Source organism: Pogoniulus pusillus, chromosome 28, assembly GCF_015220805.1.
Source record: "Pogoniulus pusillus isolate bPogPus1 chromosome 28, bPogPus1.pri, whole genome shotgun sequence".
Classification (NCBI taxonomy): Eukaryota; Metazoa; Chordata; class Aves; order Piciformes; family Lybiidae; genus Pogoniulus; species Pogoniulus pusillus.
In genome coordinates, this window is record NC_087291.1 from 5,262,964 (window position 1) to 5,407,142 (window position 144,179).

Consider the following 144,179-nt stretch of genomic DNA (forward strand, 5'->3'; position numbering starts at 1 on the left):
TCTTGCAGAAGGAATGCAAGCACAACACACTGCATCTTACAGAAGGAATGCAAGCACAACACACTGCATCTTACAGAAAGACATGCAAGCACAACACACTGCATCTTGCAGAAGGAACGCAAGCACAACAGACCACATCTTGCAGAAGGAATGCAAGCACAACACACTGCATCTTGCAGAAGGAATGCAAACACAACATCCTGCATCTTACAGAAGGAACGCAAGCACAACACACTGCATCTTGCAGAAGGAATGCAAGCACAACACACTGCATCTTGCAGAAGGAATGCAAGCACAACACACTGCATCTTGCAGAAGACATGCAAGCACAACACACTGCATCTTGCAGAAGGAATGCAAACACAACACACTGCATCTTGCAGAAGACATGCAAGCACAACACACTGCATCTTGCAGAAGGAATGCAAGCACAACACACTGCATCTTGCAGAAGGAATGCAAACACAACACACTGCATCTTGCAGAAGGAACGCAAGCACAACACACTGCATCTTACAGAAGGAATGAAAACACAACACACTGCATCTTGCAGAAGGAATGCAAACACAACACACTGCATCTTGCAGAAGGAATGCAAGCACAACACTGCATCTTGCAGAAGGAATGCAAGCACAACACTGCATCTTGCAGAAGGAATGCAAGCACAACACACTGCATCTTACAGAAGGAATGCAAGCACAACACACTGCATCTTGCAGAAGGAATGCAAGCACAACACACTGCATCTTGCAGAAGGAATGCAAGCACAACACACTGCATCTTGCAGAAGGAATGCAAGCACAACACACTGCATCTTGCAGAAGGAATGCAAGCACAACACACTGCATCTTACAGAAGGAATGCAAGCACAACACACTGCATCTTGCAGAAGGAATGCAAGCACAACACACTGCATCTTGCAGAAGGAATGCAAGCACAACACACTGCATCTTGCAGAAGGAATGCAAGCACAACAAACCACATCTTGCAGAAGGAATGCAAGCACAACATCCTGCATCTTACAGACAGCCATGCAAGAAACGCTGTGTCCAGTCTTGCTCACTTCCCAGATCTGAGGCTCTCTGAAACGGAGGGACAGTCACCATTACTCTCCTGGGAAGCTCCCTACTCACCTCCACAACTAATAGCTTCCCAGTCTAAGAGCTGATCCTTGTTTCTGCATCCAAACAAATTCCTCTTTCAGTAACAGTGGCCAAAGTAGCAGCATCAGCACGTTACATAAAAAGCTATTTGAAGATTTGGTTACATCCTCAGCCAGGAGAAATTCAATCATCACTTGGGTAGGGACATATCAAGGCATCATCAGTTCTGGAAGCTGGGATGTACTGATGAATCCTAGGGCTTTTCCTAAGATTTCTGGGAGGTTTTTCTGATCCATAAAAAAACCTGCCTGAGATTAAAGGCAGGGCTCATGCTGCGAGGCACAGCACAAACCCCACATTACAAGAGCATAACAAAATGTTCCCTTACTCTCTTGCTAGACAGTGAAAACACTGAACTCCCCAGACCTTGGGACCCCACACAGACCACATGCTTAGTTTGTTAATAAGCTGACAGAACCTTTATTTCTTAGGTTACAGTCACCTGGTAGCACTTCCATGTCAAAATTCTCACCAATCAGAGGCACATTTGGGTATGTCTCTTAAGTACATGCGCTCTGTAAACCAGTACCTAGTGAACTGCCTTCTGCATGGCATTCAAACACAAGCAGTGCTGCTGCCTTTCACCATGTGCTGTTTATATGTCAGTTTATTTCACTCTTAGCTGCTTTCTGGAGGGGTGTGGGGGTGTATTTTTTTTTCTGCAGTTATACAGTGTGCTGCTTCTGCTAATTCAAAAAGTAGTAGGTGTCATTTCCTTCAATTTATTGATGGAGGAAGCTGAGGGCCAGAGAACAAAGAGCATGCCTATGAGTTCCTGTGCTCTGTTTCCTGGCCCTGCTGCTTTCTTTTGCCCAGACAGTCACAAGCCAACACTGCGTCCAGCTGAGAAGGCCTCCTGCTCCTCATTTATCTCCACATAACTAATAAAACATCTAAGCTTATTCACAAAGCTCTTCTTCAAAAAGCACTTCTGCAGTCTGCAGGTGGCTTAGCAAGGCTGAATTGCTCATAACAAAGCTGCCTCCTTTTTTAATAGCACCCCCCTTACTATTCCTCCCCCTGGTAACATACCAGCCTCCTGCTTACCACTCAGCGTTGGTGTGCCCAGGTGGCACCAGGTGGGAATGCCTCTGAGCTGAAATGGCACAAGTCTACAACTCAGAGGTGACCTCATTGCTGTCTACAACTACCTGAAGGGACATTGTAGCCAGGTGGGGGTTGGCCTCTTCTCCCAGGCAAACAGCAACAGAAGGGGACACAGTCTCAAGTTGTGCTGGGGAAGGTCTAGGCTGGATGTTGTTAGGAAGTTGTTGTCAGAGAGAGTGATTGGCATTGGAATGGGCTGCCCAGGGAGGTGGTGGAGTCACCGTCCCTGGAGGTGTTGAAGCAAAGCCTGGATGAGGCACTTGGTGCCATGGTCTGGTTGACTGGCTAGGGCTGGGTGCTAGGTTGGCCTGGATGATCTTGGAGGTCTCTTCCAACGTGGTTGATTCTGTGATTCTAAGTACCTATGCCAAAGCATCACACACAGCTGGCCACAGAGTTCAGCACTGACACCCAATGCTCTCCCAGCATCACTGCTCTCTTTTCCACACCAGATAATACAAGGAAAGGACTAATATGCTTTTGTCCCAGGGTAGTAGTAACATTTCTAGTACACACTGGGGGCAGGGCATGCTGTGCCTGCCCATGCTCCCGGGCTAAAATCAGCTTCTTCAAAAAATTAACATCCAGCTCACTACCTGCCTCCTCCTCACTGCTGTCAAGTCCTAACTGTGCCTCTAACTCAGCTGTCTACAAGGGATGCTGCCCTAAGCCTACGAAGACTTAGAATCATAGAATCAACCAGGTTGGAAGAGACCTCCAAGATCATCCAGTCCAACCTAGCACCCAGCCCTAGCCAGCCAACCAGACCATGGCACTAAGTGCCTCAGCCAGGCTTTGCTTCAACACCTCCAGGCACGGTGTCTCAGCCAGACTGTTCTTGAACACCTCCAGGGACGGTGCCTCCACCACCACTCTGTATAAATTTATGTACTCTGCTGAGATGAAAGACCAGTGAAAAGTAACTCAAACTGTTCCACATTCTATTTTCTTAGGGGTCCCTGCCTGAAAGCTTTTTTTCATTCACTGTTCTGTCAAAACAAGCAAAAGTTCTCAACAAAATGCAAAATCCTAACATCCAGCCTAGTCCTCCCCTGGCACAACTTGAGGCTGTGTCCCCTTGTTCTGTTGCTGATTGCCTGGCAGAAGAGACCAACCCCACCTGGCTACAGCCTCCCTTCAGGTAGTTGTAGACAGCAATGAGGTCCCCCCCAAGCCTCCTCTTCTGCAGGCTGCACACCCCCAGCTCCCTCAGCCTCTCCTCACCTCAACATCTCTCTTGAATTGAGGAGCACAGAACTGGACACAGCACTCAGGGTGTGGCCTGACCAGTGCTGAGCACAGGGGCAGAATAACCTCCCTTGTCCTGCTGGCCACACTGTTCCTGATCCAGGCCAGGATGCCATTGGCTCTCCTGCCCACTTGGGCACACTGCTGGCTCATGTCCAGCTACTATCTATCAGTACCCCCAAGTACTTCCTGGCTGCTCTCAGCTACTCTGTCCCCAGCCTGTAGTGCTGCTTGGGGTTGCTGTGGCCAAAGTGCAGAACCCTGCACTTGGCCTTGTTCAATCTCATCCCATTGGCCTCTGCCCACCCATCCAGCCTGTCAAGGTCTCTCTGCAGGGCTTCTTGCTCCTGTACTCAAATTCTGTTTCTAATCATTCTGCTGTGTTGCTTTTTGCTACCCTGTCTTTCCACAGCCACCCAGAGAAGAGGTGGTGAGTCAGAAAGGGAAGTTTAACAGTGTCCAAAACCAGAAACAAACAGAAAACCTCAAGTGTTCTATTGCCTTTTTCTTACTGTGAACAAACAATTTGTAATGAATAAAGAGCACCACATGGGTTAGGTTTGAAAATTATCAAACTAACCTCTCCCACAGCTGAGAGCAAAAGGAATCAGGAGGTGGTAAGAACTGTGGAGATCTTTTTTCTTGTTTTAATGTTTACAGGAGTTCAAAAGATTGGAGATCATCATAGTGTGCATGCAGAGCTATTAATTTTTAAACCAGGGTGTTAAATATTCCACTTAGAAAGCTTAATTGGTCACAGTGAGTCGGTGTGAATAGACAAAGAAAAATACTGTGCTGAAGTCCTGGACTCATTACAGTCATAGAATCATAGAATCAACCAGGTTGGAAGAGACCTCCAAGATCATCCAGTCCAACCTAGCACCCAGCCCTAGCCAGTCAACCAGACCATGGCACTAAGTGCCTCAGCCAGGCTTTGCTTCAACACCTCCAGGGACAGCAACTCCACCACCTCCCTGGGCAGCCCATTCCAATGCCAATCACTCTCTCTGCCAACAACTTCCTCCTAACATCCAGCCTAGACCTCCCCTGGCACAACTTGAGACTGTGTCCCCTTGTTCTGTTGCTGCTTGCCTGGGAGAAGAGACCAACCCCACCTGGCTACAGCCTCCCCTCAGGTAGTTGTAGACAGCAATAAGGTCCCCCCTGAGCCTCCTCTTCTCCAGGCTAACCAATCCCGGCTCCCTCAGCCTCTCCTCGTAGGGCTGTGCTCAAGGCCTCTCCCCAGCCTCGTTGCCCTTCTCTGGACACGCTCAAGCATCTCAATGTCCCTCCTAAACTGGGGGGCCCAGAACTGAACACAGTACTCAAGGTGTGGTCTAACCAGTGCAGAGTACAGGGGCAGAATGACCTCCCTGCTCCTGCTGACCACACCATTGCTGATGCAGGCCAGGATGCCACTGGCTCTCTTGGCCACCTGGGCACACTGCTGGCTCATGTTCACATTAGTGCATTTGATTAGTAGATCAGAGTTCAAACTTTTGTCACTCACTTCCATTTTTCATGCTGGTACCTCTGAATCATCTCTCCGCTGCTTCGACTTCAAAACAGGAAAAAGTCAATAGAGTAACCAACCACAGGCTCCTAGAAAAATATTCCTGTGCCATGTCAAGTAGCTGAAAAAAAGGCTTGACTCATACAGCATCTTTCACTAGCTCTGCAGGGACAAGCCTGTGGAATTGTCTGGGGCACCAATCTACTACTCCTTGCTGCAACAATGCAGGAACACGAAGGGAAGGTGAAGAAACAAAAGACTTGAGAAAAAGAGGAAATTTTGTAACACTGCTTTTAAATCCTGATCCTACTGACTCGAGTAGAAGACTACCACTGACAGTAGAGGTGCTACAACTTCACCAGTAGAGTTTGGACCCCATCTTATTATTGTCTACAGCTACCTGAAGGGACATTGTAGCCAGGTGGGAGGTGGGCTCTTCTCCCAGGCAACCAGCAACAGAACAAGGGGACACAGTCTCAATTTGTGCCAGGGCAGGTCTAGGCTGGATGTTAGGAGGAAGTTGTTGTCAGAGAGAGTGATTGGCATTGGAATGGGCTGCCCAGGGAGGTGGTGGAGTCACCGTCCCTGGAGGTCTTCAAGAAAGACTGGCTGAGGCACTTAGTGCCATGGTCTGGTTGACTGGATAGGGCTGGGTGCTAGGCTGGACTGGATGATCTTGGAGATCTCTTCCAACCTGGTTGATTCTATGATTCTATGATTCTATCTCTGTTTCCAAGGCTTTTGCTGGTTTGGTGCCATCAATAGGCATGCAGTTTAACCCATGCAGTTTAACATTTGAAAGTGCAGGCTCAACATGGGACATTAGCTATGCAAAATGTTGTCATGTTGCCTCCCTCATTCTATAGAGACTAGAAAATAAATGCAAGTCCTTGGTAATTCAGATGAAGTTCTCAGTCAGAACTCTATTGGCTTTTACAGGATGTTCTCTGTATGTAGATGTTGGCTACAACCAGCATGGCTTCACCAAGGGCACATCCTGCCTGACAGACCTGGTGGCCTTCTGTGAACAGGTCACAACATGCATAGATCAGAGGTGAGCAACTGATGGCATTTACCTGGACCTGAGCAAGGCTTTTGACACTGTCCCATGCCACATCCTGGTCTCCAAGCTGGTGACACGTGGGCTTGATGGGTGGACCACGAGATGGATAAAGAGCTGGCTTGATGGCTGCACCCAAAGAGTGGCTGTCAATGGCTCCATGGCCAAGTGGACACCAGTGACAAGTGGAGTCCCTCAGGGATCAGCCCTGGCACCAGTCTTGGTCAACATCTTTGTGGGTGCCATGGACAGAGGCATTGAGTGCAGTCTCAGCAAGTTTGTTGCTGACACCAAGCTGTGTGGTGCAGCAGCCAGGCTGGAGGGCAGGGATCCATCCAGAGGGACCTGGACAGGCTGCAGAGGTGGGCACAAGCCAACCTCAGGAGGTTCAACAAGTGCAAGGTCCTGCAGCTGGGTCGAGGCAATGCCAAGCACAACTCCAGGCTGGGCAGTGAGTGGCTGGAGAGCAGCCCTGAGGAGAGGGACTTGGGGGTGCTGCTGGATGAGAAGCTCACCAGGAGCCAGCAGTGTGCACTTGCAGCCCTGAGAGCCAAGCAGAGCCTGGGCTGCAGCAGCAGAAGTGTGGCCAGCAGGGCCAGGGAGGTGATTCTCCTCCTCTACTCTGTTGGGACCCCACCTGGAGTACTGCATCCAGTTCTGGAGCCCCCATTACAAGAGGGATGTGGAGATGCTGGAGTGTGTCCAGAGAAGAGCCACAAGGATGCTCAGAGGCTGCAGCAGCTCTGCTGTGAGGACAGGTTGAAAGAGTTGGGGCTGTTCAGTGTGGAAAAGAGGAGGCTCCCAGGTGACCTTCCAGGATCTGAAGGGGGCCTACAAAAAAACTGGGGAGGGACTTTTTGGCTGTCAAGGAGTGACAGGACTGGGGGGAATGGAGCAAAGCTGGAGATGGGTAGGTTCATGCTGGAGGTGAGGAGGAAGTTGTTGAGCATGAGAGTGGTGAGAGGCTGGAATGGGTTGCCCAGGGAGGTGGCTGAGGCCCCATGGCTGGAGGTGTTTAAGGCCAGGCTGGCTGAGGCTGTGTGCAGCCTGCTCTAGGGTAGGGTGTCCCTGGGCATGGCAGGGGGTTGGAACTGGCTGATCCTTGTGGTCCCTTCCAACCCTGACTGATTCTATGACGCAGAACCAGCAGCTTGAATTGCCTAAGAAAATAAGAATCAAGGTCGAACGCACATCTCGAGGACCTGTAACCAGCAATGCCTTTCAGCTCACATCAGCATCCCCCCACCCCCAGCTGAACAAACACTGCATTTTGATCTCTGTAGGAGTTTGCTTGTTTTCCTTCAAATTTATTAGCTTCTGCAACGAGATAGTCCATTTTATCATCAAATCAAAACCAGTAAGAGAACACTGCAGGTTGGTATAGTCATTTTACAATGAGCATATCAGCTACAATACCTTTACCTAACATCACCTGAAAACCAAAACAGAACCAGAACAGCAATTATTGGTTTTTCTTTTCTTCTGTGGTTTTGCTGTGTGGTTGTTTTTGACAAACCTGCTTATTGAGATCTCAGGAAGAAAACACTTGAAAAATAAAAGCCAAAGAAGTTAAAATTTAATTAAAAGCTTTACTCTTCTGGGAGAGACCTCATAAAACTCTTATTTCCCCCCCCCCCCCTCCCCACTGTATGAGCACTTCACAGAATGAAAAACTATTTACAACGTTTTGCTTGCGGTTTGGTCACATTATCTACACACATCTGCAGAGGATCTTAGGCAAAATAGGTTTTGTATCTTCTTCTGACAATAGGCTATCAGATTGATTGCACGTTTTCCTTTTACATCATGGCTCTCCTATAGTGCACTGAAGGCAGTGATCACTGTCTAGTTACATTCTCTGTTTAATTTATGGCTCAACAAGAAAATCAACAACACTTCAACACCCACCCACCCCCCAAAAAAAAAATCTGAGTGGCTGAATTACACCTAGTGTGAAATATCTGGGACCTGATTTTCCAAAGAATCCTTCCCCCTCACTAGCACAATGAAAACTGTGCAAAGAAATGCAGGACCTGTGCAGCTGATCCGTTTGAAAATCAAGGTGTTAGCCAAATCTTTTGGACCACCTGGCCTCTAGCTGGCAGCTCCTTTGAAAAGGTTCACTCCTCTAGGGCACAGCAATGAACTTTTCAGCACTCTATTACTCAAGTGCAGTATCTTTTACATGGATGCTAGATTTTTGGCCAAGAAGTTAATTTCCACGTCACACAATATCGTTGGCTTCACGAGCAGAGTTGCTACATACATTCACAGTTTCGATAGGTTGTGATTAGCTTCTCCAGTTGTGCTTTAAAAACAAAAGAGAATCCCAAATATTTTCCAACAGTTAAGTGCAAAGCAAATGTCCTATGCAGCTACACTTGGCCACAGAGTTATAAACTCCAGGATTGGGAGAAGAGGGTTCTCTCACTCTCCGTTTTCATCACCTGCTTTTTCAGGGATGACCTCCAGGCTTCGGCGGGGCTTTGAGATCTGTGCATTTTCAGTGCCTGGCTTATTGAGTCCACACGAAAGAGTCGCATAATGGATTTGTTTCAGGTTCTCCAGGGCTTCATTTTTAGCATATTTGAGAAGATCAGCTTGTCCCTGTAAGAAATACACACAGTCACAATGCAGGTGATAAGAGCATGCTCTTTTTTTCCCCTCTCCTTCTATTTCTTCATGTTAATGGTACAGTTGCCTTGCTAAAACAAACAAACAAAGCTAAACAGCAAAACCAAACAGAACTCCAAAACCCTGATAACCTAAAACAAAATGCAAAATTGAATGATTTGATGTCAGTAAGAACCAAGCTCTTTGCTTTCTCTGCAGCCAGCTGGTTGCATAAACAAAGAGAGAGAGGTCAGCAACTCAGCAACTTTCAGGAAAGCAATCATAGAATCAACCAGGTTGGAAGAGACCTCCAAGATCAACCAGTCCAACCCAGCACCCAGCCCTGCTCAATCAGAATCAACCAGGTTGGAAGAAATCCCCAAGATCATCCAGTCCAACCTAGCACCCAGTCCTGCTCAATCATAGAATCAACCAGGTTGGAAGAGACCTCCAAGATCATCCAGTCCAACCTAGCACCCAGCCCTTGTCAATCATAGAATCAACCAGGTTGGAAGAGATCCCCAAGATCATCCAGGCCAACCTAGCACCCAGCCCTGGTCAATCATAGAGTCAACCAGCTTGGAAGAGATCCCCAAGATCATCCAGGCCAACCTAGCACCCAGCCCTGGCCAATCAACCAGACCATGGCACCAAGTGCCTCATCCAGGCTTTGCTTGAACAACTCCAGGTATGGCAACTCCACCACCTCCCTGGGCAGCCCATTCCAATGCCAATCACTCTCTCTGGCAGGAACTCCCTCCTAACATCCAGCCTAGACCTCCCCTGGCACAACTTGAGACTGTGTCCCCTTGTTCTGTTGCCAATTGCCTTGGAGAGGAGACCAACCCCACCTGGCTACAACCTCCCTTCAGGTAGTTGTAGACAGCAATGAGGTCTGCCCTGAGCCTCCTCTTCTGCAGGCTGCACACCCCCAGCTCCCTCAGCCTCTCCTCACAGGGCTGTGCTCCAGGCCCCTCACCAGCTTCGTTGCCCTTCTCTGGACACCTTCCAGCACCTCAAGGTCTCTCTTGACTTGAGGAGCTCAGAGCTGGACACAACTAGATCAATTTACCAAGTTCATAAACTTCAGCAACATTTCTTTCTGAAGGCAAAACAGGCCTACTTTTTTTTTTTTAATAATACTTTTTTTCCCCCCAAACTGACAAACAACTAAAAGCTAATTTAAAACACTCCAGCAGACTAAATGAGTCATATCTTGAGTGCATCTGTTTCTAGTCCAAGTTCCATTTTACATGGATTTGTGGAATATAGCTCTGGAACTTTAATCAAGTTGTTTATTATAGGCAGTGCTGCTAGGAAAAGTCTATTAGTGAGGCTGCCCAAAACTTCTTCTGTCTAAAAAAACTCACTTTCAGCTGCTTATATCCTTGCCAAACTTCAGCTTCTTAAACCAGTTTTATTTCTACACAGGCTTTTTACCATTGGTAGATTTTATTATCATCCTGTTTAACATTATGCCTTAACCTCATCCATATGATTCATTCAGTTCTGAGTACAAAGACAGGAAAATGCTGCCAGGATTTTTGTTTTAACACTCTTCCATCCTCCTTTCCCCAGTCCCACTTAGGGTAGGGATGTGCAATTCAAGTGACTGCAGGGACCCAGAGCAGTGGATCCAAATGACAAGCTCTTAAGAAACAAAAATCAGATTTTGAATGTGGTTAGTACAGCCACTCAGAATTTCATTCCCCATCATTCTTCATCTCTTGACAACTCCAGCAATGTTGCAAGACAGCAAATGTTCCATTCCCTCACACTAATGAATGTGCCTTAGAAGGAAAAGCTGAGGAGGTTCTCTATGGCTTTTCCAAGTTGTCTTACTACCAACACTGGGCTGCCAATGCAGGCAGTCCAAAAACAAGCCTGGAGGAAGGGAAGAGCCTGGGGCCACGAGGATGCTCAGAGGGCTGGAGCACATCTCCCATGTGGACAGACTGAAAGAGTTGGGGCTGTGCAGTCTGGAGAAGAGGAGGCTCCCAGGTGACCTTCTTGTAGCCTTCCAGGATCTGAAGGGGGCCTACAAAAAAGCTGGGGAGGGACTTTTTGGCTGTCAAGGAGAGACAGGACTGGGGGGAATGGAGCAAAGCTGGAGATGGGTAGGTTCAGGTTGGCCATGAGGAGGAAGTTGTTGAGCATGAGAGTGGTGAGAGGCTGGAATGGGTTGCCCAGGGAGGTGGTTGAGGCCTCATGGCTGGAGGTGTTTAAGGCCAGGCTGGATGAGGCTGTGGCCAGCCTGATCTAGGGTAGGGTGTCCCTGGGTATGGCAGGAGAACTGGAACTAGATGATCCTTCTGGTCCCTTCCAACCCTGACTGATTCTGTGATTCTAAGACTCTGGTGAGGAGACAGAGGGAGCAAAGGAGGGGGCAAGAGCATTCTCTGGGACTGCCCTGTCAAGAAGTCTAGGACTGCAGAAAGGGAAATCAGACTGCACCATACAAAGCACAGACTAGATCTGACTGAAGGAGCAGCTTGTGAAACAATGAAAAACAAACACAAGGCAGCCACACTGAATTTGGATCACACAGGTGAGCAGAGAAGGAAAAGACTTGAGGCAACATTTGGGATTGGAATACAGAACAAAGAGTGACAAAATCTCCCATACTGAAATAAGCCTGGGGATAAAAAGAGCCAAGGATAAGGACTAATGACTCAAAAAGAGTGAGAGAGCTTGGTAAGGAGACTAAAAGCTAGTGAGAGAGCAAACTGCAAATGCAGAGCAGGGAGAAGACTGCAGCATATGATGAAATCAGGTAAGGTAAGAAGAAAACTAAAATTGTCATCTGGAAGGTTCTCTAGAGGAGGCAAAGAGAGGCCAACACGAACTGAAAAGCAAAGGGTAAGGAACTGCCAGAAGAGAAAGCCAAGCACCAAGTAGGAACAGAATACTGGATGAGGAGGAGAAAGGAAGGCAGAGTTTCCCTCAAGTGGCTGGATTTTTAAGCAGGAAACTCAGAGTGTCTGGACAAAACTCATCAGGAAAGATAGACTTTGTAGACAAGAAAGGATCTGGCATAAGGGGCTGGATTACTGCTGTCAAGAAGTGACTTAAGTACATTTGGCCAAGTGGGATCAAGTTTAGACCAGGGTGACACAGAAAAGTGAATCTGTGTATATTACTCTCTTCTCCAACACAAAGTCCTTCCTTCTAGTTATAGAATCATAGAGTCAACCAGGTTGGAAGAGGCCTCCAAAATCATCCAGGCCAACCTAGCACCCAGCCCCATCCAGTCAACCAGACCATGGCACTAAGTGCCTCATCCAGGCTTTGCTTCAACACCTCCAGGCACAGTGACTCCACCACCTCCCTGGGCAGCCCATTCCAATGCCAATCACTCTCTCTGACAACAACTTCCTAACAACATCCAGCCTAGACCTCCCCTGGCACAGCTTGAGACTGTGTCCCCTTGTTCTGTTGCTGGTTGCTTGGCAGAAGAGACCAACCCCACCTGGCTACAACCTCCCTTCAGGTAGTTGTAGACAGCAATGAGCTCTGCCCTGAGCCTCCTCTTCTCCAGGCTGCACACCCCCAGCTCCCTCAGCCTCTCCCCACAGGGCTGTGCTCCAGGCCCCTCACCAGCTTCGTTGCCCTTCTCTGGACATGTTCCAGCACCTCAACATCTCTCTTGAACTGAGGGGCCCAGAACTGGACACAGCACTCAAGGTGTGGCCTGAGCAGTGCTGAGCACAGGGGCAGAATAACCTCCCTTGTCCTGCTGGCCACACTGTTCCTGATCCAGGCCAGGATGTCATTGGCTCTCTTGGCCACCTGGGCACACTGCTGGCTCATGTCCAGCTACTATCTACCAGTACCTCCAGGTCCCTCTCTGCCTGACTGCTCTCAGCTACTCTGTCCCCAGCCTCTAGTGCTGCTTGGGGTTGTTGTGGCCAAAGTGCAGAACCCTACTCTTTTATATCAAAGATCATAGAATCATTCAGGGTTGGAAGGGACTACAAGGATCATCTAGTTCCAACTCCCCTGCCATGGCCACAGACACCCTACCTTAGAGCAGGCTGCCCACAGCCTCAGCCAGCCTGGCCTTAAACACCTCCAGCCATGGGGGCTCAACCATCTCCCTGGGCAACCCATTCCAGGCTCTCACCACTCTCATGCTCAACAACTTCCTCCTCACCTCCATCCTGAACCTACCCATCTCCAGCTTTGCTCCATTCCCCCAAGTCTTGTCACTCCCTAAGAGGCTGAAAAGTCCTTCCCCAGATTTTTTGCAGGCCCCCTTCACATCCTGGAAGGCCACAAGAAGGTCACCTGGGAGCCTCCTCTTCTGCAGACTGCACAGCCCCAACTCCCTCAGTCTGTCCTCATAGGCTCCTGAGCCTGTGGTGGTTTTTGCCATGCCAGAAAAGTCCATAAACTGTTACATAAGGTTGTTGTAGGAGTCTGCTGCAATAACACTTAGAGTGATTTTCTTTCTTCGACTGTGTACTCTTTCTGGCAGCAAATGTGATCATCTATGTTTAGAAAATATGAGTGCTATCAGTCTGAGTAATAACAATAAATAGATTACCAGCAAATGGCCCTGCAAACTGTCTGTTGGAAAGAAAAGAACATTCTAACAATGTACAACCTCTAAATCTCTCAGTTAGGCAAGAGAGGCTACTATAGCAGACTAGATTCACTCTAAGTGATGTTCTCCAACAAGTGTCCCTATGTGCATGTGCACAGGGTGCATGAGAGTGGCAATGTGTGCATAAAGGCAGAACAGAAACTAGGTGAAGGCAGCTCAGCAGAATTCAAACACACTCTACTAATAATAATCTTGGTCATATGGCTTCAAGTTAGGAAAGCCACAACCCTTTAAACTTGTAACTGTAGCTTGTGCATGCACACATACAGAGGTACTCAACAGCTATGTCAGAGGTTCTAAACAGAGAGTTCCCATTGAACTCAGTTGTCAATGCTCTTGTTTTATCAGACTTTCCATTGCATCAGCTGTAGTCAAAATGTCCCCATTGGTGGGGGAGAGGGAAGCAGAATCAATATGTACCTTGAGGGTGAAATGCAGCTGCATCAGTTTGGGAAATAAATCAGCTGTATAGGTTGGATGTTAGGAGGAAGCTGTTGGCAGAGAGAGTGATTGGCATTAGAATGGGCTGCCCAGGGAGGTGGAGGAGTCACCGTCCCTGGAGGTGTTGAAGCAAAGCCTGGATGAGGTGCCATGGTCTAGCTGATTGGACAGGGCTGGGTGATAGTTTGGACTGGATGATGTTGGAGGTCTCTTCCAGCCTGGCTGATTCTATGTGAGCATTTTACAGTGGCTCAGTGGGGGAGCTGAGGATGGCACTCAAGCACAATCATTTAGCGCTACTCTTCTGAGCCACACAGAAATTCCTACACTACAGCCAAGAGAATATGTGAAATACTGTTCCTAAGCACAAGAAAAACAAGTTAAATCCATCTCAGCACAGCACTGCCTTCAGTGTGTTGGCTGCTCAACTGTCTTGCTTGCTGAAGAGCAAAATTTGAGGCCAGTGAACAGAAAAGGGTTTATTTTCGTGCTGTTTGAGGGGGAAGCTGATTTGGTGCAGGCAGAGAAATCCAGAGAATAAAAGAAATTCTTCTTAAAGTTGTCCTTCTCTTAATGTTTAAAGAATGTGAGCATTCACCTTCCAGCCCTGTCCTCATAGATTTTAGAGCTGGTAAAACACAACACCACACTATTCATTAGGGGACAAACTGTACCTTCCTACAGAAAGGATCTTCATCTGCAAACAGGAAGAAAACAAATCAGTGTTGAAAAGCTCTTGTTAGGAAGAAGTTCTTCACAGAGAGAGTGATTTCCCATTGGAATGGGCTGCTCAGGGAGGTGGTGGAGGCACCGTCCCTGGGGGTCTTCAAGCAAAGCCTGGATGAGGCACTTAGTGCCATGGTCTGGTTGACTGGCTAGGGCTGGGTGCTAGGTTGGCCTGGATGATCTTGGAGGTCTCATCCAACCTGGTTGATTCTATGATTCTATGATTCTAAGAATCTCTTCAAAAGGAAGGCCTTCTAGCTTTGCAATCCCTTTAATCCTAAGGATATGCACAAAGCCAGGAGATGCTCTGAAGAGCCAGTTCATGTGGGTTCCCTCATGCCTGGCTTATGCAGAAATCACGACTCCACATTTCAGTCGCTCACCAACTGCAAGCCTCCCACCCACCAACCCTTATGTTCTGAATGGAAAGGCAAGAGGAAGCAAAGGTACTGCTGTTTCAGGAAGCATTAAACAGATTGGCTTATCCAAGCTGTTATCTGACACCTCTGACAGAAAAGTAAGGAGGGCTAAGAACTAATTTCTTTGACATTTGCCCAAACCCTTTCTTTCCCCTAGGTAGCACAGAAATGGTACCTGACACATCCCATGCACTGTCTTCAAATAACAGAAAAGTGACAGTCTGGTCCGTTTAGCTGCAGCCAGACCCTGCACACACACTCTCAGAATGCATTAAATGTGCACACTGCAGCAAATGTCAGATCTCCTTTTGATCCTCCTCTGTATCAGGTTTTTGCAGGACAACTTAAGGGGCACCAAGACACACTGTGAAATCTGAAGGGGGCTACAAAAAAGCTGGGGAGGGACTTTTCAGGATATCAGGGAGTGACAGGACTGGGGGGAATGGAGCAAAGCTGGAGATAGGCAGGTTCAGGATGGATGTGAGGAGGGAGTTGTTGAGCATGAGAGTGGTGAGAGGCTGGAATGGGTTGCCCAGGGAGGTGGTTGAGGCCCCCATGGCTGGAGGTGTTTAAGGCCAGGCTGGATGAGGCTGTGGGCAGCCTGCTCTAGGGTAGGGTGTCTGTAGCCATGGCAGGGGTGTTGGAACTAGATGATCCTTCTGGTCCCTTCCAAGCCTGCCTGATTCTATGATTCTATGAAATCAACATGGAAAGCTAGAGAAATACAGGTGCACTGCTGTTTTCTGTTGCAGTTCAGCGTAAGGAGACAACAGGGAATTCTATTTTCAGTAACATCTAAAAATGAAAAAAAGTGTGTAGGAGAAAGTAAGTTTCTTTAGAATGAAAATAGACTTTAATGTAGTGATGAAAGATTTGATTGAGTGGGAGACAAGAACTCATTAGTGGATGTAAACACAAAACTTGAATAATTTGGGCTGTAAGGACAGTGTCAGGGGAATAAATTAGAGACAGAATTTTGCTCTCTGTATAAATATATGTACTTTGCTGAGATGAAAGAGCAGTGATAACAAACTCAAACTGTTCCACACTCTACTTTCTTAAGGGTCCCTGCCTGAAAGCTTTTTTTCACTCATTGTTGTGCTGAAACACACAATGCAAAGAGAATCTGCAGCTCACACACACTCAACTTACTCCAGACTGGATCACTAATCTAATTCATAGAATCATAGAATCAAGCAGGTTGGAAGAGACTTCCAAGAGCATCCCGCCTACCTAGCATCCAGCCCTAGCCAGTCAACCAGATCATGGCACTAAGTGCCTCATCCAGGCTTTGCTTCAACACCTCCAGCAACAGCGACTCCACCACCTCCCTGGGCAGCCCATTCCAATGCCAATCACTCTCTCTGGCAGGAACTCCCTCCTAACATCCAGCCTAGACCTGCCCTGGCACAGCTTGAGGCTGTGTCCCCTTGTTCTGTTGCTGGTTGTCTGGCAGAAGAGACCAACCCCAGCTGGCTACAGCCTCCCTTCAGGTAGTTGTAGACAGCAATGAGCTCTGCCCTGAGCCTCCTCTTCTGCAGGCTGCACACCCCCAGCTCCCTCAGCCTCTCCTCACAGGGCTGTGCTCCAGGCCACTCCCCAGCCTTGGTGCCCTTCTCTGGACACATTCAAGCATCTCAACATCTCTCTTGAATTGAGGAGCCCAGAACTGGACACAGCACACAAGGGGTAGCCTGACCAGTGCTGAGTACAGGGGCAGAATAATCTCCCTTGTCCTACTGGCCACACTGTCCCTGAGCCAGGCCAGGATGCCATTGGCTCTCCTGCCCACCTGGGCACACTGCTGGCTCATGTATGTACCATTAATCACCATTCAACAGGTTGCCCAGGGAGATTGTGGGTGCCTGCTCCCTGGAGGTTGGATGTGACCTTGAGCAACCTGGGCAAGCGGAAGGTGTCCCTGCCATGGCAGGAGGGGTTGGAACTAGATGATCTTTAACTTCCCTTCCCACCCAAACCACCCTATGACTCATCTCTAACTGCAGTACCAACAGCCTTTTGTTTTCACTAACTGCCTTTTGTTTCAAATAACTGCATTAACCTTAACACTCCTGAGTCCATTCAAATGCCACATCTCCCATAGCTTCCTTTCAGCCCAATGGACTTCAGAGAAATCAATACTCAACACTTCACCCATGCAGTCAAGATTACAGTGGGTCCTGTTAATGCAAGAAGAAAATGTCAAACTGAAAGAAACTACACCTCTCAACCACAGGAAAGAAGACAACTTCACAGTCAGAATTTGCTGTTTTCAAGTTACATAAACTGTACCAAGTGGTTATAGATGTGAAGAAATCCACATCAACTGTGACACAGAACAACTGACCTGTAATAATATTGGAATAGCAGTTATGAACAGAAAAATATAGTAACTAACCATAAAAATCATAGAATCAACCAGGTTGGAAGAGACCTCCAAAATCATCCAGGCCAACCTAGCACCCAGCCCTAGCCAATCAACCAGACCATGGCACCAAGTGCCTCAGCCAGGCTTTGCTTGAACACCTCTAGGGATGGTGACTCCACCACCTCCCTGGGCAGCCCATTCCAATGCCAATCACTCTCTCTGACAACAACTTCCTAACAACATCCAGCCTAGACCTGCCCTGGCACAACTTGAGACTGTGTCCCCTTGTTCTGTTGCTGGTAGCCTGGCAGAAGAGACCAACCCCACCTGGCTACAGCCTCCCTTTAGGTAGTTGCAGACAGCAATGAGCTCTGCCCTGAGCCTCCTCTTCTGCAGGCTGCACACCCCCAGCTCCCTCAGCCTCTCCTCACAGGGCTGTGCTCCAAGGCCCCTCACCAGCTTAACTGCCCTTCTCTGGACACATTCCAGCATCTCAACATCTCTCTTGAAATGAGGAGCCCAGAACTGGACACAGCACTCAGGACACATTACCTTTAAAATTGTAATGTTCCATGTAAAACTTTCCACGGACTTTTGCAGTTTTCTTTCTTTCAAGCCCTCTCTTGCTCCTATATTATGCAGATTTTCATGAAACTCCATTGCTGTGGAGAACAAAAGAGGAACATATTATCTATTTTAATACATTTTTGTGGTCACAGAGACAGTAAAACTGCTAAGGTAAAAAGCATAGTGAAAAAGTGTTCTTCAAACACAAATATATCTGATCTAGTAATGTGCAACCTTATGCAACATACTAATACACACAAATCTCTGTGAAGCCAAAATCCACACTCAGGTACCTGCTGGGTCGCTGCCTGGAGCCAAGCAAATATTTTCTATACAAAGATACTCTTTAAGCACAACTGAATTTCTTGTGCCACATGTAAAAATCATTTTGTGAGTTGCTATAGAATGGAAGCCTTAAGTTAATGAAACACTTTATTCCTCAAAATTAATGTTATGCCTTGCTCTTCTGTGCACTAAATTCACACCACAGTGGTCCAGCTAACATCTTATTTGCTAGGGCCAGCATAGAAAATCACTCTTTGACCTTAGCCCTGAGGAGAAAGAAAGAAACTGTGAAGGAAGAGTGCCAAGTGAACTGCCAAGGACACTTTAGCACATCCATGTATACTACTGTGCCTGACAACTCCAAACCAAAGGCTTTTGGCAAACTTCAGGTTACCTTGACCTAAGCATTGAGTAAAGAGACCAAAGCTTTAGTTTTAACCAAGTGCACTGCACAGATACAAGAAAAATAAGGTTTTGTGCAGTTGTTACAAGTCATATAAACCCTAAATTTAAACACTCTCCTTCCATAGGTACACACACATCAATCCAACACTGGTTACAGCAACTCTTCTGTGGAAGTCATGCATTAAAGCCTGCTCTCAGGGTCTCATGCATAAAGGGCATTTTGAGGGCACAAGTTGGCAGATGCTTGTGACTTAAAACAAGTTACAGCTCAAGTACAAATTAGAATTCTACCTGTGTAAGTGATTTGAGATTTTCTACTTGCCCAATAAGCAGGCATGCTTCAACATTTACATGTAATACATTATCACAGAATACCCTGTCACAGAATCCACCAGGGTGGAAGAGATCTCCAAGATCATCCAGGCCAACCTATCCATCCAGTGCAACCTATCCAACCAAGATTATCCAGTCCAGCCAATCAACTAGATCATAGAATCCACCAGGTTGGAAGACACCTCCAAGATCATCCAGTCCAACCTAGCACCCAGCCCTAGACAACCAACTAAGCCATGGCAGTAAGTGCCTCAGCCAGGCTTTGCTTCAACACCTCCAGGGATGGTGACTCCACTACCTCCCTGGGCAGCCCATTCCAATGCCAATCACTCTCTCTGCCAACAACTTCCTCCTAACATCCAGCCTAGACCTCCACTGGCACAACTTGAGACTGTGTCCCCTTGTTCTGTTGCTGGGTGCCTGGCAGAAGAGCCCAAGCCCACCTGGCAACAGCCTCCCTTCAGGTAGTTGTTAGGAACAGATCCATGTATATATTACATTCCTAAAGCCACCATAAAAATGAAGATTTTTCTAATCTGTACTATACAGCTAAATTTTTGGAGTTCTGTATCTCATTTCCACCTCTACAAATATTGTCCTTTAAATCCATGGGTACTAGTGATCAAATAACTTGACACAGAAGCCACCCAAAGAGAAATGAAGGACAATGATGTGCTGTAGATTCCAGATTATTCTTACATACATATGAAACCACCAGCACCTCAAACACAGAGACAGTGGCAACCAGATTCTGCTAGCCAGAACAGCTCTCTTCTGGTTCATCAAATACCTTCTGTAATCATAGGCTCACAGGATGTCATGCATTGGAAGGGACCCAAGGAGATCATCCAGTCCAACCCCCCTGCCACAGCAGGACCATACAATCTAACACAGAGCATAGGGGAATGCATCCAGACAGGCTTTGAAAGGCTCCAGAGAAGGAGACTCCACAACCTCTTTGGAGAGCCTATTCCAGTGCTCTGGGACCCTTACAGTAAAGAAGTTCCCCCTTGTGTTGAGGTGGAACCTCCTGTGCTGCAGCTTACACCCATTGCTCCTTGTCCTATCCCAGGGAGCAGTGAGCAGAGCCTGTCCCCCTGCTCCTGACTCCCAGCCCTCAGATGCTTATAAACATTTTTTAGATCCCTTCTCAGTCTTCTCTTCTCCAGACTAAAAAGTCCCAGGTCTCTCAGCCTCTCCTCATAAGGCATCCTTGTCCATCCTTGTAGCTCTCTGCTGGACCTTCTCCAGCAGATCCCTGTCCCTCTTAAACTGAGGAGCCCAAAACTGAGCGCAGTACACGAGATGGGGTCTCACCAATCACCCTCTCCCTTCCTTACACTCATGTTTTGTTATATTTCTGCCAAGGACATTTCACTCAAGCTAAGTATTTCTGACTGCTGGCAGCAGCAGCTCAGTGCCCTTTTTCAGAACACCAAACTGAGTCAGATTGTCCTAGCAAGGCATACCCATGTAAAGCCTAAGCAAACAAGTGCACCAGCCACACCCCTATCATCAACATCTCTTCTGAACTGATCAGCACAACTCCTTCTTACCACAATAAACTAAAGCTAGACTAACTCTAAGCAAACAACCAGGGAGAATGATACAATCATAGAATTAGTCAGGGTTGGAAGGGAACACAAGGAGCAGCCAGTTCCAACCCCCCTGCCATGCCCAGGGACACCCTAGCCTAGAGCAGGCTGCCCACAGCCTCAGCCAGCCTGGCCTTAAACACTTCCAGACATGGGGCCTCAACCACCTCCCTGGGCAACCCATTCCAGGCTCTCACCACTCTCATGCTCAACAACTTCCTCCTCACAGCCAGCCTGAAGCTACCCATCTCCAGCTTTGCTCCATTCTCCGTAGCCCTGTCACTACCTGAGAACATAAAAGAAACTCAGTTTCTGTCTCCAGCTTCTGTTCCAGTAGAAAAAAGCTGTAACAGCCAAGAATGGTGGTGACCTGTACCAGCAGCTGGCACCAATGCAACACTCAAAGGAGAAGGTTCCTTATAAGCCTAAGACACACTTGGGCAGTCCCTGTGGCCACATGTGAATCTTCCACCTCCAGCTTTGCACCATTCTCCCTACTCCTGTCATTCCCTGATAGCCTCAAAAGTCCCTCCCCAGCTTTTTTGTAGGCCCCCTTCAGATCCTGGAAGGTCACCTCAGAGCCTCCTCTTCTCCACACTGAACAGCCCCAACTCTTTCAGTCTGTCCTCATAGCAGAGCTGCTGCAGACACCTGATCAACCCAGTGGCCCTTCTCTGGACATGCTCCAGCATCTCCACATCCCTCTTGTAATGGGGAAGTAGATTTGGATTTGATTTCTCTTTCTATTCCTACTTTGAGTGACAAACTGAACTAGATTCTTGCACCTTAGTCTCAGTTTTTCCATCTGCTGAATGGAATGAATGGTACTTGCTACACAAGACACAGATGACTTAATCTGAGAGTACGACTGCAGCAGAGAATTTAACTGTTGACTCCTGGTATTCCCTTTCTTATGTCACTTCTTGGTCTTCTTGCATTTTGCCTTGGCACTATTTCATGCATAGAGAGTGGCAGAGTAATGACAAAAATATTTAACTCCTAAATGAAACTGACTTCTAAGATGGTAACAGAAGAAGAAAATAAAGATGAAAGAGCTTTTCATTTAGAGCTACATCAATGAAATGAAAAATATGTCCATAGCAATTAGTGTAAAAGTGCCATTAAGACATGCTTCAAAAAAACTCTGAATATTAAATGTCCTTTTTTTTTTTTAACAAATACATAAGATTTTCCATATCCTTGCAAATGAAAATTCAGCTCTTGCTCTCCCTAAGACATAGTAAGCAAATCACTTTACAACATTTAATTACTTCTACAATTATTAGTCTTTTAGGAAACTTGAGCTGCCTGAGAGCTCCTGGATGATAAGAATCATAGAATCAACCAAGTTGGAAGAGACCTCCAAGAGCATCCAGTCCAAGCTAGCACCCAGCCCTAGCCAGTCAACCAGACCATGGCACTAAGTGCCTCAGCCAGGCTTTGCTTCAACACCTCCAGGTACGGCAACTCCACCACCTCCCTGGGCAGCCCATTCCAATGCCAATCACTCTCTCTGCCAACAACTTCCTAACAACATCCAGCCTAGACCTCCCCGGCACAACTTGAGACTGTGTCCCCTTGTTCTGTTGCTGCTTGTGTGGCAGAAGAGCCCAACCCCACCTGGCTACAGCCTCCCTTCAGGTAGTTGTAGAGAGCAATGAGCTCTGCCCTGAGCCTCCTCTTCTGCAGGCTGCACACCCCCAGCTCCCTCAGCCTCTACTTCAGATGTCAAAAACTTAACTGCACAAGTATGTGCATACTCAGGCAAATGCACTTCTCCAGATGCAATTATATCATTTTTTCCCACTATTAATGGATTATCTAATCTGCACATAACATATGGCTTAGGATATTATTTTTCTGCACCTTCTATGCTTTGTTTTGGAAGATTCTATGCCAAAAAAACCCTGCAGATAATAGAAACAAATAGTAAAAGAAATACCTTGATTTTATTAGAATCATAGAATTGACCAAGTTGGAAGAGACCTCCAAGATCATCCAGTCCAACCCAGCACCTAGCCCTAGCCAGTCATCTAGACCATGGCACTAAATGTCTCATCCAGGCTTTGCTTCAACAACTTATTCATTACTTCAGTTGTCAACTACAAGCAATATTTGCACTGGTTGCATGGCTATGCTAATCTTTTTCTACATGCAGCTCAGACATAACTTCTTACCTGAAGGGAGGCTGTAGCCAGGTGGGGTTGGTCTCTTCTGCCAGGCAACCAGCAACAGAACAAGGGGACACAGTCTCAAGTTGTGCCACGGGAAGTCTAGGCTGGATGTTAGGAGGAAGTTGTTGGCAGAGAGAGTGATTGGCATTGGAATGAGCTGCCCAGGGAGGTGGTGGATTCACCACCCCTGGAGGTGTCCAAGCAAAGCCTGGCTGAGGCACTTAGTGCCATGGTCTGGTTGATTGGCTAGGGCTGGGTGCTAGGTTGGCCTGGATGATCTTGGAGGTCTCTTCCAACCTGGTTGATTCTACGATTCTCCCCAACTGATATTGTACACTGTGTTTAGCTTTGACAGCATCCAGAACATGCAGCTACTCCCTTTCCTGACACTGTACTCTATTTCTGACACTACTGAAGAACTGCTCTGGAGCCCATGTTTGAAAATGCAGACATTTCATGGTTTTCACTACTTGCATTATTTAATAAACCAAGTCCCTGCTGGTTCAGTCACTGTAGAGGCAGAATAAATAAGACAGTCCCTGCACCAACAGCTTAGAATCCAAGTATGAGGGAAAAGAAGAGAACAGATGGGCAAAGAAAGAGTGGGGAGTACACGGAAGCAGTGGAAACTATTTTGGTTAAGGTGGTAGGAGGATGTGTGGATCTAGCTGTATTTGTTGGATCATTTATAACCCAAGTCAAAGGAAGCAGCCTGGCGGATGTTTACAGTGAGAGAGTGGGGCAACATGATGGAAAGCATGACGATGGCTGACTATCTATCAGGCAGCAGAGACTCCTGCTACCAAATGAGCAAAGCAAGAAAAAAGTGAAAGCAGCTCAGCTGTGACGTAAAAAGAGGGAAAAAAAACCCAGAAATTAATATAGAGGCAAACCTTACCAAAAATGCAGGCAGGGAAATGATGCACATGCATAAACCAAAACTATAATGGTTGATCTAAGAATAGTGCAGCTGAGATCCTAGAGCATGAAATGAGCTACACAGAGTCACAGAGTAGCAGGGGAAAGACTGGACCTCCAAAGATCATCTAGTCCAACCTCCTTGCTAAAGCAGCTTCACCTAGCTTAAGCTGCACAGGAACATGTCCAGAAGAGGAGGCTCCCAGGGGACCTTCTGTGGCCTTTCAGGATCTGAAAGGGGACTACAAAAAAGCTGGGGAGGGACTTTTCAGGATATCAGGGAGTGACAGGACTGGGGGGAATGGAGCAAAGCTGGAGGTGGGGAGAGTCAGACTGGATGTGAGGAGGAAGTTGTTGAGCAGGAGAGTGGTGAGAGGCTGGAATGGGTTGCCCAGGGAGGTGGTTGAGGCCCCATGCCTAAAGGTGTTTAAGGCCAGGCTGGATAAGGCTGTGGGCAGCCTGATCTAGGCTAGGGTGTTCCTGCCCATGGCAGGGGGGTTGGAATTAAATGATCCTTGTGGTCCCTTCCAACCCTGACTGATTCTCTGATCTTTGTTATAAAAGACTACATAGCAGTCCTTGCAATAAAAAGCTCTTCTAAACTCAGAGTTCAATGGAAGTTCTAAATCCAGCACTTGTTAGATGCTTCTTGTGCTTCTTAAATGTTTTTTTAATAAATAACCTGAATTTTATAGACCAAATGTGCAGGTGGATTCAGGCAGCACTATTGTCACCTTGAAGCATTCATCAAATTTCTGATGGCTGCTGCCTAGTCCTGCAGATACTCAGAGAGCCTCCCACATCCCACTTCAGTTTGAAGATCTAAAACTACTAACCTCTTGATGTTGCTGCTCTCATGGGAGTTTGGTTCCTAATTAAACCCATATTGAGAAGTTAGGAGGTTATGTCTTATGTTGTGAATCTGTAAATGCACTCAGCTGGGCATGGAGCACTGCACTGTGTCCCACTGTACCTAACAGCCACTGTTAAGAGAAACCCTTTGAGAAAGGAATTCTGGCATATTACATATCCATGGCTGGGGGGGGTTGGAACTGTGGTCCCTTCCAACCCTGATTGATTCTATGATTCTGCTTCTTGGCAGCTTCAGTGTTTGTTATTTATCAGACTTTTCACTATCTGAGCCATAGAGCAAAAAAGCCCAGACAAGATCATAATTTTACTCAGAATTTATAGAGTAGAGCATCTACTGAGATCATCAGACCAATTAGTCATATGAAAATCTTCTAAACCCATGGATATTAAAAGGTAATTCAATTCAGCTGGTTCATCTTTAAAAGTGCCTTAACCCTGCAGGACTAAAGCTGCCCTAAATAGCACAATCTATTGCCTAATCCATACTTAGGTCTATATCTCCACGGTGGAGATCTCTCATTTGAATGAGATCAAACTCACCACTATTTAAGACAGGCTTTAAATCTTTAGCTTCCTTAAACAAAGGATTCTTGGACCCACATGCAATTCAAATAAAACAAGGCACGTGGAAGTTGGCTGCAATCTGGATCAGCTCATAGAAAGCAAACTTTTCCAAAGGGCAACATTCCTAAAATGCAAAGTAATGCCAGCAATTAGCTTTTGCCTTTTATCTAAGCAAGGATCTAAACAGCTTGAGACACTGATGAAGCTCAAAATACATGGCATGCTGTCACCACAAGAGTGGGAGATTCAAGGTGGGAGTGTACAAATCCACAAGACAACGTATTTTGACGGTTCTGTGTTGCTAAGCCTTCCTGCTGCCGATCTAAGTTGGAAGACAGTGCTAACAAAGAGTTTCTAAAGGAAGGGTGATGGTGGAAAAGCACTACTTTTTTCAGGGATATCTTCAGTATATAGGAAAGCAGAGCAGCAGATCCAAGAATGGAAGAGAACCACGGAAGATGATGGGAGCAGCGGGATGCTGAATATCAGACAGATGAAGACATGTGATTTCCCATTGGAATGGGCTGCCCAGGGAGCTGGTGGAGGCATCGTCCCTGGGGGTCTCCAAGAAAAGACTGGATGAGGCACTTAGTGCCATGGTCTAGTTGATTGGATAGGGCTGGGTGCTAGGTTGGACTGGATGATGTTGGAGGTCTCTTCCAACCTGGTTGATTCTATGATTCTATGTGCACTTAAAAAGCCATTGTGCAGATTGAGTCATAGAACCAGAGAACCAGGCAGGGTTGGAAGGGACTACAAGGATCATCTAGTTCCAACCCCCCTGCCATGGCCACAGACACCGTACCCTAGAGCAGGCTGCCCACAGCCTCAGCCAGCCTGGCCTGAAACACCTCCAGCCATGGGGCCTCAACCACCTCCCTGGGCAACCCATTCCAGCCTCTCACCACTCTCATGCTCAACAACTTCCTCCTCACAGTCAGCCTGAACCTCCCCACCTCCAGCTTTGCTCCATTCCCCCCAGTCCTGTCACTTCCTGATAACCTAAAAAGTCTCTCCCCAGCTTTTTTGGAGGCTCCCTTCAGATCCTGGAAGGCCACAAGAAGGTCACCTGGGAGCCTCCTCCTCTCCACACTGCACAGCCCCAACTCTTTCAAGTCTGTCCTCATAGCACAGGAGTGACACGAGTCACAGATGCAGACTTCCTGTTTCTCACACAAAAAGTGAATTTATAACTGTTTAAAAATACACAAAAAGGACAAAAATAAACCAATCATGATCGAAGGGGACAGTCAGAAATGCTATTCAAAGTAAACTGAATCCTTCAAAACTCAAACCCACGTTCACAGCAGAAAATCATGACAACATATCAGGGTGAAAAAGAGATTATCTGTGAAGGGGTTAAGAACCAACTACACAATCTGCTTCAAGTACACATTACAGTAACTACAACAATCTCTTCTGGGTTGTTTTTCTTTGTTTTGGGGTTTGTTTTTTTTGGTAGGTATTTTTTTCTGCAGTTAATAAACTTGATTTAGCAAGTTCTTTGTAATGTTTTTCAAACACAACTTGTACTTACCTGCTTTCTGACACTGTACTATCTTCTCATATAAGCTATCTGTATTTTCAACTAGAGTCCTGATGGTCTGAATCATCTGTAGAGAAACGACACAGAAATGTCAGTAAAATCTGTTTGCTACTGAAATGTTTAACTCTGTGGATGTTCACATCTGAACTCTAATCAGTAGCCTATGAGTTGTTGTTAACAAAATAAACACAGTCGTTTTCCTGACCATGAGCAGCCAGAGAAGAGCTCTTAGTGTGGCTTGGGCAAGATGACAGGGTTGTAGGTTTCCTTTTCCTCACTCCAAGATACAGGATGATGATCACTCACCACCCAGTGCTTGCTTTTCTTTCAGGCATCATCTCATTTCTTTTCCATACTGTTTCCTCTGTATTTTCTCCTTCAGTGGCTTGACCTGTACATATGTACAAGACAAAACACTCTAGGGAGGAAAATCACAGTATCACCAAGGTTGGAAGAGACCTCATAGATCAAGTCCAACCCTTTACCACAGAGCTCAAGGCCAGACCATGGCACCAAGTGCCACATCCAATCCTGCCTTGAACAGCTCCAGGGACGGCGACTCCACCACCTCCCCGGGCAGCCCATTCCAGTGTCCAATGACTCTCTCAGGGAAGAACTTTCTCCTCACCTCCAGCCTAAATCTCCCCTGGCACAGCTTGAGGCTGTGTCCTCTTGTTCTGGTGCTGGCCACCTGAGAGAAGAGAGCAACCTCCTCCTGGCCACAACCTCCCCTCAGGTAGTTGTAGACAGCAATAAGGTCTCCCCTGAGCCTCCTCTTCTCCAGGCTAACCAATCCCAGCTCCCTCAGCCTCTCCTCGTAGGGCTGTGCTCAAGGCCTCTCCCCAGCCTCGTTGCCCTTCTCTGGACACGCTCAAGCATCTCAATGTCCCTCCTAAACTGGGGGGCCCAGAACTGAACACAGCACTCAAGGTGTGGTCTAACCAGTGCAGAGTACAGGGGCAGAATGACCTCCCTGCTCCTGCTGACCACACCATTCCTGATGCAGGCCAGGATGCCACTGGCTCTCTTGGCCACCTGGGCACACTGCTGGCTCATGTTCAGGCGGGTATCAATCAGCACCCCCAGATCCCTCTCTGTCTGGCTGCTCTCCAGCCACTCCCACCCCAGCCTGTATCTCTGCATGGGGTTGCTGTGGCCAAAGTGCACTAAAACAACTACTAGAATTTGACATGTTCCTCATGTAGGTGTTCACGCAGAACTTTATTTTCCTTTGAAGACCATAACTGCTGTTATGAGCAGGAATGTTCCACGTTACAGGAAAAAAACCACCCTCATCAAACCTCTCTAAAACTTTTCCTCAGAGAAATAATACTTGAAGAGGCATAACTACACATATTAGAAAGATCCTCCTCCAGCTGAGCAACATTGAGGCTGTTTTCCCTGAGGCATGAATCAATTCGAGGAATCCATCAGTTTGGGGAAGCAGGCAAGTTAAGGCTCAGGTGTGCAAATGAGGAAGAGGAACACCTGCAGAGATGTAAACTGCTCTACAGACTTCTATCATTTCCAGTTACAAAAGAGCTCTGGTTTATGTCATTACAAAGTATTTAAGAACTACTATTCTTTAACTTTAAATTACAGAAACAAAACTATAAAGAAAACCCTGCAAGCCCTACAATTCCATGCAGATGCCACGTAGAAATTACACACACACAAGCAACTTCAGGGTATGTGGAAGTTACCACACTGCATATTTTCATCTTTACATGCCAATTAAGTTGTATTTCATTTCAAAGTGCCTAAATTGATTTACACTGTCAGCCTGAAAATAAGAAAAAGGGAAATTATAATGAGGAGAAAGTGAAAAACTGACCCTGACCCAGCTGTTAAACTGCAAGTTAAACACTTCAGCATGTCCATTTTTAACTGGATTGGCTTTTTGAATTTCAAGATTCATTCAAGCAAAAAAACTGCCTATAAATAGGATCATGGAGCTTAATAATTAGGTGTAATAAATTGAAGACAACTGTTTTTAAATGAAACATATTTAAAGAAGAGGAGACTGTCTTTCACCCACATAGTTTTCTATGAGAGCACTGCAAATGGACTACATCTGATGTGTCAAGAAGAAAACTATTTCACTGCTTTGTTACTATTTGGTCTTTAAAACAGATGTGGTGGTTTGGGTGTTCCCCACACACACACTTTGGAATCACCCAGACTAGACTCTGGAAATGTGAATGAAGCTTATATTTACAGCTAGCACAATATCCAAGCAGATAGTTACAGTATATACAGTTATAGACAGAAATAGACAAGGTAAAAGGTGATACAGAAACACAGCAGCCCTCCCTGAAACCTGAGTCCCCAGGAGGGGCTCTCAACCACCCTTCCACCTTCTCCCACCCCTCCACCTTACCCCAGACATTGTCTTGTGCCCCAAGGAAGAATGGAGGTTGGCATGGGAGGGTTAGGAAGCAAGTGGATTAATCAGAGAGATAGACTATCATTAGTGTGCTGGTTTGAAGCTAGCTAGAATGTTTTGGTGAGAAGAACTAGATTATAGGCTCTGTGCTGGTTTGAAGCTAGTTAGAATGTTTTGGTGAGAAGAACTAGATTATAGGCTCTGTGCTGGTTTGAAGCTAGTTAGAATGTTTTGGTGAGAAGAACTAGATCATAGGCTCTGTGCTAGTTTGAAGCTAGCTAGAATGTTTTGGTGAGAAGAACTAGATTATAGGCTCTGTGCTGGTTTGAAGCTAGTTAGAATGTTTTGGTGAGAAGAACTAGATTATAGGCTCTGTGCTAGTTTGAAGCTAGCTAGAATGTTTTGGTGAGAAGAACTAGATTATAGGCTCTGTGCTGGTTTGAAGCTAGTTAGAATGTTTTGGTGAGAAGAACTAGATTATAGGCTCTGTGCTAGATTGAAGCTAGTTAGAATGTTTTGGTGAGAAGAACTAGATTATAGGCTCTGTGCTGGTTTGAAGCTAGTTAGAATGTTTTGGTGAGAAGAACTAGATTATAGGCTCTGTGCTGGTTTGAAGCTAGCTAGAATGTTTTGGTGAGAAGAACTAGATTATAGGCTCTGTGCTGGTTTGAAGCTAGTTAGAATGTTTTGGTGAGAAGAACTAGATTATAGGCTCTGTGCTGGTTTGAAGCTAGTTAGAATGTTTTGGTGAGAAGAACTAGATTATAGGCTCTGTGCTGGTTTGAAGCTAGCTAGAATGTTTTGGTGAGAAGAACTAGATTATAGGCTCCATGCTGGTTTGAAGCTAGTTAGAATGTTTTGGTGAGAAGAACTAGATTATAGGCTCTGTGCTGGTTTGAAGCTAGCTAGAATGTTTTGGTGAGAAGAACTAGATTATAGGCTCTGTGCTGGTTTGAAGCTAGCTAGAATGTTTTGGTGAGAAGAACTAGATTATAGGCTCTGTGCTGGTTTGAAGCTAGTTAGAATGTTTTGGTGAGAAGAACTAGATTATAGGCTCTGTGCTGGTTTGAAGCTAGTTAGAATGTTTTGGTGAGAAGAACTAGATCATAGGCTCTGTGCTAGTTTGAAGCTAGCTAGAATGTTTTGGTGAGAAGAACTAGATTATAGGCTCTGTGCTGGTTTGAAGCTAGTTAGAATGTTTTGGTGAGAAGAACTAGATTATAGGCTCTGTGCTAGTTTGAAGCTAGCTAGAATGTTTTGGTGAGAAGAACTAGATTATAGGCTCTGTGCTGGTTTGAAGCTAGTTAGAATGTTTTGGTGAGAAGAACTAGATTATAGGCTCTGTGCTAGATTGAAGCTAGTTAGAATGTTTTGGTGAGAAGAACTAGATTATAGGCTCTGTGCTGGTTTGAAGCTAGTTAGAATGTTTTGGTGAGAAGAACTAGATTATAGGCTCTGTGCTGGTTTGAAGCTAGCTAGAATGTTTTGGTGAGAAGAACTAGATTATAGGCTCTGTGCTGGTTTGAAGCTAGTTAGAATGTTTTGGTGAGAAGAACTAGATTATAGGCTCTGTGCTGGTTTGAAGCTAGCTAGAATGTTTTGGTGAGAAGAACTAGATTATAGGCTCTGTGCTGGTTTGAAGCTAGCTAGAATGTTTTGGTGAGAAGAACTAGATTATAGGCTCCATGCTGGTTTGAAGCTAGTTAGAATGTTTTGGTGAGAAGAACTAGATTATAGGCTCTGTGCTGGTTTGAAGCTAGCTAGAATGTTTTGGTGAGAAGAACTAGATTATAGGCTCTGTGCTGGTTTGAAGCTAGCTAGAATGTTTTGGTGAGAAGAACTAGATTATAGGCTCTGTGCTGGTTTGAAGCTAGTTAGAATGTTTTGGTGAGAAGAACTAGATTATAGGCTCTGTGCTGGTTTGAAGCTAGCTAGAATGTTTTGGTGAGAAGAACTAGATTATAGGCTCTGTGCTGGTTTGAAGCTAGCTAGAATGTTTTGGTGAGAAGAACTAGATTATAGGCTCCATGCTGGTTTGAAGCTAGTTAGAATGTTTTGGTGAGAAGAACTAGATTATAGGCTCTGTGCTGGTTTGAAGCTAGCTAGAATGTTTTGGTGAGAAGAACTAGATTATAGGCTCTGTGCTGGTTTGAAGCTAGCTAGAATGTTTTGGTGAGAAGGTTTAGATCACAGGCTGTGAGAAGGAAACAATGGTGATGTCTACTTCACTCATAGGCTTGCTGAGATGTATAAGAACAAGAACATAAATACAGATAACAAAGTTGCTGTCTGGGCTTTGGGCTGAACTTCTCTCTCTCTCTCTCTAACCTAACCTGCTATCTGTGCAACCAATCCACCTTCTTCCTAACCCCCCTGGCTGACCCTCCAATCTTCCTTGGGCATAAAGATCTCGGGAAAGGTAGAGGAGTGGGAGAAAGGTGGAAGGGTGTTTGGGAGCCCCTCCTGGGGACTCAGGTTTCTGGGAGGGCTGTTGTGTTTCTGTGTTATCTTTTAACTTGTCCATTTCTGTATCTATTGTAACTCTCTGCTTGTGTATTGTGCTAAGCTGTAAATACAAAGCTTCATTCAATTTCCAGAGCCACAGAGTCTAGTCTGGGTGGTTTTCCAAAGTGGGGGGGGGGGGGGGGGGGGGCAGGGAACACCCAAACCATCACAGTTAGTGAACAAAACCAAATAGAGAAATGCAAAAGAAAACCTTAAAAGGGAAGAAGCAGTAACCAGATGCTCATTAAAAATGTATTGCAAATGATCCATGCCCCTTCTAAGAACAGATATTTCACACAGTTTAGTAGCTACAATTTCCAGCAAGTCTCTCCCAAAATTAATTCCTATCTCTAACCTGTGTTGCTTTTTCTAGAAGTATTTAAAATACCCAACAAGTAGATTTTAGATACAGAATATGTAAGACTGCTGCAACTGCTTCAACTCTCTCTTAACTCCCACTACCACATCCCACCCTGCTCTTACTATGAATATAGAATGGTCTGCTTTACAAGCCCTTAAGTAGTTGCATTTCCACAGAGGCAAGGCTGACAATTTGATCTATTCATCAGACTTTGTGCAATCTTGAAGATGTCTTCCTACCTGGTGGATTGTATGATTCTACACAGCCATTTTACCTAGTTACTAGAAAATCAATCACTATTTCTAGCCAAAGGACAAATATCAAGCAAGATGTTAAAATATTTAACTCATTCTTAAGGCATTTTAGAAACAAACACCAGGTGATTGGGGCAGAGTTCTCCCTGAGGATGAAGAGATCTGCATACTGTCCCTGCTTTAAAAACCTTGATGACAGCTGTCAGAAAGCAAAACAATCCTTGCTTCAAACTGATGGAACTGTGTTGTTAGCACTACCTTTTACTACCTGATTACTGCCTGCTCTAGGGTAGGGTGTCCCTGGGCATGGCAGGGGGGTTGGAACTAGGTGATCCTTGTGGTCCCTTCCAATCCTGACTGATTCTATGATTCTACTTCCATGACTGTGTCTTCATAAACCAAATGAATAGGTCACACTGTGCTAGTTTGAAGCTAGCTAGAATGTTTTGGTGAGAAGAACTAGATGACAGGCTGTGAAAGGGAATCAAGGGTGATGTCTACTGCACTCATAGGCTTGCTGAGAGGTATAAGAACAAGAATCCAAACATAGATAAGGAACAACTTCTGCTAGGGAGCTCTGAGCTGCATTTCTCTCTGTAGCCTCTCTGCTGTCTCTCTGATTAATCCACTTTGCTTCCTAACCCCCTGGCCAAACCTCCATTCTTCCTTGGGACTGGGGTAAGGTGGAGAGGGGTGGGAGAAGGTGGAAGCATGGCAAGGAGCCCCTCCTGGGGACTCAGGTTTCTGGGAGGGCTGTTGTGTTTCTGTATTCCTTTTTACCTTGTCTATTTCTGTCTATACTGTAACTACCTGCTTGTATATTGTGCTGAGTTGTAAATATAAGCTTCATTCAATTTCCAGAGCTGGCTGAGGCTAGTCTGGGTAATTTCCAAAGTGTGGGGGGGCAGGGAACACCCAAACCATCACACATACACATAAAAAAAAAGTCAATCTATCCTCTTTCTCAGCAGAGCTCTGGAATGGGCTGCCCAGGGAGGTGGTGGAGTTGCCATCCCTGGAGGTGATGAAGCAAAGCCTGGCTGAGGCACTTAGTGCCATGGTCTGGTTGACTGGACAGGGCTGGGTGCTAGGTTGGCCTGGATGATCTTGGAGGTCTCTTCCAACCTGGTTGATTCTATGACAATTACAGAAGACTCAAAAGAGCCTACACTTGCCCAGCCTAGCCTTTAGGCTTATTTTTCATATTACAAAGCATTGTTAAGGCTGTTTTGTTGTTTTATGAAAGAGATTAAGTGCTCTGAACTAACACTGTGTATGTCTGCACATGTATGCAAGCACTCACACACATGTACATATGCATATATTTGAGAGCATTCACTCAAATTGAGACAAATTTGAACAACTAAAGATCTGTTTCCACTGGGCTGGTGAAAACAGGTCTGCCAGTAGAGGATAGAACATCCCATTTATGCTCCCAGCTTAGGGAAAAGACACAGACTGAACTGAACCCTGCATATTTAAATCAGATTTGATAAAGAATACAAACCTTGAGAAAGAAATCTTTTCTTTAGACTGGGATTAATTAGTATCTCAGCATGTGGAACCAGTTGGTAGCACACCAAGAGAGAAACCAACCACACTTTAAAATGAAAAGCACAGTCAATGATGAACTGTGTCTGACTGATGAAACTCAGGGAGTGAAAACACCTTCACTGGCAGAGTTGCAACACCAAGGATGAACTTAATTGTTATGAAGTGCACCACACATTTACACTTTGAAACCTTTGAGTGTGTTGCCAGTCCTGTTAGAGAGAGATTCCAACAATAAAAGCAACTTTTACAGGAGGTATCAACCAAATCTGTATCTCTCTCCACAAAATGCTGCTCACATTCACCTTTCATTTCAAACCTCAGCAAACTAGAAACACTTCTAAATCCAAACTACACCACTTCTGAAAACAGTTCAGCATCAGGTGGCCAAACTCATGCTCTTCACAGTGCAATAAAAATGTAATTGGCATTTTACAGGCATTTTATTAAGTCCAGAATAGTACCAATAGAATCAGTAGAAAACAGAAAAAGAAACACAGAGCATCCCAAATTACAACAAATAGTATCTACATCACTTCAAATGATGTGTGTGAGTCAGAGTCTGGAGTCACTACCATTGCCCCAGGCAGTAAGAGTAAGGGAAGGAACTCTGGTAGGGGAGTCTGGAGTCACTACCATTGCCCCAGGCAGTAAGAGTAAGGGAAGGAATTCTGGTAGGAGAGTCTGGAGTCACTACCATTGCCCCAGGCAGTAAGAGTAAGGGAAGGAACTCTGGTAGGGGAGTCTGGAGTCACTACCATTGCCCCAGGCACTAACAGTAAGGGAAGGAACTCTGGTAGGAGAGTCTGGAGTCACTACCATTGCCCCAAGCACTAACAGTAAGGGAAGGAACTCTGGTAGGAGAGAGTCTGGAATCACTACCATTGCCCCAGGCACTAACAGTTAGGGAAGGAACTCTGGTAGGAGAGTCTGGAGTCACTACCATTGCCCCAAGCACTAACAGTAAGGGAAGGAACTCTGGTAGGAGAGTCTGGAGTCACTACCATTGCCCCAGGCACCAACAGTAAGGGAAGGAACTCTGGTAGGAGAGTCTGGAGTCACTACCATTGCCCCAAGCAGTAACAGTAAGGGAAGGAACTGTGGTAGGAGAGAGTCTGGAGTCACTACCATTGCCCCAAGCAGTAAGAGTAAGGGAAGGAACTCTGGTAGGAGAGAGTCTGGAGTCACTACCATTGCCCCAAGCACTAACAGTAAGGGAAGGAACTCTGGTAGGAGAGAGTCTGGAGTCACTACCATTGCCCCAGGCACTAACAGTAAGGGAAGGAACTCTGGTAGGAGAGAGTCTGGAGTCACTACCATTGCCACAAGCACTAACAGTAAGGGAAGGAACTCTGGTAGGAGAGTCTGGAGTCACTACCATTGCCCCAAGCACTAACAGTAAGGGAAGGAACTGTGGTAGGAGAGTCTGGAGTCACTACCATTGCCCCAAGCACTAACAGTAAGAGAAGGAACTCTGGTAGGAGAGAGTCTGGAGTCACTACCATTGCCCCAAGCACTAACAGTAAGGGAAGGAACTCTGGTAGGAGAGAGTCTGGAGTCACTACCATTGCCCCAAGCAGTAAGAGTAAGGGAAGGAACTCTGGTAGGAGAGAGTCTGGAGTCACTACCATTGTCCCAAGAAGGAATTCTGGTAGGGACAGCACATAACCAATCCTATTCTAAAGAACCATGACACAGACTGGGAACTCAAACAAAGTATGCTCAGTTCTAATAAATATATGTAAGCTCTTTAGCAAACTCCTTGTCTATACTGGAAATTATTTCTCCACCTATGAAAAAAAATAAGAAAAAAAGAAATATTTGACACATAAACACAAGTTCCAGGTTGGAAGGGACCTCAGGAAGTCATCTAGCCCAACTGCCTCTGCTCAAGCGGGGTCACCTGCTCAAGGTTGCCTAGCAACACATCCAGAGAGCTTCTGAATATCTGCAAGGATGGAGACTGCACAGCTTTCCTGTACGATGTGTTCCCATGTCTGGTCACTTCCAGACTAAAGTGTTTGCTGATGTTCAGAGCCTCCTGCATTTCAGCCTGTGCCTACTAGCCTTCTCACTACCATGAAGAGCCTGGCTCCTTTTTACACCATCCCTTCAGATATTTACACACATTGCTGAGACTCTCTGAGCCTTCTCCTATCCAAGCTTTCAGACCTTCTTCATAGGAGAGATGACAGAATCACAGAATGGTTTAGGTTGGAAGGGACTTCAAAGATCATCCAGTTCCAACCTCCTGCCATTGGTAGGGACACCTCCCACCAGAACAGGTCACTCAAGGTCTCATCCAACCTGGTCTTGTACACCTCTAGGGAGGGAGCAGCCACAACCTCCCTGGGCAACCTGTGCCAGTGTCTCACCACCCTCACTGCAAACAACCCTTTCCTAACATCTACTTTGAATCTCCCTTCTGCCACTTTAAACCCATTACCCCTTGTCCTGTCATTGCAAGACCTTGTAAATAGTCCCTCCCCAGCCTTCCTGTAGCCCCCTTCAGATACTGGAAGGCCACTGTAAGGTATCCTCAAAGCCTTCTCTTCTCCAGGCTGCAGAGCCCAGTTCTTGTAGCCTGTCCTCATAGCAGAGCTGCTCCAATTCCTTCATCACCTTCATGGCCCTTCATTAGATTCTCTCTGCCATGTCATTCACATGCACTAGAGCACACAGCACTGGCCACTGCACTACAGGGGTGGCTTCACCACTGGCAAACAGAGGCAAAGGCTTCACTTCCCTTGAGCAGAACATGCAGCATGTGCTCTATCACTGAATATTACATTTACAGCACAGTGCACTGCAGGAGCAGAAAAGATGAAATCCACTTACAAGGCATCATCTGTTCTTAATTCTGCAGTATCCCCAAATGAATTAAGTTCCTACAGTTCAAGAAAATTCACCAAACAGCCCACAAATCCTTCATTAAAAAGTCTTCTGTCCTCTCTTAATTCTTCATAAGTATTTCCAAAAGGCTAGGCTGAAGACTGAGTATACAAAGTCATCAGCACCTTGAGTGCTGTGTCCAGTTCTGGGCTCCTCAATTCAAGAGAGATGCTGAGATACTGGAATGTGTCCAGAGAAGGGCAACAAAGCTGGTGAGGGGCCTGGAGCACAAACCCTATGAGGAGAGGCTGAGGGAGCTGGGGGTGTGCAGCCTGCAGAAGAGGAGGCTCAGGGTAAAGTTCATTGCTGCCTGCAGCTCCCTGAAGGGAGTCTATAGCCAGGTGGGGTTGGTCTCTTCTGCCAGGCAAGCAGCAACAGAACAAGGGGACACAGTCTCAAGTTGAGCCAGGGGAGGTCTAGGCTGGATGTTGTTAGGAAGTTGTTGTCAGAGAGAGTGATTGGCATTGGAATGGGCTGCCCAGGGAGGTGGTGGAGTCAACATCCCTGGAGGTGTCATCCAATGCAGCTGATTCTGACTCTAAACTATGCAAACAATGACATTGATCACTCTTAAATCCAACAGACATTTCTCCTTCTTTCCTGACACTCTGGCCGTTGTTACATCAAAATGATTTTCACCATTCTAAAACTAAATCTGGTGGAATGAAACTACTCTGCAACAAGTGGACAACAAGGATGCACATATGCATGAAAAATCTGTGAAGAAGCAGTACTTGATCATCCTTGTGAGAAAATTAACAGGCAGTGTTATTTACGCTAAACACGTCAGTAGCAGTTCCATTACACACTATTTTACACATAAGAGGAGTCAAAAAGACAAAGAGAGGAATAAGGATTTATTGAGAAAAAGACTACTGATGGAAACAGAGAGTAGATGCTATGCATCTTTTAAGCTCTTCCATGTGCACTCTGTTGGACAGAGTCTGCTCAGCAAGGCTGCTGACGACACCAAGCTGGGAGGCTTGGCTGAGACAGCTGCAGGCTGTGTGGCCATCCAGAGAGACCTGCACAGACTGAGAGCTGGGCACAGAAGGACCAGATGAGGTTCAACAAGAACAGGTATAGAGGCTTTACACAGAAGACTGGAATATTGTTAGTCCTTGCTTCTACACTCAAGAGAATAACTGCATAATAACAAGGAAGCTTGTTAAAGCCAAAAGGTAAGAAATAACCAAAAGAACAGACATCAGAGCTGCTCTAAAGGTGTGACACAGTAGGCTTGAACTAAATACAGACAACTTACTGAACTAAATATATATAACAAGTGCAGAGTCCTGCATCTGGGGAGGAATAACAAACTCCACCAGCACAGGCTGGGAGGTGATCTGCTGGAGAGCAGCCCTGTGGAGAGGGTCCTGGGGGTCCTGGGGGCTAACAAGTTACCCATGGCACAGCAATGTGCCCTTGTGGCCAAGAAGGCCAATGGGATCCTGGGGTGTATTAGGAAGAGTGTGTCCAGCAGATCAAGGGAGGTTCTCCTCCCCCTCTACTCTGCCCTACTGAGACCTCATCTTGAGTATTGTGTTCAGTTTTGGGCTCCCCAGTTTAAGAGGGACAGGGATCTGCTGGAGAGGGTCCAGCAGAGTGATAGGAGGATGATTAGGGGACAGGAGGGCATGGCTTATGAGGAGAGGCTGAGGGACCTGGGGCTGCTTAGTCTGGAGAAGAGAAGACTGAGAGGGGATTTGATAAATGTTTTTAAGTGTCTGAGGGCTGCCAGGAGCAGGGGGACAGGCTCTGCTCACTGCTCCCTGGGATAGGACAAGGAGCCATGGGTGTAAGCTGCAGCACAGGAGGTTCCACCTCAACACAAGGGGGAACTTCTTTATTGTAAGGGTCCCAGAGCCCTGGCACAGGCTGCCCAGAGAAGCTGTGGAGTCTCCTTCTCTGGAGACATCCAAGGCCTGTCTGGATGTGTTCCTCTGTGATCTGAGCTAGATTGTGTGGTCCTGCTGTGGGAGGGCAGTTGGACTGGATGATCTCCTTGGGTCCCTTCCCACCCCTAACATCCTGTGCTCCTGTGACTATGTCAGGAACAGGACAGTACACTTGATGAACACTTCTTAAGTATTATTTTATACTATTATGGACTCAACCATTAGCCACAACTGAACTGGGGAGAGGTTACAAAATACTCTTAAAAAATGAAGAAATATTTACTTCCCAACAGCATCAAGTTGTCAGCATTTGAGCTTTTCAATCAATGTAGAACAGTTCATACTTCACAGCACTCAGCAACCGAGTCTAAATATCCAAAATTAGATGTTTGTTCCTGCCCTCGTGGACTGAAAAGCTCCACATAAGCTGAAGTTATCATCTGCAGCTTTGTTTTTGGAAGCATAATTGCAAGCCTCAGTTTAGAATGGCTGCTCTGTTAGAAAACAGGAAAAACCTGATAATAAGCAATACAACTCTTCGTGAAGAAACTCCTGAAGCTATGTTTTCCATCACTACTTTTGTTTTCCACCACTAATTTTGTTTTCCACCACTAATTTTGTTTTCCATCATTTTTTGTGACAGACTAGCAACTGTTCAATCAGTAAATATATAAATTAATGATAAAATCCAAGATCTAACAGTACCATAATGTATTAAACATGGCAAAATCCATTACCTGGGCTACCTGGGGACAGAGTGGCTGGAGAGCAGCCAGGAAGAAAGGGACCTGGGGGTGCTGGTAGAGAGTAGCTGAAGATGAGGCAGCAGTGTGCCCAGGTGGCCAAGAGAGCCAATGGCATCCTGGGCTGCATCAGGAACAGTGTGGCCAGTAGGACAAGGGAGGTTATTCTGCCCCTGTGCTCAGCACTGCTCAGGCCACACCTTGAGTGCTGTGTCCAGTTCTGGGCTCCTCAATTCAAGAGAGATGTTGAGGTGCTGGAAGGTGTCCAGAGAAGGGCAACAAAGCTGGTGAGGGGCCTGGAACACAAACCCTATGAGGAGAGGCTGAGAGAGGTGGGGGTGTGCAGCCTGGAGGAGACTCAGGAGTGACCTCATTGCTGTCTACAACTACCTGAAGGGAGGTTGTAGCCAGGTGGGGTTGGGCTCTTCTGCCAGGCAAGCAGCAACAGAACAAGGTGACACAGTCTCAAATTGTTCCAGGGGAGGTCTAGGCTGGATGTTAGGAGGAGGTTCCTGCCAGAGAGAGTGATTGGCATTGGAATGGGTTGCTCAGGGAGGTGGTGGAGTCACCATCCCTGGGGGTGTTGAAGAAAAGCCTGGCTGAGGCACTTAGTCCCATTGTCTGGTTGATTGTCTAGGGCTAGGTTGGACAGGATGAGCTTGGAGGTCTCTTCCAACCTGGTTGATTCTATGATTCTATTCTATGATTCTATGATCTGCAATATTAAATTGCAATCAAACATGCATGTTTTCCCTTAGATTTCTTCATGGTTGAACTGTCTCCATTTATCACCCAAATAAAGACAGTTCTCACTCTGCAGAGATGTAACAATGATAGCAAACATATCACACAGAGTCAGAGGCAATAACAGAAATAGTGAGACACTGTCTGTTATTAGCATTCAAATGCTGCATTTACATTGCCAACTCTGAACGTTGCTGTTTTAACACACAGTGTAACCATTCACCACTAAGGAAGTTGTTCACACTCTAGGCACCCACATAGCCTGTGGGAATGCAAAGTGAAGAAGGATAACAACAGGGGGATACTGACCTTGGTTCCCACCAGCTGCTGGCTACCTTATCCCAGAAGGGATAGATAGCAAACACCTTGTTAATAGGGAAAACAAGGCATGGTGTATGCTGATGGAGTGGGTTGGCCTTGACTAATTATGCTAATGTGTAGTCTGTACCTTATGCCCTGAGGGATATATTGAGAGCTGACGTGATCAATAAAGGTCTCTGGCATAATTCACATTGAATCATCTGGAGGCCATGTGGCACTGCCTTGATCACATTGATCTGTGGGGCCTTGACACGTTCCTAATCAAGGTTTCTGCAACAATACCCCACATGCTGATGATCTTTGCAAATCTGGGAGCAATATTAAGCCATGCATCTTCCAGAGTACTTAGCTGTTTTAGCTAGATCAAAGTCAGCTGAGCTACACTGACTATTTCTAATCCACTTAGTGGAAAAACATATCCTAATACACAAATCAACATAAGCAGCTGCCTTTAACAGTTCTTTTCCTGTTGGAATATCAGGTTAGGGTCAATATTTACTCCAGCTATCAGAGTTAAGAATTTTAAAAGACTAAAAATGCAATAGCAGCTTCATTTCAATATGAGCATTTGAAAAGAGACATTGTCAAATGCTTTTCAAAGTACAACCAATCTTCCATGTGTACAGGCTTCTTATCATAGAATCATAGAATCAACCAGGTTGGAAGAGACCTCCAAGATCATCCAGGCCAACCTAGCACCCAGCCCTGGCCAATCAACCAGATCATGGCACTAAGTGCCTCAGCCAGGCTTTTCACAGTATCACAGTATCACCAAAGTTGGAAGAGACCTCACAGATCATCGAGTCCAACCCTTTACCACAGAGCTCAAGGCCAGACCATGGCACCAAGTGCCACGTCCAATCCTGCCTTGAACAGCTCCAGGGACGGCGACTCCACCACCTCCCCGGGCAGCCCATTCCAGTGTCCAATGACTCTCTCAGGGAAGAACTTTCTCCTCACCTCCAGCCTAAATTTCCCCTGGCGCAGCCTGAGGCTGTGTCCTCTTGTTCTGGTGCTGGCCACCTGAGAGAAGAGAGCAACCTCCTCCTGGCCACAACCTCCCCTCAGGTAGTTGTAGACAGCAATAAGGTCTCCCCTGAGCCTCCTCTTCTCCAGGCTAACCAATCCCAGCTCCCTCAGCCTCTCCTCGTAGGGCTGTGCTCAAGGCCTCTCCCCAGCCTCGTTGCCCTTCTCTGGACACGCTCAAGCATCTCAATGTCCCTCCTAAACTGGGGGGCCCAGAACTGAACACAGCACTCAAGGTGTGGTCTAACCAGTGCAGAGTCCAGGGGCAGAATGACCTCCCTGCTCCTGCTGACCACACCATTGCTGATGCAGGCCAGGATGCCATTTCTTCAACACCTCCAGGGACGGCGACTCCACCACCACCCTGGGCAGCCCATTCCAATGCCAATCACTCTCTCTGGCAGGAACTTCCTTCTTACATCCAGCCTAGACCTCCCCTGGCACAGCTTGAGACTGTCCCCCCTTGTTCTGTTGCTGCTTGCCTGGCAGAAGAGACCAACTCCACCTGGCTACAGCCTCCCTTCAGGTAGTTGTAGACAGCAATGAGGTCATTGACCTCAAAGAACTCCAAGAGCTTAATGAGCTCCTCACTTTATGAAAGCTGTGCTGACTCTTCCCTAGCACAGCATGCTTCCCCATGTTTCCTCTAGTTTTCTCCCTCAAAACAGTTCCCATCCATTTTCACAGTACAGATGTCTGCCTGTCTGATCTGTAATTTCATGATATTCCCTGGAAACTTCTTAAAACACTGGCACCACACTAACAACTTCAAGAGTCAGTTTTAAGTGAGAGGATACACACAACGATTAGCAGTTTGGATATATCAGCTCCTGAGAAACTCTGAATGAACACTGCCCCTTTCTCAATTATTTCCCTCGGTCATTTCACCTTTCCTATGCAATATCTTCTATTGGCATTTCAGTTAGAGATGAATTCTCCAATGAATCCTTCCTGAACAAGTAGTTTATGTGAAACTGTAATCTCCACAGGTAAATGGATGCAAAAACTGATTTGGTGTTGTGGCTTTAATTAATTTCACAGGCTCACAGGCTATTAGGGGTTGGAAGGGACCCAAGGAGATCATCCAGTCCAACCCCCCTGCCAGAGCAGGACAATGCTATCTAACACAGATCACAGAGGAACACATCCAGACAGGCCTTGAAAGGCTCCAGAGAAGGAGACTCCACAACCTCTCTGAGCAGCCTGTGCCAGTGCTCTGGGACCCTCACAGTAAAGAAGTTCCCCCTTGTGTTGAGGCAGAAGCTCTTTTGCTGCAGCTTACACCCATTGCTCCTTGTCCTATCCCAGGCAGCAGTGAGCAGAGCCTGTCCCCCCTCTCCTGGCAGCCCTCAGATACTTATAAACATTTATCAAATCCCCTCTCAGTCTTCTCTTCTCCAGACTAAACAGCCCCAGGTCCCTCAGCCTCTCCTCATCAGCCATGTCCTCCAGTCCCCTCATCATCCTCGCAGCCCTCCGCTGGTCCCTCTCCAGCAGATCCCCATCCCTCCTAAACTGGGGAGCCCAAAACCAAACACAGTATTCAAGATGAGGTCTCAGCAGGCCAGAGTAGAGGGGGAGGAGAACCTCCTTTGATCTGCTGGACACACTCTTCCTAATACACCCCAAGATCCATCCCATCAGCCTTCTTTGCTCCTAATGATCAGTAGTTTAAATGAGCGAACAATGAGGTAAACCCGACTGAAATTTACCCTAACCCCTAACCCTAAATCTAACCCTAATGAGCTTCTAATTATCAATCACACGGTGTTTTCCAGTTTACTACCTTTGCTCCATTTTATTACCACTCGTTTTCATCATCTCACCCCCACCCCCAATAAACACAGCATGGTTCTCAAGTGTATCAGTACAGTCTGCATACAAAATCTGATTGGATTTGGATCAAATACAGTCCTCCTACACTGTAGTAGTCTGCAGACATTTTAAATTACAACACAACCTCAACAAGCAAAATACCCAAGACCATACCATCAGAAACTAAAAAAAAAATAACCCTGATCTAGCAGCATTATTTAATTAGGACTTAATAAGATTTAATCCTATTTTTTGTTGCAGCATTGCTTTATCTTCTTTCACACAAGCACAATTCATTGCCCTTTCTGTGTCAGGTTTTCTCTCAGAGGTAAATGCCTGCTTGCAAAGTTCAGAAAAACCTTAACATCACCAGATGGGACAATTCATCCTCCACTAAGGTAGACCACAGGCTCACAGGATGTTAGGGGTTGCAAGGGACCCAAGGAGATCATCAAGTCCAAGCTCCCTGCCAGAGCAGTCAAGCTCTCAACAACATCTGACTTCATTTGTGCAATCCTCTTTGTACAAGATCTTTGCATTGCTTTTATACTCATCACTGAATAATGCTGCAGACTTAAGATAGTTGGGGTTTTTTTTTGGTTGCCATAGCATAGCTTTTGAAAGTTGACTTACTGCTTATCTTAAAGGTTACAAGACATTACAAGAAAACCAAACATGCAATGGTGTGGAAGAGGCACTTGCCTTAACTCCAAGCTTCAGTCTGCAGCACTGATCAGTGATGAGTGTGATGACACCAACAGAGTGCATGCTGAAGTATCACATTAAGGAAGCTGAAGTTCATGAACAAGAGGGAAAAAACAAAACATTGTTAAACAGTGAAAAAATGTTAAGGTGAAAAATACTCAGGGGCATGGAGAAGCTAAAGAAAAATACACAACTTAAACATCTTCCTCAAAAATTTCTGGTTATATTTATTGTCATTACTCTGAAAAGACATCTCAGCTCTTAAAACATGGATAAAAGCAAAAGATCCTTTTATTTCCTAGGTAAACTTCTGGTTCCAACAATGCTGGTGACAAATGATCCATCTGAGTGAAAAACAGTGTATCACCCCATGAATTGCACTAGCCTTTATTAATGACAGCTTCTCCATTAAGGCTGTAGCAAACACTAACAATTTAAAAGCTGTTTATGTGTAAAAGATCCAAATACTAGTGATAATTACACTAATTAACTAATTTACTGTTTCCCCCTTTAAAAAATGTAGGTACTTGTGCTATACTGAAGATATCCCCACCCTTCCACATCTCTCTGCTCTCTTATTTGTAATGACTTCAATGTGGACTGACCATCCACTCTAAAGATCTTAGCCTTTCTCATTTCACAGAGCACTGATGAGTCCTTTAAGCATTCACGATGTAAACAAATCCTGACCAACTAAAAATCTTGGCCAAATATTGCTTTTGGTGTTTGTTATCATGCTACAAAAAAAGCAGATTATTTCTGGCTAATAAGAATCCCTTCAATAGCCAAAACCACCTCACAATCCTGAAACAGTACACATTGAGAACATCATTATGTGTGCCACATTGAGAATGCACAGTCTATGTAACCATAGTGCTAATTAGGGTATGTTTAATAAACATTTACCACAATCTCTGTTGTCAACCTGATTTCATACTTGTTCGAAATCACAGAATCATAGAATCAACCAGGTTGGAGGAGACCTCCAAGATCATCCAGGCCAACCTAGCACCCAGCCCTAGCCAATCAACCAGATCATGGCACTAAGTGCCTCAGCCAGGCTTTGCTTCAACACCTCCAGGGATGGTGAATCCACCACCTCCCTGGGCAGCCCATTTCAGTGCCAATCACTCTCTCTGCCAACAACTTCCTCCTAACTTCCAACCTATAACTCCCCCAGCACAACTTGAGACTGTGTCCCCTTGTTCTGTTGCTGCTTGCCTCGCAGAAGAGACCAACCCCACCTGGCTACAACCTCCTTTCAGGTAGTTGTAGACAGCAATGAGATCTGTCCTGAGCCTCCTCTTCTCCAGCTTACTATAGCTTAATAACTATTAAGATGTTTTACTACATCAGAACTCTGTCAGAGACACCTCCATCAACAAGACAGAACTTCATTACACAGGCATTACAGGTGCAATCACAACAATCAAACTTGTTTGCATTTTAACTACAGTGACAGCCATTAAGCTACTCTAAGAGGATATATCACTGTATTCTGGTAACTGCTGCCATCCAAATCAAATTCTGTTCCATTTATATCACCACTGAAGAATACAACCTTTACCTAAATTGCCAATTACCAATGAGGGCTTTTTGGTCATCAGTCTGGCATTTTTCTCAAGCAAGTTTTTCTTTAGAAAGGGGTTTAAAGGAACTGGGTTACTTAGAATCACAGAATCAACCAGGTTGGAAGAGACCTCCAATATCGTCCAGGCCAACCTAGCACCCAGTCCTAGACAGTCAACCAGACCATGGCACTAAGTGCCTCAGCCAGGCTTTGCTTCAACACCTCCAGGGATGGTGACTCCACCACCTCCCTGGGCAGCCCATTCCAATGCCAATCACTCTCTCTGTCAAGAACTTCCTCCTAACATCCAGCCCATACCCCCCCTCCCTGGCACAACTTGAGACTCGATTCTTTTCCTTCACTTTTCTTCTTCAAAGTGCAAGGTCTGTTTCTGAAACAGTGACTTGACCCTGCCAGGTGAGGCTTCTCATTGCAGTGCACAGAAATAAATTGACACTAGAGATGTTTACTTTTTGTCAAGCCATACATCAAATCAAAGAAAGCATTAAAGAGACAAATAAACAGATAAATCAATGCACAATTACTCTGCACCAGATTACTTCAGTAAAGGACATTACCACCCAAAATATTTTGCCTTTTTTCATAGAATCAACCAGGTTGGAAGGGACTTTAATGCAAGGCATATGTAAATGAGTATTTCTTGGTGTATTAGTTTTTCCTTCCTTGTTGCAGAATGTTCAGTTTCCCATCTCTAAAGATACAGTTTACATATTTAATGATGTATAGGGGCTGAAGTTAACATTACAGCTGGTTACAGAGGTAAAAAAAACCCAAGCCAAAGAGATCTAAAAGAAAGATACACCGAAAGAAAATGAAAAAGCTTGTGTAGATTCAACACTTGAAGATGCTTTATAAGCACTACAATTCATAAAAGCAGCTTCCAAGGGTTTTTTTATTCTATGTTGAGACAAAGCCAAAAGAAATCAAGGTCCATAAACTGGGAAATGCAAGCGACAAATTAAGGTAAGATATAATTGCACAAACAGTGTCAAGTTACCACAAAACAGGTACATCAATCATAGAATCAACCAGGTTGGAAGAGACCCCCAAGAACATCCAGTCCAACCTAGCACCCAGCCCTAGCCAGTCAACCAGACCATGGCACTAAGTGCCTCAGCCAGGCTTTGCTTCAACACCTCCAGTGACAGCAACTCCACCACCTCCCTGGGCAGCCCATTCCAATGCCAATCACTCTCTCTGACAACAACTTCCTCCTAACATCCAGCCTACACTGACCCCGGCACAACTTGAGACTGTGTCCCCTTGTTCTGTTGCTGCTTGCCTGGCAGAAGAGACCAACCCCACCTGGCTACAGCCTCCCTTCAGGTAGTTGTAGACAGCAATGAGCTCTGTCCTGAGCCTCCTCTTCTGCAGGCTGCACACCCCCAGCTCCCTCAGCTTCTCTTCACAGGGCTGTGCTCCAGGCCTCTCACCAGCTTCGTCACCCTTCTCTGGACACATTCCAGCATCTCTCTTGAATTGAGGAGCCCAGAACTGGATACAGTACTCAAGGTGTGGCCTGGCCAGTGCTGAGTACAGGGGCAGAATAACCTCCCTTGTCCTACTGGCCATGCTGTTAATGTGGGTGGATTTGCTAACAGAAGACATGAACTGATAAACATGAGCAACCTGTGCTGCGGAGTGTCCTTGAGCCCATGCCGGAGGCAGGGACTAAGACAGTGAAGCATACTCCCCCATGCAGCTGCCAGGAGGCAGGGTCACAGTATCACAGTATCATCAGGGTTGGAAGAGACCTCACAGATCATCAGGTCCAACCCTTTACCACAGAGCTCAAGGCCAGACCATGGCACCAAGTGCCACGTCCAATCCTGCCTTGAACAGCTCCAGGGACGGCGACTCCACCACCTCCCCGGGCAGCCCATTCCAGTGCCCAATGACTCTCTCAGGGAAGAACTTTCTCCTCACCTCCAGCCTAAATTTCCCCTGGCGCAGCCTGAGGCTGTGTCCTCTTGTTCTGGTGCTGGCCACCTGAGAGAAGAGAGCAACCTCCTCCTGGCCACAACCACCCCTCAGGTAGTTGCAGACAGCAATAAGGTCCCCCCTGAGCCTCCTCTTCTCCAGGCTAACCAATCCCAGCTCCCTCAGCCTCTCCTCGTAGGGCTGTGCTCAAGGCCTCTCCCCAGCCTCGTTGCCCTTCTCTGGACACGCTCAAGCATCTCAATGTCCCTCCTAAACTGGGGGGCCCAGAACTGAACACAGCACTCAAGGTGTGGTCTAACCAGTGCAGAGTACAGGTCTGCTGGCTGCAGGAGGCTGACCCTACAGGCTGTTTATATAAGTTTAACCTCTCTGTACCTCACACATAACCTTAAGCCCATCTGTACCTTAACTAAGCTAGCTACGCACGCCTCTTCCAAGTTAGCATACAAGTCACTGTATCACTGCAATAAATGGGAGAACAATGATATAACCATACTGGTGCTCGAATTGTTACTCTGGGGTGCAACACTGGCACATCAACGCATCCTCTTGACTTTAAATCCTCTTGATTATAGCCCACTTTGCCTTCTGAAGTGTACAAACACTTCAGTTTGGCGTGCAGTACATTAACCTCTGTGATTTACTCGGTATGAAAACACTATCAGTTGCTGTGCCTTCATGGGAATGACTTTCAAGCACGTGCAATGAAGCATGAAATAGGAAGCTGCAGATTAAAACAAACCTTTCAAAACAGACCTGGTGTCTTATAAAAACACAGCATAAAGTCTTCCAAATAGCATATCAAATAACCACAAAGGACTACTCACCGTGTCATAGGCTGTGACAATCTTTTTCAAGACCTCTGGAACAATGCCTTGGAGCTCCATAGTCGGATACTGATCGTTGAGATTCAGTACTACCAAGGGTGTATTATCAGGTCCAACCAAGCGCATAGACACTGCCAAAATGCACTGCATAAGATTTGCTACAGGAGAGAGGCCACATAATTCTTTGAATGAAACTACTGCGTTCTGTAAAAAGGAAAGAAAGAGTTGCCTTTGCAGTTAAATATAAATGTGAATGTCTCATTCTTTCAGGAAAAAAAATACTTCACTGTTATATAGTTAAGCTACAATGTGCAATTTCCACAGCTTTTTCCTGAAGGACTCAAAGAGTTTTCCAAAGCAATCAATATTAGACATATATTTTACCCCAAAAAAAATGATTAAAAAAACAAGTCATTCAATACCTGCCAGAGGTATTAAGGACAAGTGTGTCTGCTCTCTATGTAACCACAGCTATAAATTAATTCTGATCCATACAGGTTATATATTTTTTAAAAGTCTAAGGCCATCTCCATCTGATTTTCAAGAGAAACAAAGGATTAGGTGCTGAATGTCCCAAATAGGCAAAGTGAAGTGAAAGGAGGAATTGAGCCCATTTGTAACTTCAAACATACCTGAACTATAGTCCAGACGTGCTGTGGATCTGTTGGCTCCCATTTGGTGTGATTCACAAACCCAGCACTGCACTATGGATGTCATTCCTATCCCAGAACCACACTTAAGTGAATTTTAAAGGTACTTCAGTGTGCATATAAATTTGGTCCCTTTCCCTAGAATTGATTATAGTTATATTTTATGTTCAATATGGTAGAATATAAACCCACATGTTTAAGCTGGAAGAAAATTTCCAGCATTAGATATAAGATGTGACTCCCAAGTAGCCACAGAAATTCCATGATGGGAATATTCTCAGCACTGAAAAGAATTTAGGATTTTTGTACCAAGTGGGAGCTGGTGATCAGTGAGCAGGTCTGGAGTTTGTGTTCCTGTAGGAAACAAAAGCAAAAACATGGTATATTTAAGCTACAAATGTGCTCAGTGCTCCTTTCTCTCACTTCTTACCCAAGCAGGGTATTTGACACAGATTTTCACTTTAATCAAAACCACTTTCCATCTTTGCTGGCATGGTAAGTCTCATTCATGGACAAGTGTCTTAGAAAGGCATCATGCCCACCTAAATGCAAATAGGAATCTTAGATGGAATATTTTGCTGTCGTTTTATCAGACAAAACAGCCAAAGCAGGTTTCAAACCATGTACATCTGGCACATTCATGCAAAATTAGGTAAATATTAAATGATATCTACAACAGTCACAGTGTACTTTAAGCAAATGTTTAGCAGCATCTAGAAAGTGTTCAGGAAACACAAACTGCTGTAATTAACTGGACTACACCTTAATGACACAACGAAAGGTACTGAGAAGTCCATTCAAACAGATTTTCTTTGAGACAAACATAGTAGTTAAGCTATTATGAACAACGACTTTACAAAGAGGCAAACAAGGACCCAGAGAATGTATATATTAACTAATGGCAGGCAGGACAGAACTACAGCTTTAGCTCTTGCCTGTGCATTTCCAACCCTGTATCCAGAGACTGGCCCCCATGCTCTCAGGCAATTGAATCACATCCAGTTTATTCATCACGTTACACTTTTGCCAGTGATTGATAATTAACAAGTTATGACATCAGCTTTTATCATAGTAATGCAGTCATAGCACAGTAATGCAGTCATAGCATAGTAATGCAGTCACAGCATAGTAATGCATAGTAATCCTAACCAGAAAGAAGCAAAAAGGCTATTTGCACCCAGAGAAAACATTAAACTCACTTTTCTCTCCCTTCATTAAAACCAAAAAAAGACAATTTTGCCTTTTATAACCTGCCTTGTAGAGGAGCATTGTGATTCACAACAATTTTTTAATAACACAGAATTTAAGCAATATAGAAATGAAACAAACCTCACATTCTCTGACATAGTTAACTCGAGCACATCGTATGATGTCAGCAAAGCTATGTTATTTCCTTGTGTACCAAAAATACCTTCTTGATAGTATTTTGACAGGTAATGATGAATTTAGTTGATAGCACAACTTTCAAACACATTAAAATACATTTCACTACCTCATGTGCAAAGAAACCATGCTGTAGAGCCTGCTTTCAGTTATAGCAGTTCTGGAAAACACTGCAGCTTATAAAGAATGAAAGTAGCTACAAAACCTGCATGGTTTCCCTGTTTCCTTGAACTGTAGGTCCATCTCTGCCTTGAAAAGTGTCTTAAAATACAGTATCTTTTACATGACAGAATTCTAGTCTAGGTTAACTACAGGCTAAGTTAAGCCGTTTAATCATTCATGTAATGCTGACAAGACAAAGCAAGAGGATTTAACAGGTCACTTCACTTGAAATTATGATGCTTAATTTTATTGATCACTGCTAATATTCATAGAATCATAGAATCAGTCAGGCTTGGAAAGGACCACAAGGATCATTGAGTTCCAACCCCACTGCCATGCTCAGGGACACACTACCCTAGAGCAGGCTGCACACAGCCTCATCCAGCCTGGCTGTAAACACCTCCAGCCATGGGATCTCAACAACCTCCCTCGGCAACCCATTCCAGCCTCTCACCACTCTCATGCTCAACAACTTCCTCTTCACATCCAGTCTGAACCTACCAACCTCCAGCTTTGCTCCATTCCCCCTGGTCCTGTCACACTCTGATATCCTAAAAAGTCCTTCCCCAGCTTTTTTGTAGAGCCTCTTCAGATACTGGAAGGCCACAATAAGGTCACCTGGGAGCCTCCTCCAGACTGAACATCCCCAACCCTTTCAGTCTGTCCTCACAGGACAGAGTATTCCATCAGAGTTTATAGATAAAAGCCTTCCTAAATAAAACACTACTTTACAACTCACTTTGTCTAAAAGGGTTTAACTGCCTGGAACCTTTATTGAATCATAGAATCAACCAGGTTGGAAGAGACCTCCAAGATCATCCTGTCCAACCTAGCACCCAGCCCTAGCCAGTCAACCAGACCATGGCACTAAGTGCCTCAGCCAGGCTTTGCTTCAACACCTCCAGGGATGAAAACTCCACCACCTCCCTGGGCAGCCCATTCCAATGCCAATCACTCTCCCTGTCAAGAACTTCCTCCTAACATCCAGCCTATCCCAAACCACCCATAGCTTCAGTGAGATCTCTTGTCTTCCACAAAAACAAGCAGCTTGGTCTGTACTTTCTCCTGAAACACTACTTCCTTACTGCAAGTGACATTAAAGGTGAGGTTAATTTCTTCTAGATGATGCCTTCTAAAACCTTAGTGCTGTTTTCATATATTTCTAACATACTGTTGCTAAGAACTGCCTGGAAAGCAGACAGTCTTTCTGGAAGTATTGCCTTCTGTTTGAGGATTGCCAAAAACAGCTCCAAAACCTCTATGCCTTTCATGTAGAAGAGGTTTTCCAATAGGAGTAAAGTCTTCTCCTTCTATCAGCTGCCACAATTTCCTCTAGTGTCTATCCAACACTCAAAGGCAGGATGAGCCAACAGGGTTGAGAAGGAATGAGCTGCCCAGGGAGGTGGTGGAGTCACCATCCCTGGAGGTGTTGAAGCAAAGCCTGGCTGAGGCACTTAGTGCCATGGTCTAGTTGACTGGACAGGGCTGGGTGCTAGGTTGGCCTGGATGATCTTGGAGGTCTCTTCCAACCCGGTTGATTCTATAATTCTATATGATTCTATGACACTGGAGTGGTATTTCCAGTTCACGTTCACCAAACCAGACTTATGCATGGAGGCAGTGCGACACAGTATGATCTCTACGTCCGCTCTGACACGACGTCTATTTAAGGCTGTTCAGCACTAAGACTCAAATAGCATTAAAAACGCAACAAGACCCAAAAACATATATTCCATGGACACCATAATCCAAAACCACACACAAGAACTGGTAAATTCATCGTAAAAAAACTGTACCTGCATATTCTCTCTCAAATCCGTGGCATCTCGAATGGGCTGGAGAGCATTCTTGAACACTTCATCTACTGTTTTAATCCATAATGTTCTCATAGAAGCATATTCCCTTGATTTCTTGCCCTTCCTCACAGAGAGGCCCCGTTTATGAGGTTTCCCACCACCCCTTCGATTAGTAATGGCCACATGCACAAACAAGGAGGCATGTGCTAACATTTCACCAGTTAAAGACTGCAGAGGGACGTGCCGATAACCGGTCTGTAGACACTCAAAGGGAATAGTGTACTGCCCGATAAACTCGTCCCCAATGTAATCATCATCCAGCACTACAAAACGCACCATAGCTAGCTCTGGCAAATTTATTTGAAACTCAAAGCTTTCATCAAAAATTGGATTATCTCCATTCTGATGCATAGTTTTCGTCCTTTGCTCTGCACAGTCAGCAGGGATTCCATGTATTTCAACATAGATGTAAGGATCCACCACGTCACCTTTGGCACCTGATCCTTTGGGTTTAGGAAAGTTTTGCCCGCTTATTATTTTAATATGAAGCAGCTGAGGTGACACTCCGGGCACGGTGTCTTTTGTGTTTGCACTGAAGAAGGACACTTCCTCTCGCATGATAGCAGGACGGAGGACGTAGCCACAGTTGCCGTTCTGCCGAAACCAACCGATGTTAAGATCCATCATTAAGCCAGGCGTTTGAAAGTTCATCGCTACAATCTGGCAACCACACTTCCAAAAGTCCTGGGGGTTCATGTTACTGGAATCGATCCTCATAGGACTGGGGAAAACTCTGGCAAGGAAACGTTTGTTGTAATTTACAAAGTCTCCGGGGTTCTCATTGGCGTATTTGCTAGCGAGCACTTCGTTAAATGAGCACACTTCCCAGTACTTCTGGAGCTGAAAGGAAACTTGAAATTCTTTGAACTGCACAGACTTACATATGCTTACCAACTCAGAGAGCTCTTTGCAGAGCTGAAATCGTTTCCCCGTCATCGAGTTTTGCTGCTCTAGCCCCTCTTTCCCTACTCTCTGCGACATTTCTGCTCCTTCATCCTCATCTGTGACATCTCCCTCCAGACCAGAACAATTAGAGGAAAGCTTCTTTGCTTTAATTAGTATTTTCCCTTTAAGTGATTCTGGAGACGGAAGATAAGACTCTTCAATGTTTGGAGACTGTGTATGCAGTTTGTCCCCCAGAATTTTCTTCATGTGTTGCACCATCACTTTCTGCTGCTTAATAGAACAATGGTTTTCTAAACACAAAATGAGAGGGTATTCCGAAGCAAAAAATGCATACTTGTTAATGATGTCAATCACGCTACGGAAGACGATCTGCGATGTCATGGTATGCCCTGTGTAAATCACTGGCTCGTTATCCGGCCCGTCCCACACGTCCAGCTCCACGCTCCGACAGCCCATCTTGAGAGCGCGAATGTAGCCCGTGATGTCGGAAGGGCCACGAAACTGATCCTCTATCAAGTATGTGTTATGAGATGAATTTATAAAGTAATGAGACAAAGGCTGCTTCATATCTTGACAAACTTTCTTGTGCTCCGGATCGAATATGTGGCAGTCCGGTGAAGTAAGGTAATTCGTAAAGCCGTCTATAGAAAGACAACCTTTCTCCTGGCCCTCTTTGGCTGGCTCGTACTTCTGAATAATTCCAAGGCTTATTTCATCAGTGACGTGGGCCATACCCTGCTCTGCTTCTAAAAACATCATGAGGTCCTTGGTATCTAAGAACTCTTTATTGCTTGAGAACTGAACCAAGAGGAAATAGATTTCAGGTCTGGTACAAAGCTCGTGAAAAACTTCGATAAACTCTTCTTTTGTTACTTCGGTACCAGTTTTTTCCTTGGATCTATGTAGCTCCTTGAACTTTAGTTCGATTTTATTCGTTTTTAAACCAGGATTTAAGTCCTTTATAAACTGTACAGCATTACACAGGGGGATGTGTCCTGAATTCTCTACATCCGATGCACTGAACATCTGCGAAAGCCATGAAGTCCGCATATTGTCTTGAGTGCTTTCTATCATATCTAGAGTGTGCTTCCCGTAAGAAATCAGGTATCTTAAGCCAGTAACCCAAATATTTGCAACGTCTGCCGAGTTAGCCACAAGATCTAGCGACTCATAGTTCTCCCCATAGATAATAGAAAAAGCACAGTCTTCTGATATCTGGTCGTATATCCCATTGCTGCGAAAAATATCGGTGTTTTTCCCTGTTCTCACTTCTTTGATCGATTTAACATCGATCTTCGCTTTCTCAGAATCCTTTTTGGAAGGTTCCCAGCGTAGAGACTGCATATCTGCATCTAAAAGAAAGTATCGGTGATACACTCTGGAGTTGGAGCGGATCTTTTTGAGCTCAGAGCCTTCCACCATGGCGTTGATGCAGTCGCTTGCGCTGCTGATCTTCTTCTCGGTCGGCATGCTGCTGAACGACACAGTCTTCTTCCGCTCTCGCTTCTGTTTTGTACCATCCTGGTAAAAGAAGAGGGGAAGGAGAGGGGGAAAAAAAAAACCAACCCATGTATTAGTACAAATCTGTTCAAAATAGAAAGAGGTAATAATTTAAAGGTGAAAGTTCATGAAGTATTTTGGGGTTGGGCTCTTCTGCTGGTGAGGGCCCTGGAGCACAGCCTTGTGAGAAGAGGCTGAGGGAGCTGGGGGTGTGCAGCCTGCAGAAGAGGAGGCTCAGGGGTGACCTCATTGCTGTCTACAACTACCTGAAGGGAGGCTGTAGCCAGGTGGGGGTTGGGCTCTTCTGCCAGGCAGGCAGCAACAGAACAAGGGGACACAGTCTCAAGTTGTGCCGGGGGAGGTCTAGGCTGGATGTTAGGAGGAAGTTGTTGGCAGAGAGAGTGATTGGCATTGAAATGGGCTGCCCAGGGAGGTGGTGGAGTCACCATCCCTGGAGGTGTTGAAGCAAAGCCTGGCTGAGGCACTGAGTGCCACGGTCTAGGTGACTGGCTAGGGCTGGGTGCTAGGTTGGACTGGATGACCTTGGAGGTCTCTTCCAACCTGGTTGATTCTGTGATTCCAAAAGGAAATTCCTACTCCAATCATCACAAATAACAACAATGGATTACTATTCGTTCTTGCCTGTACATGTAATCTTCCACAATCCTGATTGTTTATAATTAAAGCAAGCTTTAAATGCTAAGGAAATAATAATCCTGTATAAATGCATTTTGTTTTAGCAGTCATAATCTGCTTAGAGAGATAATGGGTCCTCGGCCAAGGTGGTAGGAAGTAAGCTTTCCTCTGAGGCTTTCTACAGCCCTACAGATATGGCTGGACATTGTCAGTACAGAACACAACGCTTTAATGTCTTGCTGACAAAATCTCTGTGAACACCAAAGAAACATTAACATACAATTAACTACTTAAAATCTGTTAGACTTGGTCCTAAACCATGGATTGTTCTTCACAGAGAGAGTGATTGCCATTGGAATGGGCTGCCCAGGGAGGTAGTGGAGTTTTCATCCCTGGAGGTGTCCAAGCAAAGCCTGGCTGAGGCACTTAGTGCCATGGTCTGGTTGACTGGATAGGGCTGGGTGCTGGGTTGGACTGGATGATCTTGGAGGTCTCTTCCAACCTGGTTGATTCTATGATTCTATGAATCACAGAAACATTCCAGTTGGAAAAGACCCTTAGGATCACCAAGTTCAACCAATAACCTTACTCTGCAAGGTGCACCCTAAACCATATCCCCAAGCATCAAATCCAAACAACTTTTAAACACATCCAGGTTGGTGACTCCACCACCTCCCTTGGCAGCCCATTTCTGTGCCTGACCACTGTTTCCATGAAAATATTTTTCCTAATGTCCAGTCTAAACCTGTTGTAGCTTGAGGCCATTCCCTCTTGTTCTATCACTACTTACCTGTGAGAGGAGACCAGCAGCAGCCTCTCTACAACACCCTTTCAGGTAGCTATAGACTGCAATGAGGTCTTCCTTCAGCCTCCTCTGCTTCAGACTAACCATCCCCAGGTCCCTCAGTCTCTCTTCATAACATTTATTCTCCACGTCCTTCCTCCGCTTCCTTGCCCTCCTCTGCATTCACCCCAGCACCTTCACATCCCTCTTGTACTCAAAACTGAACACAACACTCCAGGTGTGGCCTCACCAGAGCAGAGTACAAGGGGACAGTCACCTCCCTGCTCCTGCTGGGCACAGCATTTCTAATACAAGCCATTGGCTTTCTTTGCTACATGGGCACACTGCTTGCTCATATTCAGTTGCTTGCTGATTACAAGCCCCAGGTCCCTTTCCACCAGGCAGCTTTCCAGCCACATTTCCCCAAGCCTGTAGCATTGCTTGGGGTTGCTGTGATTCAAGTGCTGGACCTGGCCTTTGGCCTTGTTGAAGCTCATCCCATTAACACTGGCCTGTTGATCCAATCTATCCAAGTCCCTCTGGAGAGCCTCCCTATGCTCATGCAGCTCAACACTGCCACTTAACTTGGTGTCATCCATGAACATACTGATGAACACTCTCTACGTCTTCATCAAGATCATCAATGAAGACATTAAGCAGATGTGGTCCAAACACTGAGCCCTGAGGAACACCACTGGTGACGAGCTACCAGATGGATTTAATTCCACTGACCCTTTGGACCCATTTGCCCAGCCAGTGCTTTATCCAGCAGAGCTGTGCTACACACATACAAGACATCAGCAGCACTTACTATGCTGCTGCTCCCATTCGTGTTCTTCCCACAGCCTGCCTGGAGCACTGACACACGCATCCCACCCCTGCACTAGGAAAACATCCACCTTCAGAAGCTACACTGAAACACAGGCAACCCAACTGGAGCAGATGCAATCACTGCAAGTTCTGAGTTTCAGAAAACACAAATGAGTCAGGAGGGAGCTGTCTGAGAAGATTAAAGGTTAACTGGTTCCAAAGAAGCTGCATCTCATTAGAAACAGCTTGAATGGGAAAAAGCAAGATCTGGTCAAGAAGGGAAGCAACAGTGATTCCCTTTTGCTCTTACTGCCATAACCTCTCTTGGTTTGCTGGGGAGGGGGGAAAGAGGGTGACATTTAGCTACCTCTATTTGCTGTTGGTATGAATTAAGACTGCTGCAAATCCATCAGCAACACATGACTTAATTACAATTTCACGAGAAAGAACTGAATTTAAGAAGCCTGTGAGCTTCCATTATCTGCATTTTCTGATCTGGAAAAAATGCTGTGTATTTTTTTCCTTAAAAGCACTGTATGTGCCTTGATAAGTTTTTACTCTGAAATATTCCCATGAAATAATCTTTTTATATTAGAAGCCCTATTTAGAAGTGTTCCTCTTTCAGTGCTTTTCTTTTCAGGATGCCGAGATGAAGGTTGGACTGGATGAGCCTGGTGGTCCTTTCCAATCACAGTGATTCATAGTGATTAGATACTCCAGTACAGCTTCAAAAATTACTTTCCCTGTTTTGTATATAGAAAAAGAAAGTTCATTTTCCCTCTAATAGTTTTACATTGGAATCACAGAATCAGTCAGGGTTGGAAGGGAACACAAGGATCAGCCAGTTCCAAGCCCCCTGCCATGCCCAGGGACACCCTACCCTAGAGCAGGCTGCCCACAGCCTCATCCAGCCTGGTCTTAAACACCTCCAGCCATGGGGCCTCAACCACCTCCCTGGGCAGCCCATTCCAGCCTCTCACCACTCTCATGCTCAACAACTTCCTCCTCACCTCCAGCCTGACTCTCCCCACCTCCAACTTTGCTTCATTCCCCCCAGTCCTGTCACTCCCTCACAGCCTAAAGTCCCTCCCCAGCTTCTTTGCAGGCCCACTTCAGATGCTGGAAGGCCACAAGAAGGTCACCTGGGAGCCTCCTCTGCTCCAGCCTGCACAGCCCCAACTCTTTCAGTCTGTGCTCACAGCAGAGCTGCTGCAGCCCTCTGAGCATCCTCGTGGCCCTTCTCTGGACACACTCCAGCATCTCCACATCCCTCTTCTAATGGGGGCTCCAGAATTGGATGCAGTACTCCAGGTGGGGTCTCAGCAAATTAGAGGGGGAGAATCACCTCTCTCCACCTGCTGGCCACACTTCTGCTGCTGCAGCCCAGGCTCTGCTTGGCTCTCTGGGCTGCAAGTGCACTCTGCTGGCTCCTGTTGAGCTTCTCATCCACCAGCACCCCCAAGTCCCTCTCCTCAGGGAGACAGCTGATAGATAACCTCCTCATGCTAGAACCATCAAGGTCTAAGAAGTATAATCTTGCCTGGCTAGGATCAGTACCAACCAAACAGAAGGAAGGTCTACGTCTTCCTTTATGATCAGAATTGTGTCTGATTCAAGACACTTGTCATGCTTTGGGTGTTACTCACTCCCAACTCTTATAAAATCACCCAGACTAGACTCAGCCAGCTTTGGAAATTAAGGAATGAAGCTTTATATTTACAACTTAGCACAATATGCAAGCAGATATTCACAATATCTACAGCTATAGACAGAAATATGCCAGTTAAAAAGTAATACAGAGACACAGCAGCCCTCCCAGAAACCTGAGTCCCCAGGAGGGGCTCCAAATCACCCTTCCATTTCCTTTCCACCCCTCTACCTTATCCCAGACTTTGCCTTACGTTCAAGGTGAATTTGGAGAATCAGAGGGGGGTTAGGAAGCAGAGAGATTAATCAGACAGCAGGTCAGGGAGAGAAGGGAGGCAGCCAAACGCAGAGAGCAACTCTGTTATCTATGTTTATGTTCTTGTTTTTATCCACCTCAGCAAGCCTATGAGTGCAGTAGCCATCACCATTGTTTCCTTTTCACAGCCTATCATCTAATTCCTCTCACCAAAATATCCCAGCTAGGCTCAAATTAGCACAACACTGAATAGCAAGAGACAAAAAAAGCCCTGCTATTTCTTGATGCCATCTGATGTAAATACGTCCATCTCAAGGCAACATCATTCTCAACTCTTGTTATCTAGAGAGTGAACTGGAGTTTACACATGCAGATCAGAGGAACAGTGCAATCTACCACCTGCAAGATTATTTTGCTCATCTGCCAGATGAACTTGAAGCCAGTTTGACCATATTCTGCATTTCTGCAAGGTAATGCAATCTCACCACTTGGCTTATTCACAGAAAGCCTTCTGGCAGTAGACATCACTTTCTGAATGTGATGACTGTGAAGGCAAATTGCAGAATGCTCTAGTGAGTTTCTAACAGCTCTGTGTTCAGGCAGAGATTGATACTGAGCTACCAGACCAACAAGGAGAGGTGCACTGCTGGACCTTGTATTAACTGGTCGAGGACACTAAGGTCAGGAACAGCCTTGGTGACAGTGATCACAACGTGGTGGAGTTTGGTTCTTGGAACTAAAACTGGTAAAGGAAGCTAAACAGAACAAGTCCAGTTCTGTTCAACATAATCATCAATGCCACTGATGAGGGCACAGACAGACAGAGTCTGCTCAGCAAGTTTGCTGATGGCACCAAGCTGGGAGGCTTGGCTGATACAGCTGAAGGCTGTGCTGCCATCCAGAGAGACCTGGATAGACTGAGAGCTGGGCACAGAGGAACCAGATGAGGTTCAACAAGGACAAGTGCAGAGTCCTGCACCTGGGGAGGAATCATAAACTGCACCAGTACAGGCTGGGAGGTGATCTGCTGGAGAGCAGCCCTGTGGAGAGGGACCTGGGAGTGCTGGTGGAGAACATCCATGGCACAGCAATGTGCCCTTGTTGCAGAGAGGGCCAATGGGATCCTGGGGTGCATTAAGAAGAGTGTGTCCAGCAGATCAAGGGAGGTTCTACTTTGCCTCTGCTCTGCCCTGGTGAGACCATCTTGAATACTGTGTTCAGTTTTGGGCTCCCCAGTTGAAGAGGGACAGGGATCTGCTGGAGAAGGTCCAGCAGAGGGCTATGAGGATGATTAGGGGACAGGAGGGCATGGCTTAGGAGGAGAGGTTGAGGGACCTGGGGCTGCTTAGTCTGGAGAAGAGAAGACTGAGAGGGGATTTGATAAATGTTCATAAACATCTGAGGGCTGGGGGTCAGGAGCAGGGGGACAGGCTCTGCTCACTGCTCCCTGGGACAGGACAAGGAGCAATGGATATAAGCTGCAGCACAGGAGGTTCTGCCTCAACACAAGGGGGAACTTCTTTCCTGTAAGAGTCTCAGATAACTGGAACAGGCTCCCCAGAGAGGCTGTAGAATCTCCTTCTCTGGACACTTTCAAGGCCTATCTGGATGTGTTCCTCTGTGACCTGAGCTAGACTGTATGACCTGAGCTTAATGGAACAAACAGGAACAGTACTTCCAAGATAAGTTTTTTATTCATCTCAAGGTACAGACAAAGAAATGGTTATGCGATGTGACTGAGAGACTAACATAGCAGTATCTGCAAAACTAAATTCTGGAGACCACAAAGAATATTAAATCATAATCATAGAATCAACCAGGTTGGAAGAGACCTCCAAGATCATCCAGGCCAACCTAGCACCCAGCCCTAGCCAGTCAACTAGACCATGGCACTAAGTGCCTCAGCCAGGCTTTGCTTCAACACCTCCAGGGATGGTGACTCCACCACCTGCCTGGGCAGCTCATACCACTCTCTCTGGCAAGAACTTAGGAGCAACATCCAGCCCACACCTCCCCCGGCACAACTTGAGACTGTGTCCCCTTGTTCTGTTGCTGGTTGCCTGGCAGAAGAGACCAACCCCACCTGGCTACAGCCTCCCTTCAGGTAGTTGTAGACAGCAATGAGCTCTGCCCTGAGCCTCCTCTTCTCCAGGCTGCACACCCCCAGCTCTCTCAGCCTCTCTGGCTGATCTGGCTGACTGGATGATTTTGGAGGTCTCTTCCAACCTGGCTGATTCCATGAATCAGTTATCCCACAGAAGCCTAGCAAAAGCAGCGACCTCAGCAGACGCGCAGTAACAAGACTGCTACCACACAGAATGTCTCAAGAGCTTCCAGTTTATTTACCTTAATTGCATGCAAGCTCTGCATTGACAGGTTAGTGACTGCACGGGTCAGCATTGTGGCAACACACTGAACAATTTCTGGTGAGCTGGTGAGAACAGAGGCCATGAGTCATTTGGGCTAATTTTCATTCTCTTTAACTCACGCTATTTCATGTCGTAGCGTTAAAGCTGGGTTAGATGTAATTCCCTGTACATCTGTAGCCAAGAGTTGCAATATAATTTACTACTTTATCGTGAGAACAAGACTCTCTAATGATCTTCATGATGCCCACAGAGTGAACTACTCTCCTGACACAATAGGACTCATTGATGCCTTGCTTGTAAGGCGCATGTGATACTCAAGTAGCCAATTTGAGCATGAAAACTGCTTGTCCTCATCAAGGCAATTCATCAGCAACTGCAAAACCACCTAGCTTAACAATATGATGGGTAACATAAGCCTGTTTCAGGAAGTGGTTGCTTTAAAAAGAAACATTAAATGGATTAAAACATTTAATTAAGATTCCTAAGCACAAAATGACCCCCCCTGAATTTTGCAGAATTAAGGAAGCATTCAGGTATGTCTGCAAATAGAATAACAGAATAGAATTGTTTAGGTTGGGAGGGACATCAAAGATCATTCAGTTCTAATCCCCTGCCATAGGCAGGGACACCTCCCACTAGAACAGGTCACTCAAGGCCTCATCCAACCTGGCCTTCAACACCTCCAGGGAGGGAGCAGCCACAACCTCCCTGGGCAACCTGTGCCAGTGTCTCACCACCCTCACTGCAAACAACTTCTTCCTACATCTAGTTTAAATCTCCCCTCTTCAAGTTTAAACCCATTCCCCCTTGTCCTGTCATTACAAGACCTTGTCAATAGTCCCTCTCCAGCCTTCCTGTAGACGCCCTTCAGACACTGGAAGGTCACTATAAGGTCTCCTCAAAGTCTTCTCTTCTCCAGGCTGCAGATCCCAAGCTCTTGTAGCCTGTGCTCATAGCAGAGCTGCTGCAGCCTGAGCATCTTCGTGGCCTTCCTCTGGACTTGCTCCAACACTTCCATGTCCTTCTTGTGTTGGGGGCTCCAGAACTGCACACAGGACTCCAGGTGGGGTGTGAGGAGAGCAGAGCCAAGGAGCAGAATCCCCTCCCTTGCCCTGCTGCCCACACTGCTCTTGCTGCAGCCCAGCACAGGGTTGTGTCTGGGCTGCACTCACACTGCAGGCTCATGTTGAGCTTTGCATCAACCCAGACCCTCAGGTCCTTTTCCTCAGGGCTCCTCTCCAGCCATCCCCCACTCAACCTGTATTTGTGCTTAGGATTGCACAAATAGATAGTTTGATCTATTCAAAGGAAAAAAAAAAACCCACATCTATTTAAGACAGAATTTTAGAACATTCAATTTCTAAAAGCACTGTAACAAAAGTATCCTAACTTCAGCATATTGTCCTTTGCCATGGTTCACTGGTGGTTCTACAGACATAAATGCAGACACAGGATGGAGTTACAAATACAGTGCCAGTATCACATCATTCTTTTCACTAATTCCACTGAAGAAAGCTAGGGTTTTCTTTATAGAAATGCCTTTAACACCCATGGCAATAACAAACAGGGCCACTTGTCTTTGCAAACACGTTCCTTATCATGTATGGGTTGCCTATGTACAACTGCCAGCTCATTCCAAAACATAAGGACACCAGGGATGGGGAGGAGGCTGGAGCACAGCCCTGACAGTAAAGGCTGAGGGAGCTGGGGGTGTGCAGCCTGCAGAAGAGGAGGCTCAGAGGAGACCTCATTGCCCTCTACAACTGCTGGAAAGGAGGTTGTGGCCAGGTGGGGTTGGTCTCTTCTCCCAGGCACCCAGTGAGAGGAGGATACAGTCCCAAGCTGCACCAGGGCAGGTTCAGAGTGGACATTAGGAGAAAGTTCTTCACAGCAAGAGTGATTGGCATTGGAATGGGCTGCCTGGGAAGGTGGTGGAGTCCCCATCCCTGGAGGTGCTTAAGAGGAGGCTGGATGAGGCACTTAGTGCCATGGTTTAGCTAATTAGAAGGGTTAGGTGATAGGTTGGACTCGATGAGTCTGTTTACCATATCCCATGCTATGCACAAGCTGCAGGAAAGACTGAGCATCACAGTGGCCTGCTGAAAACCAACCTCAAAGCTATGGGGGGGGTGGAACTTTCAAAAACTGGGACAAACACCGAGCAGAAACCACCCAGCTTAGCAGAGGAACAGTCAACAGAGCTGGTCCTGCTCAGTCTGCCCTATTGCCTACAGTTGAGGGAGATGTGGTCTGCAAAAGGAATCCACTGGGGAAAACTGTGTGGGTTGCTCCTGGTTCTGGGGCGGGGGTGGGGAGGCAAACCTATCAAAGGGGTGGTATCTGCTGAGGGTCCTGCTCACACATACTGGGTAACACTGGAAACTTCTACTATTCAGTGTGTTCCCCAGAGAAACCTCACTCTGGCTGTAAGAGGTCTTCTCCAATCTGGCTGATTCTGTGATAAACAGTAATGGTTATAAAAGAAACTAAGCAAGTTTCTGTGTGAAGGAGCCAGGAGAAAAAAGGAGTAGTCTTCTTTGAAAGGAGGAAGGGGGAAACAGGGAAAGGGAGAGGAAAAGAAGGAAGAAGGTAGGACAGGAAAGGCATTTCATCATGAGAATTATAGAATCAACCAGGTTGGAAGAGACCTCCAAGATCATCCAGTCCAACCTAGCACCCAGCCCTAGCCAGTCAACAAGACCATGGCACTAAGTGCCTCAGCCAGGCTTTGCCTGAACACCTCCAGGGACAGAGACTGCACCACCTCCCTGGGCAGCCCATTCCAGTGCCAATCACTCTCTCTGCCAACAACTTCCTCCTAACATCCAGCCTAGACCTCCCATGGCACAGCTTGAGACTGTGTCCCCTTGTTCTGTTGCTGCTTGCCTGGCAGAAGAGACCAACCTCCACCTGGCTACAACCTCCCTTCAGGTAGTTGTAGACAGCAATGAGGCCACCCCTGAGCCTCCTCCTCTCCAGGCTGCACACCCCCAGCTCCCTCAGCCTCTCCTCACAGGGCTGTGCTCCAGGCCCTCACCAGCTTTGTCGTCCTTTTCTGGACACCTTCCAGCACCTCAACATCTTTCTTGAATTGAGGAGCCCAGAACTGGACACAGCACTCAAGGTGTGGCCTGAGCAGTGCTGAGTACAGGGGCAGAATAACCTCCCTTGTCCTTGAAGGCAGCAGCTATGTCCTTGCTGCATCCTCTCAGCCTAATTCTTTAGGAATCAACAACTCAGCCGAGGAATCTGCCGGCAGCCACCGCACAGCCTCTCCGCTCCAGTCAAATACCTGCGTTCTTCCCAGCCAGCCACTTGTAAGTTGCCACTACAAGAACATTCTTACAAACACACTGACCCAAATTCATTTGATGCTTGAACACAGCTGTCCAAAGCTCACAGAGCATGTGAAAATCAAAATGTTCAGTTCTGGGCCCCCCAGTTTAGGAGGGACATTGAGATGCTTGAGCGTGTCCAGAGAAGGGCGACGAGGCTGGGGAGAGGCCTTGAGCACAGCCCTACGAGGAGAGGCTGAGGGAGCTGGGATTGGTTAGCCTGGAGAAGAGGAGGCTCAGGGGAGACCTCATTGCTGTCTACAACTACCTGAGGGGAGGTTGTGGCCAGGAGGAGGTTGCTCTCTTCTCTCAGGTGGCCAGCACCAGAACAAGAGGACACAGCCTCAAGCTGTGCCAGGGGAGATTTAGGCTGGAGGTGAGGAGAAAGTTCTTCCCTGAGAGAGTCATTGGACACTGGAATGGGCTGCCCGGGGAGGTGGTGGAGTCGCCGTCCCTGGAGCTGTTCAAGGCAGGATTGGACGTGGCACTTGGTGCCATGGTCTGGCCTTGAGCTCTGTGGTAAAGGGTTGGACTTGATGATCTGTGAGGTCTCTTCCAACCCTGATGATACTGTGATAAAGGGGAAAAAACCTCTCCAAATAATGAGTAGCTGAGCTGACAAGCTGCAGTGCTGCAGAAACAGCACACACCAAGTCACAGCATGCACCCCATTTTCTGAATGGAGCTGTAGCCACTCTGTAACCCCACACAGCACTGAGCAGTGGCACTGAAGACAAAGTAAAGAGCCTTCAGTTGAAATAACAAGCGTCTGGGGAGAGACAAAACATGAGCTATTTGGAAAACACAGGCCTCCCACTCCTTGTGAATCACTATGTCTGAGTGCAGCATTTCAATGTTTTCCCAAACTGGTTTTCATGGCATACCTGCTGCTTGCAGAAGACTTTGAAGAGAAGGATGTTTTTCCAAAGTGTGGTGGGTTGGCCCCAGCCAGAGCCAGTCACACAGTGGTAGAAATAACCAGCAGAAGGAAAGGAAAACCAAATGCTCTGCACAAATAACAAAGTGTTTGGTTTGGTTTTGGGTTTGTTTTTTTGTTACAGAGGGAATTCTATTATTAAAGGAATATTGACACAGGGGGAAGTTGTAGCTGAGTGCTGAAACAATTAATCTGGGGACAGAGTGGCTGAGAGGAGCCAGGAAGAAAGGGACCTGGAGGTACTGGAAGACAGTAGCTGAAGATGAGCCAGCTGTGTGCTCAGGTGGCCAAGAGAGCCAATGGCATCCTGGCCTGCATCAGGAACAGTGTGGCCAGCAGGACAAGGGAGGTTATTCTGCCCCTGTGCTCAGCACTGCTCAGGCCACACCTTGAGTGCTGTGTCCAGTTCTGGGCTCCTCAATTCAAGAGAGATGTTGAGGTGCTGGAAGGTGTCCAGAGAAGGGCAATGAAGCTGGTGAGGGGCCTGGAGCACAGCCCTGTGAGGAGAGGCTGAGGGAGCTGGGGGTGTGCAGCCTGCAGAAGAGGAGGCTCAGAGCAGACCTCATTGCTGTCTACAACTACCTGAAGGGAGGCTGTAGCCAGGTGGGGTTGGGCTCTTCTGCCAGGCAAGCAGCAACAGAACAAGGGGACACAGTCTCAAGTTGTGTCAGGGGAGGTCTAGGCTGGATGTTAGGAGGAAGTTGTTGGCAGAGAGAGTGATTGGCATTGGAATGGGCTGCCCAGGGAGGTGGTGGGGTCACTTGCCCTGGAGGTGTTGAAGCAAAGCCTGGATGAGGCACTTGGTGACTGGCTAGGACTGGGTGCTAGGTTGGCCTGGATGATCTTGGAGGTGTCTTCCAACCTGGTTGATTCTTCTGGTATCTCTAAATTAAGTGGATGCTTCGAAGTTTTCATTCTGAACTTCACTTTAAACCAAAACAGAGGCTGACACACCAAAACAGTTTATCCACCTCATCCTTAGGGACATGTTTTTAATAGCAAAACACATGCCTGACCTCCAGGATCACCAAATCAACTTTGTAAAGAGCAAAACATTAATACAGTCAAATAGCACTGTGATTTAACTCAGCACAAAAAAAATCCACTTCATGTTTTTCAGATGAAAGCAAACAATCTGATCCTGCTTACTCTGATGAAAACAAAGGAGCTGTAACTACTTACAGCATGCTTGATTTTGACCTCAGTTTTAAGAAGTCTACAGCAACAAAGGCTTCTACAATCTGCAGTTGTATGCTGCCAAGTACATCTCTCCTCTATGAGCAGTTAGTGTTATTTACAGCACAGTTCTGCTTATAAAGCAATGCACATAAGAGGTAACTTGGTAATAGTGTAGCTGAAGAATATTACAATGCAGTAGGAAAAATTACATTTGAACAAGAGACCTAAATTTTAGTAAGTCTACAGCAACTAAGATTACTACAACCTGCAGCTGTATGCTGCCAAGTACATCTCTCCTCTATGAGCAATTACAGCACAGCTCTGCTTATAAAGCAATGCACATAAAAGGTAACTTGGTAATAGTGTAGCTGAAGAATATTACAATACAGCAGCAAAAATTACCTTTGAGCAAGACTGAGACATTCATAAGTAATTCCATCTACATATTTATGATATTAAAATAAGGGGGCATTGGTTTCAGAAGTTAACTGACAACTATTGGGGAATGAAGGGAGATGTGCTAGTTTGTGCCTAGCTAGAATGTTTTGGTGAGAAGAATTAGGTTACAGGCTGTGAAAAGGAAGCAATGGTGATGGCTACTGCACTCATAGGCTTGCTGAGATGTATAGAACAAGAACATAAACATAGATAAGGGAGCCACTCTCTGTCTGGGCTTTGGGCTAAACTTCTCTAACCTAACCTGCTGTCTCTGTGATTAACCCATCTGCTTCCTAACTCCCTTGGCCAACCCTCCAAACTACCTTGAGCACAAGCCAAGGTCTGGGGTAAGGCAGATAGGAGTGGGAGAAGGTGGAAGGGTGGTTGGGAGCCCCTCCTGGGGACTCAGGTTTCTGGGAGGGCTGCGGTGTTTCTGTATTACCTTTAACTTGTATATTTCTGTATATATTGTAAATATCTACTTGTGAATTGTGCTAAGCTGTAAATACAAAGCTTCATTCAATCTCCAGAGCCACTGAGTCTAGTCTGGGTGGTTTTCCAAAGTATGTGGGGTGGGGAACACCCAAACTATCACAGGAAAGAAAGCAGAGGAATGAGGGAACAAAAAAAGGCTTTATCTCAGAAGAAAATAAATAAGAAGCATCTTAGGAACTTCCTCCTAACATCCAGCCTAGACCTTCCCCAGCACAACCGGAGATTCATAGTATCATAGAATCAACCAGGTTGGAAGAGACCTCCAAGATCATCCAGTCCATCCTAGCACCCAGCCCTAGCCAGTCAACCATACCACGGCACTAAGTGCCTCATTCAGGCTTTTCTTGAAGACCTCCAGGGACAGTGACTCCACCACCTCCCAGGGCAGCCCATTCCAATGCCAATCACTCTCTCTATGAAGAACTTCCTCCTAACATCCAGCCTACACTTACCCCAGCACAACTTGAGACTGTGTCTCCATATTTTGTTGCTGGTTGTCTGGCAGAAGAGACCAACCCCACCTGGCTACAGCCTCCTTTCAGGTATTGCAGACAGCAATGAGATCACTTCATGTCACAACTGCAGTTACCTCAATCTAAACACTAAAAACACCCCAACAATGTGACAAAGGAGACCTTGCTTCATGCAGCCAAGATTTGTATTTTTAAATGCCACAAATGCAGCAAAATAATTCAAATCACTGTGCTTGTTATATAGGTCTAATTTAGTCAGAAATCAACAAATTGCCTCTCCTCTCCTGTGGTAAGTAGTCTGCCTGACATTTCTTTAACTGGCAAAGCAACCTTTGCTCACAGAGCAGCAGATTGACCCCAGATGTGTTAGAGAAACCAAAGGTCTGACTTCTTCACACATCCATACAGACTGTCCCACTCACCCTGCCACAACAAGGTTGTGACTGTCACACAGTTTTACTTCCACTGATGTGGTAAAATGTTCATTTCCACCTGCATTGCCAATTCATAGCTTTTGTCTACATTTTCATCACAATGTCATCAGCTTTCTTGGAGAATTCCTGGTGTCTTTTTGCATCCCCTCCTGTTGTTAAGTGTTTTCTGGGAAGAGCATGGAAATAAAATTAATGCCTGAAAGTTCATTTGTCCAAGAAAAACACTGAGACTTAAGAGGAAGATTGGTAGATAATTTTTTATTGTTCTAAAAACTATCCTTATATCTGCCCTGCAGCTTTCTATTAACAACTGATTTGATTCTATGATTCTATGATTCATTCCAGTGATCAATGTCAGCATTCAAGCAATTGTCTTCTGGTTTGCTTTTTTGACTGATAGTAACTGGATTGGTGAAGTTCATAAGGTAATTCCAGACAAAAAGAGACAGAACTTCACAAGCTGGGTTGTTTTCTTCTGCAGTTTGAGGTCATAGATCTTAGAATCATAGAATCCACCAGGTTGGAAGAGGCCTCCAAGCTCATCCAGCCCAGCCTAGCACCCAGCCCTAGCCAATCAACCAGACCATGGCACTAAGTGCCTCAGCCAGGCTTTGCTTCAACACCTCCAGGGATGGTGACTCCACCACCTCCCTGGGCAGCCCATTCCAATGCCAATCACTCTCTCTGCCAACAACTTCCTCCTAACATCCAGCCTAGACCTCCCCTGGCACAGCTTGAGACTGTGTCCCCTTGTTCTGTTGCTGGTTGCCTCGCAGAAGAGACCAACCCCACCTGGCTACAGCCTCCCTTCAGGTAGTTGCAGACAGCAATGAGGTCTGCCCTGAGTCTCCTCCTCCCCAGGCTGCACACCCCCAGCTCCCTCAGCCTCTCCTCACAGGGTTTGTGCTCCAGGCCCCTCACCAGCTTTGTTGCCCTTCTCTGGACACCTTCCAGCACCTCAACATCTCTCTTGAATTGAGGAGCCCAGAACTGGACACAGCACTCAAGGTGTGGCCTGAGCAGTGCTGAGCACAGGGGCAGAATAATCTCCCTTGTCCTGCTGGCCACACTGCTCCTAAGTTACTACTTGTCAATTAGGAGAGCGACCATTACCAATGTTAAATCTTCAATGCCATGAAGACTCCCTGAGCATCACCCAGTATTAAGTACCAAATACTGGGACTTTTTAAAACTTACATAGAATCACAGATTGGTTTAGGTTGGAAGTGACCTCAAGGATCATCCAGTTGCACCTCCCTGCCATAGGCAAGGACACCTCCCACTAGAACAGGTCACTCAAGGCCTCATCCAACCTGGCACTGAACACCTCCAGGGAGGGAGCAGCCACAACCTCCCTGGGCAACCTGTGCCAGTGTCTCACCACTCTCACTGAAAAGAACTTCTAACATCTACTTTGAATCTCCCCTCTGCCAGTTTAAACCCATTCCCCCTTGTCCTGGCATTACAAGACCTTGTCAATAGTCCCTCCCCAGCCTGAAAGGCCATGCCAAGGTCTCCTCAAAGCCTTCTCTTGTCCAGGATGCAGAGCCCCAACTCTCATAGCCTGTTTTCAGAGCAGAACTGCTGCAGCCCTCTGAGCATCTTCATGGTCCTCCTCTGGGCTGGCTCCAACAGTTCCATATCCTGCTTGCATTGGGGGCTCCAGAACTGCACCCAGGACTCCAGGCGGGGTCTGAGGAGAGCAGAGCCAAGGGGCAGAATCCCCTCCCTTGCCCTGCTGCCCACACTGCTCTTGCTGCAGCCCAGCACAGGGTTGTGTCTGGGCTGCACTCACACTGCAGGCTCCTGTTGAGCTTTTCATCACCCCAGATCTCCAGGTCCTTCTCCTCAGGGCTGCTTTCAGCCATTCCCCACCCAGCCTGGAGCTATGCTTGGGATGGTACTGAGCCAAGTGCAGGACCTTACTTGTCCCTAAATAAAGATTATCTTACAAACTCTTCAAATTGCTACTTCAGCCTCCTTAGTTAGATGGCAATAACAGTTAAACAGTGACACTTAACTGTTTATTTCTAAGGAGGACATTTCCTATGATTAAGTAAAAAAGTATTTACTAGGTTACCAGCACTTAGTGATCACACAGACAGAGAAAACCTGAACCTAAGCATCTTTCCTTGCTAACAGCAGGCTGTTATTTCTGGTATGTTTTTCGTGTTGATTTTCAGATGTAATTTACAGTTGTCAAACAATTATAGGAAATACTCATTCTGAATGCTCTATCAGTGCCCTTCTTCCCCTTTAACTCTGTTGTTCAATTATTCATAGCAGTTACAAGCACTTAGAGAGGAACAGTGATCTATAAATATTTAATACAAGATGCCTCTAAGAGAAGGACATGAGAGACTACAAATATCAAATAAAGCATTTGTTGATCCTAAGGCAACAAACAATAAAGAACATGCTCTGCAGGTTTAAAAGTCACATAAATGTTCACAGCATTGACAAACTAATTCTAGTAGGGCACCTAAATACTTCAATAAACAACTGCAACTAAATAAACAGAAGTAGAATTCTCTTCAGACTTTCACTGTTTTAAAAAGGCCTAATTTGATCATTTGCTACAGGTTTACCTTGTGAGAAATGCAATGGATAAGAATCACTATGACATTACTGTTTCAAACAGTCAGAGGATGCGAGGCAAGAAAGACACAGAATCACAGAATCAACCAGATTAGAAGAGACCTCCAAGATCATCCAGTCCAACCTAGCACCCAGCCCTAGCCAGTCAACCAGACCATGGCACTAAGTGCCTCATCCAGGCTTTGCTTCAACACCTCCAGGGCAAGTGACTCCACCACCTCCCTGGGCAGCCCATTCCAATGCCAATCACTCTCTCTGACAACAACTTCCTCCTAACATCCAACCTAGATCTCCCCCACCACAACTTGAGACTGTGTCCCCTTGTTCTGTTGCTGGTTGCCTGGCAGAAGAGACCAACCCCACCTGGCTACAGCCTCCCTTCAGGTAGTCGTAGCCAGCAATGAAGTCACGCCTGAGCATCCTCTTCTGCAGGCTAAACAGCTCCAGCACACAATGAAGACAATCTCTGAATTCCCATTTTGAACAGCAGCACTGTGCAAACATCTGACAATCTTATCAAATTCACAATAGAGGTTAGAATTCCAGCACTTGGGAGAAGAAAAAATACTCCAGAATTTTAAATATCTTAAAGCTTATGATCCTTCTAGATCTCATTGCTGTCTACAACTACCTGAAGGGAGGCTGTAGCCAGGTGGGGTTGGTCTCTTCTGCCAGGCAACCAGCAACAGAACAAGGGGGGACAGTCCCTAGCTGGGCAGGGGGAGGTCTAGGCTGGATGTCAGGAGGAAGTTCCTGCCAGAGAGAGTGATTGGCATTGGAATGGGCTGCCCAGGGAGGTGGTGGAGTCGTCATCCCTGGAGGTGTTGAAGCAAAGCCTGGCTGAGGCACTTAGTGCCATGGTCTGGTTGGCTGGCTAGGGCTGGGTGCTAGGTTGGCCTGGATGATCTTGGAGTCTCTTCCAACCTGTTGATTCTATGATTCTACCATATCTCAATACACTGCATGCAGCTCTCTGAGTATCCTGCATGTCACAAATACTCAGACACATGCCACAGTAGAAAAATTAACTCAAATTACATCTAAAAATTGAAAGCAGCCATAGAAGCAGAACAATTTTCTCATCCATTTCCTTTAAATTGAATTAGTCTGAAACCAAATGCCCCCACTGACTTTGCTCACAGCACAGAGTGATATGCCTGTCCTTTGAAACCATGTCCATGTTGCACCACATGGGACCATCTGCATAAACCTAAACTGCAGTCTGAAAAAAGGTTCAGAGAATACTTGAGAAACTGTATTAAATTTTCCTAGCTCAACCTTATAACCAACCACAATGCAACCTTGCAGTGATTAAATAACTTCAGCAGAAGTTCTCTTCTTGTTCAGAGCTGCAGAGAGGCAGAATCCAGATCTGTTTCACTACAGTCAGCCCCTCGCTCTCTCAGCTTCCTACATCCAATATTTGTCTTCTATTTTTGTATAATTACAACTTCCCAAACTTTAATATTTCAATAGCTTGTCTTTAATTACTTCAAAATTACTTAAACATTCATTTTCAACACAGAAATATTTGTGTAAAAAAAAAAGTTTCTTTTTCTGATACTGTTAGTTGGGACCTGTGCTAGTTTGAAGCTAGCTGGAATACTCTGGTGAGAAGAATTCACAGGCTCACAGGATGTTAGGGGTTGGAAGGGATCCAAAGACATCATGGAGTCAACCCCCTGACAGAGCAGGACCACCTAATCTAGCACAGATCACAGAGGAACACATCCAGACAGGCCTTGAAAGTCTCCAGAGAAGGAGACTCCACAACCTCTCTGGGGAGCCTGTGCCAGGGCTCTGGGACCCTTACAGTAAAGAAGTTCCCACTTGTGTTGAGGTGAAACTTCCTGTGCTGCAGCTTACACCCATTGCTCCTTGACCTATCCCAGGGAGCAGTGAGCAAAGCCTGTCCCTTTCCTCCTGGCAGCCCTCAGATATTCATAAACATTTATCAAATCCCCTTTAAGTCTTCTCTTTTCCAGACTAAAAAGCCCCAGGTCCATCAGCCTCTCCTCATAAGGCAGTGCTCCAGTCCCCTCATCATCCTCCTAGCCCTCCACTGGACCCTCTCCAGCAGATCCCTGTCCCTCTTCAACTGGGGAGCCCAAAACTGAACACAGTATTCAAGATGAGGTCTCATCAGGGCAGAATAGAGGAGGAGAACCTCCCTTGATCTACTAATACACCCCAGGATCCCATTGGCCTTCTTGGCCACAAGGGCACATTGCTGTGCCATGGGTAACGTGTAACGTAAGGCAAAGCTGAGGGATGGAAGGGAGGTGGAAGAGCTGTTGGGAGCCCCTCCTGGGGAACTCAGGCTTCTGGGATGGCTGTTGTGTTTCTGCATTACTTTTTTAACTTGTATATTTCTGTCTATAGCTGTAGGTATTGTAAATATCTGCTGGTATATTGTGCTAAGCTGTAAATATAAAGCTTCATTCTAATACCCCAGCTCAGCTGAGTCCAGTCTGGGTGATTTCACAAGAGTAGGGGGGCAGGTAACACCCAAACCATCACAGGACTGAAAATAAATCACAGTAACCACTTTTGTATAACCAGCATGCAGTAGAGAGTATATTTAGATTACATTCAAAAGTTTGCCTGCCCTGTGGAGAGGAAAGAAAATCCCAGCTATAAATTAGACCACTCTGCCAGAAAAGCCCATTAATGGACACAGTTATATCTGCAAATGTGTCTTTTGCTTACTCAGATTACTCTTCTCTGTAGCTAAATTATAGCTGCAAAAGAAGCCTGCTGTTGGAATCTCTGTAGTCCCTAAAAATAGAGCTTCCCCTCATGTCACCTACATCAATAAACCCAGTTAAAATCCAGACACGCCTTTAGGATTAATACTTACATTTGAACTCAGAGAATAAAGGCAAGCATTCAGCTGCTGTAGCTAACAGTTGAAAAAAAAGCAATCAATGAAGGAACTACACCTCTCAAAATAGCTTAACTAACACACAGACTAAAAGAGTCAATTTTTCTACCATCTTATAAAGCCAAAGAGATTATTAGATGAAAAAAAAACACAATGAAAATCACTTACACTAAAATTCAGAACTGTTTTTTTTTGTTGCTTTAAAAATAGATTGTATTTAAAACATTTTGAAAGCACAGCCCTGTGAGGAGAGGCTGAGGGAGCTGGGGGTGTGCAGCCTGCAGAAGAGGAGGTTCAGGGCAGACCTCATCACTCTCTACAACCACCTGAAAGGAAGCTGTGGTCAGGTGGAGTTGCTCTTTCTGCCAGGCAACCAGCGACAGAACAAGAGGACACAGTCTCACGTTGTGCAGGGGCAGGTTCAGCCTGGATGTTATGAAGAAGTTGTTGGCAGAGAGAGTGATTGGCATTGGAATGGGCTGCCCAGGGAGGTGGTGGAGTCACAGTCCCTGGAGGTGTTCAAGAAGAGCCTGGCTGAGGCACTTAGTGCCATGGTCTAGCTGATTGCTTAGGTCTGGGTGCTAGGTTGGACTGGATTGTCTTGGAGGTCTTCCTCTTCCAACCTAGTTATGATTCTATCATTCTAAGCTCTTGCCAACTCACTTTACATCCTGAGATAAGGCAATAAGGGAGAGGCTGGGAGATGGAAAGAAGGTGGAAGGACAGTTGGGAGCTCCTCCTGAGCACTCTGGATGCTGGGAGGGGCACTGTGTTTCTGTATTACTTTTCACTTGTATATTGCTGTATATAGTTGTAAATAATGGTAATACATTGTAAATATCTGCTTGTGTATTGTGCTGAGCTGTGACTATAAAGCTTCATTCCCTAACTTCCAGCTGGCTGAGTCTAGTCTGGGTGAATTAATTGGGGGGGGGGGGGGGGGGGGCAGGTGATGCCCAGAACCACTGGGGACATCGAGATGCTTGAGCGTGTCCAGAGAAGGGCGACGAGGCTGGGGAGAGGCCTTGAGCACAGCCCTACGAGGAGAGGCTGAGGGAGCTGGGATTGGTTAGCCTGGAGAAGAGGAGGCTCAGGGGAGACCTCATTGCTGTCTACAACTACCTGAGGGGTGGTTGTGGCCAGGAGGAGGTTGCTCTCTTCTCTCAGGTGGCCAGCACCAGAACGAGAGGACACAGCCTCAGGCTGTGCCAGGGGAGATTTAGGCTGGAGGTGAGGAGAAAGTTCTTCACTGAGAGAGTCATTGGACACTGGAATGGGCTGCCCGGGGAGGTGGTGGAGTCGCCGTCCCTGGAGCTGTTCAAGGCAGGATTGGACGTGGCACTTGGTGCCATGGTCTGGCCTTGAGCTCTGTGGTAAAGGGTTGGACTTGATGATCTGTGAGGTCTCTTCCAACCCTGATGATACTATGATACTACACCTCCCATTCCCAGCAACAGTAATCTTTCCCTTGCATGAATCCTGATCCCTTTGCTGTACCTGGCAGGACAGCCAAGAGATGGCACACGTTGTCTCTCATTTAGAAACACCACCAGTACTGGAAGGCTGAGCAATGCACACTGAGTCACCACGCAGCAAACACTGAGTGCCCTTCCCTTGGAATACTGTAATGAAGTATAAATAGTGTCTCTTTTCCTCACCCAGAAGCCAATGTTCATGCAATTTAGAAAAGCTAAGTTCTGGCCAAGAGCTCTGTCCTTTAGTCTAATTTGGTAGAAATGAGCTAGCAGCAGACAGGTGCAGTAACTCACTTTCTCTGAAAATTTGGCTGGAAGAGTTATCTTTGCATAGACTTAGACTCCAGCTTTTATAAGTACAAGGGAGAATCTCTGCACTGAGGTCTGATATCAACTCCAGCATTTTTTTCATGGAAGTAAAACCAGGTGAGACCTCTCTGTATTTCCCAATTGTTGCAGAGAAAATGCTTGATATGGAAGACACATTTCAACTATCATTTGCCTCTTAACAATAAACCTCCTCTTAAGGGTTTACTTTAGCATCCCAAAACCTTAAAAAATCTCATTTTTTTTTCATTGTCTGAACACTCCAGACAGGGAGGAAGCACACACAAAAGACTGGTCACCTGCTGTGTTTATAAATAAACCAGGTAATAGCTATACTCACGTTGTGCTGGGGGAGGTCCAGGCTGGATGTTAGGAGGAAGTTGTTGGAAGAGAGAGTGATTGGCATTGGAATGGGCTGCCCAGGGAGGTGGTGGAGGCACTGTCCCTGGAGGTGTTGAAGCAAAGCCTGGCTGAGGCACTTAGTGCCATGGTCTGGTTGATTGGCTAGGGCTGGGTGCTAGGTTGGGCTGGATGATCTCAGAGGTCTCTGCCAACCTGGATGATTCTACACTCGGGGGTCAGTACTGGACCAGTACTATTCAATGCATTCACTAACCACCTGGCTGAGGGAACAGAGTGCACTGCCAGCACGTGTGACAATGGCACAAAACTGGGATGAGTGGCGACATAGCTGAAGGCTGTGCTGTCATTCAGCAAGGCCTGGACAGGCTGGAGAGCTGGGCAGGCAGAATGTTAATGAAATACAAGGCCAAGAGTAGTCTTGCTTACAGGAAAGAACAACCCCATGGAGAGCAGCCTAGGGGAACAGGACCTAGGAGTTCCAGTGGACAGAAGCATGACCATGAGCCAGCAATCTGTCACAGTATCAAAGTATCATCAGGGTTGGAAGAGACCTCACAGATCATCAAGTCCAACCCTTTACCACAGAGCTCAAGGCTAGACCATGGCACCAAGTGCCACATCCAATCCTGCCTTGAACAGCTGTCCTTGTGACCAGTGAGGCCAATGGCATCCCAGGGTGTGGTCAGCAGGTAAAGAGGCATTATCCTCCCTCTTTACTTCACCCCAGTGAGTCCACATCTGGAATGTTGTGCCCACTGCCAGAACACTCAGTTCAAAGACAGGGCAGAAAGATGATAAAGGGAGTGAAACATCCCTCCTGTGAGGAAATGCTGAGGGAGCTGGGGCTTTTTAGCTCGGAGGATACTGAGGGGTGAGCTCACTCCTGTTTGTAAGTGTGAATGGTGAGTGCCCGGAGGAAAGATCCAAGCTCCTCTCAGTATGCCCAATGATAGAAGTAAAGGGCAAACGCTGGAGCAGAGGAAGTTCCACTTGAACATAAGGAAAAACATTTCCACTATGAGAGTAATAGGACAGTGGAACAGGCTGCCCAGAGAGGTTGTGGAGTCTCTTTCTCTGAAGACATCCAAACCCACCTGCATGTATTCCTGTGTGATGATCCCGCTCTGGCAGCGGGGTTGGACCAGATGAGCTTTTCAGGTCCCTTCCAACCCCTACCATTCTGTGATTCTTTCATCTTCAGCCTCAATGGACAGTAAAACTGTGGCTGCTGATTTGGCAAATGCCTACAAAGCTGTTTTGGCCATTGTCTCACCTTCAAACCCAAGAGATGCAATTTTCAACTTCTTCATCTCCAAAACCCCCAAAGCAGCATCTAAGCAACAAGAACTGTGGTTTAACTGAGAAACTGTTTAATTAACATCATGAGTTCCATGTGCTGAGTTTCTTTTACTGTAGACAAGAGCTTGGACATTCTACCCAAGGAGATTTTACATAGCCTGCCACTACTGATAAACAGCTTACAAGTGAATTGGGGATTTTACAATCTTGGTACACAAAGTTAATCCACTCTGAAACTTGAGTAGTTGCAGCAGATGGTAATCAGAAATCTCTCATCAACCCCAGCCTATCCTCATGGCATATCATCCCATAAATAAAGCATGTCCCATTCCTCCTGAGCTGTAGAAGTGATTATAGAACATCAGAGGCTTCATGTGGATTACACAGGCTAGAAAGATAGTAGGGTGCAGTGGCTTACATCTCATACTTTTGGAGCAGGGCTCTTTTAATGATGAAGTTAATGCACTTTTGAAAAACATCAGACTCATTTGAAGCTTATGGGCTTGCAATTCTACACTTCAACTTCTAATCTACAAACACAGTTTCTGAAGTACATATTCTCCTGCTAGGATGGGCAAATTTGGAGTTGTGCAGAATTGCAGTTGGATAAGAACAGAAGTACTGAAAACTAATGAGCTGATTTGGTTTACAGAACAGATTAGCTCTTTGCATTTAAGAGTTAGTGCTACTTATTCAAGCCAGGAAATGGTACATTTGAGGTTCCATCACTGTTGATAGGTAAAGTGATATATTACAATATATTCCACTTTCTCCAGCCATATTCAACAACAAATCAACACAAACCCCTTAAAGTAATAACACTTGATTATTCATTAATCTTTGTCAGCAACAGGGTGGAGGGAGCAGACTCCAAACACTGGATTCTTGTCAGCTAACAACAAATACTGTTTTGACTACAGCTTTCACATGTTTTCCATTCAATTCTCTCCACTCCTATGCACACAGGATCGTATGGAAGTGTCCAAGTGTCCTCAAAAGTGTGCAAGGCTTTTAAAAGGTAGAACCTCAAACAAAAGCTTGCATCACAACACTATGAAATGCTCTTTCAAGTTTACTATTCAAATATCAGGAAACATTTCTTTCTTCCCATAAAATTGATCTGCAAACAAAGACAGCCTAGAGGAAAAAGGTAATTTTGCCATGTTGAGGGGAAAAACAAAAATCTAAGTCAACAGTGGGAATTATCTCCTCTGGCAACAACCTGCGAGTTCTGGGATTCTCTCATACCTGAGGGGTGGTTGTGGCCAGGGGGAGGTTGCTCTCTTCTCTCAGGTGGCCAGCACCAGAACAAGAGGACACAGCCTCAAGCTGCGCCAGGGGAAATTTAGGCTGGAGGTGAGGAGAAAGTTCTTCACTGAGAGAGTCATTGGACACTGGAATGGGCTGCCCGGGGAGGTGGTGGAGTCGCCGTCCCTGGAGCTGTTCAAGGCAGGACTGGACGTGGCACTTGGTGCCATGGTCTGGCCTTGAGCTCTGGTAAAGGGTTGGACTTGATGATCTATGAGGTCTCTTCCAACCTTGGTGATATTGTGATGTGAAGGGGGGAAAAATAAGACTTTATTTTAATGTACTCTTATAGGAGGTCATAAACCCTGACCAACTAAAAACAACATCAAGATTCTTCTTGACTCCAAAACTTATGCATTGAAATTGTCCTCAGGCAATCCTGTCCACCAGGATTTGAATTTGCAGCAGATGCAAAAGCAACACCTATCGATACTTTATCAATGAAACATTTCAGAATACTTCTGAAATACTTACATCCTGGAAGCTGACACTTCTAACTTCCATGCATGTTTACAGCAAGATTTTTAACATCTGCATTAGCAATTAATTTATATCAGCTTTTCCCCCAACCCTTACTTGCCTGTGCCAGCTTCTTATTGCATCAGCAGCAAGCACAGTCAAGTATCCAGATAAACATAACTGAAGTAATAAAGCTTATTAAGTAATCAGCAGTTCAAACATTTCCCTTTTAGTATTACACTGCCTATCTGTACTGACAGAAGGACAGCACTCACAATCAATGTGTGATAACAACTACACCCCTTTTGCTTCTGGTCATATAGATTCTAATGAGCTGATGAACAATAAAGGATTAAATAGCAAGGGGTAAGCTTGTCTGAGACATCAGGGCAACTGAGATGACTTTCAATGCCAAACATGCAACTGCTTTAATCAGGAGAGGAAGAAATTACTTATAGAGACTACCAACTATCAAACAACAGATATCTTAGTAAATCAAAGAGGAATGTGCCTGAGCCTCACATTTTACTGAGAATTTCTCACAATGTGATGTAAATCTTTAGATATATCCTAAATGAGAAAACCAATTCAAGTTAAACTTACAGTTCTAATTTGTAATGGCACTATTTAAGTACCTGTATTGATTGGGAAGTATACTATTGCAGACCTTAATCATAATGAGCAACATAGATTTATATTCATTAATTTATACTTGGGAATTTGAAAGTCTATTTCCTACCCATTCTTCTGCCAGGATACTGCATACATATTATATACATATAATATATATATACACAAATATATATTAGATAAATATACTGTGTATATGTATACATCTGACAGTATACTTGCCATATTTATGTCCTTACTACTAATAGCTTGTAATATGCAACACTAGAATTCTCCACTTAAAACATCCCCAGTGAAGGAGAATAGTCTGCATGGTCTCTTCTGCCAGGCAAACAGCAACAGAACCAAGGGGACACAGTCTCAAGTTGTGCCAGGGAAGGTCTAGGCTGGATGTTAGGAGGAAGTTGTTGGCAGAGAGAGTGATTGGCATTGGAATGGGCTGCCCAAGGAGGTGGTGGAGTCACCATCCCTGGAGGTGTCGAAGAAAAGCCTGGCTGAGGCACTTAGTGCCATGGTCTGGTTGACTGGATAGGGCTGGGTGATCTTGGAGGTCTCTTCCAACCTGGTTGATTCTACAATTCTATGTTTAGAAGAGCAGTTCTCAAAATACTGCCTTATCCAGCAGATATTTTAACATAGAAATAGTATTTTCAAGTCGACAAAGCTGGTGAAAGGCCTGGAGCACAAACCCTATGAAGAGAAGCTGAGGGAGCTGGGAGTGTTTAGACTGGAGAAGAGGAGGCTCAGGGCAGAGCTCATTGCTGTCTACAACTACCTGAAGGGAGGCTGTAGCCAGGTGAGGGTTGGTCTCTTCTGCCAGGCTACCAGCAACAGAACAAGGGGACACAGTCTCAAGTTGTGCCAGGGGCAGTCCAGGCTGGATGCTAGGAGGAAGTTGTTGGCAGAGAGAGTGATTGGCATTGGAATGGGCTGCCCAGGGAGGTGGTGGAGTCACTGTCCCTGGAGGTGTTGAAGCAAAGCCTGGCTGAGGCACTTAGTGCCATGGTCTGGTTGATTGGCTAGGGCTGGGTGCTAGGTTGGTCTGGATGATTTTGGAGGTCTCTTCCAACCTGGTTGATTCTATGATTCTAAGTCCTATTTGCAGTTTTGTTTTAACCATATATCCACTGAAATAAATACCAGGAAACTGAGATGTCAATATGGCCAATATAAATAATCACTAAATCACAAACTCTAGATGTTGTATTTACAACAACATATTGACAAAACCAAGCTGCTAATGTCAGTGCTGCATTCTGTGCCTATCATTATTTACAACTGGTACAAGCTGCTCCTTTGTAATTAACTAATTTGAGTTGGTGACATAGTTACATTCCTGGCTGCCATGCTATAAAAGCTAAGCAAATACTAGCAGCTACTGCCAGCATCCTGACTACAGAATTATCTCAGCAAATTTGTTCTGCTCTTGGGTGAGAGATTACAAATGTTTGCACACATCTGGCTAATTCCTGAAGGCCAGCAGTGGGCAGAGATGTAACCTCTACACTGTCCTCTAAAGTTTAAACAGAAGTGGATGCAGAACTATATCACTTAAACAGTAACTATGGCACAGATAGTGCCTGGATCCCCAATTTAGGAGTGGCATGCAAACAGAGTTATTAGAAACCACCAGTCCCAGGCTTTACAACAACAAATCAAGAGTCCATAGGTTTTGTTCTGCACTCTATAAACAGTAAGACTGAATGCATCACTCAAGATCACTAATTTTATCCAAGGCTGATCTATTAAATCCTTCAGTATTAAATCATGGGCAGGTATACTACATACATACATATATATATAACATGTACAAGGATCCTACAGGAAGGCTAGAGAGGGACTTTCCATAAGGATGTCTAGCAATAGGACAAGGGGGATAGTTTTAAGCTGAGGGAGAGTAGGTTTAGGCTGAATCTTAGGAAGAAGTTCTTCATTACGATGATGGTGAGACTCTGAACAGGCTGCCCAGGGAGGCTGTGGATGCCTCTTTCCTCAGGGCATTCAAGGTGGTGTTCAATGAGGCCTTGAGCAGCCGAGTCTACTTGAGAGGTGCCCCTGCCCATGGTGATCTCCAAGATCCCTTCCAGCCTAAGCCATTTCATGATTCTATGATATAGCCTTTCACAGCCGACAGGGCACACAATGAACTCAACAAATACTGTCTTAACTCCCTCTGTGATTAGAGAGGCAGAGTCCTCGAGGGCATCCCACTGGGAGTAGTAGAACCTAGGGAAGTCATAAAGTAAAATGAACAGAAGTTCTGCAGAGAGAAGCAAGAAACAAGAAACTATTGTGTCGCTATGGCAAGTAGCACAAGGAGGGTGGCCAGGGGCAAAGCAAGCGGTGTGGGTGATCCAAGCCACACTCAGCTTTCATTTTCATCTTTCCAAGAAATTAAGACTGGACTTTGTGCAAGTTGATGAAGATGGGAAAGCAGATCTGCTTGACCTGTGAGACCATGCAACTGGAGGAAAAGGCAAAGACACCCTGCAGAGATCCTCACGAGGGAAAGAGAAGAGAAAAGGGAGGAAGTGATGACTTCTCAGCAATGTTTCCCATACTAACTTAACCTTTGGGCCACTTTCGAGAGAAGAACAAGATAATGGTGGAATGAAACTTAATCTCTAGAAACTATGCTCACAGAAGAGAGGTAATATTCCTTTCCCAGCACACGAGTCCCTCGTGAGGTGGGTGCACTAGCATAAGAACAGTGCTGCGCAGGCACGCTTATAAACAGCAATACAGAGCTGCTTTCACTCTCGTTTCCTGGAGTAAGTATGCATTAGTAATCAGCAGTTCTGACTATGTGCAGCTCAGCTGACTCATTCTGCAACTGAAGAAGGCTGCAATTTCTTTTTGACTCTTTTCAAAAGGTACACTCATACTGTGATCAAGAACAGACAACATTAGGGCAGGCACACGACTGCTGCTGTTTCTACAGGAGTACACACCTGTAGAACCTTCTTCAACCAAGAAACTTAAGAAGCTGATATTTATCTTCAGGCTTGAATCTGTCTTTTTTGTTTTACTCAGACATGTCTTTGGAGGCAGTGCAGAAAAACCAGACAATTAGTGAATTCATAGAATCACAGAATCAACCAGGTTGGAAGAGACCTCCAAGATCACCCAGGCCAACCTAGCACCCAGCCCTAGCCAGTCAACCAGACCATGGCACTAAGTGCCTCAGCCAGGCTTTGCTTCAACACCTCCAGGGATGGTGACTCCACCACCTCCCTGGGCAGCCCATTCCAGTGCCCATCACTCTCTCTGGCAACAACTTCCTCCTAACAATCAGCAAATGCTGCCTTTCATGGCAGATCTTACCTCAAGAACAACACATGCAAAAATTCTCCAACAACACAGAAAGTTAATTTTTTGCTTTTACAGGGTTTGACCCTTGCACCTCTGTGTTTAATACCAAGTTATACGACAGCTGATTGCTTCAAGTGCAAAGTGCAACATCAGTATGATTTGGCTTCTGCATTTCAGTGTCCCCAACAAAATGTATCCAACTGACTCTTAACACATTCAGTATTTCCTTTATACCTTCGTTTATGAAACATCATATTTTTTCTGAAGTTTGAAAATGTATTTTAAAACTCTACTTTGTAGTTCAAAGATTAAGGACACAGCAACAGACAAGCACTAGAATCCAGCAGAAATAGATTCTATAAAGTATCTTTTGCTTCCATGATTTCCCAGCTTTTAATTGCACATTAACACTGGCAGAGCTTATTAAATTACAATATGTATGAAGTGTGTCTTCTTCTCATCAGTCTCACAACTATGCAACTCAATTGCTTTTAATAGTATAATAGCCTTCTTCCAGCATTAGCAATTCTAGTGCTCTTCTATTCCTAAATCTTAGAACACTTTCTCACTCCTGTTTGAAGATGTAAGGTTTAATAGAGCTAAGATACTGTAATAGGATTAATCAAGTTCCCTTAACAATGCACAAATGAAAAGCTGAACTATTTGGCCTTTCAGTAATGATTGACCAAAACCTGTCTGACAGTGGATGCCTGCACAGCCATCTATTCTCTGCAACTTGTATATGGTCTGACTGAAAGAGTCTGCAGTTCACACTTCTAGCATACTGCAGCTAGAAAGAAAACTGGCCAGAGAACAAATCCAGCACTATCTTGGCACAGCTTCCTCCTGTTTGTAGTATTAATGCTGTGTTTCTTTCTAACCTTTTCTCCCTAAAGTGTTTCAGAACAGACCATTCACAGATATTTTTGGCAAGAACAGACTCAGATGCCAAGCTCAGGAATGTATTTTTCCATCAGTAATAGCACAGTCTATGGCTGCCTTCCCGGCTGGCTATTTCTCAAGCCTTATGATGACCTGTTTGCTTAGCCTGTTCAGCTGCTGCACGTAAGGCTAGTACACTCCATGGCAAACCAATGCATACATTCTATAGCAAAAGGGCTTTTATTCCAATTCCTCTGTTTGCATTGCATAAAACCACAAGAAGAGCCAGAGATACTAAAAGCACTCACATACTGAGCTCTCTAACCATACAGAAGCAAAATTAACACTGCCCTGATGTGTAAAATATTCAAAGGAACATTAGGCAGAGGATGTACAATGTATGTTCACATGCCAACCAAAGAGCACTTCAGCTGGCAGTATTCTGATGCCTACAGAAAGTAGTAATAGCTGCATGCCAATTTAATTAGGACTAATTTTGCACTTGGTGTATCTCTCATTTAATTCAAACCCATTCATGTATAAAATTGCACCTATTTGTGCCAACGTAGTTAGTTAGAGGGAAGCACTTCAAGTGAAGCTTTGCATTTGCTGTAAATATTTAACACTTCTACCTTTTCAAACCCCACAGCCACTCAGGAACAAACTTGGAGAATCAAAACTCTTTGATTTTGTTCATACAAAGATAACTGCAAGTTGTAAGCTATACTGTCAACCCAACTTTTATACAGACAAAATTCCACAAGGGCTTTCAGGAGCATTTAAAGGTCCTGCTCTAAGTATCTTGGCATGGAAAATGAATAGGCAACACAACATCAACGACTGACTTGCCAAACTAACTCCTGCTAAGAGACTCACCTGTGTAACAGAAGAAATAAAGCACTCTAAACAAAGCAAGAGTAACTATGGTGGTACCTCTAGTTTCTGTGAAAAAGAATTTGATAGAAAAGACAAACTTCCTTTTCCCAAATATCTGAGTGCCAACTGCAAGCCACAGCAGTTTCTCTTAGAATTCAAGGTTTTGACAATTCAGAAGTTCTTTTTTTGCCAGATCCTACTAAAGTATTATTATCTTATCAGATATTTTGACCTACACATACTAGATCCTCCCTAGAAACTCTCATACAATTCCTGAAATCCAAACTGCTTGATTCTATGATTCTAAATAAAGAAGTTTGCTGCACCGAGTAGACTGTGAGATGAAAATTGACCAAAGTCTATTCCCAAGACTAAAATGAAACTTTGTACTTTGAAAACCTCATCAAGATTTTGGCTCTCTGGCACCGAGAGCAATGAAGTGTCACCTTCTTCCAGGGTCTATCCTTTCTTCTTTGAGGCACTTACTGCCATGGTATAGTTGATTGGTTAGGGCTGGGTGCTAGGTTGGACTGGATGATCTTGGAGGTCTCTTCCAACCTGGTTGATTCTATGATTCTATGATTCTTAAGACTGAAAATAAATAGAACTGTTTCAACTGGAAAAGACCTCTAAGATCATTGGGTCCAACCAACAGATTTAAGATTTTATTAACATCACCCTATCCTCAACTGGCAAAATGATGGGAAGAGGAATGCACAGTTGCAGAAGAGACAGAAACTGTTAGTAGCAGCAGCCAGGGTAATTTGACGACAGAGCAGTTGTAAAGCCAGGCTTGATGGCCAGCATGCTGTGCCAGCTTTGCAACGATTTAATCTCTATCATAGCTTCAGCCAAAGTTTTTTTAATTAATGCATGTAATGGTTAAAAAATTAAGTACTCTAAGGAGCTGTTAAGCATTTAAAGGCAATCACTTTTCAAAGCCACACGAGCTGCATTCAAGTGTTCCGATCGCAAATCTGTCGTGCGCACTGCATTCATCAATACTTCATCACCAGAAGTGGTTTCTTCCAAAGACAGCAGCATATCAAACCAAAGTACAGACAGAAGGAACCTACAGGCCACACGTACATGTGTGGATTTGGGAGGCATGTACTACTCTTGGACATAGGAAAAGTATGGTCTAGCCAGGACAGAGCTTATTTTCTTCAGAGCAACCTGCACGGAGCTGTGTTTTGGATTTGTGACCAAAACAGCAGGGATAACAAATCAAAGTTTTGGCTGCTGCTGGACAGTGCTTGCACAGTGTTAAGGCTCTTTTACCCCTCCACTCCAGCAAATAGGCTAGAGGTGGACAAGGAACTGGAAGGAAATACAGCCATGATAAATGTCCAGAAGTGATGAAGGGAATATCCATTCTGTTTAACATCACGCTCAATAACAAAACTCAGGTAGCAGAAGGGAAGGGATTGCCTCCCAACAAGGCTGTTATTTGGAGACTTCTTTGGTCTACTCGCAGGAGGCAGTGAGCAGCATTTGTTTTTCTTTCCTTTTTCCTTCACTTATCAAACTGTCTTTATCTGGAACCACGAATTTTGTTGCTTTTGCTGTCCCTCTGCCATGGGAGGAGAGTATGAGTGAGCAGCTGTGTGGGTGTCTGGCTGCTGGCCAAGGTCAATCCACTACACATGGTAACTTCAAGATCCTTTCCAGCTCTGTTTTCTGCTAAAAGGATAATCACCAGCAGCTTCTTGAGCTTAGTAACACTGTCTTTGTTGTATTTAAAAGACCAATATGTGGAGGTGAAAAAAAAACAGTAGTCCTAAATAGAGAGGAAAAAGCCAAGAAAAATGCTGCAGAGCAAGTGAAAAAAAGGGCAGCCTACTAAGGAAATGTCCTGATTCCCTTTCTCCTGGGGCTGTATTCTGGCTACTTTGATACTAAAGCAGTATATGCTTCTATAAGTCACAAAAATAAACCCTGATTCTGAAGGTAGAAAGCAACATTTCACCATGATGTTCAATAGCTGAGTCACTGAAGCGTTTCCAAGGTTTTGCCCCAGAAATTGCCATTTGGTCAGTCTAACCATTCACTGCCCAGACTGTTCTTCCTAAATTCTACTTCCAAACTGGTTTTGATTTTTAGGACTCAAGGCAGAAAATTTGTCCAACAATCTTCTGAGGAATCATAGAATCATAGAATCAACCAGGTTGGATGAGACCTCCAAGATCATCCAGGCCAACCTAGCACCCAGCCCTATCCAGTCAACCAGACCATGGCACTAAGTGCCTCATCCAGGCTTTGCTTGAAGACCCCCAGGGACGGTGCCTCCACCACCTCCCTGGGCAGCCCATTCCAATGCCAATCACTCTCTCTGTGAAGAACTTCTTCCTAACATCCAGCCTATACCTACCCTGGCACAACTTGAGACTGTGTCCCCTTGTTCTGTTGCTGCTTGCCTGGCAGAAGAGGCCAACCCCCACCTGGCTACAATGCCCCTTCAGGTAGTTGTAGACAGTAATAAGATCACCCCTGAGCCTCCTCTTCTCCAGGCTAAACAGGCCCAGCTCCCTCAACCTCTCCTCATAGGATTTGTGCTCCAGGCCCCTCACCAGCTTCGTTGCCCTTCTCTGGACACATTCCAGCACCTCAACATCCTTCTTGAATTGAGGGGCCCAGAACTGGACACAGTACTCAAGGTGTGGTCTGACCAGTGCTGAGTACAGGGGAAGAATAACCTCCCTTGACCTACTGGCCACACTCCCAGTTTCCCTTGGAAGAAAGAGATTTCCCCCAAAGGTCTTGACAGAGATTAGAGTTCAAAGCCTCCAACTAGTATCAGAAATAACAAAACAATACTTGCTTGAAAAATAACTGCAAGCCCAGAGAATCCTCCAGGCAGAGATGGTGTCATTCCAAGCCATCAGATACACAAATCCATCAGCAATGGGTGTAAGTTGCAGCACAAAAGGTTCCACCTCAACACAAGGGGGAACTTCTTTACTTATTCTTAATCACTGCTCCTGGAGGTGTTGAAGCAAAGCCTGGCTGAGGCACTTAGTGCCATGGTCTAGCTGATTGGACAGGGATGGGTGTAGGTTGGATTGGATGAGCTCGAAGGTCTCTTCCAACCTGGTTGATTCTAAATTCTACTGTAAGGGTCCCAGAGCACTGGCAAAGGCTCCCCAGAGAAGTTGTGGAGTCTCCTCCTCTGCAGACCTTCAAGGCCTGTCTGGATGTGTTCCTCTGTAATCTGTGCTCGATTGTGTGGTCCTGCTCTGGCAGGGGTTTGGACAAGATGATGTCCTTGGGTCCCTTCCAACCCCTGACATCCTGTGACCTTCCTTAAGTTGGAGGGTTTGTTGTTAAATCTATGTTCTAGCTTTAACATACCCTAATTTCTTTTTTTCAGAACCACTTTTTCAAAAGGCATGGAAATAATACACATAGGTTTTTATCTTTCAACCTGTAACAAAGACATGGCAGCAATAAAACCCAAATTCTAAATCAAGAGCTGGGGAAGAAATTCTCTCCTGTGGCCCCAGCTGTTAGGGATGAACACTGAGAACTGCCATTTTCATGTCATCAAAATACTCTCAAATTCTTGCCAAGGATCCTCCAAGATCCCCTGGATTTTATCAATTTCCATCAGTGTATTACTAAACACTATGGAAGTAGCTCCCTTTTTGTTTTCATTTCTCATGCACACCACATTTCCTTCCAGACTGAGCATGAAGAAATAATTTCCATACCCACCATGAGATAACCACAGCATCTTAAGCTCAATGCAAGAACTCTGTCAATGGATTTAACCAGCAAGCAATTTCTGTTAACAAAAAGCCAGCCTGAACTCCTTGAAAAGAGAAAAAGGCACCAAGAATGAAGAAAGTAACTTTCTTCTCTCCCTCCCCACAGAAATCATCACATCACTCCAATCCTTTCTCAGAACTAAGAGTTTCCTTCTTTCATATGGTTAGAAGATGAACCGAAGAGAAGGAGATTAAACAGAAGAACTATAAAGCTCCTATCTCACTGGAGAGGATAATTCTGGGAAGAATAGTTCCAAGCAGATTTGCCAAAACTAGAACAGAGAGAACACATACTGGAAGAAGGCTTCATGGAAACCAAAGAGGAACAAAGTCAGCAATTCAATTCACTATGTTGCTGTGACCTTTTGAATTTTAATAGCTGAGAAAAGCTGCTAAGCATTGAAGAGCACTCAGTTTAAAATGATGAACCCTTTGTGGAACAACCACAGTTAAACTGCATACTCAAATAAGAGAGAGGACAGAAGTGACTGTGCCTCAACAGCAAATGAGGATGAAACAAAACAGACCTTTAAACAATGCAGAGAAATAAGATGGAGAAAGAGAAAGGCTGAACTTTACAGGAGACTGCTGATGTGACAGATGTTTTAGAAACTCAGTGCAATGAAGACTTACCAAGGGGAAATTGTGACCAGCCTGCAAGTTCAAAACCTCAAAATAAGCTGTTAGTGTGGAAGAGTTCTGCTCTATGAAATGTGGCTCACAGTTAAATGGGGTAAATTAACTCTGTCAACAAATACAAGATCCCTAAGCATTCAGAATGCAGGTGAGGCCAAGAGAGTTTCACACATTGAGGAAAACACCCGAGAGGCATAGCAAATTATGAATTACAGACTTTAGTCTGTTATGTTACAAAAAGGATTCTGAGATCATAAAATCACAGAATCAACCAGGTTGGAAGAGACCTCCAAGATCATCCAGTCCAACCTAGCATCCAGCCTAACCTAGCACCCTGTCCTGGCCAATCAACCAGACCATGGCACTAAGTGCCTCACCCAGGCTTGGCTTGAACACCTCCAGGGATGGTGACTCCACCACCTCCCTGGGCAGCCCATTCCAATGCCAATCACTCTCTCTATGAAGAACTTCCTCCTAACATCCAGCCTAGACCTTCCCCAGCACAACTTGAGACTGTGTCCCCTTCTTCTGTTGATGGTTGCCTGGCAGAAGAGACCAACCCCACCTGGCTACAACATCCCTTCAGGTAGTTGTAGACAGCAATGAGGTCACCCCTGAGCCTCCTCTTCTGCAGGCTGCACACCCCCAGCTCCCTCAGCCTCTCCTCACAGGGTTTGTGTTCCAGGCCCCTCACCAGCTTTGTCACCCTTCTCTGGACACCTTCCAGCACCTCAACATCTCTCTTGAATTGAGGAGCCCAGAACTGGACACAGCACTCAAGGTGTGGCCTGACCAGTGCTGAGTACAGGGGCAGAATAACCTCCCTTGTCCTGCTGGCCACACTGTTCCTGATCTAGACCAGGATGCCATTGGCTCTCCTGCCCACCTGGGCACACTGCTGGCTCATGTTCAGCTACTATCTACCAGCATTCCCAGGTCCCTTTCTGCCTGGCTGCTCTCAGCCACTGTCCGCAGCCTGTAGTGCTGTTTGGGGTTGTTATCTTAGTAAATCTTTTACATTATACATCATAGATGACTGTTTTATAGGACAACAACTGTGACATCAAAATAATAGTTTAAAAATTTAATATAGAATGATTCCTGACATCTCACCCTACAAAAATGATTAAGTCAGCATCAAAATAAATTAGGTGGCAGGTTCAGAATAGAAAAGAAAGGACCTTCTCCTCACAAACCCATTCAAGATATGGATTTCTGAGCCATAGGATGTGTCACAGACTCCAAAGTGGTCAGGGCTCAAAAAGAAACTTGGAATAATAATGGGAGCAAAATCTGTCCTTTAAATGCAGGCACTATATATGAGCATACCACCTCAGAAGGAAATCTTGAGCAACAGGCCAGTGAAAAATATTAGGTCAGTGACACCCATGTACTTCATACTTGCACTTCACTCTGCAAATAGGCAGGGTGAGGAGAAGGAAGAAATGAAAGGAAGGACACTGAGGTGCTAGAGTGGGTCCAGAGAAGGGCAAAGAGGCTGGGGAGAGGTCTGGCAAACATGACCCATGAGGAGCAGCTGAGGGAGCTGGGGGTGTTTAGTATGGGGAAGAGGAGGCTGAGAGGGGACCTTACTGCCCTCTACAGCTACCTAAAAGGAGGTTGTAGTGAGGCTGGAGCTGGTCTCTTCTCCCAAATTACTAATGACAGAACAAGAGGAAATGGCCTCAAGTTGCGCCAGGGGAGGTTAAGGTTGGATGTTGGGAGGAAGTTCTTTTGAGGCCATATATTCAATGATAAATACACCAGTTTGGCTTGGGGGTTGGTCTCTTCTCCCAGGCAACCAGCAACAGAAGAAGGGGACAAGGTCTCAAGCTGTGCCAGGGGAAGTATAGGCTGGATGCTAGGAGGAAGCTGTTGGCAGAGAGAGTGATTGGCATTGGAATGGGCTGCCCAGGGAGGTGGTGGAGTCGCCATCCCTGGAGGTGATGAAGCAAAGCCTGGCTGAGGCACTTAGTGCCATGGTCTGGTTGACTGGCTAGGGCTGGGTGCTAGGTTGGCCTGGATGATCTTGGCAGTCTCTTCCAATCTGGTTCATTCCATGATTCTGGTTGAAAACCTGCCAGATTTCTTTCCAAAGTATTTGCTATTGGTCCTGGTTCTGTCCCTTACATTGATTTCAAAGACCTTGTTTCTCTGTATATAAGCACAAGCAAGAATCTCAGCCCTAATGAGCATTACCAGACCTGGAGAAGAAGAGAATAACAAATACTTTTAGTAAGGAATCTCACAATAATTTATCAAATTAGCAGAGAAAACATAACCATAAATTTTGATTTTTCTCTAGCATTTGTGGTCAAGTTGCAGCCTAAACCCCAGAATTCTTCCCCCTTACATGTAAACAAAGCAGGGTTACAGAACTCCAGCAGGTGTCAGAGTTATTGTGAACAGTGAAAGAAAATGTCAAATGAGACAAGTCCATTTTTCAGCCACACTTTGGGTTCAAAGCCTCCTACGGTTTTAGCACATTTTTTTATCCATCTTTTACAGTGACAAATTGCATTAAAACAAAGATCTCCTGGAGGCAAGGAGAATGGCTTCTCACTGCTGCTTTAAAACAAAGAACAAGTCTGGCAAGCTGCAAAAACAAGAGGCATGTAAATGAGGAAGGAACAAGCAGTGTAGCTGCTGTCTGACACAACCACAACTCGTCTAACACACGCAGCGACCACAGGCGCAGCAAAGAGTCCTCCTCTAGCACCTACGGAAGCACAGTCAGATTAGAAAGGGGATTTTCCACTCCTGAGCAGTAGTACAACGTGAGAAACAAGTCCAAAGGCTTTAGCTTTTCTCAAGGGTTGCCTCTACCCCTTTCCATAAGGGAGCACATTAAAGAATGGCAGTCCTCCAGTGTTGGGGGGGGGAAAAGGCAGCTTCCTCCCCGGGATGCTCATGACTTCCATTCAAAGCATGGTAGAAACAGATGCAAAAGGTGTCTGGCTAAATTTTACTCCACCTATATAAAGCGAGAAATCTTGCAAACTAAGAAGCATCACAAAAAGAACTGTATTGCCAGAAAGAGGGCTAAGGAATGTTGCATTACTATCACACACTGCAGTGATGAGAGAAGAACATTTGATGAAAGTCACAGAGAGATTTGGCTGCTGCTGAACAAGAACCTCAAAGCATTTAAAAGAGACAGAATGATAGAATCAGTTAGGGCTGGAAGGGACCATAAGGATCATCCAGTTCCAACCCCCCTGCCATGCCCAGAGACACCCTACCCTAGAGCAGGCTGCCCACAGACTCAGCCAGCCTGGCCTTAAACACCTCCAGCCATGGGGCCTCAACCACCTCCCTGGGCAACCCATTCCAGCCTCTCACCACTCTCATGCTCAACAACTTCCTCCTCACCTCCAGCCTGAATCTCCCCACCTCCAGCTTTGCTCCATTCCCCCCAGTCCTGTCTCTCTCCTTGAGAGCCTAAAAAGTCCCTCCTCAGCTTTTTTGTAGCCCACTTCAGATACTGAAAGGCCACAAGAAGGTCACCTCAGAGCCTCCTCTTCTCCACACTGCACAGCCCCAACTCTTTCAGTCTGTGCTCACAGCAGAGCTGCTGCAGCTCTCTCAGCATCTCAGTGGCCTTTCTCTGGACACACTCCAGCATCTCCACATCCCTCTTGTAATGGGGGCTCCAGAACTGGATGCAGTACTCCAGGTGGGGTCTCACCAGAGCAGAGAGGGAGAATTACCTCCCTCACCCTGCTGCCCACACTTCTCCTGATGCAGCCCAGCCTCTGCTTGGCTTTCTGGGCTGCAAGTGCACACTGCTGGCTTCTGTAGAGCTTCTCCTCCAGCAGCACCCCCAAGTCCCTCTCCTCAGCTCTGCTCTCCAGCCCCTCACTGCCCAGCCTGGATTTGTGCTTGGCACTGCCTCGACCCAGATGCAGGACCTTGGTAACAACAGTAGATAAAGGAGTGTAAAATATTTTACTGCATTCAGTCACATTATTCCTGGGATAAAACATCAGCTGTGGGTCAGGAAAGTTCCTTCTTGTCTGGTTCACAAAAGCTGCCCTGTTGCATTGCAACAAGGAACATACGCAACGCCAACCCCTAACACACCTCTCTCTGTGACCATATGTAAATTCCATGTTCCAAGTAACTCCTTTCAACGTTGTGACTATGACTTCTAGCTCAGTTACCTGTGAAATCATTGTATTTCCCCTTTGTTACCAGACCTGAAACCTGCTAACATTCCCAAGCCTCTGGTTTCAGAAACCTTGGACTCAGATCTCGATTCCTGCCAAGTTGTTGGCCTGAAATAATACAGAACTATATTTTCTTTTTGCTCTTCTAGTGTAACAAGTTAAGAGCTTGAAGTGAGGCCTCCTTTTTTCTCCTAAAATACTGCCTTTCAAGAAAAACACTGTAAGGCAATTAGACTTTTTCTTCCCTTTCAAACTATTATAGGATCAACCAGGTTATATTTTAAGTGATAGGACCCAGTTCTGGGCTCCTCAATACAAGAGAGATGTTGAGGTGCTGGAAGGTGTCCAGAGAAGGGCAACAAAGCTGGTGAGAGGCCTGGAGCACAGCCCTGTGAGGAGAGGCTGAGGGAGCTGGGGGTGTGCAGCCTGCAGAAGAGGAGGCTCAGGGCAGAGCTCATTGCTGTCCATAACTACCTGAAGGGAGGGTCTAGCCAGGTGGGGTTGGTCTCTTCACCCAGGCAACCAGCAAGAGAACAAGGGGACACAGTCTCAAGTTGTGCCAGGGGAGGTCTAGGCTGGATATTAGGAAGAAGTTGTTGTCAGAGAGAGTGATTGGCATTGGAATGGGCTGCCCAGGGAGGTGGTGGAGTCACCATCCCTGGAGGTGTTGAAGCAAAGCCTGGCTGGGGCACTTAGGGCCATGGTCTGGTTGATTGTCTAGGGCTGGGTGCTAGGTTGGCCTGGATGATCTTGGAGGTCTCTTCCAACCTGGTGGATTCTATGATCATGATTTGAAGAATTTTGTGGAACTGCATCCTAATTTCTTTTCCTCTAGAGAAATATCCACGGATATTCAGCTAAACAGAAGCTTGTGAACATGTGAGTCCTCTTTATCACCACAGTATGTGGACAACACACCTCAAAATTATACACTAACTTCTCTCAAACTGCTGAAACAAAGCTTAAATATACCTGTAAGATCAATTCAAAGAACAGTTAACATTCTTCCTAAACATAACCAGACAATGAACTACAAAACTGAGACCTTGGCTAAAATGAGTTTGAGATTACTTAAAATACACATTAGCACCTTGCTCATCTTGCTGACAAAACAAAAACTAAACAAGCTGTGATGGTCTGGGTGTTACCTGCCCCCCCTACACTAAAGAAATCAACCAGACTAGACTCAGCCAGCTCTGGAAATTAAAGAATGAAGCTTTATATTTACAGCTTAGCACAACAGACAAGCAGATATTTACAAGAGTTATAGCTATAGACATAAATATACAAGTTAAAAGGCAACACAGAAACACAACAGCGCTCCCAGAAACCAAAGCCCCCAGGAGGGGCTCCCAACCACCCTTCCACCTCCTTTTCACTCCTCTACCTTATCCCAGACTTTGCCTTATGTTCAAGGTGAGTTTGGAGAATCGGACGGGGGTGGTTAGAAAGCAGAGGAGTTAGTTACACAGACAGTAGGTTAGAGAGAGAAGGGAGGCAGTCAGAGCCCAAGAGAGCAACTCTGTTATCTATGTGTGTGTTCTTGTTTTTATCCCTCTCAGCAAGCCTATGAGTGAAGCAGACATCACCACTGGCTCCTTTTCACAGCCTATCATCTAATTCCTCTCACCAAAATATCCCAGCTAGGCTCAAACCAGCACACCAGCAAAACAACAAAACCAAGTATGCAAACTGACAACATGCTAGCAGCACTGGACTCTGTTACCTAATGTTATCTGCCTGTACAATAATGTTATCAGCTGTCTGTATAATAACCAAATTGTCTTCCAAATATTATGGCAGATCTCATGGTACTTGGTGTATTCTTAAAGTCTGTATGGATACAGAGATCTCAGAAACTCAATATTCATTATGCCAAGCCTTGGAAAACATGCAGAATGGCTTAGATCAAAGGACCACTGAAAGGAAGGTAATACATTAAACAATTGTTAAGGTGTGAAGATTAGAGGGCTTGGATTTGTGATTTTGGTATGTTACTGCAGGTAAATAAAACAAATACAAAACACATACTTCCTCTGCTGTTTCTCAAAGGGTTTCATTACAGTTAAACCAGAGGAAGAGAGATGTTGAGGTGTTGGAAGGTGTCCAGAGAAGGGCACCAAGGATGGTGAGGGGCCTGGAACACAAACCCTATGAGGAGAGGCCGAGGGAGCTGGGGGTGTGCAGCCTGCAGAAGAGGAGGCTCAGGGCAGACCTCATTGCTGTCTACAACTACCTGAAGGGAGGTTGTAGCCAGGTGGGGTTGGTCTCTTCTGCCAGGCAACCAGCAATAGAACAAGGGGACACAGTCTCAAGCTGTGCCAGGGGAGGTCTAGACTGGATGTTAGGAGGAAGTTGTTGGCAGAGAGAGTGATTGGCATTGGAATGGGCTGCCCAGGGAGGTGGTGGAGTCACTGTCCCTGGAGGTGTTGAAGCAAAGCCTGGATGAGGCACTTAGTGCCATGGTCTGGTTGACTGGCTAGGGCTGGGTGCTAGGTTGGCCTGGATGATCTTGGAGGTCTCTTCCAACCTGACTGATTCGATGATTCCAAGAAAACAAAAGGAATAGAGGCTGTCTAAAGCAACTAGCAGATCAATGAAGGAAGAAAATGCAGTTGGTGAGGCTCAGGAAGTCCAAGGATAAAGCTGAAGTTAAAATCATGCCTATGAGCTTGCTTTTTCTGAGGACTTACTGCAAGTCAAGTTCATGGACAGGAAAAGTCAATACTACAATCAGAATTCAAGGTTATGGAAGGTGACAAAGGGCTTTAAACTGTGTAATCAGCTGATGGGAGCAAGACTAATTGTGTTTACATTGTCCTGCAAGGACCTCCAAGTGTTTGTTAGCCATGGCTGCTAGGAAAAGCAAAAAGGAATGGTTTGCACTGTTAACAACTATATCAGATTTTTTAAGTTGATGGGGCAGAGTTCACACTTTAGGATATTTTTTCCCAAATCCTGGAATAAAAAAATCAAACAAACACAAGAATCCACTTGAGTTATGAGCATGCCAGTTCGTGCCTAGCTAGAATGTTTTGGTGAGAAGAATGACAGGCTGTGAAAAGGAAGCAATGGTGATGGCTACTGCACTCATAGGCTTGCTGAGATGTATCAAAACAAGAGCATAAACATAGATAAGAGAGTCACTCTCTGTCTGGGCTTTGGGCTGAAATTCTTCTCTCTAACCTAACCTGCTGTCTGTGTGACTAATCCATCTGCTCCATAATCCCCCTGGCCAACCCTCCAAACTACCTTAAACATAAGGCAAGATCTAGGGGTAGAGGGGTGGAGAAAAGGTGGAAGGGCAGCTGGGAGCCCCTCCTGGGGACTCAGGTTTCTGGGAGGGCTGCTGTGCTTTTGTTTTACTTTTAACTTGTCTGTTTCTGTAGATATTGTAACTATCTGCTTGTCCATTGTGCTAAGCTGTAAGTATAAAGCTTCATTCAATTTCCAGACTGGCTGAGTCTAGTCTGGGTGATTTTCACAAGTGCTGTGGGGCAGGTAACACCCAAACCATCACACTCTGCATTTCTGTTTGATATACTAAAAAGCTTCACTTCTCTTTGTTTTCATAGAAAAAAACTCATATACATTTAACAGATAAGTTTTATCCTAAGAGAACACATCAGAACATTCTTATTCCTCCATCACTTTAGCCACAAGCAGCATTTGCTAACATACTCTGAGCGTTTCACAGCGGATGGTTAGGCACCATGCTAGAGCACTGGGTGCATTTTCCTGGCATTTACTTGAAGGCATTCCATAATATAACTTTATTCAATTCCACAGAAAAAGTGAGAAAGATCTGAAATTAATAAGGGACCTGGGGCAGGGATGCCATCCCGAGGGACCTGGACAGGCTGCAGAGGTGGGCACAAGCCAACTCCATGAGGTTCAACAAGAACAAGTGCAAGGTCCTGCAGCTGGGTCAAGACAATCCCAAGCACAAATCCAGGCTGGGCAGTGAGGGGCTGGAGAGCAGAGCTGAGGAGAGGGACTTGGGGGTGCTGGTGGACAAGAAGATCAACAAGAGCCAGCAGAGTGCACTTGCAGCCCAGAAAGCCAAGCAGAGGCTGGGCTGCAGCAGGAGAAGTGTGGCCAGCAGGGCCAGGGAGGTGATTCTCCCCCGCTACTCTGCTCTGGTGAGACCCCAACTGGAGTACTGCATCCAGTTCTGGAGCCCCCATTACAAGAGGGATGTGGAGATGCTGGAGTGTGTCCAGAGCAGAGCCACGAGGATGCTCAGAGGGCTGCAGCAGCTCTGCTGTGAGGACAGACTGAATGAGTTGGGGCTGTGCAGGCTGGAGAAGAGGAGGCTCCCAGGTGACTTTCTTGTGGCCTTCCAGGATCTGAAGGGAGCCAACAAAAAAGCTGAGGGACTTTTTAGGCTGTCAGGGAGAGAGACAGGACTGGGGGGAATGGAGCAAAGCTGGAGATGGGGAGAGTCAGCCTGGAGGTGAGGAGGAAGTTGTTGAGCATGAGAGTGGTGAGAGGCTGGAATGGGTTGCCCAGGGAGGTGGTTGAGGCCCCATGGCTGGAGGTGTTTAAGGCCAGGCTGGCTGAGTCTGTGGGCAGCCTGCTCTAGGCTAGAGTGTCCCTGGGCATGGCAGGGGGCTTCTAACTAGATGATCCTTGTGGTCCCTTCCGACTCTGACTGATTCTATGATTCTAATTATTCACTCCAGAACACTTCCAGTATATGCAGGGACTATTTTCAGACTGTACTAAAAATCTAAACACCAGAATCTATTTTCTTATATGATAACATTAATTCAGTATTCTCTTGGCAAGTGATTAATCTTGCAAAATATTTTTAGTGGCCAAAGCTTTACACACAGGGTTTTTTTTTCCTCCTTACCTCCCCTGCTCCCACAAATGATTATACTACATTTTATATACCCATCAGGATCAGAGCTGGATTGGGAAATGTGGAAGGAAAAAAAACCTATTTGCTGCAGCTAAGCATACTGAAATCATATTTGAGATGTAATTTCTTGTTAATATATAAAATTCACCTGCAAGTACAGGATGAAAAAGACACATTTTCTCATGACAATACAGGAACTCCTAAATTCCTGTTTTGGGAGGTTCAGTTCAGTATTTATGGAAGAAATATTCATCTACACACATAAAACAAAGTAAATTCACACTGGAGGTCTCATCCAACCTGGTTGATTCTATGCCTCTTACTCCAACTGAGGGCATGTTGCTTGCAAACAGAAGTAAATAACACATCATCAGACATTTCAAAACAAGCCTTAGAATTGCCTCATGCTCTGAAACTTAAGAATCACATAAAGGTAACATGACTCACAGTGACAGAAATCACGAGCCTGGGACTGGACTTTGTCACAAAGTGGTCACACAAAAACAAAAGGGTTTGAGAATCCTCAGGCATTCAGAAATAACAGAGGTGTCTTCTTCCAACCTTTGCCTAGCTGCAAAGGAGCAGGCTAACAGGGATTACTCCCCTTCTCTGTAGCCAGAAAGATCTGAAGATGGGAAACAGAAAACAAAGCCATTTTCCTCCTTAAAGGATGGATAAATAGATAATTAGGTAGATAATAATGGGAGGGGGGAGGAGGATGGTGAGTAGGGAGGGTGGTGAAGAAAAACCCAGGGCAGCATCCCAAGAGACACCACATGACATCTCTTTCAACTGCTCAAATGACACAGTGTTGGGGTTGCCCTCCTAGATAATGCAATTGTATCTACATTGTGGAACCTAGAGACTTGTACTTATTTTTATCCATCATTGCTTACTGAAATCATGTAATAACCTTTGTACACCTCGGACAAATCCTTCTCTAAAGGAAAACATCAGATGCTGTTCTACTTTAGGAAGCTATCTGATCTCACTGTTACACTTTGAGTGTCCTGAAGACTAGAAACACCATCTTCACTCTTCTGGATGTTACAGAAGATTGGGATTGCTTTGCCTGGAGAAGAGGAGGCTCAGGGGTGACCTTATTGCTGTCTACAACTACCTGAGGGGAGGTTGTGGCCAGGAGGAGGTTGCTCTCTTCTCTCAGGTGGCCAGCACCAGAACAAGAGGACACAGCCTCAGGCTGCGCCAGGGGAAATTTAGGCTGGAGGTGAGGAGAAAGTTCTTCCCTGAGAGAGTCATTGGACACTGGAATGGGCTGCCCGGGGAGGTGGTGGAGTCGCCGTCCCTGGAGCTGTTCAAGGCAGGATTGGACGTGGCACTTGGTGCCATGGTCTGGCCTTGAGCTCTGTGGTAAAGGGTTGGACTTGATGACCTATGAGGTCTCTTCCAACCTCGATGATACTGTGAAAAACAAATGAAACAAAAGATTGGAGAGAAAGAAAAAAATCCATTAATATGTACTGAGCAAGAACCTCAAAACTCCAAAAATGAGGACATCCAAAATACTATCAGACTGCATTTGCAAAAATGTTCAGGTTATGAAAAAATGAAAGCATTTATTTGTACTCTGTTTTTCAGTTTTATGCAATGTCCATGCCATTTAATTCCATTACTGGGCAGACAAATGGACTCATGAGAAGAGGAGGATCAGAGGTGACCTCACTGCTGTCTACATGTACCTGAAGGGAGGTTGTAGCCAGGTGGGGTTGGTTTCTTCTCCCAGGCAACCAGCAACAGAACAAGGGGACACAGTCTCAAGTTGTGCCAGGGCAGGTCTAGGCTGGATGTTAGTAGAAGTTGTTGGCAGAGAGAGTGATTGGCATTGGAATGGGCTGCCCAGGGAGGTGGTGGAGTCACCATCCCTGGAGGTGTTCAAGCAAAGCCTGGATGAGGCACTTAGTGCCATGGTCTGGTTGATTGTCTAGGGCTGGGTGCTAGGTTGGCCTGGATGATCTTGGAGGTCTCTTCCAACCTGGTTGAGTCTGTGACTCTAAGCACAGCCAGAAGCACTGATCAGCAACGTTTTGTCCCTAGCATCATAAAATGACTTTGTACCACATTGAAAGACTTTTAACAGAATGCAGTCTCCTGCAAAGACGTCAGCCACTTCCAACAAAAGCATCATGGCCAGCATGGACATTCTCACACAGTTCTTCAAAGAGGAGGTTTTAAACATTCAGTCAAAGGTTTCACCAGCACCCTCCATTCCACAACACAGCAATACCATTTACATCTCTGATGATGACAACGCTAAAAATAAATGAATTGCAATCCAACTTAGCATCACAATATTGCCATAGTGGATTTACACATTCGACTGGCACACATTTGGAATGCTATTTCAGTCCCATACTGCACAAAATAGAAACCAATACAATGTAAGGAAAAGCATATTAAAAAGCACCAGAAAGGAAAAAAAGCACAGAAAAGCTTCAGTAGGTGCAACAGGGAGGTAGGTGGTGGAGTCACCCTCCCTGGAGGTGTTGAAGCAAAGCCTGGCTGAGGCACTTAGTGCCATGGTCTGGTTGACTGGCTAGGGCTGGGGGATAGGTTGGACTGGATGATCTTGGAGGTCTCTTCCAACCTGGTTGATTCTATGATTCTATGAACAACTTAAATACACTAAGATTCTTTCTCCTGGGGGAAAATAAGGAATAGAAAGAATAAGAGATGACCTAAAGCAAACTTGATGAACACCTTTCAACACATCTGTGGAACAGAGAAAGTGCTCTTCTAACACAAGAACCAGGGGGTAGCAAGTTAAGTAGTTGCCAAGTAAAAACTGGCACAAAAGGATTTCCTCACACAGCACGCAGTTAAGAAATTGCCACAGGATGTTATAGTGGTAATAACTTGCAAAAGTCAAACAAAAGTCTCTGACAAGAGAAGAAAAAGCCAATAATGCAAACACATTATTAAAACCCGAAGATGTCTTTGCTTCAAATCATTTAAGGCTGGGAGCAGATGTCAGGAAAGGAGTTTTTTTCTGTTCTGCACGTGGCAGTTGCTGTTGGAAGCAAGCTAATAAGTCAGGTGGAGGTTTTTTTCCCCTTAAATTCACAAGGGCTGGCAACTCTTCTAGACTAGGGGAAAGAGCCATCTGAAACCACAACACCTAAGCTGTTCAGTCAGCCCTCATACCCTGTGGGACTCAAACCCACTCTACAGAGGCTGACAACCTTGCACTTAAATATGTGCTTCTCTTTTGCTGCACCTTTGTGGGGATTCACAGGCAGGTGTGAACTACTGCATACACCACACAGAGAGATCTGCTCTGGCCCCTAGCTGAGAATAGATCCCCACTGTCTGTTAAGGAAGGGAAGCAGAGTATGGCCAGCCTGAGGTCTGCTGCTGAAAGAGAAAAGCCAAGCTGCACGAAAGATGAGGAGACGTTAAAGAAAGGAAGGGGCAAACAGACAGGGTGACACAATAGACAAGGTGACACAAACTGAAATCAGGTCATGCAGGAGAGTAAAAAGTTAATGGTAAGAATTCTTCCACATTTACCTCTATATCTACAAAACACCAAACAGTAACCATCACAACTAAAAGCACTCAGTGCCCTCACACTACACCACCACCCTCAGAGGACGTTCCAAATGAGGCTGGCCATTCACTGCAGACAGACCACGAGTGAGGCCCGTGGTATGTGGTACTGAAGGCAAGGAACAAATAAAGCTGTGAAGTGTGAACCTCAGAAATGCTTCTGAAATGCATGACTGCAACTACTACAAGTGAGGAGAGCAAAGAGAAATCAAAGCAGAGTTGGGTGCCCCACAACATCCTACTCGCCAAGGTGGAGAGATACGGATTTGGTGGGAGGACTGTTCAGTGGGTAAGAAACTGGCTGGATGGTTGCATCCAGAGGGTGCCACTCAATGGCTTGAAGTCCAGATGGAGAGCAGTAACAAGTGGTGTCCCTCAAGGGTCCATGAAGAGACCAGTTTAATACTTTTATCACTGATATAGACAGTGGCATCAAGTGCACCATTAACAAGTTTGCAGATGAGGCCAAGCTGAGTGGTACTGTCAATACGCCAGAGGGACAGGATGCAATCCAGAAGGACCTGAACAAGTTGGAGAGGTGAGCCCAGATGAACCTCATGAGATTCACCAAGACAAAGTGCAGGGTTCTGCACCTGGACCAGAACAATCCTCATTATCAATAGAGGCCTGGAGAGGAGGTGATAGAAAGCAGCCCTGAGGAAAAGGACTCGCAGGTGCTGATGGACAAGAAGCTGGACACGAGCAAACAATGTGCACTTGCAGCCCAGAAGGCTAACCACATCCTGGGCTGCACCAAAAGAAGCATGGCCAGCAGATGGAGAGAGGCAATTCTGTCACTTTATTTGGCTCTGGTGAGACCTCACCTGGAGTACTGCATCCAGCTTTAGTGCCCTCGACACAAGAACATGGACCTGATGGAGTGAGTTCAGAGGGAGACCACAAAAATCATCAGGCGGTTGGACCACCTCTGCTACAAGGCCAGGCTGAGAGACCTGGGGAAGAGAAGACTCCAGGGAGAACTAAGAGCAACCTTCCAGGAACAGAAGGGGGCCTACAAGAAAGCTAGAAACAGACTGTTTACAAAGACCCACAGTAAAAGGATGAGGGGCAACAGTTTGAAATCAGAGAAGAGTAGATTTAGCTTTGATGTTAAGAGGAAGATCTTTACCATGATGCCAGTGGAACACTGGAACAGGTTGCCCAGGGAAATAGTTGAGGCCCCATCCTTGGAGATATGCAAGGTCAGGCTTGAAGGGGCTCTGGGCAACCTGATCTCATGCAGGATGTCCCTGCCCACTGCAGGGAGGTTGGACTAGACGACCTCTGGAGGTCACTTCCAAACCAAACCATTCTGTGATTCTATGCATACTCAGTAAGCCATAAAACGTTCTTAGGAGTCCTCCAAAGGCAAGAAAAACATAATCCAAACTCAAACTACTCACATGTGCTCTAGTTTTCTCCACTGTGTCTTAGCAAACACACTTTAATTTCACATAAATATCAGTCTTTACCTCTAAGATTGAGACTGGAAATGCTGTTTGCAACTATCTGCTAAAAGCATATGGAAAAAAAAGGAGATGGGTGGGGGGGTGGAAAAATCAACCTGATTTAGTGACCATTCTCTGTAAATGGCAAAACAGATTGGAGCTGAAGCTATTTCCTGAACCAATTTATTTCCAACTATTGCTGTGGGTTTCCTGCCTCATGTTGCAAAACTGCATGTACCTGTAAAGACATAAATAGTGTAATGAACACAAGCATTATTCAGCAGCTCAGCAACTACCTTTTTCTACAGCATGCACATTCTGCTTCTAACTTACTAAAGCAGAAAGCATGGTAGGGTGTATTAAGTTGCTGTGCTGCCTTTTATTAAGCAACTGTTCCTGTGCTGTTTACAGAAGCTACTTAATTCAATAGACAGCTGCCAATCCCAAAACCACCAACAGTAACTTGTAGGAAGAAAACAAGTAAAACAAAGTCTTTGACAATGAGTTGAATTCCTTAGTCCAATTACACTTCAATAATACAAAAAAAATAAGCAATGAAATTACCTTTTCATTTAAATGAACTATGATTTACACTTGAAGGAATGTGCTTAGGCAATGTCAAACACTACTGTCATTAGAAACTAGGTATTAAACTATATACAGGATCCTAGGTATTGAAATGTATACAGGATCCTAGATTACACAAGGCAATGTCAAACACTACTGTCATCAGAAACTAGGTATTAGACCATATACAGGATCCTAAGTATTGAAATATATACAGGATCCTAGATTACACAAGGCAATGTCAAACACTACTGTCATCAGAAACTAGGTATTAAACTATATACAGGAGCCAAGATTACACAAGGCAATGTCAAACACCATTGTCATCAGAAATAAGGTATTGAGATATATACAGGCTCCTAGATTTTCCATCACAAGATAAGCTGCTCGAGACAAAAACCATGCAGACCAAGCTGTCACAATCATTCTTCCTCTTACTCTACATGAAAAAGAACAGTAAATGATGGACATATGTTTACATACATAGAATCAATCAGGTTGGAAGAGACCTCCAAGATCATCCAGTCCAACCTAGCACCCAGCCCTAGCCAGTCAACCAGACCATGGCACTAAGTGCCTCAGCCAGGCTTTGCTTCAATGCCTCCAGGGACAGCAACTCCACCACCTCCCTGGGCAGCCTATTCCAATGCCAATCACTCTCTCTGCCAACAACTTCCTCCTAACATCCAGCCTAGACCTCCCCCAGCACAACTTGAGACTGTGTCCCCTTGTTCTGTTGCTGGTTGCCTGGCAGAAGAGACCAACCCCACCTGGCTACAGCCTCCCTTCAGGTAGTTGTAGACAGCAATGAGCTCTGCCCTGAGCCTCCTCTTCTCCAGGCTGCACACCCCCAGCTCCCTCAGCCTCTCCTCACAGGGCTGTGCTCCAGGCCCCTCACCAGCTTTGTTGCCCTTCTCTGGACACCTTCCAGCACCTCAACATTTCTCTTGAATTGAGGAGCCCAGAACTGGACACAGAGCATGCTTTTTTTTTTTTTTTTTTTTTTTTTTGGTGAAGGCAAAATAATAATTCTGGAAAGAAGAAAGTACCAGGGAGGGGAAAGTAAAAAATAACTTCTAATCACAGAAGAGCTCAGCCATAAAAAAAAAAACAAACAAACACAAACTTGAAAAATTCTCTGAAGTGCTTTCCAACAAAACAGCAGCAGTTGTTCTTCTTCTGCAAAACTGATTCTAAGAGGAAATATGGAACCATTTTCAGCAACTTTAGTAAAGGCATTAAGACAGCTATGGCACTAATATGCATAATATCATTCCTCTCTATTTGCAAGGTACCTATTATTTCTCCCAAAATAAAACCCACTAGGAAGTTTATTTTGGAGTACATTTATAAATCCAGCTTAGTAACTTGTTAGCTTCTATTTTTTCCACTTTATAACCCTCTCAGCCAGCATTCTGAAATGGGGTTTGTTTGCCTGCTTAAAGGCACTTCCTGGGTGCCCTTTGGAACTATGTACTAGAGTTTTCAGAACGTGAATGTCTGGTACCTGAAATGATCTCTGAATACAGTATAACATCTGAAACACTCAGGGAGATTTGATTACTTATTCCAAAGGGTCAAATGACATTAGAAAGGATCTCAGGAAAAATGAATCCCATCTATTTAACTTTCCCAAGGCTGCACTGGTTAAGACTGTGAACCTCAGTACCTCTAATTTCCAGTCACATGCTGTATTGCACTCCTTACTGTCTTGAACACTGATGGCTTTCAAGGTCAGGGTCTTGGAAGGAAAAGGTGGATGAACTCAAGTGTGCTCCTCTTCAGAAGCAAGGGTCAAATGAGTCTGTACTGACAGTTGTTGACAAGAAACCAGTTTGGCAGCAATTAAGAGATGTACTGCAGTCAAGAGGATGGGCAACATATCCTTCCAAAGGATCACTCCAGACACAATCACAGCATCACAACATGTTAGGGGTGGAAGGGGATGTACTGCAGTCAAGAGGATGGGCAACATATCCTTCCAAAGGATCACTCCAGACATAATTACAGCATCACAAAATGTTAGGTGTTGGAAGGGAACTCAAAGGATCATCCCATTCAAGCCTGCAGTCAGAGCATGATCAAGTGGATTTTGAATGTCTCCAGAGGAGTAGGCTCCACAACCACTCTGAGCAGCCTGTTAATCTCCTGAAACAGGGAGAATGAAGTACATACAGTGATCATAGAATCAACAAGGTTGGAAGAGACCTCCAAGATCATCCAGGCCAACTTAGCCCTGTCCAGTCAACTAGACCATGGCACTAAGTGCCTCAGCCAGGCTTTTCTTGAAGACCTCCAGGGACGGTGCCTCCACCACCTCCCTGGGCAGCCCACTGCAATGCCAATCACTCTCTCTGTGAAGAACTTCCTCCTAACTGGCATGCTTAAAAGGCATGCCAGGTGTGAAAGTTAACTGGAGAACAGGGAGAGTCTTTCTAAAAACACAAATGTAAAAAAGGAGGAAAGATGACATTTGGTACTCACTCTCCACAAACCAGCCCCTTTCAAAGCAGCCCTCTTTATACCAATGTGTCACAGATTCACAGAGGTTGAAAAGGAACTTTAAGATCATCAAATCCTACCAATAACCTAACATCTACCAAGTATCACAGTATGTTATGGGCCAGAAGGGGCCTTAAAAGATCATCTAGTCCAGCTCCCCTGCCAGAGCAGGATCACCTAGACCAGGTCACATAGGAACGCATCCAGGCAGGTTCTGTACCTCCTCAGAGAGGAAGACTCCACAACTCCCCTGGGCAGCCTGTTCCAGAGCTCTGTCACTCTTACAGGGAAAAAGTTTTTCCTGACATTTACATGGAACTTCCTATGCCTCAACTTCCACCCACTGCTCCTTGTCCTGTCATTGGGCATCGCCCAGCAGAGCCTGGCTGCAGCCTCCTGGCACTCACCCAGCATGTCTTTATGAACATGAATGGGATCACCTCTCGGTCTCTTCCTCTCCAGAGAGCCCCAGCTCCCTCAGGCTTTCCTCATAAGGAAAATGTTCCACTCCTTTAATCATTTCCATTGCCCTGCATTTGAGTTTTTCAAACAGTTCCCTGTCTTTCTTGACCTGAGGGGCCCCAAAGTGGACACAACATTCCGTATGTGGTCTCACCAAGGGGAGCAGAAGGGGAAGAAAACCTCTCTTGACCTCCTAACCACTCTAACACAGCCCAGAATGGCACTGGCCTTCCTGGCCACAAGAGCACACTGCTGGCTCAGGGTCAGCCTTCCATCCACTAAGTGTACTCTAAATTTATACTTACTCTTATTTTCATCTATTTATATGGAGAGACATTTTATCACAATCTGATGTTTTTAATTAGATTCTGCAACACCACATTGCCCAGTTTGCAGGCAGTAAAGGATAGATCATAGAACATCTCTCTTGAACTGAGGGGCCCAGAACTGGACACAGCACTCAAGGTGTGGCCTGACCAGTGTTGAGTACAGGGGCAGAATAACCTCCCTTGTCCTACTGGCCACACTGTTCCTGATCCAGGACAGGATGCCATTGGCTCTCTTGGCCACCTGGGCACACTGCTGGCTCATCTTTAGCTACTATCTATCAGTACCCCCAGGTCCCTTTACTCCTGGCTGCTCTCAGCTACTCTGTCTCCAGCCTGTAGTGCTGCTTGGGGTTGTTGTGGCCAAAGTGTAGAACCCTGCACTTGGCCTTGTTAAATCTCATCCCATTGGCCTCTGCCCACCCATCCAGCCTGTCCAGGTCCCTCTGCAGGGCTCTCCTACCTTCCAACAGATCCACACCTGCTCCTAGCTTGGTGTCATCTGCAAACTTACTGATGCTGGACTCAATCCCCTCGTCCAGGTCATCAATAAAGATACTGAACAGGACTGGGCCCAGCACTGACCCCTGGGGTACACCACTAGTGCCAGCTGCCAACTGGATGTGGCACCATTCACCACCACTCTCTGGACTCTGCCATCCAGCCAGTTCTTAATCCAGCAGAGAGTGAATTTGTCCAAGCCATGAGCTGCCAGCTGTGCCAGGAGCTTCTTGTGGCAGACAGTGTCAAAGCCTTTGCTGCAGTCCAGGTAGACTACACCCACAGCCTGCCCCACATTCACCAGGCAGGAACCTGATCATAAAAGGAGATCAGGTTGGTGAGGCAGGACCTGCCCTTCCTAAACCCATGCTGGCTGGGCCTGATCCCTTGGCCATCCTGTAGGTACTCTGTGATGGCACTCAAGATGACCTGTTCCATCACCTTGCCTGGCACTGAGGTCAGGCTGACAGCTCTGTAGTTTTCTGGCTCCTCCTTACAACCCTTCTTGTGGATAGAAAATAACTGATCCTTATTTTAACCCCAGAGTATAGAATTCAAACATATTTCAAGCCCAGAAATGACAATCTTTTGACCACACAAAAAAAATCATGGGTCATTGTATGAAGGAAATGAGAGCAGAGTCAAAACTGGCTGTTCATCTGAAGGTGGAAGAGCTGCATGCATATTAAAAGGTAGCTTAAAATCAGAAAGAAGCTGACAAATTGAAGATAGCATCTGAAATAATTAAAAGGCAGGCAGTAGGACAATGACAAGCTTTTAAACTCTGTGCAGCTGCTTGCTTTTACCCCTAGAAAAAGAGGAATAAGCAGCCAGCACTTCTGCATAGACTGATCACAAACAAAAGGTGATTAAAAGACAAAGAGCATCCTAGTGAAATTTATTAACAGTTGATCCTGCAGCAGAGCAGTGGATCAGACTGACCTCTTGAGGTCTCTTCCAGCCCTATTTTTAAACAGTCTTTATCAATACACACCCACTGTTGCTTTTTATCCTGTTTTTCTCTTCTCCATCCACATGAAGCATAGATTATGATGCACCTTTATTCCTCCAAAAACTCCCTACTGTCCTATCTATATTTAGATTTCTGAGTTTTGAACACAATCCTACATTTGTGTGGAAAACAAAATAAGTATTTTAGAATCACTGTACTATTATTACAATATGTGCTTTAATTTAATTTGGTCCTTAAAGAGAGACAAAAAAACTTCAATTAAGAGATTGGTTTTTTTAAGAGTCAGTGGGAATGATACAAAGATCAACATCATTATCACCCATGGACAAGCCAAGGCTTGGAAATTATGCAATTACCTTGTCCTGTCAGTCTCAGTTTCAATCTTTCAACCCACAAATGCAGCCAAAACACGGCAGCAATGCGTTATTGGTGAGCCATAGGTAAGAGATTGATGCTCCAATTCCCAGTTTAAAAGAAGCCTAAACTAGCAGTCATATATTTGATCAAGTCTGAAGTTCTTCACAGAGAGAGTGATTGGCATTGGAATGGGCTGCACAGGGAGGTGGTGGAGTGGCTGTCCCTGGAGTTGTTCAAGAAAAGCCTGTCTGAGGCACTTAGTGCCATGGTCTGGCTGACTGTCTAGGGCTGGGTTGGACTGGATGATCTTGGAGGTCTCTTCCAATCTAGCTGATTCTATGAATAGGCATGAAAATAATCTCATCAGGTATTCATAACGTTCTTTTAATTCCACTAGTTTATTTTTCACCACTGAACAGACAGAACAAGTTTAGTGGATATTCTAAGGATGTGGGGGTGGAGGGGGTGAAGGTAATTGCTATTATTCACACTGGCCAAGATCTTTATTCAGTCAACAGAAATATACACATAAGTTGTTCCAGAAGAGAAATCAGAGAAGCTAAATTCATCCAAAATAAGCTCCTGCTCCAAGTCATCTTTTGGAAAAAAAAAAATTCTCTTCATAGTCTATAATATGGAAGTTAACTAAATGACATGCTGAACTTGGACACACTGAGCATCCTTGTGTATTTCCACAAACACCTCTTTTAGAACTTGTGCTACTTTACATATATCCACATATCTGTTTGGCTGGAGAGCAGCCAAACAGAGAGGGATCTGGGGGTGCTGATTGATACCTGCCTGAACATGAGCCAGCAGTGTGTCCAGGTGGCCAAGAGAGCCAGTGGCATCCTGGCCTGCATCAGCAATGGTGTGGCCAGCAGGAGCAGGGAGGTCATTCTGCCCCTGTACTCTGCACTGGTTAGACCACACCTTGAGTGCTGTGTTCAGTTCTGGGCCCCCCAGTTTAGGAGGGACATTGAGATGCTTGAGCGTGTCCAGAGAAGGGCAACGAGGCTGGGGAGAGGCCTTGAGCACAGCCCTACGAGGAGAGGCTGAGGGAGCTGGGATTGGTTAGCCTGGAGAAGAGGAGGCTCAGGGGAGACCTTATTGCTGTCTACAACTACCTGAGGGGAGGTTGTGGCCAGGAGGAGGTTGCTCTCTTCTCTCAGGTGGCCAGCACCAGAACAAGAGGACACAGCCTCAGGCTGTGCCAGGGGAGATTTAGGCTGGAGGTGAGGAGAAAGTTCTTCACTGAGAGAGTCATTGGACACTGGAATGGGCTGCCCGGGGAGGTGGTGGAGTCGCCGTCCCTGGAGCTGTTCAAGGCAGGACTGGACGTGGCACTTGGTGCCATGGTCTGGCCTTGAGCTCTGTGGTAAAGGGTTGGACTTGATGATCTGTGAGGTCTCTTCCAACCTTGATGATACTGGGATACAAATCTGACTACTGTTGCCTACACAAAGTCCTAATGCAAACAAAAATGTGTATCAATGTATATCACATGCAGTGCACAGTATTCAGTGCTATGACCTCTCTCACTCTAGTATCACTGTTAACTGTCTGTTATATATGCACCATGTATACATTTGATATTATATAGAGATAATCTAAGGTATACAGCTTTTGCATGACAGAAAAATGCAATTTAGGAAGAGCTACTTTGTCATCTTAATCATTGTTTTAAAATATAGATTATACTTTAAAAAGACAGGAATTTAATAAGCAGCAGAGGATGAAGAGGAAAACAGTATCACAGTATCATCAGGGTTGGAAGAGACCTCACAGATCATCAAGTCCAACCCTTTACCACAGAGCTCAAGGCTAGTATTGGTATCTGTTGGTCACTCTTTAAAGTCTGACAAATCAAAGAGAAAATACCCTCTCAAAGTTCTGCTCTCAGTCATTCAGATCTCTTATGCTATCTGACAAACCAAAGAGATAAGACAAATCTGCAATAAAACAACAAGAAGAAACAAATAAAACAAACCCAAGTACAGCAACAGCTCCTCAGAAAAAAAAATATCTATGTTTTGTCTTGTTGAAAGCCTGCCCAAGATAAGCCACACAGGAGTAGCTCAACTACTAAATACATGCTTCTTTTTTGCTGTCCATTTTAGTGTCAATTAGTAGGCATGCTCTGAGCAAAATACCTTCTATTGTTGGGACAATGATGCTTTTCTTCCACACAGAACTTCTGTAACTAGCAATAATTCATCTCATATTGTAGCATTTTGTTCCAAGGAGAAAGGGTGTAGAAAAAGAAAGTACATTCTAGTTTTCTCCTTTCCTCTAGATGGGTGTTGTGCTAGTTTGAGCCTAGCTGGGATATTCTGGTGAGAAGAATTAGATTACAGGCTGTGAAGAGGAAACAATGGTGATGGCTACTGCACTCCTAGGCTTGCTGAGATGTGTAAGAACAAGAACACACACACAGATAAGGGAGTTATTCTTGGGCTGTGGGGCTGCATGAACTTTTCTCTCTGACTTACTGCCTAATTCTTTCGCTTCCTAGCCCCACCCTGGCCAACCCTCCAAACTCACTTTGAACGTAAGGCAAAGTCTGGGGTAAGGTACAGGAGTGGAAGAAGGTGGAAGGATGGTTGAGAGCTCCTCCTGGGGACTCAGGTTTCTGGGAAGACTGCTGTGCTTCTGCATTACCTTTTACCTTGTATATTTCTGTATATGCTGTAAATATCTACTTGTGTACTGTGCTAAGCTGTAAATACAAAGCTTCATTCAATCTCCAGAGCCACTGAGTCTAGTCTGGGTGGTTTTCCAAAGTGTGTGGGGTGGGGAACACCCAAACTATCACAGGAAAGAAAGCAGAGGAATGAGGGAACAAAAAGCTTGTACATTTCTGTCTATAGCTGTATGTATTGTAAACATCTGCTTGCATATTGTACTCAGCAGTAAATATAGCTTCATTCTCCAATTTCCAGATCAGCTAAGTTTAGTCTGGGTGATTTTCTTAAGTAGGGAGGGGCAGGTAACAACCAAACCATCACAGCTGCTTTCTTTATACTAAAGAAACCTTAGTACTTTTGCATCTATGATTCCTAAATCAAGCTTAACTGAACGTGTCTAGCACACTGGAGAGTTGCTTGGGCATAAATGCATATATGCCATGTAATGACAGCATCGTTACCTGTTTCTTTGCTATATGAAAAATTACCTGAAATGAGGTAATTTGATATACTTTAAACTGATCCCAGTAACCTAACTGCTTCAGATGGAAGCTGAATGTGTTTGCATGGTCTATTCCTGGGTCTCCACGAAGACATGTTATCCTGCCATTGTGGCTAAGGTAATTTAGGGATTGCACAGAACTTAGATCTACTGAAAATACTACTTTAGAATTTACCATGAATGCAGAAGTTTCATGATGGTAGTAGAAAATACTGCAGAACATGATCCATATTTCCTATTCTGTACACCTGATGCCAACAGCTATACAGTACAAACTAGAAATCACAGAAGATTGAATAAGAGGTGTTCAAGAAAAGACTGGATGAGGCACTTAGTGCCATGGTTTAGTTGACTGGATAGGGCTGGGGGATAGGTTGGACTGGATGATCTTGGAGGTCTCTTCCAACCTGGCTGATTCTGTGATAAGATAATGACATATGCTGGCATTTTAACAAGAAAAAGATCTGGGTGCATATGCTTAGAACTCCCTAGCTGCAGAAAGACATACCTAGAAAAAAAAAAAAACGTTTAGTTTCAAAAGCAAAGCTCTACTGAAATTATAGCCCAGAATATCTACCTGCTAAATTTGGTTCCTCTCTTCTTGCAGACGTTGGAAGTTAGGAGCTGCCAGTGTGCAGCAAGTGCAAAATGAAAGCTTGGGTTTACACTCAGAATAAAAAAATGCAAAAGGAGACAGAATTTTGTTTAAGTTACCAGGCAAAGAGTTACTGACACCAGCATATGCAGGAAGAAAGGCAAGCAAACAGCCATGCACTTTGCTTCCAGACACACGTTGATAAGAACGCTTCTGCTCACAGAATGCCTTCAAACCACCTTTCTCCATTGACTTCTCTGTCATCTTTCTAAATAGCTGCAGCCTCTCCTAAGCCTCTCTCCTCTCATTTTGTTACTGCAGCACCTCTCCTAATAAAGTCATGTTTATCCCACTCTTTCTGTCTCTTTTTTGTTTAGGTCTATAAAACCTAAGTTCCCTAAAGCATTTACAGGAGACTTCTGGAAGCAAGCAGCTCTGAGGAAACATATACACCACATATCATTTGCTGCCTTAAAGATTCTCAAACTCCAACCCCCTCTTTAAGAAAGATGCAGAGGGAAACTCACATAAAAATAAAGCAAGCTCACTCCCAACTCTCACAAGAGCCAACAGTAGTTCAGGATGCTAAGGATGCTTAAATCTCTTTTAAACTACAGGATGAACTCATTGTAATTTCATTTTACAGAGTATTATAGGAACTGTGGTAAGAAATTATGTTACAGGAGACCATAGCTAATTGCAGCAAGGAAGGTGTTCTGGAAAAACAAAACAGTGACCAAAACGAAATCATTACATCCAAGTAAGTGGTACATAGATTAGTCCACAAATCAGGTATCTGAAGAGTCTAAATGCCATGAATGCACCATGTGTCTTCATTATCACCTCTCAAAAAAATCATTCTCCTATAGAGGAAGATAAAGCAAGCGAAAGTGAACACAGATAGGCTGTCTTTAGCCCTCAAGTGCAGCTCAGAGGTAAAGCAGTTAAACAGACTATTCAGTAAAAACTGCTACAAATGAAGGGTAGAGTCTTTAACACTTTCAGCTTAAATGCAGCTTATATATGGGAGTGAAAGGCTAAGTAAACAGCCATGACATGAAGATCATACTAGTTTTCCCAGTAACAGCAGTCCTACCACCTGTCATCACCCTAGATGACACATCAGCCTCAAAGAGTGTATCACCCTGTACAAAACAAGGAAGGGGAAAAAAATGTATCAAAATCATGCAGGTACACAAAATAAAGACAAAGAGAAAGAAGAAAATATGGTACCAGTAGGGGGGGGGGGGGGGGGGGAGGAAGAGATGGCAAGTAAGAAAGTGAAAGGAAGGAAAAAAAGGCAACAGCTGCTCAGAGTTATGAAAATAGGCAATCAATGAATGGAAGCACACACTAAAACCAAAATAAAATGCATTTCTGTGCTCCTGATTTTCTTGCACATAGATGTGGTTCTAAAGTATTCAACCTTAACTGAAACTATTATTCAAGTGTCAATTTTCTGTTTCTGGCTCAAAAGCCTACGCAGCAATCAGCAGGAAAAACATCAGATAAAGCATAAGGGACTCCACAAACAGGCATTTTACAATTCAACAGCATTGTGTTTTGCACAAAGGTATGAAATCTGCATCTGCATGGGACAGATTCGTTCTCCGAGGTTGCTCCACAGATTATGTAAGCTATCATTGATATCACAGGATGTTAGGGGTTGGAAGGGACCCAAAGTGATAATCAAGTCCAACCCCCTTGCCAGAGCAGGACAATGCTATCTAACACAGATCACAGAGGAACACATCCAGACAGGCCTTGAAAGGCTCCAGAGAAGGAGACTCCACGACCTCCTTGGGTAGCCTGTTCCAGTGCTCTGGGACCATTACAGTAAAGAAGTTCCCCCTTGTGTTGAGGCAGACACCCATTGCTCCTTGTCCTATCCCAGGCAGCAGTGAGCAGAGCCTGTCCCCCAGCTCCTGGCAGCCCTCAGATATTTACAGACATTTATCAAATCCCCTCTCAGTCTTCTCTTCTCCAGACTAAGCAGCCCCAGGTCCCTCAGCCTCTCCTCCTAAGCCATGCCCTCCTGTCCCCTCATCATCCTCACAGCCCTCCACTGGACCCTCTCCAGCAGATCCCTGTTCCTCTTAAACTGGGGAGCCCAAAACTGAACATAGTATTCAAGATGAGGTCTCAGCAGGGCAGAGTAGAGGAGGAGACCCTCCCTTGATCTGCTGGACACACTCTTCCTAATACACCCCAGGATCCCAGAAATATTTTCCAAGTGTCTTCCACTCTCACAGATCTTTTCCTCTGCAAGAGCAGACACCAAGAAGTATCTTAAAGTTTACTACTCATGCCAGATCTTCCAAAAAGTTTCATAGAGAAAGCAAAGCAATCAGATCTAAAGCAGCTGTGAGGGCTGAAGTAAGCCATACCTAAAACAAATACAGACCACAACACTTTTAAATGCACTCTTTTCAGGTTTTTTTTCCACTCAGGTCATAATTACTCAAACAATAACACAGAGTTGTAGTAGTTAGTTCTTGGCAGCTAAAAAAAGATTACTGTTCACATTTGTAAAATGGTATTAATCAGTAATAATAACTGAAAGCTGAATAATTGTATACTCCATGCAATGTGATTTCTGTAGCAACTAAGAATCGTGACTGAAGCATTCATGAAATGTAATTCCAAATCATTTTTTTCTTACCTCATGCTTGCTGACATTAATATATCACCAATCCCTAGGTATTTTATCCTTGTTTGGTTTAGGACAAGGAGCAATGGGTGGTAAGTTGCAGCACAAGAGGTTTCACCTCAACACAAGGGGGAACTTCTTTACTGCAAGGGTCACAGAGCACTGGAACAGGCTGCCCAGAGAGGCTGTGGAGTCTCCTTCTCTGGAGACTTTGAAGGCCTGCCTGGATGTGTTCCTCTGTGATCTGTGTTAGATAGCATTGTCCTGCTCTGGCAGGGGGGTTGGACTCGATAACCTCCTTGGGTCCCTTCCAAACCCCTAACATCCTGTGGTCCTGTGATCCCAGACAGGCTATGCAATCAAATCCTATGCTACAAAGCAGCCCCATGGCATGATATGTACTGCAAACAATGCCAGGATCTTTCTTGGGCTACCGCAGAAATACCACAAGGGGATTTGGAAAGTAAGAGAGACCTGTAAATAAATATTTACTGCATTTGACAGCGATTGAATTACTCCAACACCAAGCCCAGTTGGCCTTTATCTATTGTTGTAAGTTCTTTAACACACACACACACACACACACAAACGCACACACCCAACATCACTGCTCGAACAGGAAGGGCGGGTGCAGGCTGTCAAATGTGTTCCACTGCTGGCTTGACTCTCCCCACGGTTTTTAGAGCAAGGTCCAGGAGGCAGTAGCCCAACTTGAGACAGACTACTAGTTCTGCACTGCCACGCTTCTCTATCATTCAGCCAAGAGAGCAGCAGGCAACAGACAAAACCTGCACTGAAGAATGTTAGCAGAAGGACTGTGTGCAATTCCTGTCGTTCCAATTGTGGTGAAGGTATGAGGGGCTGGATTGTGTGTGCAAATTGGGCACTTCAGCTCAGTGCTGTGGCCATGGTATTTTGTTATCTGTCACGAGGAGTCCTTTTTTTTGGGTGATGTGACAGAGATTTGTGATGAGTGTGGATTTCAATAAGTTTTCAATACATGATTCACAGAGGCAAGGAGTGGAACATCCTTGGTTTGCGTGGGAAGACTTTGGTAGCAGGGGGGATACAGGAGTGGTTTCTGTGAGAAACTGCTAGAAGAATCCCTTATGTCCAATCCAGCCGATGCTGGCTGGCTCCAAGAGGGACCCACAGCTAGCCAAGGCTGAGCTCACCAGAGATGCTGGTAGCGCCTCTGTGGCAACATACTTAAGGGGGAGAAAACTCCTGTGCAAAGAGCAGCCAGAGAGAGGAGGAGGAGAATAGGAGAGAAACGACTCTGCAGACACCAAGGTCAGTGAAGACAGAGAGGGAGATGGTACTCCAAGTGCCAGAGTAAAGAATCCCCTGTGGCCTGTGGAGAGCAATAGTGTAGCAGATATCCACCTGCAGCCCATGCAGGACCCTGTGCCAACACAGGCTGTGACCCCATGGGAAGCCACCACTGAAACAAGCTCATGGCAAGGCCTGTGGTCCCATGGAGAGAGAAGCTCACAGCAGAGCAGGTTTTCTGCCAGGACTCATGACCCCACAGGGGACTCTTTCCTGGAACAGTATGGCCCTGAAAAACTGCACCCTGTGAAAGGGACCCATACTATAGCAGTTTGTGAAGAACTGTAACCTGTAGGAAGGACTCATATTTGGGAATTTCATGGAAGTCTATCTCCCAGTGAAGTGACACCATGCTAGAGCAGGGCAAAAGTGTGAGAAGTCCTCTTCCTGAGGAAGAACGAACAGCAGAAACAACATGTGATGAACTGACTATAATCCCCATTCCTAATCCCCCTGGGCCACTGTGGGAGGAAGAGACAGAGAAACCTGGGATCCAAGTTAAGCCTGGGAAGAAGTGGAGGGGTGGGGGAAAGCTTTTTAAGATCTGGGGTTATTTCTCACCATCCTACTCTAGTGTGCCTGGCAACAAATTCAACCAAATCCCCCAAATCCTGTCTGGTTTGCCTGTGACAGTAATTGCTGAGTGGTCTCCCTGTGCTCCCAGGAGCCTTCCTTTTCATTTTCTCTCCTCTGTCCACTTGAGAAGGGTGAATGATAGAGTGGCTTTTGGTGGCTGGCATCCTGCCAGGGTCAACTCGCCACAGCTGATTTTAGAAGCACACAGATACCTAAGAAGACATCAAATCTAGTCTGATTCTGATTTAGCTGAGCTTAATTAAACTCAGCTCTTGAGTACTTGAAGTAGTGCTTCATTTTACATCTAGAACAAGCGTTACACCAATAGCACCATTTCCCTGTGGCTTTTTTCATCCTTTTCACTGGGAAAGCTAACCCAAGATAAAGCATCATCTCTAGGGCATTGTGAATTATTTCTTTTTGAAGAGGATGGCAGCATTTGTATAAATAACTGCATTTAAAAAACCCAAACACTTCCATTCCTTTTTCCTTAATCTACATTCTACAGTTCCTGCTTCCCTCACTTTGCAAGCTGAAGCACTAGCATTCAGAATATGCAGATAAGTGCAAATAAAGATGTTTCTAGAGGTGAAGTGCAGCACAGCCTACTATCAAACAAGCTGTCACTTTCAAGAACAACGCTGCCTATTCTACCTTCTCCCACCCTCAGCCCAATGAGATACTGAATCTCTCATCACCTGCTGTGTGCCTGTCACATACACAAGCCAATGGTGCCAGAAAATTGCTCTGCACAGGTGCATCCCAAACAGACACTGTGTAATCCATGTCTTTCCTTACCAGGTTGCTGCCCATGTTGTCTGTTTACAAACCAGCTAGTTTCTCTTGCCTTCTGTCTTCATAAACCTCCGAACATGACACCCACCAACCCCCAGGTACGGATGTGTCCTAAGCCATCCCCGCACTGTTGTCCACTTCTGAGGAGGGAAAAAGCAGGTCTCCTCACCACTGGGATTAACACGGCAGCCTGTCCTTTCGCCTAGAGCCACGGCTCCGAGAGCCAAATCTACTGCCCGCATCTCCCTGCCTGTGTCACAGAGAAAGCCGAGACCCGATGGGGAGGAGCAACTGCTCTTACCTTAATTATGCTGCTCCTCCGGGGAATACCGGGCTTGCCTTCCCGTTGTTGACTGGCGGAAAATCCTTTCTCTTTGCTGCTGCTCTCCGGGCTTGCAGGAGGAACAGATCCCGGTTGGTCACCGGCTCCCGCTAGGGCACAGTCCCCGTTGGAGACCCGGCTGCCTGCACTATCGAAGCGGGCTCTCCCGCCGCCGCCGCCGCCTCCTCCTCCTCCTCCTCCTTCCCCATCTCCTGCCTTGAAGGCCACCTTTCCTTGGACCGGCCCTTGAGAGGACGGGAGACCCCCGCCGCCGGTGCCGCCACTGCTGCCGAACTCCGCCATCAGCCTCCCCGACTAGAGCAGAAACAATGTTGCTGTCCCCTTCCCCTCCCGCTGCAGCTGCTCCGCGGCGGCTCGTCTTCCGCTTTCCGCGTCTCTACGAGCGGGGGCTTCGGAGCCGAAGTCTCTCCCCTCCGCACATTCGGCAGCCGAGGCCGCGCCGCTCCGGCAGGCGGGGGACGAACGTCTCGGCGGCGTCTCGGCGAGCAGCAGTCCTTCGGCACCTGGGGAAGGCGAGGACACGGAGCGTGGGCGCCTGCCCCACGCGGGGCCGGGGGGAGCCTCACCCCGCGCCGCGCTCCCTGCGCGCACACAGGCGGGCGCGCGTGGGAGGGGAGGGGCCGCGCGAGGGCTCCGCGAGGCACACGCGCGACCCGCGGGTCTGGCGCAGCGGAGCGCGCAGGGAGCGGAGCGCGCAGGGAGCGCAGCTGCGCCGCGGGGGGAAGCAGCCGCTCCGGTCCGCCCCGACCGCCGCCCGCTACGGCGGGGAGCGAGAGAGGTCTGAGGGGAAGCAGAGGAACTGCGCGGCTGGGGCTGCTCAGCCAGGAAAACGAGGCAGACGCTGATGGCGGTATTTTCACCCTGACGGTGAAACCCCCACTCGCAGGGCAGCGAAGCGGGAACGAAAAGAGAACTTGAAGTCAACAACACGCCCCGAACGCTCAGGCCCCAGCCCGGGGCAAAGCCTGTCCCACGCGCGGCAGGGGCGGCCCGCTGCAGCCCCTCTCCCGCCACGCGCGAAGGCTAGAAGCGGCGGAACGCAAGCAACGCCAACACCGCCCCACGGGGCACCCTCCCAGGCGCCATGGACAACTTTTCTCCTCTCCCCGCTGCCTGCCGACATCCAGCAGCCGCACAGCGGCCACCGCCGCGGCCCGGGCAGCAGCGCTTTCAGCCCTCCCGAGCCGCTATAAGCCATGCCTTCACCCCACGGCTGGCCCCTTCCCGCACGCTGCGCCCCCGCTACCCACCTCGGCGACAAGGTGGCAGGGGAGGAAGGCCCCCTGCTGCTGTCGCTGCTGCAGTAGCCGCTTTTCTCCCCTCTGCTTTCCTCCCCGTTATGGTCGCCGCCTCTGCCCGGAGCCGGATACAGAGAGAAACTGATTCATGTGGCTGCTTCCCTCGCTCCGTGCTACCGCTGCTTGCGCCGTTGCCGCCGCCTCCTCCGGCTCAATGCTCGGCAACAGCCCCGAGGGGGGCAATGCCGGTAGAACCGAGGACAGAGCCAACCTCGACCGCCCCCGCTGAGAAAGTATCCGCGAAGGGAGAGTAAGCGAGCTGGGCTCGCCCCCACCCTCCGCTGCCAATCACGGGGGCCGGCCCCGTGCGGATTGGGCGGCCCCGCCGCCAGCACCCCTCTCCGGCAGCTCGGGGGCGCTCCGCCGGAGGGCAGGACCCGCGCCCGCCCCCTTCCCTAGCCCCCGGGCTGTCGGCGGATTCCTGCACACGCTCGCTCCGTGCGCAGACGCTCCAGCCCGACACGAAAATACCCTCTCCTGGTCGCCCCGCTTCCCCGCCCAGACGTATCGCCTGCTGCTGTCCATCCCGTGGTCGGCGCAGCGCGGCTCGCACCGGACAGGGGCTCCTGGCGTGCCGGGAGCCCTTCCCACTCCTGCCCGTCGGGGCCCAAGTACCCGTCACCCACCCTGTCACGTCGGCCGCAGTGCGGGAAGTGGGCAGCTAGGGCACGCAAGAGGGGCGGGGGGAGCAGCGGCCCCACGGCTGTTTCCGTGTGCCGTGAGCTGACCCCCAGCCGGCGGCCGCCACCGAGGTGAGATGGCATCACAGCAGGCGGGAGCCGATTGGTCTCATTAGATCCATTAATTAATAAGGGAAAGGTTGGGATGGAGTGCTGGGATATTAAGAGCTTAGTGAAAGCTGCAGCTTGACAGCTACCTTAAGAAGCATGTCCACAAAACAAGCACAAACAGTGTGTCCTTACATTCCCCGTACATGCTTGGTTGTGTTTTGTACGAGACGATCATGATCGACTTCACGTATGAGGGATACTTCAAAGAGCCATGCGTTTATTCTTCTCTCTTGACGTGGCTGCACATTGCAGGAGCTTGACATTTCACGATTAAGTTGAATAAAGGCAAATGAAGTTCCCCAGCTGTAGCACTTGGCCCTCCTGCTTGAGATTCAGAAGTTGAGTCAAACAGGGAGGTGCTACATTGGGAGCATGGGCAAAACTAGGAATGGCAGAAATAAAAGTGCAAGGAGTCAATGCAGAGCAGAGACGCCTATGACAGCCCATGCCAAATGACTTTCAGTTAAAGTACTGATACAGGAGCTGGACTCGGATTGTAGTCATCCAAAAGCGCTACTCTGTGATTATAGTTATCCAAAACCACAACTCGTTTAGTTTCCCTAGCTGCCCTGTGAAGATCACTGACTGTCTAGAACCTTGGCACCAGAGATCAGACACCTAGCATGGATACCTAGACTAAGGCAACTTAAATACTCCCCCACAGTGTGCTGGTACAGAGAAACACTGGAGTGAAGAGCACGTCTTCAGTCCCGTTCTCCAGGGCCTTACCATGGACTGCAGAGCAGTGACTCTATCCACTGGCATCCCATCACCTTGACCAGCCTCCAAAGGGAAGGCACTGCCATCTTCTGTAGAACACCAAGGGGCAGCTCACTCTGAAACACTGATAGTTGCAGGGATGATGCCTTCATATTGTCATGTTTAGTGATTAGATTGCTTGGAGCATGAAAGCTGTTACTTCAATCTTCTTTTCTTCCTGAAGGTATCCATGTCCATGTCTCCACTGCCACTAGACAGCCACCACCACTCAGACTGGTTATGGTGAGAGCATTTTCCACAGGAACCTGTGCCGCACTATAGAAAGGAAGCCAAGAGACACAATGCCAGAAAGAAGTCAAGGAGTGTGACTGTGGTTTACAGGAATCTGCTCACGGGTGCTATTAAATAAGTCTTTTGGTAGCACAGAAAGGATGAAGCAACTCACCTTTGAGGTGAGAGGTCTAGTGACTAAGGTACAGGAACTTGGTTTTGTGTCGTGGAAGTGTCATGGCACCCTCACAGAATAAATACACTTTGGGTACATAATTATTACAGTAGTCCCGGGTCCATGGCTCATAGGCAATATTCTGTCTACAAGTCTGGACAATGGTGTTTGTCACTGTAGGAAAAAGAGACCATGAGCTATGATCCAACTTAGAGGAAAGTATGTATCTATCTGGAGTACATATTCAGTATCTTTTCTAGCAGGTCAAGGAAGTTGAGAACTCAGCACTGGTCAGGCCACACCTTGAGTACTGTGTCCAGTTCTGGGCCCCTCAATTCAAGAGAGATGTTGAGGTGCTGTAAAGTGTCCAGAGAAGGGCAACAAAGCTGGTGAGGGGCCTGGAACACAAACCCTATGAGGAGAGGCTGAGGGAGCTGGGGTTGTTTAGCCTGGAGAAGAGGAGGCTCAGGGGGGACCTCATTGCTGTCTACAACTACCTGAAGGGAGGCTGTAGCCAGGTGGGGGGTGGCCTCTTCTCCCAGGCAAGCAGCAATAGAACAAAGGGACACAGTCTCAAGTTGTGCCGGGGTAGGTGTAGGCTAGATGTTAGGAGGAAGTTGTTGGCAGGGAGAGTGACTGGCATTGGAATGGGCTGCCCAGGGAGGTGGTGGAGGCACCGTCCCTGGACGTGTTCAAGCAAAGCCTGGCTGAGTCACTTGGTGCCATGGTCTAGTTGACTGGATATGGCTGGGGGATAGGTTGGGCTGGATGATCTTGGAGGTCTCTTCCAATCTGGTTGATTCTATGATTCTATGATTCTATGATACTGGTACATCACTCAAATATAGGATCCCCATTTTAACCAAACTTTTAACAACTAGCAAGATTAAATTAGACATTTGGAAGATTTAGGCTTTAAACTCTGAGACACTCCAGTATTAAGATTTGAAATAGCCCAACTTTGTGTTTTCTGTTAGCTGGAGATACAGTGGTTTTGCCATTTTGCCTTATCTGAGCATCTCCTGCATGAACACATTGCCTTGCCACTAAGTAGGAAAAGGCAGCCTTGAATAGTAAAGGAATGTTCAGTATTGTGTCTGCAGACATGCACATCACAAACTATCCCCACAGGAGACACTTTGTCATTAGGATCATCACTGCTTCTTCTGGAGGATGAGATTTACAAGCAACAGGTACAAAATGTTATTAGAATCATTTGTTACACAGCATTGCCAGTAAAATGGTGAGGAAGATGAGTGCATTCTGTCACTTTGCTGTTTAAGATACAGATAATAAAACACCAGTTTTAAGGCCATCAGCAAAATTTGATCAGCCCTGTCTCAGAATAAAAAAAGAAGAAAACATTCCTTCCTTCCCAACTCTGCTTATCTGTGCAACCTGTATGGAAACAAGATAACACCACTGAAGAAGAAATCATTTAACTTTAGCCTTGGCAATTCTGTAATGAATGATATCAAGACCTGCAGACATTGACAGACTTTTGGCTGTAAAAGTGATGATTAAATACACAGGAACCAGTACAATTTCTGACCCTCATCTTAAAGACACCTGCCCACAAGTCAATGTAATAGTACTGGCATTATGCTTATCCTAATTACTGACATTTAATTACTGATTAAAACGTGGCACTAAACTAGAGAAGTCATGCTAGAAAGATGGAGGTAGCAAGTTAATTACTTCTCTGAATCTGACATTTCTTCTGGTAACCATCCATTGGTATTTATTATTGCCCCACTTTGTTTTAATATCAGATACACTTTAGATACATTAAATTGACAAATACTTCCATACACAAAATGAAGCACTTCAGATAGACCAAAGTGCTAGAAATGGCCACCAAGATGTGGGCTACCTTTCTTATCTCAGTGAGCTCAGGTTTCTGAAATAGTTCATGTTATACTACCATAAATCATATGCTTTCTTTGACACAACTTTTTAAAGATAAAGAAAGGAGGAAGAAACTTTCTCATCATCATTATTCAGTGGTGGCATCACAGGCTCTATTTGTTTAGTTCTTAAATGAAATAAGGATTATAATGGAATCAAGACACCTCTGTGACAATATTTAACTGTGAGAACTTGCTGTCATGTGCACATATTAGCTATTTTCATAAAATCCTATTAAATGGCAGAGTTCCACAGCTAAGCTAACATTACCCATTGAACTTTTCTAACTCAAATAGCATAGCAGAAGAAACCTGCCAAGAAACAGGCAGTGTCTAAATGACCAGTGTTTGAATAAACCAAATACCAGATTATTGCTAATATCATAAATGCTTTTTATTTCAGATATGAAAAAAAAAGTTTAATTAGCAATTATGTAAGTGCTGCTTCTCTGAAATCACAAAGATTCATTGTTTAACTATCTCTACAACTCCAATTTCCTGACTTGTTCAGGTCACAAGCTTGCACATACCTGTTTATTGTACTTGTTTATGGAGTCATCATAGAATCAACCAGGTTGCAAGAGACCTCCAAGATCATCCAGGCCAACCTAGCACCCAGCCCTAGCCAATCAACCAGACCATGGCACTAAGTGCCTCATCCAGGCTTTTCTTGAACACCTCCAGGGATGGTGACTCCACCACCTCCCTGGACAGCCCATTCCAATGCCAATCACCCTCTCTGCCAACAACTTCCTCCTGACATCCAGCCTAGACCTCCCCTGCCACAGCTTGAGACTGTGTCCGCTGTTTAAGTAATCCCATTACAGTTGGAATCTAATTCACACTTAACCCAAAGAAAAGTTTAACCTGTAAATAATGGACTATTGCATACAATACAAAAGGCAGATGTGTTGTATGCACCTAAAAAAGAGCAGACAGTACAAGTGGGGGGAATATGAAGGGATGTGCACTACAGGCAGCAAAAATGCAGGTAGGCAAACATGGGCTGAACTGATCAATTTGTTTACTGGACAGGATTTGTTAACATTGCACACTTGAAATGCATTATGTTTATAATTTTGTAAAGTTCATTGTAACAGCTGTAAGTGTGAAGATTTTGTTTCTTTTATCAAGCAAATCAACCATTTTATCCCATTAATTCCAGCCTAAGGAATGCTTACTCTGTGTCCTACCTATCATGCCAATTAGTTTGACTACCAGCCTGCAAAAATTGATGGTTGAGGATTAATAAGATCTTAACAGTAAATCAGCTCCTCCTCTATAGACCATTGAATCCAGTTGTGTTTTTTCTAAATCAAGATCATTCAAAAGTTCTTATCTGAATTCTCTGTTCAGGTGTCAATCTGTTGGAGGGTAGGAGAGCCCTGCAGAGGGATCTTGCCAGGCTGGATGGGTGGGCAGAGGCCAATGGGATGAGATTTAACAAGGCCAAGTGCAGGATCCTACACTTTGGCCACAACAACCCCAAGCAGCACTATAGGCTGGAAACAGAGTGACTGAGAGCAGCCAGGAAGAAAGAGACTTGGGGGTACAGATAAATAGTAGCTGAACATGAGCCAGCAGTGTGCCCAGGTGGGCAGGAGAGCCAATGGCATCCTGGCCTGGATCAGCAACAGTGTGGCCAGTAGGACAAGGGAGGTTATTTCTTCCCCTGCAGTCAGGGGAACTGATCAGGCCACAGCTGGAGCGCTGTGTCCAGTTTTGGGCCCCTCAATTCAAGAGAGATGTTGAGGTGCTGGAAGGTGTCCAGAGAAGGGCAATGAAGCTGGTGAGGGGCCTGGAGCACAGCCCTGTGAGGAGAGGCTGAGGGAGCTGGGGGTGTGCAGCCTGCAGAAGAGGCGGCTCAGGGCAGAGTTCATTGCTGTCTACAACTACCTGAAGGGAGGCTGTAGCCAGGTGGGGTTGGTCTCTTCTGCCAGGCAAGCAGCAACAGAACAAGGGGACACAGTCTTAAGCTGTGCCAGGGGAGGTCTAGGCTGGATGTTAGGAGGAAGTTGTTGGCAGAGAGAGTGATTGGCATTGGAATGGGCTGCTCAGGGAGGTGGTGGAGTTGCTGTCCTTGGAGGTGTTCAGGCAAAGCCTGGATGAGGCACTTAGTGCCATGGTCTAGTTGACTGGCTAGGGCTGGGTGCTAGGTTGGACTGGATAATCTTGGAGGTCTCTTCCAACCTGGTTGATTCTACAATTCTATGATTCTCTGATTAAGAATATCATGCTGTGAGGTTAGTTAGTTGCAAAATAGCTCTAAATCTCACTGCTTTGAAAATGAGAGCCTTTGCATGTTTGAATAAAGGTTCTTGAAGTGTTTCTGATGCATCATTAAAAAGAGCAGACAAACTGTTTGCCATCTCCTCGCATTGTGCTCTGCTCTCTAAGGGAAAGTTTGAGTTACAAAATGGGCTGAGAGCCAGAATTCTGCAAAGGATTGGGTTTCATTTTGTCCCTTTTTAGAGTTGTTAGTAACTACTGGGTATATGCAGAGCCATTTCACTTTCAGGACATAAGGCATTTCATAAGTCAGCTTTTTTTCCCATTTGTAGCATCTGGCTCTATTATTACAGGAGCACACAAATAAAGCAGCCAACAATGAGCTCGTATAACTTCTTCCAGCCTAAACTTTTCTTTTGCAAACTAATCAAAGTATTAATACTGATCAAAATCTCTCATTAAATTCTCACATAGGAAAAATCCCACAAAGCTATTAGTTTGTAATTTCAGGATGATATGCTCTGTGAATTCCCTTCGTAGCAGAATATTAAACACTTCCACTGCTTTGAGGAAAACCACATTTCTCCCATTATAGGAGAGTAAGTAAATAAAGTAGGTTGATTTTTGACAGTCAAGTTTCTTCTAAAATTATCTTGATTTTCTCACATCTGTGAGGATAAACACTTAGGTCTACACAGGCTTAGTAGGACTTGCAGTGTGTTAGGTCATAGAATCATAGAATCAGCCAGGTTGGAAGAGACCTCCAAGCTCGTCCAGTCCAACCTAGCACCCAGCCCTATTCAATCAACTAGACCTCTTGCCATGCTGTATTTAGAATCATAGAATCAACCAGGTTGGAAGAGACCTCCAAGATCATCCAGTCCAACCTGGCACCCAGCCCTAGCCATGGCACCAAGTGCCCCATCCAGGCTTTTCTTGAACACCTGAAGAGTCTGTAGCCATTGATTACAGCACTCTAATTGTGTGAGTCATCTCATTATGTTTCTGTGACGGTGACAACATCATCGTTTTCCTCCTGCTGAGAAACACTTAACTAGATATGAGTGTCAGTTTCTCTTGTTAGAAAGTGTATGACACACAATGCCACAGAAAGGGAAATATGGGTAAAATCATAGAATCAAGCAGGTTGGAAGACACCTCCAAGATCATCCAGTCCAACCTAGCACCCAGCCCTAGCCAGTCAACCAGATCATGGCACTAAGTGCCTCAGCCAGGCTTTGCTTCAACACCTCCAGGGATGGCAACTCCACCACCTCTCTGGGCAGCCCATTCCAATGCCAATCACTCTCTCTGTGAAGAACTTCCTCCTAACATCCAGCCTATAATTCCCTTAGCACAACTTGAGACTGTGTCCCCTTGTTCTGTAAGTTCTTTTAAAGGCTGGCAATCACAACCCACATTACTCACTTTAGCTTAGTAACTTTTCTGAATTACAAGAACTTGCATAGTATTCTTAGTATATGCCCACAGAAGAGGTGGAGGGAGAACAGGAATTGATTAAATTCATCCTACCCAAAGACAAAAATGTAGTTCCTGTTAGTCATTTGGGAAAAAATCACAGGACCCAAGATATTTGAAACATATCTTTTAAAGGTTGGTAACACATAGTGGAATACCATTTGTTATGTTGTTTGATACAGGGAGTGTGTTAGACTGCATCACAACAACCAGGGAGATTGTAGTAAAGCATTTAATGCAGTTCCTCAATCCCATTAATTAATTTCATATTGCTTACTTATGTAAAGTACAAATTGGTCCTTGTCCCCCAGGAATGGTAGGCTTGAGTATGTTGCAATAACAAGCACAAGACTTAACAGAGGTCAGTTCCACTGTTTGTTACCTCATCTGTCAAACACTAAAGCATTAAGTCAACAGTCAGATTTGTTCTCTTTAATTTTAGCTCTAAAAATGGAAAGAAATTGCAGTATTTATAGCTGCTTTCACATGCATATTCAGAACTTCTTTACAAGAAATAGCTTTATGGTTGAAACATCTGGTCAGAAGACCTTAACTAAGCATCTCTTGTACTATTACCACAAAGTGATAGGAGTGCAGGAGGTAGAAAATGCTCTTCTTAATTTCCCACAAACATCAGCCATGAAAATCAGGCTCCTGACTTCCCTTACATTTCCTATATTCTCCAGATTTTCAGGTAAACAGATGGATATGCAAAATCTCTCTGTTAATATACAGCAACTTCATTTGCTTAGTAAGCAGCAGCTAAACTAAGGGGAAAGCACTACTTTTCTTCTGAAACAAGCCAAACAAAACCGAAAGGAACAAAACCAAAGCAAAACAGAAACAAAAACCCCAACCAACCAATCAAACAAAAACCACGGAAGGGAAATTCCCTACTTTGGTTCTTTGCTATGTCAATGTATTCCTAAAAGAAGAGTCCCCAGGAAGGGAAATTCCTAGTGGTAAAATTAAACTGATAAAACTAAACAGTACTTAAAGAATTTCTCATTCCCTCACCTTTAAAACTAAACAGTACTTACAGAATTTCTCATTCCCTCACCTTTAAAACTAAACAGTACTTAAAGAATTTCTCATTCCCTCACCTTTAAAACTAAACAGTACTTAAAGAATTTCTCATTCCCTCACCTTTAAAACTAAACAGTACTTAAAGAATTTCTCATTCCCTCACCTTCTTTCCCCCTGCATGTATAAGGAGACTAAGGGGGGGGAAAAAAGTTGTTCCAGATGGCACTTTTCTAATTCCTTTTTTTTTTTGTACAGAAAAAAAATCCTTCCATAGAATCATAGAATCAACCAGGTTGGAAGAGACCTCCAAGATCATCCAGTCCAACCTAGCACCCAGCCCTATCCAGTCAACTAAACCATGGCACTAAGTGCCTCATCCAGTCTTTGCTTGAACACCTACTTCATTCTCCCATCTATCTTCACCTTTCTGTTAAGGATCTATGTGTTTCATTTATTTTATTTTAAACTCGTATAAATAGCTTCTTCCTCCTCCACTGAAATAAAAATCAACCATCAAATTTGATCACCTGAGCCTTCCTAAGTCACTGCCTGAGGAAAGAAGGGAGAAACCCCAAAAATATTAAGAACACAGCCTATAGGAGAAGAGAATGAAGAAGAATCATTAAATGAGATAGCAAAGAAGGATGAAACCCCCAAAATATTAAGAACACAGCCTATAGGAGAAGAGAATGAAGAAAAATCATTAAATGAGATAGTAAAGAAGGATGAAACCCCAAAAATATTAAGAACATAGCCTATAGGAGAAGAGAATGAAGAAGAATCATTAAATGAGACAGGAAAGAAGGATGAAACCCAAAAAATGTTAAGAACATAGCCTATAGGAGAAGAGAATGAAGAAAAATCATTAAATGAGATAGCAAAGAAGGATGAAACCCCCAAAATATTAAGATCACAGCCTATAGGAGAAGAGAATGAAGAAGAATCATTAAATGAGATAGCAAAGAAGGATGAAACCCCAAAAATATTAAGATCACAGCCTATAGGAGAAGAGAATGAAGAAGAATCATTAAATGAGATAGCAAAGAAGGATGAAAGGACACAATGGTAAAAAAATATCAACAATTACTTGTAGCAGGTCTCAGCATTACTGTCATTATATTCCTCAGCTCTGATATAGTGACAGGAAAAAAAGAAAATAGCAAACTGTGAAGTAAAGAGGAGGTCAAAAATGGGAAAGGAGATTAAAGCCAGGGAACAGTTAAATGGCAAACCATGAGAGGAGAAAGGGAATATGAATTGTTAGGCACTAGGATTGGAAAACAGAGTTGGAAGACAGAAGAAGCTAGGAGGAAATAAATAAAGATTGATCAGATGGAAGAAATCTTGTTGCAAAGAATGTCTTGAGATAAAATAGTACACTAAAATTCAAATTCTTTGCTGTCCAGGATTATGACTGTAGAGGGGAAGAAGAAAACCAGGCTGACATCATGAAATGCTTATCAATATAAGATCTCTTCACAATCAGATACAATGGGGAAATAACAGACAGAGGCTGAAGAAGGACTTTTCTCTTTCAGACTGCACTGCTAACATGACTGTGTTCAGCATGTGTTTTGTCCAGAAGAATCAGCTCAGGCCTATATGCATGCACACTTTCCTATTTTACATTAGTCATTTCTGGGGAAAGAGGATGTTGGGGTTTTGTTCAATTTACAAGTCCTTTTTAACCCTGCTTAACATTCTAAGTTCTTCCTAAGCAACAAACAGAAGGTAAATTTGCATAGCTATGAAGAAGAAGATCAGATTACTGATTTTAATGATGTTAACATTAATTGGATTTGTATCTGCATTACGGAGAAGACTCAAGGCCTCAGCCAAGGCTCACTGTTGTTGACACTGTATAAATAAATGGCATCATCCAGTTCAGAGCTGGCATCTAGCCATCCAGCTAGGAACACAGTGTGAACTTGCATCTGCTTGCAAAAGACCACATTTAAGAAATGTTTAACAGTTGAAAATGGATTCAGGATCTCCAAAATTCCTGACCCCTTTTCTAAGCACTTGATCATCTTTCTTCTCTGGAAAAATGCCTTCTGCTGCATACGAGTGTAACTAGAAGGAATTTAGAACAAAGAGCAGTGAAAGAACTGCAGCACTGTGTGTGCCCAAACGATCACTCAATCTATAGCAACAAGCTTCGAGAGTTCTACCATCATAGAATCATCACAGAATCAACCAGGCTGGAAGAGACCTCCAAGATCATCCAGCCCAACCCAGCACCCAGCCCTAGACAATCAACCAGACCATGGCACTAAGTGCCTCAGCCAGGCTTTGCTTGAACACCTCCAAGGACAGCAACTCCACCACCTCCCTGGGCAGCCCATTCCAATGCCAATCACTCTCTCTATGAAGAACTTCCTCCTAACATCCAGCCCAGACCTCCCCCGGCACAACTTGAGACTGTGTCCCCTTGTTCTGTTGCTGCTTGCCTGGCAGAAGAGACCAACCCCACCTGGCTACAGCCTCCCTTCAGGTAGTTGTAGACAGCAATGAGCTCTGCCCTGAGCCTCCTCTTCTCCAGGCTGCACACCCTCAGCTCCCTCTGCCTCTCCTCATAGGGTTTGTGCTCCAGGCCCCTCACCAGCCTTGTTGCCCTTCTCTGGACACCTTCCAGCACCTCAACATCTCTCTTGAATTGAGGGGTGCAGAACTGGACACAGTACCAGTTTGCATGTTTGTATTTCCATTTGTTTTAATTATTTTGAGGCACCTCATAGACTTTAATCTTAGTCTCAGTTAAGATACACTATAATAATACCAGCCCCTTTACATAAGCAATTCTGTACAGGTGCAAAGGGTGATGGTATCAATGAAAGGAAAATTAACTTGATTAATCTTCATTAAGTGCAGCATTTTGACATAAGATAAGCAATGAAATTCAGGGACTGGTTTGCTTTGTATCTTTTGAATCCTGACAAAGGCTCCCTGGGCATTTAGAAATGCAAATATGTTTATCCCATCTCCTCAGGATTAAATTCAGCTCTTTTTCTGACCTATTATCTCAGAGCTTTCAGTTCTGCTGTCAGTCATTACTTCTGACGAGGTACTACTGAAAATACTTGGGTGGTTCCTATCTATTGTGGCCTTCCAGTATCTGAAGGGAGCCTACAAAAAATCTGGGGAGGGACTTTTTAGGCTCTCAGGGAGTGACAGGAGTGGGGGGAATGGAGCAAAGTTGGAGGTGGGGAGATTCAGACTGGATGTTAAGAAGAAGTTGTTGAGCATGAGAGTGGTGAGAGGCTGGAATGGGTTGCCCAGGGAGGTGATTGAGGCCCCATCCCTGGAGGTGTTTAAGGCCAGGCTGGCTGAGGCTGTGGGCAGCCTGCTCTACAGTAGGGTGTCCCTGGGCATGGCAGGTGAGTTGGGACTAGATGATCCTTGTGGTCCCTTCCAACCCTGACTGCTTCTGTGATTCTATGATCTAGCTTGTTGAATTACTAATAATGCTTTGTTTCACACTGTTCATCAGTGTGGTTTCTAGATGATGAGTATACACACACACACACACACACACACACACACATGTTCATGACTATTTTCTTTGCTTTCACATTCTGTGTTGAGTAATATTTGTTTTTCCCAATAAAACACAAAGCTGTGCTCTGGAAAAAAATAGATAGTTTCATGAAGCAGACTAAGTAGATGTTTTCAGTAACACAAACTGTGTGTAGAATCACAGAATCAACCAGCTCATCCAGTCCAACCTAGCACCCAGCCCTATTGAGTCAACTAGACCATGGCACTAAGTGCCTCATCCAGGCTTTGCCTGAACACCTCCAAGGACAGCAACTCCACCACCTCCCTGAGCGGCCCATTCCAATGCCAATCACTCTCTCTGTGAAGAACTCCCTGTGAAGAACCAAAAAAAAGGGTAAAGAACAATATACAGTGGTGTTGCCCAGCACTAAGCATGGCAAACACCTCACGAGTACTTGTTGTAAATATAAACATGGGTTGCCTAAGGAGAAGAGAAAAATTGGCCAGAAAAACAGTAACTTTATTTGAATTTCTGTGGTTTGGAAACAACTTAAGATTTTAATATGTGAATGCCAGTGGGAATCCAAAATGAATTCAGACAAACAAATCCTTACCTCAAGTCATTGTTTCATTATATGTGAAGTGGCTTTCCTGAAATTATCTAGTATATTTTTCAGTGATGTAAGATATACATCCTGCATATTAATTCTTCCTTTCCCTTGCAGTTAAAGACTGACCTTCCAGTTTATTATCATAAATTTATATCTGCCAGACAAAGCAAAGCTTCCTTCTTGGTTGTACACTTCAACACAACAGTTGGAACATTACAAATCCACCAAGAATTAAACCATATTATTCTGCATATGGAGCTGCTTTTCATTCAAAAGCCTACTATAATTAGCAATAACTTTCATTCTGCTTTACCTTAGCTTTAAATAGCTAAGTTGCTATATGAGTTCTTTGTCAGACTGGCAAAAAACCTCAGTATAATACAAACAGAGGGACAGTTATTCCCAGAGAAGCCAAAAATGCTAGACAGCAACTTGGCATTGCATATTTTACACCTATTGAACTATGACTTAACCCAACACTTAAGAGAAATGATTTGAGTATCTGTATTTTGTTCTGTAACTGAGTGCTCTCAGTGTATTCTTTATAATGCACCCAGCTAAAAAGAATTAAATGTTGATTTCTTTTCTAAAAGACAGCAGTTGAGGAAATCAACACATAAATGAAGGCTCTTTGTAATGCATGCATGAGTGTGAAGTTATGTTGGCTACATCAGCTGAGAGAATGACAGGCAAAAGGTAGCTGCATTACCTGTTCCAAAGGGAATTGCGTTTGGTTCATAGGAGTGTGCTTGGGCTTGCATGAGATTCACTTCGATCAAGATAGAGAGAAGACTACTTGCATTTAGGTTTTCCCTTTTTTTAATGGGGCCAAGAGCATCAGCAACACTGAACCCTCGTGAACTGTGAAGCTCATGGACTTTGGACCCTTCAGACACTTAAGATTCAAGAGGGAAAGAGTGTAATCCATCCTTCTTGCAAGCCAATTTTAAAGCTATAGTCATTTTTATATCCCAATTGCTGGGATTGCAGAAGCAGGAATGGGGAAAAATAGGCACCCACTTCAGAATAAATGCCAAAGAATCCCATAACTGAGTTGCTGGCATGATAATTGTGATTGTCATTGAAGTCTGGGCTAGTTTGAGGCTCGCTGGAATATTTTAGTGAGAGAAATTAGATTCTAGGCTGTGAAAAAGGGAACAGTGGTGATGGCTACTGCATTCATAGGCTCGCTGAGATGTACAAAAGCAAGAACACAAACCACTGACAAGGCAGAGCGGGAGAGTCAGTGTGTGTGTGTCTCTCTATTGCAGTTGGTGCCCTGGAGTTCTTCTGTGTAACTAATCCTTCTGCTTTCTATCCCCCCTTGCTGATCCTCCAAACTCACCTTGAACATAAAGCAAACTCTGGAATAAGGTAGAAGGGTGGAAGGAAGCTGGAAGGATGATTGGGAGCTCCTCCTAGGGACTCAGGTTTCTGGGAGGGCTGCTGTGTTTCTGTATTACCTTTAACTTGTATATTTCTGTCTATAGCTGTAACTATCTGCTTGTATATTGTGCTGAGTTGTAAATATAAAGCTTCATTTCTTAATTTCCAGCCAGCTGAGTCTAGTCTGAGTGGTTCATAAGAGTAGTGGGGCAGGTAACACCCAAACACCACAAAGTCCTGCTGCTTTCCAGGCCTATTCTATGTTTCAAATTCCTAATGTTTACTTTCCATTCCCTCATATTGCTGTCTTGATACAGTAATGGTCTTCTCTGCAGTAATGTCAGTCATTAATGAGGCACTACATATCCTCAAATAAATGAACAACTATGTTATATTGTGATGGTTTGGGTGTTCCTTGCCCCCCTACACTTTGGAAAATCACCCAGACTAGGCTCAGCCAGGCTGAAAATTAAGAATGAAGCTTTATATTTACAGCTTAGCACAACATACAAGCAGGTATTTGCAACATCTACAGCTATAGACAGAAATAGACAAGGCAAAAAGTAATACAGAAACACAACAGCCCGCCCAGAAACCTGAGTCCCCAAGAGGAGCTCCCAACCACCCCTCCACCTTCCTCCAACCTCTCTACCTTACCCCAGATCTTGCCTTATGTTCAAGATGAGTTTGGAGGGTTGGCCAGGGGGATTAGAAAGCAGATGGATTAGTCACACAGATGGCAGGTTAGAGAAGAGAAAAAGTGCAGCAAGTTAGGTTAGAGAGAGAAATTGCAGCCTGAAAAGCCCAGAGAGCAACTCTGTCATCTATGCTTGTGTTCTTGTTCTTATACATCTCAGCAAGCCTATGAGTGCAGTAGCCATCACCATTGCTTCCTTTTCACAGCCTGTCATCTAATTCTTCTCACCAAAATATCCCAGCCAGACTCAAACTAGCACAGTTACAATGTGCTACTGTCCTTTCTTATTTTGCTTCACCTTTCCAGGACTCTGCAGGCTACAGCCATTTGCAACAGATCTTCTGAGGGCCCTGTCCTACCAAAGACAAAACGTTCTGGCCCTAATCCAGGAAAGCACTTAGATACATGTTGACATTTAAGTAGATGAGTGGCCTAAGTGAGGTCAATGGGACTACTTACTTGTGTAAAGCTAAACTGTCCTTAAATATTTTGTTCAGTTGACACAGACTATTCAGAGTTGGAATGATGAAGCTTTTCATGAGACCATACACAGTTATTATTGTTGTTGCACAAATGCTTTACACAATAATAATTGCCTTCTGAATTACTCAAAGTATGCAAGTTTATATTCAGTGAACAGCTACAACTACTGTATCAGATTCCAATCTCATGGAAAACACATGTGATTACTTGTCAATAAGGTACTTCTAATTGTCATGGTGTATTTTTGCATTACTGAGATTGCAAGGGTAGGGTGTACTGGGGTCTGAGTGTGGCCTCAAAGCTGCCCTACAGAGCATGGCTCAGGATCTAGGTTGATCTCAGGCAAATATTTGCAGCAATGCTGGTACCCACATCTTCGTGAGGGAGCCTTTTAAAACACAAAGTTGAATGACCAGACTTTAAACTTGCTAGCAAAAAAAAGCATCAAGATACCTCAGCATTATGCTGTCTGTCTAATCATAAACTTGTATTGCAGCAAGTCAGCTGAATATTAGTCCTTTACCTTATAATCCAGCAAGTCAATTATTCAATGTGAGACATAGCTCAGACCTACTTTTCATTCTTCTCTACAGTAAATGAATAGCTGTCTGCCCATGTTACTGATATAGTTTTCTTGCATAGCATCATTAACAGAAATTCACAAAGAGTGAGGTTGTGGTCACCTACCAATTCTTTCAATTACCAAGCACAGAAGGGAAAAAAATTGATACATTTCTTATGGGGCCTGATAGGAAAGTCCAGCTATGTCTGGCCATTACAGACCACTCCAATACTGCTTGTTTCTGCTGTGACATATTGGGTGCAAGACTTTTAAGAGCTCAGTGAATCACTCTACTCAGAGGAGTTAATTCAGCAAGTGAAACAAGAACAACAGCACTCATCTTTCCTCCTCCTTCAGACTTTGATCAAATAGCTTAGATTTTAACAGAAAGTCCAAGGCTTTCTATCAGAGGAAAAAAATCCTTCTTGGTTCTGATATGTAGGCATTACTTGCATAAGTAAATAGGAAATTTTAATCAATGAGTTTCTAATGAAAACATTTCCAATACTTGTGTACATCCTTTGTTTGTTTGATGGTATTCAAGTGGTTCTGGAAGAGAATTTGAAGGGTATCATCCTCATGCTGCACATGAAATCCCCAGCTAAATGCCACAGAAGGTTATTATGGAGAAATTGGTCTCTGATGTTAATTTCTGCAGTATACAATAACCTGCAGTATACAATAGCCTGGAGAAGAGGAGGCTCAGGGGAGACCTTATTGCTGTCTACAACTACCTGAGGGGAGGTTGTGGCCAGGAGGAGGTTGCTCTCTTCTCTCAGGTGGCCAGCACCAGAACGAGAGGACACAGCCTCAAGCTATGCCAGGGGAAATTTAGGCTGGAGGTGAGGAGAAAGTTCTTCACTGAGAGAGTCATTGGACACTGGAATGGGCTGCCCGGGGAGGTGGTGGAGTCGCCATCCCTGGAGCTGTTCAAGGCAGGATTGGACGTGGCACTTGGTACCATGGTCTGGCCTTGAGCTCTGTGGTAAAGGCTTGGACTTGATGATCTATGAGATCTCTTCCAACCTTGGTGATACTGTGATACTGTGATACTGTAATCTGTGGAGTAGTCAACATCTTTAGATGTATCACTTCTTCTTCAGAGTAAAAACATTAATCTGCAGGTAAAACCAGCAAGGTTTACCAGAAAAAACTAAATTGCATTCAGTTCCATTAACACCTTGAAACTCAAAGGCTATCTCAGATTGCTCTAGGGCTACAACCCACCCTTTTAACTTCTCAAAACAACGTTGTAAATCTTGCGGCAATAAAGCGCCTCGCAGGCGTTCCTCACTTCCTGCTCGCTCTATGGTAAGAGAGACCACACCAAAAATACCATCTGACACTGGTCAGAAGCAGGAAGCCAGGGAGGCTTCAGAGATCACCACCTTAGCCACGTCTGTTAAAATCCTCACAGGCACTTTGAGACAAAAATAGTTCCCATGACTTGATCTCTTGTGCCTTAATTTTCTGCTGCCCTCCTGTTGCACGTGAAACAGGAAGCTATGGCCAGACTGAATTCCAGCTAACGTGGCTTCTGTTTTGTGTTCGTTGGCAAATCTATTGTTTATTCGTTGATTTTATTGCAATATTCAGCACTTCAGTAATCCAGGAACTGCCAGAGTGGTTTGGCTTTGAAAACACATTTGTGATTATCCAGAGTTCTTAAGACTATCAGCTCAAAACTCTTCTGTATTTGTTTTGTTCCACCACCACCGTCAGTAGAATATTCTAGGGAGAGATCACACCTTCAAAAAGTATCCAAGAGATACTGCTATGTGTCCAGGGAAAGGCAACAAAGCTGGTGAGGGGCCTGGAGCACAGCCCTGTGAGGAGAGGCTGAGAGAGCTGGGGGTGTGCAGCCTGCAGAAGAGGAGTCTCAGGGCAGAGCTCATTGCTGTCTACAACTACCTGAAGGGAGGCTGTAGCCAGGTGGGGTTGGTCTCTTCTGCCAGGCAACCAGCAAGAGAACAAGGGGACACAGTCTCAAGTTGTGCCAGAGGAGGTCTAGACTGGATGTTAGGAGGAAGTTGTTGGCAGAGTGATTGGCATTGGAATGGGCTGCCCAGGGAGGTGGTGGAGTTGCTGTCCTTGGAGGTGTTCAGGCAAAGCCTGGATGAGGCACTTAGTGCCATGGTCTAGCTGACTAGACAGGTCTGAGTGATAGGCTGGACTGGATGATCTTGGAGGTCTCTTCAAACCTGACTGATTCTATGATTCTATGATTCAAGAATGTTTATTTAGAAAAAGAAACAGTCCTTTTGACAAAGCATACACATTTCAAACAAGCCTTCAAAACCATAAGCCTAGTCATTAAATTCAAATCATTCTGAATTCTAATACACACAAAAATCACTTGATGGGTTTTTTAATGGGGGGGGGATCACAAAGCCCTAAGAGAATCTTGACCCAAACTCCTCTTCATGGCTACCTGGAACAAATGCCAGCTTTGTAAGTCTACTGCTCAAGTGTGCATTTAAGCTTTCTCTTTCTCTTTTCCTGTCAGTGTTTCCGAAGTGCTTCCCTCTCGCTGGTTACCAGGCAACAGGACAATATTGCTCTGCATGCACATCCAGCAATAACTGGCATTATACTGTATTTTTGCAGAGTTTCTCAAAGAAAATAGATGCCCTGAAATCCTGTCTTGTGTCATAAACAGCTACCACCCAGAAGACATTTAAATGCTTAAAATGCTGATTTCTTTGTTCATATGGATGCAGAGACCGAAAAAACCTACCCCTTCTCTAACAGAGGAACTCCCATACAAAGTGAATTTATAGCACTGAAATAGACCATACTGCAGAAGGAAGCTGCTTCAATTGTTATTTCAGACAATTAACAGCCTTTTAGTTTCTATAGCCACTTGCAGAAGCCCTTGTTTTACAATCAAACTAATGAAGCAGCTACAGACATCAAGTTAAAGTACTTCTCCATTTCCTAAAGACTAAAAGGTTGTCTATATGACAAAGCTCTTTTCTTCCTGCTTTGTTTGCTGGTTTGGTGTCAATAGAGGTCAAGAAAGTTCAGTAGTCTGCCCAGAAATCTTTGCTTTTAATAGCTGCTATTAATAATGGGCCCAGATTCAGTCTAACTACTCGCCTTCTCTTTACCCAAATCATCACTGAGAAGGAGGGATGGTTTACAGCCCTTCATCTGGAATCAAGCTGCAGTCAAAAAAGGTCCGATTCTAGGTCCTGACTAAAGTAAATCCAAGTCCTTTTATGTAGTTGTGATTCAGTTTCAGTTTTCACATTGTAGGTCAAATTCACCTTTATTTAATGTTAAGATAAAAAAAATGAAGATTTTTGCAGTTTTTTCACTCCCAAAAGAGAATTCTTGGATTATAAACAAATATCTCACCAAAATACAGAGTGTATTGAATTTTTAACCCCTAACTCTTAAATACTGGAAAGGTGTGTAGCAGTATGAGTGAACAGCCCTCAGGAGTGTCTCACACAAATTGCTCTTAAAGCAATATCAAGAGTGAAATCTCAGAACATCAAACAGCCTGATGTATAGGCAGGATGTTAGGAGGAAGTTTTTGCCAGAGAGAGTGATTTGCCATTGGAATGGGCTACCCAGGGAGGTGGTAGAGTTGCCATCCCTGGAGGTGTAGAAGAAAAGCCAGGATGAGGCACTTAGTGCCATGGTCTGGTTGATTGGCCAGGGCTGGGTGATAGATTGGGCTGGATGATCTTGGAGGTCTTTTCCAACCTGGTTGATTCTATGATTCTATGATTTTTCATTCTTCAGTGGTCAAATTGCATCACTTTATAAGGCATTTTTTGTTTCAGTTTCTAAGGGTTGCTTTCATTTTTGTTACACTTCTGTTAGACCTCTATTTTTTTGTTGTTTGCTTTACTTTAGATGTAAAACTCTGAGTGATTAACGTTTGCAGACTTAATCAAAACCTGTTCCCAGAACGATCTGAATCATGACCTTCAGGACAGACAGTGCATGAGGATATGTATGACACCAGAGAAAAATAGTTCTGCTCCCTGCTGTTGATGTAAAAGTGGTATACAGCTGCTTGCTAGATAACAGCAGAAAGATTTGTGGTTCACTTTCTCAGATCTGGGAAAGTGCAGCACAGCATAATGATGCATTCTCAGCTTGTCTAGATAATATAAATAACGTTGCTCAATGCATACATCTGACACTTTATTTACTCCAAAAGTCAGCATAAATGAGCATTGAGTCTGAATAGTAAACACCTCAGTTCTCTTTCTTACTCTTGCAGAAGAGATCAAATGCAAATACTGGATTAACTTCTTTACAGAATAACTGGAGTGTTATTGCCTGTAGTGGGAATATTATGACATGGTCAAAAGAAAGACTCCAGTCTGCACTGAAATAAAAACGGCAATCACAAGAAGGTATGACTTACCTTGTAGTCTACTGTCTTTTCCTGTATGCCAGTCCTTCCCTGTGTATCATAGAATCACAGAATCAAGCAGGTTGGAAGAGATCTCCAACATCATCCAGGCCAACCTAGCACCCAGCCCTAGACAATCAACCAGACCATGGCACTAAGTGCCTCATCCAGGCTTTGCTTCAACACCTCCAAGGACAGCAATTCCACCACCTCCCTGGGCAGCCCATTCCAATGCCAATCACTCTCTCTGACAACAACCTCCTCATAGACCTCCCCTGGCACAACTTGAGACTGTGTCCCCTTGTTCTGTTGCTGGTTGCCTGGCAGAAGAGACCAACCCTACCTGGCTACAGCCTCCCTTCAGGTAGTTGTAGACAGCAATGACGTCACCCCTGAGCCTCCTCTTCTGCAGATTGCACACCCCCAGCTCCCTCAGCCTCTCCTCACAGGGCTGTGCTCCAGGCCCCTCACCAGCTTTGTTGCCCTTCTCTGGACACCTTCCAGCACCTCAATATCTCTCTTGAATTGAGGGGCCCAGAACTGGTCACAGAACTCAAGGTGTGGCCTGAACTGTGTTGAGTACAGGGGAAGAATAACCTCCCTCATCCTACAGCTTCTTTTCCTACAACTTCTTGTAACTGGACAAAAAAAAGTAAAAGTTTGTAACATTCAGTATGCTCAAGACTATTTCACAGTATCACAGTATCATCGGGGTTGGAAGAGACCTCACAGATCATCAAGTCCAACCCTTTACCACAGAGCTCAAGGCCAGACCATGGCACCAAGTGCCACGTCCAATCCTGCCTTGAACAGCTCCAGGGACGGCGACTCCACCACCTCCCCGGGCAGCCCATTCCAGTGTCCAATGACTCTCTCAGTGAAGAACTTTCTCCTCACCTCCAGCCTAAATTTCCCCTGGCACAGCCTGAGGCTGTGTCCTCTTGTTCTGGTGCTGGCCACCTGAGAGAAGAGAGCAACCTCCTCCTGGCCAGAACCTCCCCTCAGGTAGTTGTAGACAGCAATAAGGTCTCCCCTGAGCCTCCTCTTCTCCAGGCTAACCAATCCCAGCTCCCTCAGCCTCTCCTCGTAGGGCTTCTGCTCGAGGCCTCTCACCAGCCTTGTCGCCTTACTGAACCTTACATAAAATCCCCAAGAGAGAGGGAACAGCATGTTTTCTGTACATAGGAAAGTAAACAATCCAATCGGAAGGGATGAGACTGAACGAACAGATGATGCCTACAGGAATCAGATAGATCCCTTAAATGTTCATTCACAGAACCTGTTTGAGAAAAAAAGTTCAAGTCGGGCAGAAGAGGACTGGTAATGGCATCTAGACTCTCCTGAAGCCAACTTCACTTTTTTATCTCACAAAAGTTATAACATTTGAGTAATTCTATTAAATAAAATGGGGGGGAGGGGGGGGAATAAAAATGCATATTTATTTCATATATGTTGCCAATGATGAGAAACAATATTTATATATTGAGTCCCTTCCCACATATACAGGCACACAACATGCAATCCAATTATTTTAAGCTAAGCTAAATGAAAAGCAAAACCCAGATTGTGCTATCTCCTAAAAAACAATCAACAGCCACTGCAAGGATCAATAGTCTAAAAAACTATTGACTGCACATGTCACAACCTGTACTTTCCATTCCACACTAAATACAATTGTAGGTCAATATATGCCAGATGTCCATCTGGAAACAAAAAGTTCTGGCTAACCTTGCAAAAAACCCTGGTCGTTAGGTTTGATTTAAACATCCTCTGGTGTGCTGTAGTACTCCACTAACAGCATCTCCCAGAAGTCTCATTATCTGTCTTTTCTAAACACAGCAAGGGAGTTACTTTCCATGGCTTTCATTAGTCCATCCCACATTGTACAGATCAGACTTCATCATTCTGACAGTAGAGATGTGTTTATTCAGAAGAGGATAAGAGGAAAGTGCCTGATGTACTAATGAGGGGCAGCTCCTTACCTTGAAAGAGAGTTGACTGTCAAAGCTCACACCCTGGCCAAGCAAGCATGCTTCTTGTGCAGAGGGGCAGCTCCTTACCTTGAAAGAGAGTTGACTGTCAGGACTCACACCCTGGCCAAGCAAGCATGCTTCTCATGCACACTTCTATCATTAAAGGATCTCCTGCTAAAAACAATTACTCCCTTTTTTAAAAACTGAAGGCTGAACAGTATAAGAACTCCTCAGCTGTTAAAATCCCACTGCTACTCCCCCAAACAAATCTGAGGCACTGAACTTGTGGAGTGTGGGAATGTTCCCATTCCTCAGTTGTAGGTGGCACAGGCTCAGGCACTCACATGCTCGGAGCCCAAGGAGCTGCAGCACTGACCAAGGCTGTGCTGGTGTGGCCAAGGCGCAGCAGCACACAGGATTTCTCTGCCCTGAGTCCTGCAGTGAGAACTGAGTAAGTGCTGTGGCACTTCACATTGGAAGGAGGAGCTGGATCTCGTGTTGTCAGAGAGGGAGAGAAGGTTTAAATAAGTAATTTTTAGAGACTGTCAAAACTGAAAAGTGTAAACATTGTTAACATGTCTTCAAAATCCTGGCAGGCAATGAAAGGCTCCTGGACATGTGCCATCCTACAGCTGAGAAAACTTCTAGCAAACCATATGCTGCCCTAGAAGACAGGTCCTAGACAGATCCTCCCTGACAGGTTCGAGAGCAGCAACAAGAAGGCCTTGGAGTACTGCTGCCATTGCCCCATTCAACACCACTTTGCTCCCTCCTTCTGCAATGGGGTTCAGTAGATCGGTGGCCATACAAGGTCCTGAAGTTAGTGGGCAGCACTAGCTGGGAAGTATGGATGCATCATTCCTGGTGGATAACAAGTTAGCCATGGCACAGCAATGTGCCCTTGTGTCCAAGAAGGCCAATGGGATCCTGGGGTGTATTAGGAGGAGTGTGTCCAGCAGATCAAGGAAAGCTCTCCCCCTCTACTCTGCCCTGGTCAGACCCTGTCTTGAATACTGTGTTCAGTTTTGGGCTCCTCAGTTGAAGAGGGACAGGGATCTGCTGGAGTCCAGTGGAGGGCTATGAAGATGATGAGGGGACTGGAGGGTATGCCTTATGAGGAGAGGCTGAGGGACCTGGGGCTTTTTGGCCTGGAGAAGAGAAGACTTAGAGGGGATTTGATAAATGTTTATACTTATCTGTCTGAGGGCTGGCCAGGAGTGGGGGCACAGGCTCTGCTCACTTGCTTCCTGGGATAGGACAAGGAGCAGTGGGTGTAAACTGCAGCAAAAAAGATTCCACCTCAACACAAGGAGTAACTTCTTTACTGTAAGGGTCACAGAGCACTGGCACAGGCTCCCCAGAGAGGTTGTGGAGTCTCCTTCTCTGGAGCCTTTCAAGGCCTGTCTGGATGTGTTCCTCTGTGATCTGTGCTAGATAGCATTGTCCTGCTCTGGCAGGGGGGCTTGGACTCAATAATCTCTTTGGGTCCCTTCCAACATCCTGTAATCCTGTGATCTCTTTTCAGCTGTGAAGAGTTCCCCTTTCCATATACACTCTTGCAGCTGGGATTCAACTACCCTTCTGATTTCACTGCAGGTTATTAAATAGAGTCTAAATTTCCTTTGCACTTGCTTTTGTGTATTATAATTACCCAATATAATCCTGCAGTATCTTTATAGGCATCTTTAGTTCCACATCGCTGTAGATGGATACAATTTCAGAGTCAGACATTAGGATTTTCACAAGTTTCCTGTAGATTAAACACTGACTTAATAACTGCAATGTAGATGCTTTTAATATGCTGCCAATGATTGCTATGCAATGTGACTGAAAAAATTAGGAAGTCAGTTGCTTACATCATCCTCTGTTGTCTGAGCAGTCCTGGTGAATTTATCAGTACACTAGTGTAACTGAAGCAGAATTTGTCCTGGTGATGCAAGATGTCATTAGCCTTTCAAAACAGGCAACATTTTGCAACAATGAGAAATATCCTAGAGCTCACATAAATTACATATACTTCTTCTATACAGATTTCTGCTTGGTGGCACAAAAGACTCTTCTTTTTTCCCCCCTGAATTCCCAATGGCTAAATATGGATCCTTTATCCTCAATCAGACTTCCCACATGCCTACCATATCAACATTAATTAATTGAATGATTCTCAGCCTTATATCTTCTCAATCCTATAAATTATTCTGACCCTTTCAGCCTGACATTTATTACAGTGCCCCACATTTCACACTGACACACTTTATTGTCGACTCAAACCATGTCTCATGGTGATAGCTTCAACCACAGGTACCAGTCCTTCTACAGTTCATACTGTTATC

The 144,179-nt window shown here is 45.4% G+C and overlaps 1 protein-coding gene across 1 annotated transcript; it reads right to left on the reverse strand.

The window, feature by feature from the left end:
* Nucleotides 1-7,377: 7,377 nt before the first annotated feature.
* PLCL2 (phospholipase C like 2) lies at nucleotides 7,378-119,947 on the reverse strand. Its single transcript, XM_064166944.1, has 7 exons — nucleotides 119,620-119,947; nucleotides 118,328-118,872; nucleotides 52,076-54,562; nucleotides 48,085-48,288; nucleotides 26,516-26,591; nucleotides 17,817-17,926; nucleotides 7,378-8,698 (listed from the first exon to the last, which is right to left on the reverse strand). Exons 2-7 carry the CDS (start codon nucleotides 118,649-118,651, stop codon nucleotides 8,519-8,521), a joined length of 3,381 nt encoding a protein of 1,126 aa, XP_064023014.1. The 5' UTR covers nucleotides 118,652-118,872; nucleotides 119,620-119,947; the 3' UTR covers nucleotides 7,378-8,518.
* Nucleotides 119,948-144,179: the final 24,232 nt, after the last annotated feature.

Bases quoted from the DNA above. Each gene is read 5' to 3' on its own strand.
- PLCL2 (XM_064166944.1), bottom strand. From the start codon at position 118,651: ATGGCGGAGTTCGGCAGCAGTGGCGGCACCGGCGGCGGGGGTCTCCCG. The intron at 54,563-118,327 runs GTAAGAGCAGTT...TTCTTTTACCAG, and splicing joins GGAGGAGCAGCATAATTAAG to GATGGTACAAAACAGAAGCG. The intron at 26,592-48,084 runs GTGAGTAGTCCT...GTTTCTCTACAG, and splicing joins TTGTCACAGCCTATGACACG to ATGATTCAGACCATCAGGAC.